Source organism: Myxine glutinosa, chromosome 7 (genome assembly GCF_964187855.1).
Source record: "Myxine glutinosa chromosome 7, kmMyxGlut1.1, whole genome shotgun sequence".
NCBI lineage: Eukaryota > Metazoa > Chordata > Myxini > Myxiniformes > Myxinidae > Myxine > Myxine glutinosa.
The window spans coordinates 118510007-118654185 of NC_136267.1; the positions used below are offsets into that span (position 1 = coordinate 118510007).

At 43.4% G+C, this 144179-nt stretch overlaps 5 protein-coding genes across 13 annotated transcripts in view; 2 read left to right on the top strand and 3 right to left on the bottom strand.

Moving 5' to 3' along the window:
* Positions 1–1376: 1376 nt before the first annotated feature.
* GPR155 (G protein-coupled receptor 155) lies at positions 1377–31950 on the top strand. The gene is made up of 16 exons (XM_068122897.2): positions 1377–1422; positions 1561–1723; positions 1848–1976; positions 2154–2838; positions 6833–6995; positions 11603–11758; positions 11969–12052; positions 12172–12292; positions 16657–16741; positions 19457–19550; positions 19641–19803; positions 22637–22785; positions 23540–23635; positions 25991–26055; positions 29987–30127; positions 30401–31950. The coding sequence occupies exons 2-16, from the start codon at positions 1564–1566 to the stop codon at positions 30570–30572; spliced, it is 2463 nt and encodes an 820-aa protein (XP_067978998.2). The 5' UTR covers positions 1377–1422; positions 1561–1563; the 3' UTR covers positions 30573–31950.
* A 5401-nt stretch (positions 31951–37351) lies between these two features.
* On the bottom strand, positions 37352–38628 carry LOC137413000 (uncharacterized). The gene is made up of 2 exons (XM_068098362.2): positions 38418–38628; positions 37352–38198 (listed from the first exon to the last, which is right to left on the bottom strand). Exons 1-2 carry the CDS (start codon positions 38606–38608, stop codon positions 37628–37630), a joined length of 762 nt encoding a protein of 253 aa, XP_067954463.1. The 5' UTR covers positions 38609–38628; the 3' UTR covers positions 37352–37627.
* Positions 38629–42533: 3905 nt separating this feature from the next.
* Positions 42534–61210, bottom strand: LOC137431512 (mitochondrial protein C2orf69 homolog). The gene is made up of 2 exons (XM_068122890.2): positions 61010–61210; positions 42534–46972 (listed from the first exon to the last, which is right to left on the bottom strand). Exons 1-2 carry the CDS (start codon positions 61163–61165, stop codon positions 46118–46120), a joined length of 1011 nt encoding a protein of 336 aa, XP_067978991.2. The 5' UTR covers positions 61166–61210; the 3' UTR covers positions 42534–46117.
* Positions 61211–89607: 28397 nt separating this feature from the next.
* Positions 89608–122889, bottom strand: GTF3C3 (general transcription factor IIIC subunit 3). 4 transcript variants are annotated; one of them, XR_013624165.1, is made up of 18 exons: positions 122637–122883; positions 121511–121640; positions 121123–121292; positions 115615–115738; positions 109561–109752; positions 107198–107363; positions 106764–106911; positions 106036–106096; positions 99478–99578; positions 98714–98885; positions 96697–96896; positions 94894–94995; positions 94656–94779; positions 94223–94448; positions 93906–94023; positions 93103–93227; positions 91389–91541; positions 89608–89945 (listed from the first exon to the last, which is right to left on the bottom strand). XR_013624165.1 is itself a non-coding variant. In XM_068122882.2 (18 exons), exons 1-18 carry the CDS (start codon positions 122736–122738, stop codon positions 89823–89825), a joined length of 2607 nt encoding a protein of 868 aa, XP_067978983.1. In that variant the 5' UTR covers positions 122739–122889; the 3' UTR covers positions 89608–89822. The 4 variants fall into 4 exon arrangements, 2 of the variants coding, with proteins under 2 accessions (XP_067978983.1, XP_067978982.1); XM_068122882.2 differs by having other exon boundaries at positions 93906–94096; positions 121123–121289; positions 122637–122889; XM_068122881.2 differs by having other exon boundaries at positions 93906–94096.
* A 116-nt stretch (positions 122890–123005) lies between these two features.
* Positions 123006–144179, top strand: part of COASY (Coenzyme A synthase) — a 43848-nt gene continuing 22674 nt past the window's right edge. Inside the window, exons 1-4 of one of the 6 annotated variants that reach the window (XM_068122885.2) lie at positions 123006–123110; positions 136993–137677; positions 140471–140685; positions 142570–142701. In XM_068122885.2, coding sequence (XP_067978986.2) covers positions 137002–137677; positions 140471–140685; positions 142570–142701 — 1023 coding nt within the window. In that variant the 5' untranslated portion in view covers positions 123006–123110; positions 136993–137001. Of the gene's footprint in view, positions 123111–123381; positions 123623–136992; positions 137678–140470; positions 140686–142569; positions 142702–144179 lie in introns of those variants that run through there. The other 5 variants (XM_068122884.2, XM_078782187.1, XM_068122888.2 and 2 more) reach the window with 5 other exon arrangements.

Below are 144179 nucleotides of genomic sequence, written 5' to 3' on the forward strand. Positions count from 1 at the left end.
CCAGAGTGTCCAAAATACCCTGAAGATCCAAATGGCCCTGAAGACCCAAAACACCATGAAGACCCAAAAGACACCAAAATGGTCAAAGATGTCTATCCTTCTGAAATGACGTGTGGTGAGGTGTGCGGAGCACGCTGGGTCACGCTAGTTACAGTAATACAACAATTACAATACCTCCTTAGACATCAAGTACGTAGATATGAACTCCGCTGTTTCTCCACGTGCGGTGTGAAAACCGACACAAAATACCACGTGTTATGGTGTCAAATGCTTCCTGAATACGTTGTTTCAGTTCATCAACAGGTGCCATGCGATGTTCTGCAACATTAGCTTTGTCGTACCCCCACAAAGCGTTGTCATAAGTAGTCAGGTCAGGACTGCGCGGTGACCACAGTAGTGTTGGCGAAGACCTGCCAATCCAACGGTTGGGAAAAAGTTGATTGAGATAACTTTGTACCACACATGCATGCGGCGCAGGTGCCCATCCTGCTGGAAATAAATGTCATGGGTTAGTCCACGTCGTTCAAGTTCAGATGTGAGGTAATACTTCATATGCCGATATGACTGTTTGACCGACGCATCCAAAAAGTAAGGACCAATGAGGTGGTGGGCAGATAACGCCACCCAAACCATAACATGTGGTGGATGGTCTTGCACTTCAACATAATGTGGATCAGCATCACTCCAAAAGTAAATATTGTGTGGTGATTAACTGAGCTAAACAGCACACTCATCACAAAACATAACCTTTCATATTTATGAATTGTATCGAAGTTCTGCAGCTGTTTCTCACAAGCCGCCAACCTGTTTTCATGATCTGCATCTGACTTCACAAATGACAGTTGGTTTATATGGTTTCATGTGAAGGTCTTCTTTCAACCTTGGGACGTAACGATGAAAATGAAACGCCCAACTCTGCAGAACGTTTCCATGATTTTTTTCGGAGATCTGAGAACATGTTTTAATGTTTTGAATTCCCAAATCAGGAATCTTTGGTCTTCCGCTGCGCTTGCTGTCGAGTACTCTTCCTTCAAATTTTCCATTCAAATTTAACTTTCATTAATGATTTTGAATGGTTTTCTGAAAAAAATTATGTGTTTAGCTTCCCCTTTAATTAAACTGTAATTATGTGCATTAGTGTTCCTAAACTTTTACAAATTTTCCCACGTGAATCACGAACCTATCCCCCTTTCCCATTGAAACAATGCCCCGACATTCGCGAATTAGCGATTCGCCGCAGTTTTCAAGAACATATACCCCACGAATAGCGGTGCCTTACAGTATAATAAGCGTGAAATAATTTAATTGTGGTATAGGATATATGTGCAGTTTTATGTATAGAAAGCCGTTTTCAACCTTCCCAATGTGTGTGTGTGTGTCCTACTCTTCGCGAAGGACACTGGGATCTTGAACGTCCACCAGGTAATGCTGACAGAAACCAAATTGGTGATATACAAATGATTTACGTGTTGTTTTTAATTTTTAATGTTCCCTCACCCTTTCATTAAGAATGTCTTTTTTGTGTTTATTATTATTATTATTATTTTATTTTTTTTGCAGGTAATGACAATTCAATGGAGTGACCATGGAAAATCAGTGGCAACCAAGAATAGCAGGAAGCAGTACGGCACTGGTCCATCTACTTCCAGCCCTTTTGCAGTGTTTCCTTACAGTAGCTTGTGGTTATGCAGCAGGCCGCGTGGGACTTCTGGGGCCACAACAGGTCCGAGGCCTGGGCAATTTTATCTCTACTTTTGCTCTCCCTGCCCTCCTTTTCAAGAACATGGTTGAATTAGATATACGCAGTTTGAATTGGGACTTTCTTCTTGCCATTGCCGCATCTAAAGGATTCCTCTTCCTGATCGGTTGTTGTGGTACACTGCTGGGTACCTGGGGCCCTCGGAGACTTGCCAAGGCTGGACTTTATGCCATCTTCATCACGCAGAGCAATGATTTTGCCCTTGGCCTGCCTATCGGTATTGACCTATGTTTGGGTATCTCAAAGGGAAGGATGTACAGTGTTAAAGTACTGATGTGAAATGAAACATTCAATATGTATCAGATCTTGTAATTCCTTTAAAAACAATTATTTGCTTGGTTTTGCTTTTACTCATTTCGTTCTTTTTTTTGTCTTTCTTTCTTTTTCCTCATAGTACATGCACTGTACAAAGACTCAAATCCTGAGTTTCTTCAGTTCTTGTACATGGTTGCTCCTATTTCTCTACTCATCTTGAATCCTATTGGATTTCTACTCTGCGAGTTTCAGAAACTTCGTTGTCGGGAAGGTTGTGGGGCTGGCTGTCGACCAGGAGCATGCAGGTTACGGAAACGTGAACTAACAAAACGAGCTGAAAGGCATCAAAACACCATGGGTTGTGCTTTACCTGGTGGAACTTGTTGTCAGTCAGGTTGTGAGGTCGTTCAGAATAAAACATTGGATATTGAGGATCTTGGATTTCTGAGTGATCAACTGAGGAATGGATGTGATCAGACAAGGCCAATAAGACGTGATGTCACGGGCAGTGCAACAACTGAGAGTAGGCTGGATGAATATGCTGAACACAATGTTCAATCAAAATGGAAGATGATGCAGAGTATATGCAAAGCTTTGTGGGGTGTATTGATTAACCCCATAGTCTTATTTTCACTTCTGGGATTACTGGGATCTCTGGTGTTTCACCGAAAAGTGCCAGCTCCCATTGCATCTTTCATTGATGACATGGGCATGGCATTCAGTGCTTCTGCACAGTTCTACTTGGGCCTCAACATGGTGGGTCGAATACAAGGAAATGGACAGTCCTCTTACCTAACTCTTCTTCTCCTCATTACTGCCAAAGTGTAAGTGCCACTCTGATATCCCTTGATAACAGTGCACTTGTATTATCATGATGCGTTAATACTGAACTGTTTACTCCTTCCCTCAAAATCCCACAATTTTGCATACATTTCGGAACTGATTTGGCTGATTCAATATATCAACATGACGCTATTGTATATTAAATAGCATATTTTCAAAGTTGTGTAGAAACTGGCATATTTGTGAGCAAGCTAACTTCATAAATTAGATGTCGACTTTATTTCACCTTCTGTGGTTACCCATCTGATTCATTCTTTTTCTTTAAAAAAACTTAATAAAGAAACAAACGAAAGCCTTTGAGCCAAAGTTACTTTAGAACTAGCACTCGGTAGAGCGCATACCTCTGCCAGGCTGAGCAGTTTACGTTTTGTAACCCACTGATATTCAGCTGATCTGATCAGCCCCCACCCAACCACGACAATGGTACCCTGTGATAGTTTGAAGACTGATTAGCTCATACAAAAAATGCAATACAATTTTGCTTGGCTTGTTGACAGAAAAGCACGACTATTGGCGCAGCATGCCGCTCGGCCTCTGAAATAGGGACTATTATGTCCCACCAGTCTCGTGCAACTTTCGGACCTGAACCAACATCTAACCCGCATGTTCTTCTCACATACCCAATTCATCCAGCAAGTTTTGTCATAACTCGTCCACAACGTTTTGAAATATGCTATATTTAGTTTTTTGGCCACATCTCTCAATGGTGAAGAACCGCTGAAAATATCTCGGATCCAGATCTTCATCAAAATTGAATCCATTCGTCCTTGTCACACACCCAACCTGTCAACCCAAGTTTTGTCTGAGATATCCTACTCAAGTCGACCCAAGTTTGAGTTGTGAAAACGTAACTTTTTGAGATGAAAACGTAACCAGAGAGAAAACATAACTTTTTGAGATATCCTGCTCACAGACAGACAAATGGGGGTGAAAATATAACCTTTATCCACCTTTGGTGACGGAGGTAATTATTCCTGCCTCTTCTAACAAGATGTTCGAGTAGAATATGATGTTATGCTAATTCACTGGTGCTCTGGAGCTTCTTGCTTCTTGCAATGCCTTAGTTCGACATAGTTCTAAGAAGTACTTGTGGAGCCAAGACTTTTGCTCAGCCCCCACCCAACCACGACAATGGTACCCTGTGATAGTTTGAAGACTGATTAGCTCATACAAAAAATGCAATACAATTTTGCTTGGCTTGTTGACAGAAAAGCACGACTATTGGCGCAGCATGCCGCTCGGCCTCTGAAATAGGGACTATTATGTCCCACCAGTCTCGTGCAACTTTCCTCAGAGGAAATACTTTAAATCTTGTTTTTGCTTTTTAGAAATGAAATGAAGGTATCGGTGATCTTCTCAGGATACTCAAAGGAACATTGTTTCATCGTGATTATTGACCCCTCTCTTATGAAATGTCTTGTTTTCCCCAACTTTTTTTTTCAATGTCAGCACTTCTGTGCTCATTTTCTTTGGTGTATGCCGAACTTTGTGTGCTTTTTATTGCATACAAAGTCGAGGCTCGTGGAAGAGTAATAACAGAACTGAAGAAGAACGTAGTGGAAAGGTGGGAGACACACCAACAGCAGGGTAGAGGAACACAATGGAGTGACACATGGAGGAAGAATGTGATCAAAGGGAGGAAGACGCAGGGGTGAACAAGTTGGATACAAATTCAAACACAGTGAGAAGAGGGAGGAACAAATAAACTGTGGATGAAACAGAAATGGGGAAACAAAGAGGAGGTTGAGGGAGAATGGAGAAAACAATAACTTGGAAAGGAAGGGGGTGGGCCAATGAGGGTAGAAAAGATCAAGATTATTGATGGGGGAATGACCTGAGTTGGTAGCGAGCAAAAATATTGAAGCCTTGGAGGGTAGAATGGGATTGAACAGACTGAAGAAGATGAATGGAGCGTTTCTTTTATTGTCCAGTTTTGTATGATGTTTGAGCTATGAATTACTCCTTGTGAGCTGCCTCCCTGCAATGCACCTGTCATTTGCTGTGGATTGCCAATCACTGAACATCATTCTCAACTTGACCTACTAAGACCGAAGCACAAACCTTGTAATCCCTTGTTTGCAGACAATTTGGTTATATTCAGTATTCAACTGTATAGTTTGTGCCCGTGCTTGCCCTACTGTATCAACCCCACAAGGATACCATTGTTCTTCCATTTACCCCCATCGATTTTTCCAAATTTCAGGCTGACTGCTTCCTTTCATTTTTTTCCCTCTTCTCCCATCTGTGTGTTTTTCCATGTCATTCCAATTCCAATCTTCACTTCCACCTCATAAGGTGGGTGGAGATTATGTTTTCACCCCTGTCTGTCATTGTCCAATATGATATCAGGATATGATATCTCAAAAAATTGTGGACGGATTCAGATGGAACTTGGTGGACAGGTTGGGTATGTGACAAGGAATAATTGATTGGACTTTGGTGAAGACCTGGATCCGAGAAGTTTATTATTATTATTATTAGTTTTTAAAGTGATTCTTCACCATTGAGTGATGGGGCTAAAGACAATATATTTAACACGATGTCCCAAAAAGTAATCTACGGATGCGGCCGAAAATTGGTGGGCAGGTTGGGTGTGTGACGAGGACTAATTGCTTCGATTTTGGTGAAGATCCGTCCTATCAGTGGGATACAGAACGGAAAGTGTTCAACCTGGCGGAGGTATGCACTCTACCGATTGCCATCCTTGTTGGTTTATTGTTTCATGTTTGCGGTCTACTACCATATTTTATTTCCATTCCATGTCCTAACCTCATTGACCCTCAGATCTCTTTTTGCATCAGATTGTGTTTGTTACCTCCACCACTGATGTTGGATGGAAGTTGTTTTCACCCCTGTCTGGCTGTCTGTTTGTTTGTAGGTCAACAGCCTGCAGGTCACATTTTTACTGCGATCTTCACGAAACTTCACCACCTGGTGGAGATAGTCATATGCAAGAAGCCTATTCTTTTTGAGATCAAAAGGTCAACATAGGCCAAAGGTCATCAACTTTTCAATTCAACATCAACATAGGCCAAATTTCTAAAATCCTCAATTTTCATACGGTTGACTTGAAATTTGAAGAGGATTTTCATATCAGGTCACTGAATTCAACCACCATTTTTTTGAGGTCAAAAGGTAAACAGGCTGAATTTCTAAAATCATCGATTTTCATCCGATTGCCTTGAAATTTGAACAGGATTTGGATATTTGGTCTTTGAATTCAACCGCAAATTATTTTTAAGGTCAAATTTGTTTTAGGGATTTCACACGTATCATGTTCTGCACATCTTTATTTGTTTGTTTATCTGTGAGCAGGATATCTCAAAAAGTTATGGACGGATTTGGACAACTTTGTGGACAGATTGGGAATGACAGGGATGTATTGATAAATTTTTTGTGAATATCCAGATCAGGATATGAGAATTTTTGAATTCTTCATGTAATTTTTCATAATTTAGATATAGGACCAAAAACGACATTTAGCACATCTCAAAACATTGTTGATGGGTTATGACAAAACTTGGTGGATGAGTTGGTTAGGTGACAAGAACAAGCAGATTAGATTTTGGTTGAGGTCTGGATTGAGATACAATTGGTTGGTTGACATCCAGATCCGGCCTATTGGTGGGTTACGAAACATAAACTGTTCAGCCTGGCAGAGGTATGCGCTCTACCAAGTGCTGTGTGGTTTGTGTTGGATCCACTTGTTCCCCTCCACCTCTCTGTCACTATGATACTCCTCTATCCTCCTGCCTTACTCTACCATTAACTTTCAATCTCAAAATATATTGATAGTCACCCTGTTTATTTGTTATGATGGATAAATACTTAAGCTTTACAAAGCTAACTTTTGATGTTACAACCCAATTACTTACATTTGATTTTGTCACTTATTATATGCATTGACTGTTGTCTTGGCACTACATCTCATTAGAGCAATGACCCATTGTGTATATATGTGGGTGTTCCTGGTAGGTTTGTTTTTCCTGCAGTCTCATGTGGGTTTGCTGGCTTAACCAATTACAGCACTGGGCAGAACCATAGCAGTGTGCAGGATTTTGCATTTCTCTATGGCCTACTACCAACAGCTCCCAGCGTGGTTGTTTATGCAAGCCACTATGACATGGAGGTGGATACGGTGAGCTTATTCAGCTATTTGATCACGTTTATGCAAGAAAAGGCTTTTGTATTCTAACCTGCACGCTCTACCTGAACCAACACTAGAATGCAGTGCCCACATTTTTCTTTAACTAGCTTAATGCCATTTTATTTATGACACAGCCAATAAAATTGCACTTCATTCAATGGAATCTCTTTTGTCAGCGACAATGGATGTTTGTAGATTGCAAAATATATTTGGTGGAGGGCCATATACTTATTACATATGCATGGGGAGGGGTGGAGGAGGGGGCGGAATTAGCAATTTATTGCATTTTAAAGAGGAACTCTTGTCACTTTGTAAACCATTTGTGAAGCATCATGGAAGTAGGTCTCATCAACAAATTTGTCTGAATAATTTATTTCATGTGCATTCTTTTACGCCTCAACCATTTGGCACAACCGAATGGATTGTATGTCCTTGTTAAGGCATTTATACATCAGCTATTGCAACATTTCTGGGCACATTCAACACAGATCTTAAATGTGGCCAACAGCCATGAAATTTGCTAAATTCCATTCCCGTAGATTTGGGACTAGTATAAATTGATGCTGGACAGCTATCAAAGATGTCTTTGTTTTGATGTCACACCTAGAAGAAGAGCCTAATGATACTAGTTTTGTTGCATATAATTGTTTTGGTAACCAAAATCTCACTTTGAAAGGATCCCATCAGCAAATTCGGCGAAAATGTACCGACTTGTTTCGTTGATTTGGATAAAATCCCTGGCAAGGCAGGTAAATTGTGGATATTTTAATAAATGTTCAATGTCAACATACTTTTTAATGGTAGAGGTATTGATTGAGAGGGGGTCGCCAGGTAGGTGGGATCGAGGAGGAGGAGGACGAGGGGGGAGAGGGGCGGGGAAATAAATTCAATATTTATTTATTTATTTTTTAAATTTTTTTTTTGTTGCTATCTTGTAGCAATTGATATGCTGTATTTATAAAGACTGAAATTGGCCCATTAATAGATGAATAATGTGGTGTTGACGATAAAACAAATATGGTGTCCCTGTAGTTAGAGCACCGATTTTGAGAGACTGCTTTGGGCTTGGCACTCTGGGTGGTCTCAAGACAGAATCTACCTGTATTGGAAGACATTAAAATGCATGTTAAAAACTTTATATGTTCTTTATTACAGTCATGGCCAAAAATATTGGCACCCTTGCACTTTTTTCAAATAACTCACAATTTTCTCTAAAAATAAGTTGAAATTGACAAAAGTATTTGGTCTCCACAATTCTTTATTTCACTGTTAATATTACAGAACCTTTGTTTTTGACTCAGAACTTAATATATCCTTTTAAATCAGAAAATAAAAATGAATGGCATTAACAAAATTATTGACACCCTCGACTTAATATTGTTGTGGATATGAGAATGTTGTTTTTTTATTATTGTTGTGGAATGAATTGTTGTAAAATGTCACCCTCCCTGCATTTGTTGTTGTATAGAGGTCAAAGGGCGTTCCCGTAGTTAATTCCATAAAACATACACGAAGGACACCATATATCCCTGTTCAGTAGTTATATCCTTATTATGTGTATTAGTGTAAGGCTGTGTCTTCCATTAATTTAAATACTCCATTGCACCAAGTGAAATAAGAGTAGATCCCCTTTCATTCACATTCCCCTTCCAACAATTGCCAACTGTTCCCTCCGCGACTCCATTCGCCACGAGGTCGGCTCGGAGAAGAAGGGGGAGGAGCTGCCGAATCCTGGGCGTGCCTGCCCCTCGTCATCAAGGGTGGAGCCAGAGGGCCGTGCCGACCAATCAGGGCCGAGGCGAGCTCACCTATGGGCGTGTCCTGGACACCAGCGGCTTGATCGCCTGAGGCGCTATAAAGAGCGCGCGCGAAAGCCTTGAAGTAGTTGGACTAAGAGAGAGGAGTTCTGAGTTCTGCAAAGGGACAAGCTTCAGAAAGAAGTGCGCACGAGGGAGAAGCAAGAGAGGAACGTCCTGAGAGAGATACGTCCTAAGATATACGTCCAAAGAGATACATGCAGAGATACGTGCGACGATCAAGTGCAAGCGAGTCAGAGCGGCGAAGTGCCAAGTAGGGCAAGTGCCGAGTGCGCAGTGCCAAGCGCAAGAGAGTTCTAAGGAGGAGCTTTGGAGAGCGCACCGTGCACCGGAGGGGCTTCGCCGTGCAGTTTGGAACCGCGGCTGTTTGGCGATCCCAGCTCGGGTATTGGCGGCGGCTATCCGCTCCCGGCCCGACCGATCCCCGCTGAACCTTCCTCCCCCGCCAAGCCATTCCTCCTTCCGATCCTTCCTGCCTGCAAATTCCCAATTTGTGTGAGTCCGTCTTTCGTTTGTTCTGTCCAGGGTTCTAAGTAAGACTGCCATAGATAAGCTAAGTTTCACTGTGTCCGCTTCTTCTTCTTCTGTTTTTATTTTATTATCCTTCCTTCTCCTTGGTTTCTTTGATTGTGTAAATAGTAGGAATAAATTTAGTAGGATTTCCAACCTTTTTGCTTTGGTGTTCTTCTTCTTCACATCCTTCGCTTTAGTCTTTTCCCCATTGAATATCTGTGGCGCGATTCGGCCAACATTCAGGAATCGGGTTAGTCGGGGTAACTGTTCGGGCGCGGCGGCCATCCGCTCGGCAAACAACATCCTCGCCGCGGTCCCGTAACAATATATTTGGTAGCACAGCCTTTGGACAAAATAACTGCAGTCAAGTGCTTCCTATAGCCATGAGTGAGCTTCCTACACCTCTCCACTGGCAGTTTGTCCCACTCTTCTTGTGAAAACTGCTCCAGTCCTCCCAGGTTTGAAGGGTGCCTTCTCCCAACTGCTGTTTTCAGATCTCCCCACAGGTGTTCAATGGGATTTAGATCTGGACTCATTGCTGGCCACTTCAGAACAGTCCAGCGTTTTGTCTTGAACCATTCCTGGGTAATTTTTGAAGTGTGTGTTGGGGTCATTGTCCTGCTGCAAGACCCATGACCTTTGACAGAGACCCAGCTTTCTGACACTGGGTTGAACATTGCGTTCCAAAATGCCTTGGTAATCTCCTGGTTTCATGATGCTATGCACACATTCAAGGCACCCAGTGCCAGAGGCAGCACAGCAACCCCAAAACATCACTGAACCTCCTCCATGTTTGACTGGAGGGAAGGTGTTCTTTTCTTTGAAGGCTTCATTTTGTTTTCTGTAAACTTAGAGATGATGTGCTTTACCAAAAAGCTCTAACTTGGTTTCATCTGTCCACAGAACATTCTCCCAGAAGGATTTTGGCGTGTTCAGGTGTGTTTTGGAAAACTCCAGTCGTGCTTTCTTTTGTCTCTCTCTCAGCAGTGGGATCCTCCTGGGTCTCCTACCACAGAACCCCCTTTCATTGAGTTGGTGACGGATGGTGCGAGTTGAAACTGTCATACCATGTGTTCTGAAGGTTAGCTTGAATCTTTTTAGCAGTTGATTGAGGTGCTTTCTCCATCATTCGACCAATCCTTTGCTGCAATCTCTGATAACATTTTCTCTTGCAGCCACATCCAGGGAGGTTGGCTACAGTGCCATGGGCCTTAAACTTCCTGATAACATTGCGTACGGTGGATACAGGAACATCAAAGTCTCTGGAGATGGACCTGAAGCCTTGAGATTGTCCATGCTTGGCTACAATCTTGTGTCTGACCTCCGCAGACAATTCTCTGGTTTTCTTTCTTTTCTCTATACTCATTGCGGTACACACAGTGACACAGAACAGCAGAATGACTCCTTTTCTCCATTCAAACTGGTTGAATGAGTGATTTCTATATTGCAGGCACCTGCAACTCACCATAGGTGAGTTCAATTCCAAAGTAAAGGAGAATGACCTCCTTGAAATCTAATTATTTCTAACAACTTCTAAAAGGTGCCAATAATATTGTCCACACCATTTTACGATTTATGTGTGGAATAAGCTAAGATTTAGTTATTTTTTCAGTTTTTTTGTTTTGTTCCACTGCAAAACAAAGAAACACATAATATGTGGATCCCAAATGATTTTTTTTATTTCAACAATTTTCTGGAAGAAATGGTGCACTATTTGAAAAAAGTGCAAGGGTGCCAATATTTTGGGCCACGACTGTATGTAGCGATTTTCGGCTGCTTTTAATGTTTCAAAATGGCAAATGCCACTGTGCAGTTTATTAATATACCTTGGAGACAAAGTTAGAATATATAACCACATGTGGGTGGTTGGTGGGAAAGGATGAGAGAGGGGTAGGTTTTGACAATTGCTTCCAAGGGAGTTTGAATGTTGGGTGAGGGGACGTAGGGAGGCTGTCATAAATTCCACCATAATTGCATACAAATTTAATAGATGGCTCCTGTAGTTTTGATTTCATTCTTCCCAATTAAAGCTTTGATAATTAAATTAGTGGCACCTGCACCCTTTTAAAAACATGCACTCCAACTTAGAAATCAGGGTGTTTACTGCAAACTTGTATATCTCGAACGTGCACTTTTCTTTCTCCGTCCCGTCTCCTGTCTCTCTCTCTCTCTCTCTCTCTCTCTCTCTCTCTCTCTCTCTCTCTCTCTCTCTCTCTCTCTCTCAATCTCTCAATCTCTCAAATCTCTCAATCTCTCTCTACACCATAGCTTGCAAGAGGAATGGTGCTATGCACACTCGCCTCTGCACCTTTGCTGTCACTGACAGCATGGAAGCTTGAGAGTCCACCTTCAGCCTTACCCGTAGAGATTTCCCTTCTCAGTTCTGTCACCTTTTCAGCCAGTATTGCCTCAATCGTGACTTTGGTGAGTTTCCTCGTGTGGTACACCATTCCCAGCTCCCATGTGCATCCCATATCAAGCCACCATTCCATCTTCTTGAGACCAACCTATTGTTTCAGACCCATAAAACCCAATCACATTTTTGTGCTGATGTGAACATTTTAGGATTCACACATGTGGTCATGTGTGTCCAAGAAATGAGGAATGCTTTTTTTCTTCTTCTTGATTTTACAGATCTGGGTGCTGGCAGTGGTATTCAAAGCCCATCGATTTGGGTTGTTGCCCCATTTTGCCTCCACAAACCTCTTCTTTGCTCAGGTTAGACAATGCTATTGAATGTTGGCATTACATCCCATAAGGTTGTATTTTGAGGGCCAATTGGCATGATATTTTGATGTTTGAGGATCGAGGCAATTGTTATTGTTTCTATGTTGCAGCTGTTTCTTGCTATAAGCAGTATTGTGTGGAACCAGGTGCTTCTTGGTGTGGGAACACTGCCCCAAGTGTTGGTTTTTTTGCTCTATTATACATGCAGCTGCTCCAGCTACCTGTGGACAGGTGAGTACTGACAGGACATGTCGCATCATGCAAAAAGTTTCCATTATTGTGTGTGTCTGTGTCTGTCACACGAACATCCATGCTGAGTTCTCCGACCTCTAATTGAACAACGAATAACTAAATGTTTCAGTCAGCAACGCGAAACAAAAAGGGGCCTCCAATGACCTTTGTCAAGAGTGAAGAAAATATTGCTAAACTCCCCCTATCAACCCAAAAGAGTGGGTTGGCCAAGCCGGACATACCTCGGTCTTGTAATACATCAAAGCCATCTCGTGACTTTCAACCATTAGCATGTATGACAAAGAAAGAAAAAAAACACAAAATCTGACAATAGGGTTAGCTTAGGAAGGATTAAGGGGAGAGGGGAGTGGAAAAGATCCTGAGTAGGGATGGGAATTGCACGAGATGGTGTTGTAACTCCAATTTGAAGCTCTCAATTTTAATGTGTTTGGAAGACAGATCCACAAACGAGAGAAAAAGGGGAAAGAAGACAGGAGTGGAGTTTGGCAATAAGTCTGGATTTTTGGAGTTTATTGGAAAACTGTGTCTGGCCTGGAGAAGCTGCACTGCGTGAGTATGCCGAGAGGGTGCAGGGAAAGCAAGACCACAGAAGAAAGAGTAAACAAAAAACACCAGATAGGCCAGCAACATTGTTAGCCATGGATAAAGAAACACTAGATAGGCCAGCAACATTGTTAGCCGTGGATTTTAAAAAAACAATAGATATGCCAGCAATCTTGTTAGCCGTGGATTTAAAAAACAATAGATAGGCCAGCAACCTTGTTAGCCGTGGATTTAAAAACAATAGATAGGCCAGCAACCTTGTTAGCCGTAGATTTCAAAAAAATAAACAACAGATAGGCTAGCAACATTGTTAGCCATGGATAAACAAACACAAGATAGGCCAGCCACATTGTTAGCCATGGATAAATAATAAAAAACAATAGATAGGCCAGCAACCTTGTTAGCCGTGGATTAAAAAACAATAGGCCAGCAACATTGTTCGCCGCGGATTAAAAAACAATAGGCCAGCAATCTTGTTAGCCGTGGATTTAAAAAAAAAACAATAGATAGGCCAGCAACCTTGTTAGCCGTGGATTTTAAAAAAAACAATAGATAGGCCAGCAATCTTGTTAGTCATGGATTTAAAAAAAACACTACATAGGCCAGCAACCTTGTTAGCCATGGATTTAAAAAAAACACTACATAAACACTACATAGGTCAGCAACTTTGTTAGCCGTGGATATGCGTTGAAGAGAAAATCAGCCTATGTGGTCTCATGAGGCACATTTCATTGGCTTTTTATGCCGATACGTTTTCCCTATTATCATAATGACATAGTGGAAAACGACCTTGTATCGGCAAAATCATATTTTTCCATACCTTGGCTTAAAAAGATTATAGATTGTGCACGGTGTTTTTTTCATGCACGTTTTCCTTTCACTTGCAATGTCAATTCATGATTACGACCCGCAGCCATGTCCCAATGAGTCACTAAATATCAAACTGAGAAATCACAGTCATTTCAGGACTTTCTTTCATTCATCTTCTTAACCTGAACCCCACTTATGTCTAAATCTAAATTTTTACAAATAGAGATTGGAATTTTTACATTAGTATTACCGATGAAAAGTCCCTACCATGTTAAAAATAATGTCACCAGGATTACAGTGCAGCATATATTCCAAGTGGTATCCCAGTGGAGTAATGGGCAGTATCCTTCAAGACATGCAGATAGATTCAAATTGAATGAACCCTTTCACTTTAGTTTGTTTCAAACATTGTCTACGAGTAACAACTAAATAAAATGGTAAAACTAAGAGGGAGCCAGCAGGAATATGCAACTGCAATGCCAGTTGGTAACCATAATTAAGGCGTTGGGGGAGTTGCTTGAGAATCGGATGAAACATTTTTATCCATTTGGGAGTCGAACTGATAGCTACATCCTTGCAAGAATGTCTATCAAGTGCACAGATGCATTCCTCTTTTTTTCCACCTCTGGAGCAAACTCCCACACTCTCTTAAATCCCACTTCTCCCTCCAGGTCTTCAAAACAGCTGTTCACCACCATCTCTTATCTCCCCCCCCCCCCCGCCCCCATTAAAAACCTTGATCTTTTCAACACCCGTTAATCCACCCTAAACCCACTTCCTTCAAATTCCGTTTTCTTTCCTGAAAGTCCTTGTAGTGTCCCTCCTGTTTATCCCATGTACCCCGCTCCAACTCTCTCCCTTGCACAGATCTCCCGATGTTCCTGTTCTCTACTGTTGTTATACTTCCCTCTCTCTCCCCTCTTGTCTCCCGCTCCCTTTATTATATTGTTACAGACGCGGTTGTGGATGTTGGTTTACCGAGCGGTTTGGTATGACCACGTCTGCACAGTTTACCCGATTCCACTCGAACGTTGCCGAGTCGCGCTACGCTGAATCAATGAAGGAAAAGGACACAACGGCTGGGATTAAAATGACACGACACCAAGGGTTCAGTTCTCAAGACCTCCGGAGGAGGTTATATTAGGGCGGAAGTTCAGATTACAACTACAAGAGGGACAGCATAGAAAGACAGGCACTTAGACACACTTATCTTATTCCCTGACAGACGACAGATAAACAGGACAAAAACTGACTCACACGGGGATTGATGGCAAGGAAAGCGGGCAGTCGATGGCTCAAGGTGCACCGTTCTCAGAGGGGGTGCACCGTTCTCGGAGGTATTGCAATACCGGGTCGATGCGTGGAGCTCGCTCAGCGCTTGGAGGTGGTGACTGGCTCTTCTTCAAGCTGGGGGCGCATCTCTCGTCACGTCCGGTAAGTGGCCGCGTATATCCGGCGGGGAGTGACACGCCCTCGGCTCGTTAGCTCCGCCCCAGATGGAATCGGCCCGTTGCTTCTCATTGGGTGCGTGCGGGGGGGGGGTTACCTGCTCCGCCCTTGACGAGGGGCTGACAGGGAGCCCCTTCGTGGTAACCCCGTCGGAGCGCATGGTCAATGGCGGCTAACCGAGCCGGTGTGAGGACGCACACTCCCCCGCGCCGCGCCGTTGTTGTAGTTGTTGTAGTTGTTGTTGTTGTAGTTGTTGTTGTAGTTGTTGTTTGGGGAAGAAGATGGGAGGAGGTATGGGAAGGTCCTAAACTCACTACTGGTGCCATATAATCACATTCTGGTGCAACGAAGAGTCAGAATTAATGGAAACGAGTCCTTAACTGACATAGACTAAGAATAACTAGCAAGATGTCCGAAAGTTGTCTACGTGAGATGCGGTGGACCTGGGCACGACATTTAATGGGGGAAAAAGGGGAAGGTCGGTTCTACAGAGTGTTATTTACAGGCAATGGGACTAGGGAATGGGGGATTGGGGATAGTTGGGGAGTATTGGGGAAATTGGGGAGTATTTACAAGCGGATATTGAGGCCAAGTCCCATATCCGCAACAATATGTTCTATGTGTTCGTTCTTACACGAGCCTCAAACTTAGTATACAAAAATAAATAAATAAATAAACCAGAGGATTTAGAATAATCCAAGTTGTCGTACGTGTTTATTGAGGACACAGCAATTGTGATTCACTGCAGGATATGTAGCATTTTGCCAGGATAATTGGTGCAATTTAATGGTGCAGTGAAATCTGGCGAAGGGTTACTGCTTCTGATGGAGGACGACATATTGAAACTTGAATATTGTAGAAATTCCAACTGGGGTGCAGTGAATGAAAAGTATACTTTTATTTTAAGTTGGTGTGGAAGTGATAAAGCACCACACAAGTGGCTCGAGCATCCTGATTTCCTTCACTCCCTCCCTCTAATCCACCATGCCATTTCTAAAATGATAAACTGCAGTTATAAATTAAATCATTTAAAACTTTTTTTTCTTCAAAAAAGTGTGATATCAGAATTTAAAAAAACAATTATGTAAATACACTGCACTATCTTTTTTTTCTTTCTTTCACAAAAATACTTCACCTCTTTGACCTTCACTGAATCTGAAATATATTTATAAAAAAGACCGACTTTGGTATCCATACTGACAGGATATCATCAGAACTTGGAACAACCCATTAGGTTCATCACTTCCAGCGTGACCGTGAAGGTGCTCTTATAGAGCCTGAAAAAATAAATCAAACACCTTCATTGCCTGCAAAGGTAGTTAAATGTAGCTTTAGCATTGTGTGAATAAATTTAGATATGATTAGGAACTGGAAACACCTGGCTTTTTTTCTTCTTCTTTTTTCTGGCTGATGCAAATTTAGTTATTCCACAGAAATGAAAGGCCTTATTTAGTAACACTTCCTAAATTTGCCCACATATGGACAAGGTTGAAAAACTGTCATAGAGGATGTTTGATTCTCAATGTATTTATTGTTTTCAGGGCTACTGGCATTATCTTTGCTTCTGCATAGCAAAGAGAGAACATGGACTGGCAGTCGGGGCCTGTTCATCTTTATAGGCTGGGGGTAAGTCGGTTGCATAGCCACATTAGATATTCACATGATGTACAAGGACCTTGGACATTGGAGACCATTTACACCCCCCACCCCCACCCCCCAACCCTCCCCCAATCAATACCACGACTAATTATGAGTTTATCTACTCTATAGCACTAGAATGGGCGATGGGGTGGGAAAGGGAACAACAGAGAGGTGCAGATTTTCTTCTTGATTTTATTTTTGTGGGTGCAGGGGGATAGAAGTTGCAGGTGAAGAATGAACAAACACTGACTGCATATCAACATTTTTTGAGACATTCTCTCAGAAATTGCAATCAGTACACATATATGGTTTCAGGACACAACCAGTACACATAGTGGTCTTGTCATTGTCAGCAAAATGTATAAAACTTGAACGACACTCGGTAGAGCGCATGCTTCCACCAGGCTGTTACATTTTGTATCCGATTGATAGGCTGGATCTGGATCCGGACCTGAACCAAAATTGATGTGTGTGTGTGTATTTATATATATATATATATATATATATATATATATATATATATATATATATATATATATATATATATATATATATATATATATATGTATATATAAAATATGCAGTGCATTCAGAAAGTATTCAGACCCCTTCACTTTTTTCACATTTTGTAATGTTGAAGCCTTCTGCTAAAATCGTTTAAATTCATTTTTTCCCTCATCAATCTACACTCCATAATAAACCATAACTCCAATAATAACCCCATAATGACAGAGAAAACAGGATTTTAGAAAGTTTTGCAAATTTATGAAAAAGAAAAAACTGAAATATCACATTGACATAATTATTCAGAAGAAGAAGAAACAAAAACACCTTTAATCTTATCATTATCGGATTCCTTGACAATGAAAACATAGAAGTAGACACCAAAATTGTGTTTATAAGTGCATTAGAAGTGAAGATATTGGCAAAAACAGAATTTATCGGAAAGTCGTGCCGGCCATTTTGTTTTTCGCCTCTAAAAAAAATTCCTCAAGGGTGCCAATGTGGCACCCGGCCGATTATGCTTCAGGATAGGTCAGAGATGATGAATCAACCAAAAAACTTCATAATGACGCTCAAGCACGCTTTGCCTTGAAATGCCTGTTTGGCATCTGGACTATACCCAATCTCTGGCATCTCCACTATTTGTTTTCAGTCAAGTCAGTCTCTTTCTTGACAGCCACTGGTAACATGTAACCCAGTGCTACCTGCTGCATGGTCGGGTCATCGGGACTAAACTGACTACCCTCACTGGCTTGCCAGTGGGGAGGGTGACTGTAAGACCTAGCTGTACTAAAAGCCATATTTATTAAAGGGTGGATGAGCTCCCTTGGGGAGTCAACGGCCATCCAGTACGGAGATGGTGTCTCCTAAAAAACACCCATCCAGTTGGACAGGTTTTTAAGGTTGTAGGTTGTAGACAGCAACCGCCCAGGGTAGTACTACCATTCGGACTTGGGAGCGTTAAAGTGGTGCCCGGAACCATCTTACACTCTCCGTGTCAGGATTGCTGGTCTTACTTTCTGTCTCCCTCAAACTATAGCTACTGGGCCTAGCTTCAATCTCTCTTTCTTTATCCCTCTATCCTCTTATAATAAACTCCATTTTAATTATAAGGAGTATCTTTTCACCTTTTTGCCTTTCGTGAGCATTTCACTGCCAGGTTCAGCTTCATTTGGGTGAATCTTGAGGAAATATTACAATTAAGTGAATGCAGTATCTCAATCAACGTTTAGGGATCTGTGGATGGTCTTGCACCATCCGGCTCAGTCGGTCCATATTAACGGACTCCTCTGACATGACTATATTGATTTTGCCTGTATCCAAAGTCTTGATGCAAACCACTGATCGGTATTGAGTTTTCTGTTGTATTGCCTGTCGTTTGTGGTACCCAGTGAGTGATTCTATATATTTGAATGCAGTGAAGATCATTTTATGATCCGTTACATCTCTTGGTGTGCCTTTTCCAGTAAAGGTATTCATCACAATTGGGGCATCTAACTCTTCCACGACCCTTGGCTTTGTATACTAAAAAGCACTCAGTTCTTCAAACAAGACTCAAAATCGTTTCTTCAGACAAGACTCAAAATCGTTTCTTCAGACAAGACTCAAAATCGTTTTACGAAACTTTTTTGACAAATGTCGTGTATGTTTTTAAACATGTATACTTGTCTGCTATTTTGAATGAATACATCTTGCATCACGATGGTGGTGGGTGATTCGAGTGCAACTACCCGGCTGCTGGTTGCATCATTTCTGTGGGCACGCCTGCCACTGATGCAATGCCTCTCTCTAACCAGTTATCTGGTACTCATTTTGTCAACCTCGGAAGGGTGACAGGCTGAGTCAACCCCACCTGCCGTTAATTCAACGGGATTCAAACTCAGGACCTTAGGATCCCAAGCCCGCAACCCTAACCATTAAGCCAACACCAGGTTTATCATGATGGTAACACATTGAGTTATCTGACTTTAATCGAGTCTATCACAGATGCGAAAACTTATGCAGTGTGATTTTTAAAACACACACTCAACACACTTCTCTAACTTGCTGAAGAAAAATAGAAGTATGTGTTTCTTGTGCAATAAGAAATGTTTGCAATTGGCTGATTCTGTACATTTTGAAGATATTAATCTGTTGAGCAACCTGCCTCTGCATCGGATGGTGATTGTGTTAACCCAGAGCCTCTGCATCACACAGTATTCCATTACTTGTGGGAAGTTTCCTCGTGATTTTTGGGGGCAGGCCAGCTGAACAACAATGTATGCCGATGTTTGTCTGGAGCAACAGCCAGGTAAGATTGTATAGCAGTGTTGTATTATATTGAATTTATAGCTTGCAAAAACCCTTTGGCGAATAATGATAATCTTTGTCCTACTTCCAGGTGGCACTGACGTTGTTATTTTTGTGCTTGAGTGTCATTTCAAGTGTGACGTGCCTCACTTGGTTCACACAATCCAGTGGCAGGAGCCTCCAGTGCAGGCTACAGCAACAACCATTTGAGGAAGAGCCGAGGCTGGAAAACGAGTGTTATGAGATACAATCTGGTGAGTTATCATAAAAAAAACTCTTCCATGCTACAGAGTTGTGTCCTTTTTATTTGTATTCTTTTATTCAAATTAATACGAGAATATTTTTTATACTCATGGAGGAGCAACGTTAAATTGATATGTGTGGGGTTATCGTCAATAATCGAGTACATCCGTCAAGGGAATAAACAAACAGGAAGGGGGAGAGGGTTGAAAGAGGAGGAGAGAAAGGGTTGTGTGGGGGGAGGGGGTGGAGAGGGGTGGAGAGGAGAACAGTGAAACCAGGAAGTAAGATGATTGGCTTAGGAAGGTTTAATGGGGGTGGAAAAGATCAATGGTTGGGAAGGAGAATGACAGTTAGGGGTGCCTTGCTTGCTTGAAGCATTTGAAGGAAGATTAGGAAATTACAGCCTCTTTCCTGTTCTATCGAAGGTAGAAGCAAGGAACAAAGGAGTTGAGGTGTGCGGCCAGCCTGGATTTTAGACGTTTGATCAGGAGGGGGTTACTGGAAGAACGTATCGATCCTCAAATTGCTGGGGAGGATCGGAGGAGTCTCCCTCCCTGTATGTATTTGTCGTTGTTGCCCTATTTTTCCCTTGTAAACTAACAGGAGTAGTTTCGTATGCAGCCTTTGGCTGCTGGTTGCATCATTGCAGAGAGCAAGGCTGTGCCACCGATGCATTGCCTCCTGTTTCTAGTAAGCTCGTACTCCTTTTGCCAATCTCGGAAGGTTGACAAGCTGAGTTAACCAACCTAGTGTTATTTAATGGCATGACAGGGACTCAAACTCAAGACCCTAAGATCTTAAGCCAGCCACTTTAACTGTGAAGCCAACACCAGGCTAATAGGAACTGTAAAATAATAGGAACTAAATGAGTGAGTGTACTTGTTTCTGTTAAAGTGTCCTCCGAGTCAAGGATAGCTCTAATTTCACCAGCACATGCCAACCGTTACACAAGAAAGTCACGTGCAGACAGACTGGATTTTGCAACTGCTTCCTTTAATACAACGGTATTGCCGAAATACCGTTGGACGGTATTTTGAACGGCAACTGACTGGCAAAAAAAACAACACTCGATGTTTGTCCAAGCCGCAATCACAATGAACCAGAATATGATCAGAGACAATAATGTGTTATCACTCTGGATTGGACCTGAATGAAAATGGAATCGGCTTGTTGTCACCTAACCAACTCATCCACCTTGTTTCGTCCGAATCCATCCACATCTTTTTGAGATATTGTGTTCAACTGTGTATATTTGTACTTCACTCCTCCCTTCCACTGCGCTTTCCACCAAAGAATGACATTAGTTCATGCCCATGACATTAGTACAGGATGTTGATTCATGTCCACTAGAATGCAGGTTTTATTTTAAAATCTTAAACCAAATTCCTGATTATCACATTAATTGGGCTTTCATTATCCTGGAAATATACTATTCTTCTTGCTTAGCCCTTGGAAGTTGCAGCATGCAGACATGCATTTGATGTGGTAACAGATTATTGTGATATTACGTGATAAATAAGCTTCTCATTATTGGCATTGCCTATTCATTACCTGTGCCCTGTTATCCGCTCTTTCTGTGCTCAACAAACACATGCTCACTCCATGATGCGGAAAGTTTGCACGAGAGGGTTCCAAAGAAAAACGTCATGGACTGAACAGGAACGCTTAAAAGTTATTTCTTCTCAGATGGAACCAATTTTTATTAAAACCTTGCTTCTTTATTTTTGGACAAACTTGATTATTTTCCTTGTGTTTTAAAATATTATTTGTGACAATGGCAGGTCAGGGTTGATGTGGAGGTTTTTTATTGTAGAACATGTAAAAATAATAGTTCAATGTTGAAATACTTTTTAATGCCTCCGCCGATGAAGTCACTGGAGGCATTATGTTTTCAGGTTGTCCGTCCGTCCGTCCGTGATAGGTTTTCGTTACTGCGCTAACTTGAGAACGGCTGGAGGAATGTTAGTCAAACCTGGTGTGGGTATGTATAATGAGGTAAAGATGAACTGATTAGATTTTGGGGTCAAGACGTTAAAGGTCAAAGTCTGTAATAGGTCTATAACTTGAGAACTGCTGAAGTGATCTAATTCAAACTTGGTACAGATATGTATAATGATATAAAGATTAACTCATTAGATTTTGGGGTCCCGAGGTCGAAGGTCAGAGGTCATGTCAGCCGTCGTCAGGTAAAAATGTGATAACTTGAGAGCAGCTGAATGGATTTATATCAAACTTGGTGCAAGTATTATCATGATGTAATGATGTGGACGGAGGCGTATCGGTCGATGTCGTGACATCGAAGAGTGGTGTTCTAGTTCTTCCGACAAGTACATTTAACCAACCTCAGAGGCATAATAGTTAGAGGGTCTTCTCTCAGTCTGGGAGGTCGATGGTTTAAATCCTGGCTGAGTCATAGCAGAGACTATAAAAATGGTACATGCTGCTTTCTTGCTTGATGCTCAGCATTTACAAAGGGTAGAGCATGGACAAACGACCATAAGTAGATAATAATAGAGTAGGCGTTGAGGGGCCTAATGTCTTCCTCCTGCGTCAATGTTCCTTGCAAGAGAACTCATATTATTACACGTGTGTGTGTGCATCTGCATGTCTTTGTGTATATGTAGAAAAAAAAAAACTTTGTCTTTGTCTCACTTGAAAGTATAAAATTTTGAGAGGAACGTCTCAATCAGAAAGCTGTATAAGAATTCATTAGAAAGCAGAAAAGCTAAGAACATGGAGGATTATACATGTTCAGCATAGAATTTTAATACTGACAGCGTCAATGATGATATGGCCATGCACTTCCACTATCTAATGTTGTGTTGTCTGTTGTGCTTTATTCAGAATTATGTCTACCTGAGGATGGTCAACCTTTAACACATGATCATGATGAGTCATCACCTCAGAGCGTTGCGTGCTGCCGGTGGGCTCGAGATCAATCTTACAATGGACATTTCCTGTTCACCTGCGTCCTTACAATCTCCATGACTTTGGTATTGAGCTACATGGGGGGAAACATGCCATTGTTTATTCTTACCGAGTCTCCAGGGTTAACATTTGTACATTTTCGTTTTTACTAGCCTCTGTGGCTTAATGGCTATAGAGCGTTCTCTCGGAGTCTGAGAGGGGTCGTTGGTTCTAACCCAGGCTGAATCCTACCAAAGACTTTAAAATAGTACATGCTGCTTCCTTGCTTGACACTCGGCATTAAAAAGGATATTCCTTGTAAGGGATAGATACATTTCCTTGTAAGGGAATCCAAGAGTTAGTAGTACATTACTTACTTGAATACCTTGAGAGAAGAGTGCAATCAAACGGTTTCAGTGTAAGGCAAGTTCCACAAAGGGGAGAAAAGAGGAACAGACGAGCAGAAAGCCTATATTGTGAGAGTTTAACCAGGAAGGGGTTACTGGAAGAACAGGTGCATCCTGGAGTTGCTGGGGATGGTCAGAGGACTGAGAGAGCTTGGGGAACTCAGAGGTGTTGGTAATGAAGTCAGACAAACTGCCGACCTGTCTGTTGTATCACAGTAGCAGAGCTTGTGCTTCAGCCTCATCGTGAGAGATGCAAATAATGTTGAGAGCTTTTATTATTAATTAGACCATCATATAAATAATTTCATAGCAGAGAGTGATGACACCTCCAACAGAGTCTTGAGGTGTCTGATAAAATGGAAGGGGGGTGGAGGAGCATACACCCTAGATGAAGTTGACAAAGTTTGATAAACTCATGCTTTGTTCCCTGTAGAATGCCACTTTGGCAGTTTGGTGGCTGCTGAGGATGAAGCCAAGCACTCCTTTCATCATTTTGAAGCTCACTTGTGTTGCGCTCACTTTTGGACAGGTATTTGAATTATAGGGGGGCTAGATAGCTTTTCGGACGCTGATTCTAAATATGCTTTTGGTTTTCCTTTAGCATGTCAAGGTTTTCGTGATATTTGAAAGGTTATTGCCTTATCTACCATATAAAACACATTGTCGGTTTGTGTGTTTGTACAGATGTCTGTCCCCCTTTCATAAGGGTAGGTTTTAAAGGCCAATCTTTTAACAGGAATGTGCTTTCACTACGGTCTATTTTTTGAGGATAAAACAAACTCGAGAAACATTTTCCATTAATAAAGTAATTATGTCTCTTCTATTGGAATTTTAGACGGTGGCTTGCAAACCGAGCCTCAAGGGCGGTGTACAGAAGCGTTTTTAAAAAATTTTTATATCAATAAATACGCAGGTAGGTGAAATAAAAGCGCAGGTAGGTGAAATAAAGGCGCAGGTAGGTGAAATTCGCCGCACGTGATGTGCAATGCTCGCAGAGTAAAACGAGTGTTCATTTACATCCGTATGATGTCTTGTAAATAAAGATAAAAGCACACCTGACACTAGACTAAGGCTTCAGACTTTGTCATGCTCACAAGGCTGCTCCATCAAATAAACGGTTCCAACTGTGTCATATCTGATGGGTTTTTGAGTTGTAAGGCAATAACCTTTCAAATTTGATCAGTTTCAACACTAAAACTACACATGCTCGAGGAAAACGAAAAACGGATTTGGAATCTGCATGCAATACTGCTCCAGAAAAGTGTGTTTAAATCTTTCATGAGATAAAAAGGTTCGATTTTGTCGACCAGTGTTATCGATACCTTCAACGGAAGCAATCAAATGGCATGATGTGCAGCCCGAGCAATCTTTAAGTGATGATGCTGGGAACGGCAACTTAAGTTTCTGTACCACCAACTCTCTGCCTGTGATCACTTGTTTTCTTACAAGCACATCCTCTGGTTAACTTGGTACTTATCAAGTGGTACAATAGCCTCCTTGGGCAACTCATTTTTAATGCGAGACGTAGCCGCTTTATACTTGACCGTTATCATCCTTTGCTCAATTTCATAGTAATGCAAAAAATGGTGCAACAGGTATATTTATGAAGTGGGTAATGTACTCGTGAACATGATGCTGATTTTGAAGTTTATATATTGTTGTGTGTATGGCTCACTTTTTAGGGTTGGCCACCAATTGGTAGGTCAATCTGATAGCGAGTGATTCTATTGCACCGCCTTCGGCAACCACTGAAGGCGCAAGTAATTATCAGATTATGATAATCCCCCTTGATGAACTTAACTCAACAAAATCCTCCCAACCAGGGAAAGTCCAATGGACCAAGATGTTTTGTGAGTAAAGCAGATCCGAGGCGAGGCAGACTTGTCTTTTATAAAATATAAATAGTTTATTCGACGAGACAGAACACAAACGTACTGTAAAAAAAATCTTGGGAGAACAGACAAAAGGGCAGGTATTTACAATAAATAACTTGGACATATAGAGATTGATCCAAATGTCCAGGCATCACATACTAAATGTCTAAATGTCTCGGTTGAGTTTTAAGGTTATTGCATCCTGGGCAGGGAACAGGTGCTGTTGGCATGCAGTTCTGAGTCCTCCTTCTCCCTGAGGGATTCGATGGCATGTGCATGTGCATGGGGTGGGGAAGGTGGGGAAGGCATCCAATGAGACGTGGGTGAGTAAAGCGGGTGCAGCAGCAGTGCAGCTAGGAAGAGGGCAGCAAGTGAGAGAGGACTAGCCGTTTTCTGCCTCGGCTTTTATTAGTTCTCCACACCCCGCCCAGCTTCCACGACTCTCGGACGGGGTAGTCTAGCGCTGCCCGTAGTGGCGAGCCAACGGCCAGAAGCCATTGCCACAGTCTTTCCCACTCACCAAGCCGCTGAGGCCCTGATACCCAATGCCCTGATACCCAATAAGGATGCAGCCAATCACTAGTACCATCCCTCAGCCTGGTTGTTGAGGCTTCGTGACACCGCCATGACACCATTACCTTACCTGGACCCCAACTGGTTTCGAGCTATGGAGATCATGCGGCGAGATGTTGTTCTTCTATCCAACTACTGAATTGGACAGCACCCTCCTCTCAGCGGTAGTACGAAGGGCAACTTTGCACTCAACACTGACCTTGATACAGGGAAAGTTTACTAAATTCTTACCATCATTGTAAAATGTACTAAGGTCTTATTGTAAATCTACCCCTTCTCCTGCCCCCCCCTTGAATGTAACAATGTTTGTTGTTGCATCATGTATACAAAAAAATAAATAAATACCAGAAGCTCTAAGATAATTATTTGTTCCTGGTTAAGTTTAATATCCATGCCTCCTTCCCCATTTTGGTCCTATCCTTTTTTCTTATCCACAGGGAGTTATCTCCTTCTGCTTCTTTGGTCTGGACAACCAGGTTATCATTGACCCACTCTATACCAAGTAAGGCACCACATTAGTAATCTGCATGCATTTCATTTTCTTAAATATATATATGAAGTTGTAGTGCAACTTTTGTCTTTATTGCAATCTGAGAGATTCACAGAACGACACACAGCTTAATGGCAATGTCGATTGCTACACTGCTCACCACAGCCTGCATTTAATTTTTAAAAGGTTTTTTGGCATTTCCCACTCCCCCATGAATGGAATCGATCCATACATGTATTTCTGGCTCGCTGGCCATAATCAGCATATCATTGAAATGGTGCCTGGTACTGGAGAGGTGAGGATAGTGGGCATCAGGAAAAAATCGTTTCTGGGCTTATTGGGACTGGGTCCTTAGCTGGGTTGAGGTTGGCGGTATCTTTGGCTCTGTGTCGTGTGCTCTCTTGAATGTTGGCCTCATAACAGACCTTTAACTATTTAGGGAATGCATTGACATTAAAACAGTGCAAAAAAAAAAACATACCATGTTCCAATTTTATTGGCAAGAATTTTCATTTCAATTTCCCATCACGTCGTCGCAATTTCCAAAAATATGTTCAGACCGATCTTGGATGTATACAACAACAGGCATTTTAAGGCCATTTTCCCTGCAAGAGCGGGGGTTAGTCTCACGCCCCCCATGACAATCTTCTCCATTTTGCCCTATTTTCTGCATCTCCCCTGGTTAACCCCCTTGCCCACATTTCTTCTTCCACCACCTTTAGCCAAGTCTTTCTCGGTCTTCCCCGTCCTCTACTTCCTTCTACATTCATTTCCATCACTCTTCTCAACCAGTCACTTTCATCCTTCCTCAACACATGACCAAACCATCTCAACCTGTTTCTCTTCACAGCATCAATCACAGGCTCTATTCCCATCATCTTTCGCAATTCATCATTTGTCTTCCTCTCTCTCAACGATACTCCACACATCCACCAAACCATTCGCATTTCCACCCTTTACAGCCTTAGTTGCTGCTCTACGTTCATTACCCATGTCTCGCTCCCATAAATCATAACACTTCTCACACATGCAGCATGCACCTTTCCCTTCAGCTTCAACGACACTCCCCTCCTCGTCAGCACGCCACTCAGTTCCCGAAACGTCTTCCATGCACATCTCACTCGAGCAACCGTTGCCGAGTCTGATCCACCTTCTCCATTCAGCATGTCTCCTAGGTAACAAAATGTTTTCACACCATCCAGCTTCACGTCGTCTCCAAGATGGGGAAGCTTAATGGCACTCCCCTCCTCTTCTCCGTCTCCAAACCCTCTTATGGTTAAACTGCCAAAATCAAGACTCTCTGCTCACCTTCACTCCTTAATTTCCTCTTTTCTCCCGCCTCTGGAACAAACTCCCTCACTCTCTTCAATCCCACTCCACCCTCCAGGTCTTTAAAACAGCTGTTCACCACCATCTCTTATCTTGCCCCATCCAAAACCTTGATCTTTTCTACCCCCGCTAATTTCACCCCAAATCCACTTTTTTGAAATACCAACTCCTGTCCGGGAAATCCTTGGTGGCCTTATGTTTTATACTTCTCCCACCCCCCCCCCCCCCCCTTCCCACGCCTCCTCCCCCAAAGCCCTCTCCCTCCCACACATCTCCCAGCTGTCAAATGTTATGTTTGTGTGCTTCCCCTTCTCTCCCCATCTTGTCTTCCGCTCCCTCTTTTTGTATATTTTGTTTATCTGGTTGATTTGTTTGTGAAATAAATGTTAGCCTTTTCACGAGCCTCGATTCAGTATTTTAAAAAAATAAAATAAAAATAAAGATCCAACTCAACATTCCCTCCATCTGCAGCTCCCTCTGTGCACACCTTACACTTGAATGTAGCTGCCACACTGGTTAATGACCCTCTCAAACCACTACATTTTTGATGAATCCAATCAGCGCACATTGTCCATTGAATGGAGTTCACTCCGACACCCTTCCTGCACACAGCACGCGGCCACTTCCACACGTTCCTTTTCCTGGCATAAATCCAAACTGCATTTCGTCGATCTTCACTTTCTTCCTTATCCTCCTCTCCAACACCCTTTCCAATACCTTCATTATATGCTCCAATAACTTTATCGCTCGATACGAGCCACAGTCCAGAGGGTCACCTTTCCCCTTTATAGAGGGACGACGGTACTCAGTTCCCAATCCACTGGAATACGGCCTTCTTTCACCACCAGATTACAGATCTCTGTCATTCTCTTCACACCCCAACTTCCTGCTGCCTTCAACATATCTCCCACAACTCCCGTCGGCCCTCCCGCTTTTCTCCTCTTCATTGCTTTTATCGCTTTCTCAACTTCCTTCTCGGTTATCTTCTCTGCCGGTCCGAAAACTGGGTTACTCTCTATGTTGCGATCCCATTCATTCTCTGCATTCAACAGTATTTCCATATATATCTTCCATCATCCTTTAATTCCATCTGGGTCCACAACGATTTGTCTCACTTCATCCTTCAAGCAACTCACCCCCATCACATCACACATCTTTCACTATCTGCTTTGCAATCCTGAATACCGCTCTCTGACCCTCTTCCAAATCCAAGCGTTCTCCGGACATTTTCCTACATGCCTCCTGTGCCTTTGCTACCTCTTTCTTTGCAGCCTTATAACTTTCATGCTCTGCCTTTTCTGCCCCCATGTCCTTCCCCTTCTGCCACTCCTTGAACTTCATCCTCTTCACGTCAATCTTCTTTCCAACTTCATCATCCCACCACCATGTTTCTGAGTGCCTCGGTGGTCCTTTTGTCCATCCACATACCTCACCAACGGCTCCCAACAGACTATCTTTCATCGACATCCAACCACTTTCAAGCTCAACCACATCATCCTCTACCATACTTGGCCTCTCTTTTAATGCCTCCCTTACTGTCACCTCTTTCAACCTCCACACCTTCATTCTCGGTTGGTACTTCACCCGCCGAGCTCTCCTTGCACCTTTCACCCTTATGTCGCAGACAACCAAGTGGTGCTGTGAAACAGCCTCCTCCCCCGGGATCACGTTTGTGTCCCGTAGGTGCCCCCTATCTTGCCTACGCACCAGCAGGTAGTCAACGGTTGTCGTCGACCCACCTGACGTGTATGTAACAAGCTTATTATCCTCTTTCTGGAACTGAGTATTACAAATCAACAAATCAGCTCCATCAGCAAACTCCAAAATCCTTTCACCTTCTCCATTTCTCACACCATATCCATAACCCCCATGAATTCCCTCAAAACCGTCCATACTCCTTCCCACATGTCCATTTAGGTCTCCTCCTACCACAACAACTTCCTCATCTTTCACGTTTTCCATCAGCTTCTCTATCGCACACCAGAATTTGCCCTTCTCTTCATCGCTCAGACCAACCTGCGGAGCATATCCCGAGATGACGTTCACCAAGAGCTTTCCAATCATCATTTTCACCATCATCAACCTTTCACTCACTCTAGTCACACTCACCACACTGTCTACAAACTCCTCAGAAAACAGGACACCAACACCATTCACGCCCTCTGGGCACCCTTGCCACACAAACTTGTATTTCTGTCCCTGCCTGCCCTTCACCATTCTCACACCACTTCCCTTTCATCTCGTCTCCTGCACACAACATATGTCCACTCTTCTTCTGACCAATACTTCCACCACTTCTCCTGATCTCCCTGTCATTGTCCCTACATTCCATGTCCCAAACCTCAGAAACCGATCTCCACATCGGGATTTATTACCTTGTAAATTGGTAATATATGCTGTAATTGTGGTGTGCTGTTCTTTGAGTTGATTCCAGAGGACCACGTCTTCTTCTTTTCTTTCCTTCTTTCTTTTTTTTCCATTAAATCAAATTTTTAATCTGTTGAACGATTAGTTGAATAAATCCGTTTCCTTAACATTTCTGCTGTTGGAATAAAGTCATTTTGGTCTGAGTTTACATCGATAACAGGGCAGTGGTGCCTTTTTTATCGTGTAGTGTGTGCAGATTTTTGGGTCGATGTGGTATCTTATGGGACAGTCATGGAGGAAACCCTGATCGAGCAACGTTGTCAACACGTATTCAGTTTGAGAAGTATCACTTATCACACTGTCGGCAAGACTTAGCTCCACACAACAGGTTTGGACTGTTCTGAGGAACTGGTGAATTTAACCGTGTGTGTGTGTGTGTGTGTGTGTGTGTGTGTGTGTGTGTGTGTGTGTGTGTGTGTGTGTGTGTGTGTGTGTGTGTGTGTGCGTGCGCGTGTGCGTGTGTGTGTGTTTGTGGTTGGTTGTGTGTTTTTTTTTTTTTTTTTCTCACAATTTCGTTGGCTACCTTTTTTTTCCAGATTTAACTGTGCATATGAATGTATGTGCATTTTGCATTCATCTTACTTTCTGTATGTTCCCTCAGGCCAGGTCAATTTCGGGGACAAGAACTGGTGGACTGGCTTGTAGCATCTGGTCTCTCGTCCGACAGAACTAGTGCCACAAGCTATGCAGAGCGGCTACAGAGAAGCAACCTACTGGCGGGTCACAGCTCAAATTTTCGAGATGGGTTACACATTTATTGGTGGACACTGTAGGTGTCTACATTTACTGGTGGACACTATAGGTGCCTACATTTACTGGTGGACACTATAGGTGTCTCCATTTACTGGTGGACACTATAGGTGCCTACATTTACTGGTGGACACTGTAGGTGTCTACATTTACTGGTGGACACTATAGGTGTCTCCATTTACTGGTGGACACTATAGGTGTCTACATTTACTGGTGGACACTATAGGTGCCTACATTTACTGGTGGACACTATAGGTGTCTCCATTTACTGGTGGACACTGTAGGTGTCTACATTTACTGGTGGACACTGTAGGTGTCTACATTTACTGGTGGACACTATAGGTGTCTACATTTACTGGTGGACACTGTAGGTGTCTATATTTACTGGTGGACCGTCCATCAAGCCTAGATTGTACTGTTGGGACACGTCCTTCTCTCATTGCTCTAATGGTGAAAATGCGATTGTGGGTTTAACCCAGGACTTGATCCAGTTTATTTTGTAAGAACACAGGGTCTGGAATCCTTGTGACTGCCTTTTCATGGTTGCTAAAATCCTCGATGAGGGTTTCAAAGGTCAGCCCTTTGATGAAAATGTTTGGGCATTGATGCCCAAACTGTCACAGAAGCATATATGTCTTCCACGTGTTACTGGAGTTGGTTTATAAAAATCCATTGTGAATATTTACGTTTCAATCAGTATTGTGATAATTCACTTCGTCCATGGACTATTCATAGAGACATTTGACGAATGATAAGAGTTCAATTGCATTGTCAAGGCCAGAATCAAAATATATTTATGCTTTTTAATCCTTCTTTTTTTTTCTTGGGTAAATATATTTCTCAGAAATATTTTTTGTGTTCCATCAGCATTTGCATTGGATCTGTGTGTTATTCGTGACATCACTGCAATGTCTTCGTTTGAAGAAAGGGTTGCCAAATGGATCTACACTACCAGCAAAAGGTCTTGTGGAAGTGTTTGCAGGGATTTTGTTATTCTTGATTTTAAAACGGGATTAACAAGTGTTCTTTCTCGAGTAGGTAAATGCAATACAAACATTTTCTGATTTTTCATTTTTCCAACTTGAAATATTCTCAGGGACTTGCAAAGTTTTTTTGGTATGGATGCCCCTTATGGAATGTGTGCTCAAAGCTTTTCCCAAGGTTGTGGTATATCTCGTAAAAGGATTTCCGCTTTAACATCACTAGGAGAGACTGCCTGTTTTTGTCGCGTCAAAAGCAGTGCATCTCCTCTCGATGTGCTGAATTTTACCATCTTAATGGGTGTTGAATATTTGCTGAAGGCAAAAGAAAATGGTCATTAATATTTGGATCATTTTCCTGGCTTTCCTTTTTTTGATGTTGTTTATCTTAACCTCAAAATAAACTGTTCCACTACCATAACTGTTCTTTCATCTAAATTTATTGTTTACTGTTACATTGCGTTGTAGGCCTGGTGTTGGCTTTAGGGTGCTGACTTGATTCTATGATTGGGGGGGGGGGGGGGGGGGAGGGATGAGTTTAATCTCTGTTCAGGAATGTTCAGATGACGTTGTTCCCTTGTCGATCGGCAAATGCTGTTTCTATCAGACCTGGTGGTGTGGTGAGCTAGTGAACCCATTACATCGCTGTTGTGGTTTTACTCAGCCCTCGATTTCCTGGCTGGCCGCATGTAATAAAACCGAAGGGAAGACCACAGGAGGCAAATTACACACTGGAATTAATCTTTAAGCCCGAGAATTAATTTACTTGTCAAACAAGTGGAACATATCTTTAAATCCTGACAAATCTCACCTCTTACTATGTCTCTCAGAAAAGACCGACTGGACAACCTTACCATCTACTTTCTCAACAATCCTCTCCAAGAAGTTCTGTCACTCAAACTTTTGGGTCTCACTATCTGCCATGATCTTTCTTGGGAAAACCACATTTCCAACCTGGACTCCAAAGCCAGTCGCCGACTGGGCATCCTCCGTCGTGCGAAGTCCTTCCTTGGCACACCTGAGCTCCTCACCACATTCAAGGCTTTCATCCGCAGCTCAATGGAATACTGTTCCCCCCTCTGGGCTGGTGCTCATGTCTCACACCCAGCTCGGCTTCACACTGTTGAAACCAAAGCTTTCAGAATCATTGGAATCTCCCGCGATGAAGGTAACTCCGAGGGCCTTTCACTCACTCACCGCAGGCAGGTTGGTGGTCTTTCTGTCTTCTACCGACTCCTCTCCGGCCTTGCTCCCCCAGCTCTCTCTGTGCTCTGTCCCCCAAATATTCCGACAGGTCCCACAATATCTGCCAGCAACCCTCTTATGGTTAAACTGCCAAAATCAAAACTCTCTGCTCAGCTTTACTCTTTAATTCCTCTTTTTTTTTTTCTTTTTTTTTTTTGTATACAAAGTCGAGGCTCGTGTAAGAGTTCACTCATATTACGACACTGAACACATCAGGACAAAAAGAACAGTTGAGAGAGGAGGGAAACAACAACAAAGTTGAAAGCCAAGATAGAGGGAGTTTTCGACAAACAGTCAGTGGGTGTGGGACGAATTGGGTGGTAGGACAGGAAGCAAAGGGCGGAATGGGGGGCAGTAGAGGAGGAATGGGGGCAGGAGAGGAGGAATGGGGGGTAGGAGAGGAGGAATGGGGGGCAGGAGAGGAGGAATGGGAGGCAGGAGAGGGCGCATGGGGTGGAATGGGGGACAGGAGAGGAAGCATTTACTCCTGCCTCTGGAACAAACTCCCTCACTCTCTTCAATCCCACTCCTCCCTCCACGTCTTTAAAACAGCTGTTCACCACCATCTCTTATTTGCCCTCATCCAAAACCTTGATCTCTTCTACCCCCATTAATTCACCCCAGATCCACTTTTTTTGAAATACCGACTTCTTTCCTGGAAGTTCTAGCAGAGTCCATGTGTTTTATACCTCTCCCACCCCCCCCCCCCCACCTTCCTAAGCCTCCTCCCCCCAAACCCTCTCCCTCTCACAGATCTTCCGTTGTCCCTGTTCTCTGCTGTTATACTTGTGTGCTTCCCTCTCTCTTCCCATCTTGTCTCCCGCTCCCTTTATTGTATGTTTTGTGTGTCCGTTTGTTTTTTTTGCAATTGATGTTAGCTCTTACACGAGCCTCGATCTTGTATACCAAAAAAAAATTTTTTTTTTTAACACAAAGCCACGTCCCTAATGGCAACATGCAAACACTCTTACCTGGACAGACGGCCTATGTACATTGAGATGGCTCCTTCGTGGCATATGGAGCATTCTAATCTACACATTCTGAACTTTCATAAGGTATTTCATGCCTACCCCCCACAAACGTAACGATATTGAGGAGTAATATTGCAAGCCAGCTGCATCTTCCTTTATTTTATTTTTTTAAAGATTTGTCGCTCAACTGTGGTTCTATGAAACCTCTTAATAGTCAGGTTCACTATGTTTTTTCGTTCAAAATCATGGTAGATGAGCAAACCTATACATTTTTGGAAACGTTATTACATGGAAAATCTGAAAATCAATGTTTACATTTGCCAATTCCGACCAATTCGACCAATCGACCAATTCCATTCGACCCATTCGACCAATCGTTTCGTTCGACCAATTCGATCGATTCGATTCGATTCATCGAATTCGATTCGATCGACCATTCGACTTGCCAATCAATTTGACCGACCTTTGCTTGTGTGGAACGGACTGTGAAAACGATGCGGACTATATTGTCGGATACGACACACAGGACAGTGATGACGAACTCTAAATGGCATATTCTGTAATCGTGTATGTTTGATGCCATTGACTGCCTGTGTAAATTTTGTCATTGACTGCCTGTGTCGATGTGAAGTTATACTGACTGCATTTGTATATATGATTTTGCTGACTGCTTGTGTTTGTTTGGTGATATGAATTATTGTGACACATTTTGATGTTATTAACTGCCTGTACAAAATGATAACATGTATTTGATTATGCAACTTATCGCGAATATAAAGACAGTATTTTGCAATTCAAAACCTTTGATTCGTGTCTTACCATTCCCCATAGCACTAATTTGATATTTTCATTGGATTCCTTGTCCCTGAAAATATAGGTTTAGTATATTTTAAAAAGTTTTTAGGGTAATTAGAGGCAGAAATAGAACAAAATATGTATTTTACAGTGGCCATTTTGAAAATCCAAAATGGCCGCCATACAGGTATCTCTCCAAATGTAAACATTGATTTTTAGTTTCCTTATGCTATAACCTTTCCAAAAATGTATAGGTTTGCTAATCTACCATGATTTTGAACGAAATATAATTTATTGACATAGTGAACCTGACTATAAGTGGTTGCTTCTTGGAAATCTTGGCTGACTAGGTTAAAAACAAGTACAGATACATTCAAAGTTCCCCGTCCCCATGCCGGGGCACCTTCGGCAATACCGCCATGCAGTGCATCGAGACTGTATCGGGAGGGAGAGGTGTCCAATAATTGATTGATTAATTTAAATTAAAGTCAATAACCAATAATCATAAAATATTTTATTAATCAATTGGCTAATAGTATACCTAAACCACCAGGGCTTCATCCGAAGCTGTAACCTTTTGAAAATTAAATGTCATTAATCGAAAAAGTTAAATAATTAATTGATTTAATCAATAAATAAATAATTGATGAATCAATAAATCAAAAATATCCTATGTAGCCACATCACTTGGTCACTGTCATGTCCAAATAATATTAGCCTCCTAGTGAGGTGTCTGAGATATTGCTCAGATGAGAAAGAAAATAAATAAATGAGAATCATAAAATAATTAAATAATTAATCAATTGGCAAATAGAATACCTGAACCACCACCATTTCATCCGTATCTGTAACTTTAAAGAACATTAAGCGTCATTAATCGAATAATTAATCGATTAATTGATTAATCAATAAATTTAAAAAAAAGAAGCCTTTACAGCCAAATCAGTTGGTCATTGTTGTGTCCAAATATCAGCTTCCCAGCTAAAAAGGTGCCTGTGGTAATGCCCAAAAGAGAAAGGAAATAAATAAGTACTTAATTAATCGATAATAATTAAGTAACTTATGTTACGGGGTCCTCTACAATCTCCTGGTCTCGGTAACCTCCGAACCCGAGAGGAACCCCGGCAGAAAAATATGTTACCCTGTGGTGAAAATCAATCATGAAACCACACCAATGATTATAAATGAACAACTTGTATTATAAATCACACACAGGTATAACGGTACAACAATTGGCCATTAAGAGTACACTCTATATATCTCTTATATAAAGTCAAATAACTCACTGCTCCCAACGAGTGAAAAGGACACTCCTCAATGTCTCTATGACTTTTCCCAAGGCGAATGGGATTCGCTCCAGCGGTCGATGGAACGAAATCCGGTCGAAGCCCGAATCTCGCTCTCCAGTCGATATCCGAAGCGGGTACAGTGGGCAAGGGTGCTCTTCCCGCCAAACTGTACAACGGTGCCCTCCAGAGGCGCACCTTCACCACTCCCTCAACAAACCGCAACGTAATTGGAGACGAAGCAGTCGCACACACCCATCCCCAACAGGCGGTAGGATGTTGGGGGTGAAGATGACACGAAGCAAACCTTCACAGGTGTCCGAAGCATGGGGTTCAAGATGGCCGACGGCTCTGGCTTGAGCCGATGCGACAAGACGAGGATTCATCGGAATCTCAGCGCCCCAAATCTGTTTACACAGATTTCTCCGCTCCAGCGAATATTCTTATCGCCGGATGTCCCTTCCAGGAACTCAAAATCCCCTCGCGGCTGTCGGTAAACCTTGCTCGTTACGGAGCGCTGACATCATGTGTCCTCTCCGACTTTGCTCACGCTGCTTCTTCCTCTTCACCTCAGTCTTCTCCTTCGGTTTCCTGTATCATTTTAAGTTAACCTTTTTAACTTTTAATAACTGTTCATAAACAATAAACCTTGGGAAGACAATAATAGTACATAGAATCTGAAATCTTTCAAGTGGAGGAAAACCACAATAACAGAAGTTACGAATCCGTAACACTTATCAATTAATTGATTAATCAAAAAACAAAAATTTTGTTTTTGCCAAAGCACTTACTCACTATTGCGCCAAAATTTCAGCTTCCTAGTTCAAAGAATGGCTGAGATATCGCCTGGACAAACAAAAAATATGTTGTGCATAGCACGATACTTGTGAAATCCATAAAATAATTTGTTGGCTTATGGTGACCTCAAAAATAATTGGTAGTTGAATTCAGTGACCTGGTATGGAAAGCCTCTTAAAATTTCAACTCAACCAGATTAAATTTGAAGATTTTAGAAATTTGGCCTATATGTTGTTTACCTATTGGCCTATGTTGACGTTTTGGCCTATGTTGACCTCAAAAATACCTGGTGGTTGAATTCAGTGACCAGATATGCAAATCCTCCTCAAATTTCAAGTTAAATAGATGAAAATTGAGGATTTTAGATACTTGGCCGATGTTGACTTTTGGTCTATGTTGACCTCAAAAATACTTGGTGGTTGAATTTAGTGACCGGATCTGCAAATGTTCTTCAAATTTCAAGTTAAATGGATGAAAATTGAGGATTAGAAATTTGACAAAGTTGGTGACCTTTGGCCCATGTTGACCTATTGACCATTTGATAAAGGTGGGCGCGATTCGGAAAATTTTAAGTCCGCTTACCGCTTATCCGCTCCGCCAGCCCGTGTAGTCCGATTCGCTTATCCGCTTCAGCGGCCGAAAATCTTAGTCCGCTTACCGGTTATCCGCTTATCCGCTTCGATTCGATTTTTTAAAAGCGCTTCGACGTTTTTAAAGCGATTTTTGACGTTTCTAAAGGGAATTTAATGCTTTTTAAGCCTAAATAGCCATTTCTAACTACTACAAAGACAAACAAAGCTTTTAAGATAAAAAATATACATTTTTATTTAAATAAAATTTATTCAAAATTTATTGAAATAAAGTTTTCCACTCGACTCTACTCTACTCTACAGTTAATTTAAATATAATTTTAATATATGCAAGTTACATTAAAGAAAAATCAATTTGCCCGTCCTTTCTTTGACAAGAGAGTCTACTAGTCAACAGACTAGCAGTCTGTTGACTAGTCCTCGTCTTCCTCCTCCACCTCGTGGGCCTTCTTGAGGATTTGGAGGTTGCCCTTCATGAAGACGAGGGCCTCGAAGTTCGGTGCAGCCAGGGCCGACCTCTTAGGCCTGAGGATGTCCGACCCGTAGCTGAACACGCGCTCGACCGAGGCAGAGCTCGGGAGCGGCGTGTTATGCCTGAGAAATAGAGTTACCCAAGCATCACGGAACTCGAGCGGGAAGAGATTGGGCGAGAGCCCCGGGTTCCCCCTCAGCGGCTTCCTCGACCAGTTGTTGACCTCTTCCCTGATCTTCTCCTCGAGGTTCTCCTCCTGCTGCCCCTCCTCCATGGCGAACAGGTAGTCCGTACTGCTCGAGCCGGGCTGGGGTCCCTGCTGGGGGGCAGGGTCCAGGTGCTCGTCAGGCAGGACGAGGGCGAGCAGGTCCCTGATGAGCTTGTCCCTCACCAGGTCGCAGATGGCGTCGTTGTTCTGCCTCCTGCAGATGGCCCTGACCGTGGCGAGCTTGTGCTGGGGGTGCAGCGCCGTGGCCATCAAAAGGTCCATGTCCACGAAGAGGTGGCTGAACCTGAAGTAAAAGAAAAGTTATAAAACAAATGTCAAATAATTTCAGATTTGTAAATTGAAAAATTAAATGTCATTTAACTGATTTTAATTCATTTCAAATGAATCATTAGACCGGCAAGGATTTTTTAATCATTTAATAATAATATAATATAAGAAGAAAGAAGCACTTATTAATTTTCAACTCGTTGCGATAAAATATAATAATAATATAAGAACTAACCTGCCGTCAAAGCCCTTTGTTCCCTTCCTGGCGCAGGACGGCTGACGCCAGCCGCCAGCCTTGGTGCACGTGGCCTTGCTGTCCACGACCTTGAAGAAGGGGGCGATGTGCCTCCACTTCTGGCTGAGGCTGGAATTGTCTGTGTCCATTGTCACGTTGATCTCAGCCGACTCGATTGAGTCCAGCGACATCCTGCTCTCGCTGCGCGCGAGCTGAGGGGTCAAGGCGCAGGTCTCCTGACTGTCCTCCACGTCCCCCATCATGTTGACAGCCGGGTTGTGGATGTCGCTGTGCTGGGACTGCTGGTTTGCGTCGCTCGTGTGCCTGTCCCTGGCACTGCCGCTGGGCTGGAGAGTCAGAAATCTCTCCATCTTGACGTTATTGCCGCTCTAGCGTCCAATAAAATATTCAGTTTTCACTTATTATTCACTTAAATAAATGTTCACAATTCTAGAGTAACGGCTCAGGCTAACAGCTGATTTGGCGAATCGCGATGCGCTTTAATTTTTCGGTAGTCCGCTTACGCTTATCCGTTTCGGTTTCCGGGGGTTGTTCCGATTCGCTTATCCGCTTCGAAAACGTTAGTCCGCTGCAGCGGATAAGCAGATAAGCGGACTTTCGAAGCGGACCGCCCACCTTTGCCATTTGACCCCAAAAACAATAGGCTTCTTACTTATGAACAACTAGTATTTGGTGAAGTTTCGTGAAGATCGATTGAAAATTGTGACATGTAGGTGAATGACATACAGACAAACAGACAGAATAACGCACAAGACCAAACAATATACTTGAAAAATCTTCGATTTTCGCAAGTAACAAACAAGAAAGAAAGCGCAGTGAAAACTGAGTACTCCCTTTCAGCGTGCGTCATTTCCGGGACCCCTTCGTTGCCCTGCAATGACGTCATGCAGCACCTCGAGATGGCAAAGGAAAGGAGAGGTGTACACAGGATTTAATACAGAGTTCGAATAGCCAGCGCGATGGGCACAGCCATGTTGTTTACTTGGTTGTCATTGTAAACACTGCACATGCGCAAACGCATTATTTTTTTTATTTATGTTCGCACAACATTGGAATCTGCGACACTTCCGAGTTCCTTCTTATTAGTCCCCTACCGGTGGACACCGGAGGGGACTATAGGTTTGCACTCCGTCCCTCCGTCCGTCTGTCAGTCAGTCCGTCACGCAAAGAACAGTTTTCTGGACTTTTTTTTCTAAACTCTTAATGCTAATGATTTCAATCTTGGTACATGGTTTCCTCATGATAAGTTACAGATCAAGTTCGAACTTCACGACGTTTCGATCATTTTTGACAAAGTTATGGCACTTTGAACTTTGGTAATTTCCCCAACAGTTTTCCCGACTATAATTTGGAGTGCAGTAAGTCAAAGCTGTTCATATTCTTTGTTTTAACTCCAATTTACATTCTGTTTCCACTTTTAGTGAGAAGTAGGGGTCTGTGCAACCATTCATAAACTTTATTTGGTGCAAATTGGATAATTTTTAGCTGAGTTACCTCAGACCGTGAGTTGGTAATTATATAATTCACACAGTGCAATACGTGCAGGCTGCTCCATGGAGCGACCTTGCGGGCTTATTAGACCCCTACCAGTGTACACCGGAGGGGACTATAGGTTTGCACTCCATCCCTCCGTCTGTCAGTTTGTCCGTCCGTCCGTCACGCAAAGAACAGTTTTCCGGAATTTTTTTTTTCTAAACTCTGAATGCTAATGATTTCAAACTTGGTACATGGTTTCCTCATGATAAGTTGCAGATCAAGTCGAACTTCACGACGTTTCGATCATTTTTGACAAAGTTATGGCACTTTGAACTTTGGTAATTTCCCCAACAGTTTTCCGGACGACAGACTGCCGGTAGGGGACATGTATTGCAGCGCAATACTCTGAATGCTTGTTTAATCAGCCCTCTTAGAACCTCCCCTAGCGGTTGTTGTTGTTGTTTCCCCTGCAATGTGACAGTACAGTATAGTAAAAAACCACCGTTTAGAGGCCATTTTTCCCCGCAAAGCGGGGGTTGGCCTTTTTCGGGGACCGTGGTTGTTGTTTTTTGTTTTTTTTGGTCCCCTTTTTGAAGCAATGTTTTATGGCCGGATGCCCTTCCTGCCGCCAACCCTGTTTGTCGCCTTTTTACGACACACAGGGAATTACCAGTGAACTGGTACTCAATTAGCCGACCTCGGAAGGATGACAGGCTGAGTCAACCCCCCTGGCGTTAATTCAGCGATCGACCGGGATTCGAACCCAGGATCCTTGGATCCTAAGCTGGCACCCTAGCCGCTAGCCCGACACCAGGCTTGTAACATGTATAGTAACATGTACTCAAAAAGTATCCAAACTCCATACAATTCATTATGACAGGGGGCATGAGTTAGAATTTAAGGCCTTTAATACCTTTTATGTTTCATGTAGTTTTCGTGAACCTGTATTAAGGACAAGTGTTAGGATAAGTGTCTGGTGTATTTAATCGCCGTTTTGAGTTCAATTGTATTGCGATATAACCCGTAAACCGGGGAAGTGGCGGTCGACTTCATGGGGCGACGTCACGGCTAATCGTGAACAAGTAGAAGATTTCCACCTTCAACTGCAAAATTACTGACTTTATAAATTGCAAATCAGAAAAAGACATCTATTTTGTAGGGCATCAAGGGAAAGATTTTTGTCAAGCTGGTCTGAGCGTTTGGGTTCCCCTTTAAGGCTGCATGTGTATATAGAGTTCCCGCCATTTTTGCCATGCCAATGTTTGGGTTTATTTGAGAACCCCTGGAGGATTAAATCAGACTAATTCTAACATTGATCTTACATTGGCTTAAATCACGGTTGGAATAAGGGGACACACTAAACCCCTCTTGGGCACGTGTTACGGATTCGTCACTTCCGTTGTTGTGGTTTTGCATCCACTGTAAATATTTCTGATTCCATGTACTATTATTGTGTTCAAAACGTTTATTGTTCATGAACTGTTGTCAAAAGGAATAAAAGTTAATGTTAAAAGGGAACAGGAAACCGGATCGGGAACCAGACGACGAAGATAGATAGAAGATAGAAGATAGGAAGAGGAAAAAAAGAGGGCGGAGCAAGGTAGAGTCGGACAAGAAAACCGAGTTGCTCCGAGTTCTGAGGCGAACGTTGGCGAGCAAGAGTCACTAGCGAACTTTCGGGTTTCCGGGAGAGGAAATTCCTGTGACAGAGTTGTCATCGCTGTGATCAATCAACCTGCGTGTCAGGTTTTTGGGCATTGGATTCCGAGGAGAATTATCGCCGGGCCGTTACGTCAAGAGCGGGTCGTCGGCCATTTTGACTCGCGCAGGACTTGTGCTTCGCTCGCGGTTTCGTCTCTTTTCGACCGTTTTCACCATTCCGACGTCTATCTGGGATGGGTGTGTGCACCGAGGCTTTTGAAGATTGCTTTGCGGTTCGCCGACTGATCCGTGAGAGTTCATACCCGAGGGTGTGACTTCCCAGTCGCCTGGAGAGGGGGCCTGTGGATTTCCCAATCGCCTTGAGTGCGCTTTGACGCAGCTTTTGGCCGGGTGATCCTTTTGCGCTTTGGCCGCGTGCGCCTTTGTGCCGTTTTGGGCGGCGTGACTGTGCCTGTCATCTGAACGAGATTCTGGTTTCGATTCGACATCGTTCCGTTGATCACTGGAGGGGATCAACTCTGAGCTCGAAGTCGGGAATATAGAGACATTGGGGAATGTTCTTTTCCACTCACTTGGAGCACAGTGAGTTACCTTATGCATGCTAGCTGATGGTACCATCATAGGAGATATATTGATTGTACTCTTGATTCCTCTTATTGTTGTACTGTTATTCTTGTGTGATTTTTAATACAATATTTGTGTGTATTATTGGTGTTTGTATTATTTGCAATTGGTGTGGTTTCACCATTGATTTTTGACACAGGATAACATATTTTTCTGCCGTGACTCCTTTCGGGGCTCGGAGGTACACCGTGACCAGGGGGTCGGGGAGGAGCACGTAACACATGATCCCAGTTTACTTTGGTTATCCACAGAGGGATCTACGCTGTTTAGATTCTGCAAATGGGCTGGTTGGCATGGAGACCACACACATGACAGTATTGCACAGTATATCTGTATATTTATACTATCTTTAATTTCAGTTTATCAAAGTATCCTCTGCAATGCAATACATTTTACATTTCCTTTACATCGATACAATATTCTCCATTTTTTCAAAACCTGCTTTCTACAGACTTGGCATTTAACATGGAATATTTTTTTTTTCCTTGACTTGGGTTTACTTTCTTAACTCAGTATATCAATCTGGTGAGTTTCTTTTACACTTTGGTGATTTATTTGTTAAAAGAACCATGTCACTGATTGTCTGTCGCAGCAAGAAGTCAACAACAGGATTATATCACAGGTGGCGTGGCAAAATGTATGGACAGGTGCATTTGATGATAGGCTTCACATTCGGGTATACACGGGTTGTTGCGTTCTGTATTAGTGGAAAACAACTGCTGCACGTCTCCAAAAGTTATTGCCGCTTCCTCTGGAGATGGTCCGTCAACTCGACAATGCTGTTTGTCATGGAGTGGTGGCTTTACGAAATTACGGCATGAAACAGCGTGCTATTGCTCGGCAGTATGGCATCACTCAAGGTCAGGTGTCAAAGATCCTGAAACGAAATGCTCAGAGGGGTGGTCCTCCTCCAATACCGAGGCCAGGACGTCCCCGCAGAACCACAAGGAGGGATGATCGCCAGCTGCACCGGTTAGTCCGCAATGGCCGTACCAAGTCAGCTAATCGGCTTAGGGCTGAGTGGCAGCAACTGACAAATGTGCCTGTATCCAGAAGGCTAGTCAACCAACGACTGGTTCAAGCAGGCTATCGTGCCAGGCGTCCCCTGAGAAAGCCACGCCTGACCAGACAACACCGCCAGCACCGATTGCAGTGGGCCAGTGAGCACCGTCAATGGCAGCCAGGACACTGGAATCACGTGATCTTCAGTGACGAGTCTAGATTTCTGGTCTATCGTCAAGATGGCTGCGTCCGAGTGCGCAGACAAGTGCATGAAGCCTACAACAAAGATTGTATAGTGCCAAGAGTCCAAGCTGGAGGTGGTGGGGTGACCGTTTGGGCTGCTTTTCATGCAGGGGGCAAAACTGAACTGGTTGTTCTGAATGGAAACCTGAACCAGTTCAAGTACAGGGCCATTCTGGAAGAAACATTGCTTCCATTTGCTCGTGCAGCCTTTCGAGGAAACTTTGTCTTCCAAGATGACAATGCACGGCCTCATCGTGCTTGCATGATCCAACACTTTCTTGCTGACCATGGTGTACAGCATATGGAGTGGCCTGCCATGTCCCCGGATATGAATCCGATAGAGAACTTGTGGGCAGAATTAATGCGTCAAATCGACCACTTGGACCAGCAGCCGACCTCTGTGCGTGAATTGCAGCAGGCTATTGTCACTGCATGGCAAGCGATTCCTGTCCAAACCTTGGCAAATCTCGTGAACAGCATGCCTCAACGTGTACGTGCTCTCCTGAATGCTCGTGGGGGTTACAGGAAGTACTGAACTGTAATTTTACTGTCCGTAATCCCAGTCGTAATTTAACTTTTGTTTTTGTTAAAAAAAAATTTGGCTAATGTGCAAAATAGAGATACTTCTCGAAAACGTACAGAAGTTTAACACAGTACTGTCCATGAATTGAGTTCGATATCAGTTTACATCACTTTCAAGGATCAATTTATTTGTTTCGAAATGTCAAATGTGGTTTTTGTTTCTTTTAAAGGTCACATTAACAAAATCTAGAATAATTTCAACATAATTCCAATGAACTTTAGGTTCTAAGACATCTTGAAAAGTAAGTTCACCCCCACAAAAAAAATATTCCATATTAAATGCCAAGTCTGTATAAATCATGACAGTTAAACAAAATCTCCAAGTACAATGCAGTCATCATTTTCACTTAGCAACCGCTGCTTATGACATATCCATACTTTTACCATTTAGCATGGTTGGTTGAAATATTCAGCCTACAGTGTGTGAACCAGAAGTATGGACATACCCCAAATTCTTAAAATTAATTCGACCAGCCTTCATTTAAATATCACACACCTAAGGGGGCTACTAGCGACCAGCTTTGATGCAATACTTACTGCAGTGAGTTCTTCCACCCAACTTCCACAAAAAATTGGTACAAAGTGAGTGTCACAGATTGGCTCATGTCTATTACCAAAAGGCAGACCAACACCACATAGGATTATTACAACATTTCTTCAAGATACCAATATTTTTGGGAACAATGAATTATTCAATGTCAACATTCAGGAAAAATAAATTGTGCACACTTTCCATGAATTGGTCATTGGAAGGTTAATGTCGAAAGGGGAGGTCCAAATGTAAGTGTAATGAACATTGTGACCATCAAAACACTTGGTAACTTGAATAATTATGTAATTATACTCATAAGTACATTCGGCTAAGGCCGAGCGAGGCGAAGTCATGGATGTTTATTCCTGATAAATGAAACACCCTGCAACCCATGCCTGCAGAAAACAGACTTTTTGGAAATGCCAGCCACATTTTCCATCCAATCATCATGTAACTGTTTAAAAAATATCCATGGGAAGGCGCTCCTATGTTGAAAGTTTTGTATCAATCGCTCATGCGGCTAAACATTTTTAATGCGAACAAGTGAATCCTCTTGGATTGCGCTGAGGTTCGGGCATGGAATTTTCGGGCAAATTTTCGGGTTCGGGCATGTGCAGAAGCACATGTTGACCAACTTCATGGCGAGCAGGAACAGAACCTTGGGCCGAATCTCGCGCTTCACCAGTGCGCGTGCGCGAATTTACGTCACGTCGGCAGCGAGAAGGGGTTCCCCAACACGAACCAATCAGGAACTGCCACGTCACACTTATATGATCTCAGAATTCCTGTGACAGGAATTCGCGTTACACTGGCTGGAAGTCATTCGCTAGAGGCGCTTCCTCAGCGCTAATAAAGGTGAAAAAGTGAGGGCCTCGGCTGATGTTCCACAAAATGGTCAAGGATGATTGTGGACGCCCATTAATATCTTCATTTTTGTTGACGGTCGTGGGGGGAATGTTTAGGGTTGCTACAGTCCGGCCGTGAAAGAATAACCAACATACACTTGAAATTATTTACAAGATTTATCATATAATCATGTAACGGTTGCCATGGTTGGTTGAATGGTTGTAGGATCTTTAATGTTAAAAAAAGCATAAATAGGCATTCATTCACAATATTTGCATCTGATAACTAGGTACAGATTTATGTGAATAACTGGTCCTCCATTGAATGAACACAATGCACTTTGGATTGTAGTACATAGACTATTGTAAGGCAGCAAGGCTACTGGCTAATGACAAACAAAACAAATTTAAATGTGCGATGTCAACAAATAACAATAGAGATAAACTTGAGCAATAAGACTGGTTTCAATTTTTTTCAACATCGTCCAAGTGGAAACCCTTGCAACTTGCTCATGAAATGTGTGGGTCATGCATGGCCCATTGCTTGTATGTTAAAGTAGGTCTTGCCAATTGTAGCGTATGCTGCAATTATGATGCATCTTTCAAGATCCTATGTACGGCCTCTTTCACTGCCACGACTATGTCAGCAGATGACCATATCTTGGAAGAAAAAGAAATACTACTCAAAAGTCCAATGTGTGTTCCTCAACACGTCAGAATTCCTCCAGTATGCGAAAGTGTTTTTCCAACGAAGGCTCCTCATCCTCAAAATGCACTTTCTCCTGCACCAAGCCACCAACCAAATGTAAGGTTCGAACAAACCGCCGTTGCTCTCGTCCAATCCAAGCTCGATGAGGGTCCTGGACCTGGTAGGGTGAGACATGCACGTGGACGGTTGCACCGCAAGCCCCCAATTCTCTTAAGGGCTCCTCTGCTGTCACCCAAGTGTCCGAGCCACCAGGATGTCCCCCATCGAGCCAAAAGAAATCTGTAATGCAGTGCATGAGAGCTGCTAATTCCGGTTGTTGCTGTGCAGTGCTGAGCTCATAAACTAGCTGGTTGAGGACAACACACCCTTTGCTGAAACCTACTAGTGTGAGCTGTGTGGGAAGCTGGAACAAGCAGTCTTGAATCCTGCATGAACCTTTAGCACCATCGGTTTGTAGCTTTTCTGGACTGGCACTTTCACGGAGATTATCATTTGCTTTAGTGGCCGCTGCGTCACATGCACTTTTACCAGTAGAGAAACCTCCATTGTGTTCTTGTACAAAATCTGAAAATTCTGCACTTCCTTTGATGATTCGTGAGGCTTGCCGTCCACCATGCAACAACAGAGCAAGCAAGTGTTCAAAGGCGTGACCGTTGGAGCTATGCTTGGGTGCACCGAACAGGTTGCTCGTCACAAAGTTGTCGTAGCAGCTGAACTTTTGCAAGTGCATTCGTGAAGCCGGTATAAGCCACACAAAGCTGTCAGGAAAACGGCGAGAGAGCAGCTCGGTCGTGTCCTCAAGGCTCCAACGTTGCCAGTGAAAATTATCACGATGGGCAGCCATCTTTGCCCGATAGTTCTGCATGCCAGGGAACAGACAGCTATGTGTAAGGGGACTTGTAAACAACAGAACATTATTCAAAATTTAGAAGATAGCTGTAGTCTCTTACTATAATTCACCAAATGTCTGTCTGTCCATCCATTCCCAGGTACCGCAAAACGGCTGAACCGATCGCAACGAAATTTTGGGTGGGTAATCCTGGGACCCCCTGGAGTCAAATGGGCCATATTGTTATTCCAATTTCCAATTTTTCCAATTTTCCTGTTTTTCCAAACACGATGGAATAATATTTACCGATATGAACAGTGATGTGGCTTTTATTGAAATTCTACAAATACTGTTTAGATTTTCATGATTTGCATGTGATATGATTTAACGGATGTTTATATAAATCGTTTATAATAAAAAAAGCCTTCAATTTCTGATATTTTGCCTTTTCATTTGGGCCTCCCAATTGAAGCCCCACCCGCAGAGCGGGTACCGTTGCTAGTCATTACAATTTACAAATTCTGTATTTTTTCTATGAAGATGAGAGACAAAAGGAACATCCAAATTATTTAAATCTAAAGAGAAAATACAGACTTGGCATTTAATATGGAATATTTTTTTTGTGGGGGTGAACTTACTTTTCAAGATGACTTGGAAGCAAAAGTTCATTGGAATTATGTTGAAATTATTCTAGATTTTGTTAATGTGACCTTTAAAAGAAACAAAAACCACATTTGACATTTCGAAACAAATAAATTGTTCCTTGAAAGTGATGTAAACTGATATCGAACTCAATTCACGGACAGTACTGTGTTAAACTTCTGACCGTTTTCCAGAAGTATCTCTTTATTTTGCACATTAGCCAAATATTTTTTTAACAAAAACAAAAGTTAAATTACGACTGGGATTACGGACAGTAAAATTACAGTTCAGTACTTCGTGTAACCCCCACGAGCATTCAGGAGAGCATGTAGACGTTGAGGCATGCTGTTCACGAGATTTGCCAAGGTTTGGACAGGAATCGCTTGCCATGCAGTGACAATAGCCTGCTACAATTCACGCACAGAGGTCGGCTGCTGGTCCAAGTGGTCGATTTGACACGTTAATTCTGCCCACAAGTTCTCTATCGGATTCATATCCGGGGACATGGCAGGCCACTCCATATGCTCTACACCACGGTCAGCAAGAAAGTGTTGGCTCATCCGAGCACGATGAGGCCGTGCATTAACATCTTGGAAGACAAAGTTTCCTCGAAAGGCTGCACGAGCAATGTTTCTTCCAGAATGGCCCTGTACTTGAACTGGTTCAGGTTTCCATTCAGAACAACCAGGTCAGTTTTGCCCCCTGCATGAAAAGCAGCCCAAACAGCCACCCCACCACCTCCAGCTTGGACTCTTGGCACTATACAATCTTTGTTGTAGGCTTCATGCACTTGTCTGCGCACTCAGACGCGGCCATCTTGATGATAGACCAGAAATCTAGACTCGTCACTGAAGATCACGTGATTCCAGTGTCCTGGCTGCCATTGACGGTGCTCTCTGGCCCACTGCAATCGGCGCTGGCGGTGTTGTCTGGTCAGGCGTGGCTTTCTCAGGGGATGCCTGGCACGATAGCCTGCTTGAACCAGTCGTTGGTTGACTAGCCTTCTGGATACGGGCACATTTGTCAGTTGCTGCCACTCAGCCCTAAGCCGATTAGCTGACTTGGTACGGCCATTGCGGACTAACCGGTGCATCTGGCGATCATCCCTCCTTGTGGCTCTGCGGGGACGTCCTGGCCTCGGTATTGGAGTAGGGACACCCCTCTGAGCATTTCGTTTCAGGATCTTTGACACCTGACCTTGAGTGATGCCATACTGCCGAGCAATAGCACGCTATTTCATGCCGTAATTTCGTAAAGCCACCACTCCATGACAAACAGCATTGTCGAGTTGACGGACCATCTCCAGAGGAAGCGGCAATAACTTTTGTAGATGTGCAGCAGTTGTTTTCCACTAATACAGAACGCAACAACCCTTGTATACCCGACTGTGAAGCCAATCATCAAATGCACCTGTCCGTACATTTTGCCACGCCACCTGTGATATAATCCTGTTGTTGACTTCTTGCTGCAACAGACAATCAGTGACATTGTTCTTTTAACAAATAAATCACCAAAGTGTAAAAGAAACTCACTAGATTGATATACTGAGTTAAGAAAGTAAACCTAAGTCAAGAAAAAAAAATATTCCATATTAAATGCCAAGTCTGTAGTTCAGTCGTACAAAGACATCTAAAACTAAAACAACACTCGTTGGAGAGCATACCTGTGCCGGGCTGAACAGTACATTTTGTATCTCACTGATAGGCCAGATCTGGATCCAAACTTGAACCAAAATTGAATCAATTTGTTATTCTCACTTACTCAATTCATCCAAGTTTTGTAATAACTCATCCATAACTTTTTGAAATATAACGCTTCACATCCTGGTGTTGGCTTAGCGGTTAGGGTGCTGGCTTGGGAACGTAGGATCCTTAGTTCGAATCCTGGTCGACCGCTGCATTAACGCCAGGGGGGTTGACTCAGCCTGTCACCCTTCTGAGGTCGGCAAATTGAATACCAGCTTGCTGGGATGAATGATCCCGGTGTGTACCCCGATTTAGAATAGGTACACCGTATCCCTGCACATCATAAGAGGCGACTAAGGGTTGGCATCAGGAAGGGCATCCGGCCATAAAAACATTGCCTCAAACAGGGAACCATGATTGTCATGGGGCCCGCAAAGCTAACCCCTGCTCTAACGGGGGAAAATGGCCTTAAAACGATCATTCATTCATTCATTCACATCGTTTTTGGCCCCATCTCTCAATAGTGAAGAATCACTTAAGAAACTAAAAAAACAAACAAACTCGTATCCGGATTGGAGCTTCACCAAAATCGAATCAATTCGTCCTTATCACACACCCAACTTGTCCACCAAATTTCGTCCAAATCTGTCCACAACTTTTTGAAATATCCTGTTCACAAACAAACAAGAAGACGTCATGCAGAGCACGATACTTGCAAAATCCACCGTCCCTCCCCCCCACCCCCCCCAAAAAAGGTTGCCATTGATCCATCAAATTGTCTATTTCATCAAGATTAAAATTGACGATTTTGATCAAAGCTCAGGTCAATAGGATCTTCAACGTCAACAGGAAGTGATAATTTTTCATATCAAAATTGATGATTTTAGAAGTTTGACCAAGAGTTGACCTTTGACATTTTGACCTCCAAAATAGTTGCTTTCCCAATTCAGTGATGCGCTATGCAATTGTCGTGCAATTCTCAAGTCAATCAGATAAAAAATGGCGATTTTAGAAATTTGACCTCCAGATTACTTTTGACCTCAAAATCAATAGGCTTCTCAATTGTGACGACCTCTACGACTTGGTGAAGTTTCATGACGATCCGTTTAGAGTTGTGTGACCTGTAGGCGAGTGACATACAGACAAACAGACAGAATAACACAACCGACCAATATACTTGAAAAATCTTCGATTTTGCATGGAACAAACAGACAGGGGTGAAACGGTAGCGGTGGGAATACAATGGTCAACTTTCTTACTGGAATTAATCTCATTTATTTCCCCGTCCTTACAATCATTAGTACTGCAACCATCGTACTTGCAGGTTTCTGTGTTTGTTTCCTCCCTCCTATCTCTCTATTTATATTCCTATTCGTTCATTCCCTTATTATTGTATCCAACCGTTTCCCCACTGACCTACTCTCGGTTCATACCATGAAACACCATGCTCTTCCATGAGCCTAGCTTTTGTGGAGAAAACAAGACTGATAGTCTACCAACGGCATAGCCAGGCTTGGATCTTCTGAGTGGAGGGTCTTCTGTCCCCTTGTCACGTGACCAGATCATCAACTGATTGGTGGGCGTATGTGAGGGATATACAGTTGTGGCCAAAAATATTGGCACCCTTGCACTGTTTTCAAATAACTCACTATTTTCTCTAAAAAAATAAGTTCAAATTGACAAAGGTATTTGGTCTGCACAATTCTTTATTTCACTGTTAATATTACAGAACCTTTGTTTTTGATTCAGAACGTAATAAATCCTTTTAAACATAAAAAGAAATGGCATTGACAAAATTATTGACACTGGATTTAATATTTGGTAGCACAGACTTTGGACAAAATAACTGCAGTCAAGCGCTTCCGATAGCCATGAATGAGCTTCCTACACCTCTCTTCTGGCAGTTTGTCCCACTCTTCTTGTGTAAACTGTTCCAGTTCTCCCAGATTTGAAGGGTGCCTTCTCCCATCTGCTGTTTTCAGATCTCCTCACAGGTGTTCAATGGGATTTAGATCTGGACTCATTGCTGGCCACTTCAGAACAGTCCAGCGTTTTGTCTTGAACCATTCCTGGGTGCTTTTTGAAGTGTATGTGGGGTCATTGCCCTGCTGTAAGACCCATGACCTTCGACGGAGACCCAACTTTCTGACACTGGGTTGAACATTGCGCTCCAAAATTCCATGGTAGTCTCCTGGTTTCATGATGCCATGCACACATTCAAGGTACCCAGTGCCAGAGGCAGCACAGCAACCGCAAAACATCACTGACCCTCCTCCATGTTTAACTGTAGGGAAGGTGTTCTTTTCTTTGAAGGCTTCATTTTGTTTTCTGTAAACATAGAGATGATGTGCTTTACCAAAAAGTTATAATTTGGTATCATCTGTCCACAGGATATTCTCTCAGAAGGATTTTGACATGTTCAGGTGTGTTTTGGAAAATACCATGTCAGGCTTTCTCAGCAGTGGGGTCCTTCTGGGTCTCCTACCATAGAACCCTCTTTCATTGAGTTGGTGACGGATGGTGTGAGTTGAAACAGTCGTACTTTGTGTCTGAAGGTCAGCTTGAATCTGTTTGGCAGTTGATCGAGGTGCTTTCTCCACCATTCAAAGAATCCTTCACTGGAATCTTCGATCAAGTTTTCTCTTGCGGCTCCATCCAGGGGGGTTGGCTACAGTGCCATGGGCCTTAAACTTCCTGATAGCATTGCGTACGGTGGACACAGGAACATCAAGGTCTCTGGAGATGGACTTGAAGCCTTGAGATTGTCCATGCTTGGCTACAATCTTGTGTCTGACCTCCTCAGACAATTCTCTGGTTTTCTTTTCTCCATGCTCATTGCGATACACACAGTGACACTAAACAGCAGAATGACTCCTTTTCTTTATTCAAACTGGTTGAATGAGTGATTTTTATATTGCAGGCACCTGCAACTCACCATTGGTGAGATCAATTCCAAAGTAAAGGAGAATCACCTGCTTGAAATCTAATTATTTCTACCAACTTCTAAAAGGTGCCAATAATATTGTCCGGGCCATTTTAGGATTTGTGTGTGAAGATTTAGTAATATTTTAAAGCTTTTTTTGTTTTGTTCCACTGCAAACCAAAGAAATACATATGTGGATACCAAAAGATTTTTAATTTCAACAATTTTCTGGAAGAAATGGTGCATTATTTGAAAAAATGCAAGGGTGCCAATATTTTTGGCCACGACTCTTCAAACATACACCAGATGGACAGACAAAGGCTATTCCAGACGGCATTGCCCTACGGGCTATGCCATAAAAATATGGCTGTTGAACCACGTGACCAATGACATCATCAATTATTTTTCTCATTCTCATTTTTTTTCTTCTCATGACATCATTTTATCCCTAGATCACGCTCAAGAAATTTCATACTGATCGGATCTAGCGTTCTACTTATCGATGCTACTTATCGATTTATGTCATATTAAGGCACCTATGACATCATCATTAATATATATTATTCCCCATGGGGCGTACTTTACAATGAGTGACGTTTCAATACTTTTCGATGGAGCGGTTTTGGAGATATATAGGTGCGAAGTTTTTCGGGTTTTCCAAGGTGGCGCCCATACCACGTGACCGATGACATCATAATTATTTTTAAATTATACAGGAAGAGGCGCTTCTATGGTGAAAATGGTGTCAATCGGACCAACGATTGTGGAGAAAATAAAATATAAATGGAATAAACCCGCAAAATGCCAGTGGAAGGGACTAATACATACATACATACATACATATATACATACATACATGACGGACAGACAGACAGACACGCAAATGCTGTTCCAGTATGGCATTGGCCTACGTGATACACTAATAATTTGGATCGCGCTTAGATGTTCATATTAATTAAGTACCACTTCTGAATAACCTAGTACCCTGTTTAAAATATTCACAGAAGACTCCCTGACCTCCTCCACTCACACAGTCAATGCATGCCTATCAATGGGAACCCTCTCCTCTTTTTTCCCCCCAGTGGAGGCTGGAGTACCTTAACGTAATGTCTTGGGCCAATCCTGTTCTTCATGTCCACGACCTATCCAGTAATCTAGAAAACCCTCTGCTTCCTTTTTGCAGATGGCTCCACATTGTGTCATATATGACATATGACGTATATCGCCCTCATTTGATTGACTTGCAGACATCAGGTGTCTCACTTACCGCTGATCTCGAATTATATAGATGCTGGTGTGATTAATAGAACATGTATTTCAATCTTTCCTTTCACCTCATTCCCCATTCTAACCAACACAACAATCAGTTTGCAGGCTCAAATAAATCAGTTTGCAACAGCTATTGCGCACTTCATGCAGAATCACGTTCAAATGTTCAGGCCACCTCCAAACCAAGTCTTGAATAAGTCAATAATGATCCACAAAATGGAATATCACCTGACTGCCTGGCCATACATAACTTACTCTGTCTGGATGCCCGAATAATGTAAATTTAAAGTTTTAATTCAATTATCACAACAGAAATAATACATCATCACTTTTAACGATGCACATTGGAGAAAGTCACGTCTGAGTGTTGGAGGGGCTTGGATGTTGAAGCACCCCCAGAGCACAGAGACTATTGGAGTTGGGGGTAGCTTGAATTATAAGCAAGCGCTACTTGGAGGCAAACAAGTTCATGGAGAACAGACCACACAAAATGTTTGGGTACAAAAATGTCTTTTACAAACATAGCAATACAGTACATAGGTACACCGTATCCCTGCGCATCGTAAGAGGCGATCAAGGGTTGGCGTCAGGAAGGGCATCCGGCCATAAAAACATTGCCTCAAACAGGGAACCATGATTAGGCCAGTAATAATGTGACTTTATCTCACACTAATTGCAACATAAGCAAACTCAGCTGATTTGTGTATCCTCAATATGTCCTGAATGAGGAAAAAAAAGTGTTAAGGAATTGCATGGGTGGAAAGTTTTGAAAAATGCATAAATATGATCCTACCAAAAACCGATTTTTAGCCCTTTCTGCTAGATTTGAATATGCTGTATTTTTTTTCCTTGAAGCAAAAACACATACAGAATATCAGTGATGAGAATTTATTATGATCACATCATCACACTGATCAACTGCTGTATCCTGAAATTCAAAATGACTGCCATCCGCCCTATAGTGACGATACAATACAATCTAAAAAACTGAGCACTCTAAGTTGACATTCGGCAGGTGTATTGCTCAGGACCGATGGAAGTGGAGTGTCAAGATTGAAGTTGTTTGGGCGAGTGGTTCTCGAGAAAGTTACAAATAGTTAGCTAGCTATTTATTACATTATGTTACATTGTACATATTCTGCTAACTAGTTTAAACACGCCGCGCACGCCACAACTACAGTGCTCTTTTCTGAGTTATGAACCCTCTAACATCCTCTGCACATCCCTGACTAGGATCCAGTTCCAAACATGCACGGTTTCAACCGTGCGTGCATATTTTTCAACGTGCATATTTTTTTTCCATTTTCAGGAAATGGAGGCATATGAACAGTGTGTCATTTGCAAGCAGTCTGTGGACTGAGGAGGGTCGTCAGTATCAACACTTGGAGAGAAGGGAAGTTCATCTATCAACCAGGCCAGTAAAAAACGGGGAGACAATATTCATGCTGTACCTGGTGATAAGATACACAAAGGCTGTCACTGGACATACATTAATCCACAACAGATAGCCAAGGACACCAGGCAACAAGAGTCAGAAACAAGTACAAGCAGTGAGAGTCCTACACTAAGATCGACTACAGGGAGGTTCTCTTACAGTACTGATTGCCTGTTTTGTGGCACACCAGCTCAGTTTGGAAAAAAGAGAAAGAAGCCAAGTGAAGTCAGTGTTTTCCAAGTCAGGACAATTGAATTCAAGGACACGCTTTTGGCAACATGTCGTGCACGAGGTGATGACTGGTCAGAGACTGTGAAGGCACGGATTCTGCATGTGCATGACCTACATGCAGCAGATGCAGTCTACCACCAGACTTGCAGTGTGAATTTTCGCACATACAAGCAGATACCAGTAGCGTATCAGACAAACACAGAAGACTCCAAGAGGAGGAAGGCTGGTCGGCCTGTCGTTGATGAGAGGACAGCAGCATTCTTGGAGGTTGTGAAGTATATAGAAGAAAATGATGATGAGCAGATCACCATAAATGATCTAATTGACCTCATGCAGCAGAAGCTTGCACACAGTGAACATGAACCATACGGTTACACCCATATGAAGAGGAGTCTGCAAAAACACTTCGGTGAGAAGATAATATACACCGAGATCAATGGGAAACCAAACGTGGTTACCATCAGGACAACAGCCAGGGTGGTGCTGCAAGACTACTATGAGACACAGCAGAAACAAACAAACACAGAAGATCAAGCTTGTGCAGGCAGCTGCAAAGCTCATCAAACAAGATATCAAAGACATCGGGTTATCCTATGAGTCTTACCCAGCTCTTGATGACATAGAATCGCAAGAGGCTGGCGTCAGATTTCTTCCAGATACTCTTCGCGTGCTCCTGGAAGAACTATTTGCCGGGACCAAAACTCAAGCCAAAGTGGCGGCAATTGGACAAGCAATGATGCAGGCAACTAGACCAAGAGTCATGTTAGCACCACTTCAGTTTGGGGTGGGCGTGCAACTATATCACCACTTTCCATCGCGGTTCCTCATTGATACTCTTCATCACCTTGGGTTTTGTTGCGCATACCAGGAGGTGCACCAGTTTGAACGAAATGCAGCCAAATTCCATGGAACAAACATTCATGACCTATCGACAGAGTTTGTCCAATATGTAGCTGACAATGTCGACCATAACATCCGCACGCTTGATGGGCTTGGTACATTCCATGGTATAGGAATGATTGCAGCCATAACCCCTGGAATTAGATCAAGGCAGCCAATCCCCAGGATCAAGGCTACTTCCTTGGATGTGGCAATGGTTGGAAGGGTACAAGTACGGTACCACAAAGACGAAAGGCACAATTTGACGGCACTGACCGACCAGAAGCTTGTCAACCTTCAGGTCCAGAACAGCTGTGAAAATCTTGATGTCCTGTGGAAAGCATCCGTCCTCTTTGGGTCTCCCAGACCTGCATGGTCAGGAATGATGCAGTTCGTGCATTATGGTGACCACCCTGGCAAAGCAACTGTTATGCTTCTGCCGATGATCGATCTGAATCCCAGTGATAGCACATGCATATTCTCGACCCTGACATTTGTTAGTGAGCATGCACGATGCCACAATGTCACCCCAATAATCACGTTTGATCAGCTACTCTGGTGGAAGGCTCTCATGATTATCAACTCTGAGCCAATGGAAAGTGATCTGAGACGAATAGTCTTGCGTTTGGGTGGCTTCCATGCAGAAATGAGCTTCCTCGGTTGCATCGGACACTTGATGGCCTCATCTGGGCTACAAGAACTGCTTGAGTTGATCTATGCCCCAAACGCAGTAATCCACATGATGTGTGGCAAAGCTGTTGCGCGAGCAGTTCGTGCACACTCAATTGTTGATGCAGCCCTCAATGCACTGATGCTATCAAACGTGTTCGATTTCCATCTACCACATCAATCTGGAACTCCAGACAACAGTAAGGATGGAGACTCAGAGTCAGCCGAAGCAGCTGCAGCTGCAAGGCCACCGGATCATCAGATAACAGATGGAAGCAGAGATGCGGACCTGGAGGGAGCTTATAAGATCTATGAGAAACTGATAAATGGGGCTATATCTGCTGAAGAAGTTTGTCAGTCTGAAGTTCTAGTGAGAATCAAAGACTGCCGTCAAAAGCACATCGAGTCCACCAAGAAGTCCTTTAGAACTTCAGCTCTCTGGGTTCAGTACATGGACATGCTGGACATCCTACGAAAATACATCAGTGCAGAACGCACTGGAAACTGGGCCTTACATCTGCAGGCTATCCAGGACATGCTACCCTATCTGGCAGCATCAGGACACAATCTTTACACCAAATCTGCCAGGGTGTACCTTCAGCAGATGCACAACCTCAAGACTGAACACCCAGAAGTCCAACAACGTTTCGAGGAAGGGTTCCACGTGATTCGGCGAAGCGATCGCCTATGGGCAGGTCTCTCACCTGACCTGGTCATTGAGCAGGTTCTGATGAGAAGTTTAAAAACCAGGGGTGGGCTCACACGAGGGCGAGGGATGACGGAGCAACAGCGTCTGTTGTGGCTGCTATCGATGCCCGCCTGTGCAGAAGTAAACCAGGCAATGGAGGGACTCACGGGGGTCAACTACAACACTGGAGAGCAGAACAAAGACATGACCAAAGCAAGGCAATCCCGTGACTGGAAGGACACACTGACAGTTCTCAGTTATCTACAGTGGAGTTATCTACAGTGGCATGTGGAAACTGCAGGGGATCCAGCTGCACTAACTCAATACAGATGCCCTGTGACGACGATGATGACATTGTGTAGTGTTATATGTATTCTGTACACATATTTAATTGGTTCAATCGTTTGATCAACAGTTGATCAGTTATGTGATGATGTGATCACAATAAATTCTCATCACTGATACTCTGTATGTGTTTTTTTTGCTTCGAGGAAAAAAATACAGCATAGTCAAATCTAGCAGAAAGGGCCAAAAATCGTTTTTTTGGTAGGATCATATTTATGCATTTTTCAAAACTTTCCACCCATGCAATTCCTTAACACTTTTTTTTCCTCATTCAGGACATATTGAGGATACACAAATCAGTTGAGTTTGCTTCTGTTGCAATTAGTGTGAGGTTGACCCTTTTTTTTGCGTAAAATGCCTGCATTAGATTGTCATGGGGCCCGCAAGGCTAACCCCCGCTCTAGCGGGGAAAAATGGCCTTTTAACGTTCATTCATTCATTCATTCATTCATATACAAACAGCAACCACTCCAAGGGTCATTTCAAAAGTTTGGCGTAGGACTTCATTGAACATAAATAAATACAGTAAGTTCTCTTACAGACATTTTTGTCGCTTCCCTACAATGTCGCCAACCAATAGGGGAACACTTTTCTAACAACGTCGCGACGTTCCATACAATGTCATAAGTTCCCATCAGCACCCCACATTTTACGACTTTCCTCCCTCCGGTGCAGAATTAGGAACTACTTGTGTTGGCGGAACAGCAACGAAGACAGTTGAAACAGTATGGAGTATCTACAGTACATGTAAGTGCAGCGAGGAGAACGGGGAGTGGGGAGTGCAGCGAGGAGAACGGGGAGTGGAAAGTGCAGCAATGACAACGAAGAGCGGGACACGCGAGGAGCGGGACGGCGGGCGAGGAGCGGGACACGCGGCGAGGAGCGGGACACGCGGCGAGGAGAACGAGGAGCGGGACACGCGGCGAGGAGAACGGGGAGCGGGACACGCGGCGAGGAGAACGGGGAGCGGGACACGCGGCGAGGAGAACGGGGAGCGGGACACACGGCGAGGAGAACGGGTAAAGGGACATTGTGTAGTGTCCTGGTGGAAAGCAAGGAGAACCGGGAGCGGGGCACGCGGCGAGGAGACCAAGGAGCAGGACACACGGCGAGGAGAACGGGGAGCGGGACACGCGGCGAGGAGATCGGGGAGCGGGACACGTGGCGAGGAGACCGAGGAGCGGGACACACGGCGAGGAGAACGGGTAAAGGGACACGGAGCAAGGAGAACCGGGAGCGGGGCACGTGGCGAGGAGACCAAGGAGCGGGACACACGGCGAGGAGAACGGGGAGCGGGACACACGGCGAGGAGAACGGGGAGCGGGACACACGGCGAGGAGAACGGGGAGCGGGACACGCGGCAAGGAGATCGGGGAGTGGGACACGCGGCGAGAAGAATGGGAAGCAGGACGTGCGGTGGGGAGGAGGTGGAGTAGTATGTGTGGCGGGGAGGGGGGGGGGAGAGGTATGTGCGGCAGGGAGGAGGGGGACAGGTACATGCGGCAGGGAGGAGGAGGAGAGGTACGTGCGGCAGGGAGGAGGGGGGGAGGTACGTGCGACAGGGAGGAGGGGGGGAGGTACGTGCGGCGGGGAGGATGAGGAGCGGCATGCACGGCAGGGAGTAGGGTAGGGCCGAGGGGCGGGGAGGAAGGGGAGAGGTATGTGCGGCGGGGAGGAAGGGCAGAGGTACGTGCGGTGGGGAGGAGGGGGAGAGGTACGTGCGGCGGGGAGGATGAGGAGCGGGATGCATGGCAGGGAGTCGGGTCGGGCCGAGGGGCGGGGAGGAAGGGGAGAGGTACGTGCGGCGGGGAGGAAGGGCAGAGGTACGTGCGGTGGGGAGGAGGGGGAGAGGTACATGCGGTGGGGAGGAGGGGGAGAGGTACGTGCGGCGGGGAGGATGAGGAGCGGGATGCACGGCAGGGATTAGGGTAGGGCCGAGGGGCAGGACAAGCAGTGGGGAGAAGGTGGAGGGGTGGGATGAGAATCGGGCGCAAGACGAGAGGTGGAAGGAGGTAGTTGAATGAGGGTCAGGGAAAAAGGGGGAAATTATAGCGCAGGATGTGGGACGGTGAAGACAGCAAGCCTGATGACATCTGAACAATCGTTCAATACAATAAAACTTGCCCACTCATGTACCCAAATATCACTGATATCCTAAAGTTGCTGCTCCTAACATCAAGAGAGCCAGTGGTGTTGAAAGAGCAAACTCATCACTGAAATTCACAAGAAATGAATCCAAGCAGGACCATGGGGGAGGATGGTTTCAATCAATCCCTTGGTGATGTTAGATGCACATGGAGATAGTGAGATGATATTAACACGTTCGTGGATTCATTGTCCGAAACCTTCAACCGCAAGGATGAGGATACAAGTCCCAGGTTGTGACCACTGTGAGGTTATTGTTGTTACCACGAGACAACAATCAAAATAAATGTTGAGTTTTGAACAAATACATTTTCATAAGAGTGAATTCGAGTGTTCTTTGTCTCCATTTTGCATAATTTTTATTTAATAAATCAACTTATTTTCTATTTATTACAAGAAACATCTCAAAATCCCAAAGGATGTTTGTTCCCTTTGCTCCGCTCAGCAAAACGATATTTCATAATGACACAAATGTATGCACCACCAGGTAACCTTAAATCCTGCATTCACACCTGCTTGGAAAGTGTTACGATGGGTGGTTTGCCATTGCCTTTTGAGCAATCATTCAGGGAAGGAGTTTGTTCATGATGCCGGCGATAGCTCGCCTACTCTTCTCGAAGGACAACGTGGGATCTTTATAACTTCCACCAACCGGTGCCGGCAGACGAGACAGCCAGCTTAACGTCTATCCGAGGGACGGCACACACATCGATGAATCACCCTACCTGTGAAACACCAGGATGACAGTTTATAGCTGTGTCGGGATTCGAACCTAGGCCAGACAGCTTCGAGGGGAACAGTGTGTACCTGTAGGCCTCTTGTCAGCCCAAATGAAAGGTAAATGGAAAACGCGCCAAAACTCCATGTGTACTTGGTATGAGTAATGAGTATCATAATGAATTCCCTTCACAACTATCGGACGCATAGGTAGCGATGATCGACTACATACCACTACCAGTTTGCATATTCATCGGTTGTCAGTACAGTACTACATACATCACAGGTGCAAACCCGCCTTACACCTTGCCAGGTACAGACTGCACACCATGACCAGGAACGATCTTACCGGTGCAGGTGAGGATCTAAATCCCAACCCCCGCCATCCGTTAAGCGCCACGCACATCGATCGACCCCGTGTCCCCAAACCCTCGCCTACCTGCACGTCCCCCGGGAAGAAGAGCACGTGCGACGTGGGCACGGCTGAGCACGAGACCAACAGCAGGTCGTTGGCGGGCACGGACTGGCATCCGGACCGGGCATGACCCGGGACCGCAGGCATCAGCAGACTCAGCGGGCGTCGAGCCGCGTTCATGGCCCCGATCTCGGTACCCAACCTTCCGCTGTACAACGCTCTCGATGATGTCACATTTCCCATGATGCTCACTTCCGGGAAGCCATTACAGAGGGTGAGCGAGTAAACGCATGGAGACACTGTAAATACCATTGCGAGGGACGAGTATGTTTTGGACAAAATTGGTTTGGTTTGGCGATATTGACCCGTATGAAGTAACGGAGAGTGAGTTGTCCTCGAATGTGAGCACATGGACAGAAGTTACCGAGGACAAACACAACATTGTTAACGACAACAGGACTCGGCAGAGAGTGCACCTCCACCGGGCTGAGCGGTTTATGTTTTCTATCCCAATGATAGTCCGCATCTGGATCCACACCTGAACCTAAATCGAATAGATTCGTCCTTGTCACACACCCAACCTGTCCACCATGTTTAGTCCGAATCCATCTTTAACTTTTTGAGATATCGTACACGACTCCTTTCCTATTCCATCCCCAGGTGCCGCATGACGTCATCGCCAGGCACCCAAGGGGACCCTTCACTCACTTTTCAATCCGGTTTCTTTCTTGTTTCTTGGCAAAAACAAACAAACCATTTTTGACATGTTGATCACGTGTGTGTGTGTGTGTGTGTGTGTGTGTGTGTGTGTGTGTGTGTGTGTGTGTGTGTGTGTGTGTGTGTGTGTGTGTGTGTGTGTGTGTAGAAGTGTACATACATGTACAATAATATTGTAATAATAATGTGGTCGAAGTGTACAATATAATATTATTATATTACAGTACAACATAATACAAGTACAGTACAATATAATAATTAAATATACTACAAATCAATGTTGCTAGGAATCAGTGGTTGCTAGGATACGGCAGCATGCAAGGGGCCGTTATATATGACAGTTTGAACATTCGAAGTGCAGTTTGATCCAGAGGTAGGTTGTGTGGTCATGCTGGTTGGTAAATTGATGTATTTAAGGGTAAGATGTGAATGATTTAATGATATTATGGATTATTATCATATTATCAAGTGTGTAAGGGAAGTTATAAATATATGATAATGAAGGAACTGCGCTCCAACGCGAGTCGAAAGAAGTGACGCGACCAAAGACGGAATTCGTCCGAGTTGCTTTATGAAAACAAAACAGCTCAGGTATTCTGACAAGCCCGTTTATCGGGCAGCAATATATATACACATTTATGCCCGGGCGTTTGCCCGGGAAAACCGAGACCGGGCATGCCCGGGTGTCAAGGGCGAGTCATGGAAAGGCGAGTCTGGACCTGCCCGGGCATCCTGGACGCGGCCTGGCAAGTCGAGGCTGGGCGTGCCCGAGCGCTCTGGGCGAGCCCTGGAAAGGCGAGTCTGGACATGCCCGGGCGTCCTGGACGCGGCCTGGCAAGTCGAGGCTGGGCGTGCCCGAGCGCTCTGGGCGAGCCCTGGAAAGGCGAGTCTGGACATGCCCGGGCGTCCTGGACGCGGCCTGGCAAGTCGAGGCTGGGCGTGCCCGGGCGCTCTGGGCGAGCCCTGGAAAGGCGAGAGTGGGCATGCCCGGGAAAGACGAGACCGGGCGTGCCCGGGAGGTTCGGGCGTGCCCGGGAACAGCGAGTCCGGGCATGCCCAGGAGAGGCGCGTCTGGGCCTGTCCGGACGAGCCCGGCATGGCGATCGCGCCCTGGCCGCGTCCTGGCAGGTGCAAGGCGATTGTGTACATTCAGCGGGAACCGCTACAATAACACATTAAATCCTATTGCAAGTAAAGCTGGAATAAGTGATGTTGCATTGATGGGTTGACTGACTGCCTGGACGCAACTGAGGTTGTGGATCTACAGATGTACCATCTACTGATGTGGATCCATGATCGAGGTTGTGGATCCGCCGTTTGGAGAGGTCCTGGGCTGAAAGGATCGAAACCTCGAGGAAGAACGGTGCCCAGCTGATGATCCATGCAGTCGGGAAACTAGTCAGTTGCTTACGGGTTAAGGTTCTTGCTTTAGGTGGAGGAACTATGTTTGAGGTTTAAAATTTAAATAAAGTTGAATATGGAATGTTGTGAAATTAACATCATTTACAACAATCCTTTAAATTATTTATATTTAAGTTTAGGAACAACCGATACTGTAAAATTAATTAAGTGTGTGTGTGTGTGTGTGTGTGTGTGTGTGTGTGTGTGTGTGTGTGTGTGTGTGTGTGTGTGTGTGTGTGTGTGTGTGTGTGTGTCCGCTCACTTATACTTGCCCACAGGTCGCAATTTTAAACTTATCTTCACGAAACTTCACCAAATGGTGGAATTCATAGTCCGACAAAATCCTATTTATTTTTGAAGTCAAAAGGTCAACAGAGGCCAAAAGGTCAACAACCATTTGAAGTTTCTAAAATCCTCAATATTCATCCAATTGACTTGAAATTTGAAGACGATTTTCACATCAGGTCACTGAATTCAACCACTAATTATTTTTGAGGTCAAAAGGATGCTCCACTGAGTGACATTCTACTTTGTTCTCTTTTGCCAAGTGTCGCTCTATGAGTGATTATTGTACACAGCACCTTTCCTATGCCATCTCCAGGAGCTGCATAACGTCAATGCCGGACACCGAATGGGGCTCGGCAGTGACGCACGCTGAAAGGGAGTACTCAGTTTTCACTCTGGTGGTTTGTTTTCTTGCTTTCTTGTTGTACACCGCTCCTTTCCTATGCCATCTCCAGGAGCTGCATAACGTCAATGCCGGACACCGAATGGGGCTCGGCAGTGACGCACGCTGAAAGGGAGTACTCAGTTTTCACTCTGGTGGTTTGTTTTCTTGCTTTCTTGTTGTACACCGCTCCTTTCCTATGCCATCTCCAGGAGCTGCATAACGTCAATGCCGGACACCGAATGGGGCTCGGCAGTGACGCACGCTGAAAGGGAGTACTCAGTTTACACTCTGGTGGTTTGTTTTCTTGCTTTCTTGTTGTACACCGCTCCTTTCCTATGCCATCCCCAGGTGCTGCATAACGTCAATGCCGGACACCGAATGGGGCTTGGCAGTGACGCACGCTGAAAGGGAGTACTCAGTTTTCACTCTGGTTGTTTTCTTTCTTTCTTGTTGCACACCGCTCCTTTCCTATGCCATCTCCAGGCATTGCAAATCGTCATTGCTGGGCACCGAAGGGGGCTCGGCAGTGACGCACGCAGAAAAGGAGTACTCAGTTTTCACTCTGGTTGTTTGTTTTCCTGCTTTCTTGTTTTCTTGTTTTCTTGGTTGTTTGTTTGAATGGGCGATATCTCAGCCATCCTTTGAGCTCGGAAGCTGAAATTTTGGCACAATAGTGAGCAAGTCCTTTGTCAAAAACGGTATGTTTTGTTTTTTGATGAATCAATTAATTGACGAGTAATTTAATTATTAGCGATTAATGAGGTACTTATTTAATTAATCAAATTTCCTTTCTCTTCTGACCATTAACTCAGGCACCTTTTGAGTTAGGAAGCTGATATTTGGACATGCCAATGACCAGGTGATTTGGCTGCAAAGGCTATTTTTGATTTATTAATTAATCAATTAATCAATTAATCGATTAATTATTTAATTATTCGATTAATGACCTTTTTTTATTGAAAGTTACAGATTCTGATGAAATGGTGGTGGTTTATGTGTTCTATTACCGAATTGATTAATAATTTAATTTTTTAATGATTATTATTTATTTATTTTCATTATTAATCATTTATTTATTTTCTTTCTCATTTGGCCAATATCTCAGGCACCTTTTGAGCTCGGAAGCTAATATTTGGACATGAGTGACCAAGTGATGTGGCTATCAAGGATATTTTTCATGAATTAATTAGTCAATTAATCGATTAATTATTTAATTATTCGATTAATTACTAAAAAAAAATAAAAAAAATTCAGTCACAGATTCTGATGAAATGGTGGTGGTTTACGTGTTCTGTGACTGAATTGATTAATAATTTAATTTTTTAATGATGATTATTATTATTTTTTCATTATTAATCATTTATTTATTTTCTTCCTCATTTGGCCAATATCTCAGGCACCTTTTGAGCTGGGAAGCTAATATTTGGACATAACAGTGACCAAGTGATGTGGCCATCAAGGATATTTTTTATTTATTGATTAATCATTTAATCGATTAATTATTTATTGATTAATCGATTAATTATTTATTGAGGAATCAATTAATTATTTAATTTTTTATTGATGACTTATTTAATTACATTTCTAAAAGACACATCTTCGGATGAAGCACTAGTGGTTTAGTTATGCTATTAGCCAATTGATTAAGAAAATATTTTGTGATAATCTTTTATTGATTTTAATTATACAATTAATCAATCAATTAGCGTACACCTCTCCCTCACAATGCAGCCTCTATGAGCTGCACTGCGGTATTGCCGGGCGCCCAAGGCGCCCCAGTAATGCCGCGCTGCAGGATATTTAATTATTTGGCATGGGGGCGGTGTACTTTGAATGTATCTGTACTTGTTTGCTTCTTTTCTTGGTTGTTTGTCCGGGCGATATCTCAGCCATCCTTTGAGCTAAGAAGCTGAAATTTCGGCACAATAGTGAGCAAGTACTTTGTCGAAAACTTTATTTTTTTTTGGATTAATCAGTTAATCGACGAGTTATTTAATTATTAGCGATTAATTAAGTACTTATACATTTCCTTTCTCTTCTGCCCATGATCTCGGGCACCTTTTTTTTTCTTTTTCTTTTTTGTATACTGAATCGAGGCTCGTGAAAGAGCTAACATTTATTTCACAAACAAATCAACCAGACAAACAAAATATACAAAAAGAGGGAGCGGAAGACAAGATGGGGAGAGAAGGGGAAGCACACAACCACAACATTTGAGAGCAGGGAGAAGTGTGGGAGGGAGAGGGCTTGGGGGCAGGAGGCGTGGGAAGGGGGGGGGGGGGGTGGGAAAAGTATAAAACACAAGGGGACCGAAATTAGCGGGGGTAGAAAAGATCAAGGTTTTGGATGGGGGAGGATAAGAGATGGTGGTGAACAGCTGTTTTAAAGACCTGGAGGGTGGAGTGGGATTGAAGAGACTGAGGGAGTTTGTTCCAGAGGCGGGAGAAAAGAGGAATGAAGGAGTCTTGATTTCGGTCCCCTGTGAGCAGAAAGTCTTGATTTTGGCAGTTTAACCATAAGAGGGTTGCAGGCAGATCTTGTGCGACCTGTAGGAATATTTGGGGGACAGAGCCCAGAGAGGGCTGGGGGGGCAAGGCCAGAGAGGAGTCGGTAGAAGACGGAAAGACCACCAACCTGCCTGCGGTGAGTGAGTGAAAGGCCCTTGGAGTTAGCTTCATCGCCGGAGATTCCAATGATTCTGAACGCTTTGGTTTCAACAGCGTGAAGACGGGCTAGGTGTGAGGCAGGAGCACCAGACCAGAGGGGAGAGCAGTATTCCATAGAGCTGCGGATGAAAGCCTTGTATGTGGTGAGGAGCTCAGGTGTGCCAAGGAAGGACTTCGCACGACGGAGGATGCCCAGTCGGCGACTGGCTTTGGAGGCCAGATTTGAAATGTGGTTTTCCCAGGAAAGATCATGGCAAATAGTGAGACCCAAAAGCTTGAGTGACAGAACTTCTTGGAGAGGATTATTCAGAAAGTGTATGGGAGGGTTTTCCAGTCGGTCTTTTCGGAGAGACATCGTAAGAGTGTGAGATTTATCAGGATTGAAAGACATGTTCCATTTGTTTGCCCAGTCTGTGATTTTGTCCAGGTCTGCAGAGAGTGAGGAAGCTGCAGACTGCCGATCTGAGGGATGAGGAATGGAGCGACAGAGAGTAGAGTCGTCAGCAAAGAGATAGAGAGGATTTTCAAGAGAGTCAGAGAGATCATTGACGAAGACCAGAAAAAGCACAGGGCCCAGAACACTACCTTGGGGAACTCCAGCCTGAACAGGAAGAGGAGATGAGAGAAACCCATTCAGGGCCACACGTTGACTACGACCAGAGAGGAAGTCCGCCAGCCATGCGTGGAGATTTCCATGGATACCAATGGAGGAGAGTTTGGTGAGCAGGGCAGGGTGCCAGACCGTATCGAAGGCACGTGAAATGTCAAGGGAGACGGCTCTAATTTCCTGTTTGGCGTTGAGGACCTCCATCCATTGTTGAGAAAGTAGAAGCAGCATGTCCAGAGTGGAGTGACCAGGTCTGAAACCAAATTGATGATCAGAGATAAAGCCATTGGAGAAGAGGAAAGATTTCATATCTGAAGCAATGATGGATTCCATGACTTTGCTGATAATTGGGAGAAGGCTGATTGGTCTGTAGTTGCTGGGATTTGTTTTTGCACCTTTTTTGTGCAAAGCGGTGATGTTGGCTGATTTCCAAGCAGATGGCAGATGACCTTGAGCAAAAGAGAGGGTGAAGAGATCAGAAAGCGGGAGTGAAAGAGCGGAAGCACATGATTTTAGGACCCGTGGGCTGATGCCGTCAGGACCAGTTGCAGAATCAGAGTCGAGGGTTGACAGAAACTTTTCCACCTTGTCAGGAGGAAAGGACACAGAGTCCAGGAGCAGCTGGGTACGGCTGGGTACGGTGGGTACAGAGAGGGATGGGTTTGGGACACAAGATTTAGAGGCAAACACAGAGTTGAGGCATTCAGCTTTTTCACGTGCGGAGTCAGCCGTTAAGCCGTTTGAGGTGAGGGAGGGGATGGAGGGGGAACAAACACCAGAAACAGATTTGACCAGACGCCACCAGGATTTGGAAGAGGGAGACAGATAAGAGAGTTCGGTCTTGAGAACGGTGAGATATTGTTTCCTGGCTCTCCTGAGGGTGGACACACACTTGTTTCGGGCTTTGTGAAAGGAAATGAGATTTCCTTCCGTTGGATTTGCTTTCCAGGAGATGAAAGCAAGTTGTTTCAGGGCAACAGCCTCACCACAAGATTCCGTGTACCATGGATGGGAGGAAGGGTATGACAACTGAAGACGAGATGGGATAAATCTGTGCATGAGAGAGAGCAATTTACTTTGAAAGAATTCCCAGGATGAGTTGATGTCAGAGGCGGTAGAGATGGGAGACTAGTCCAGATGATTGATGGCTGCTTGAAGACCGTGCCAGTTGGCCTGAGTGAAATGCCAGACTCGTCGACGCTGAGGAGGCTCTCTGAGAATGGTCAGAGAGATGTCCACTTTGACAAGCACATGATCAGATGAGCCGATTGGAGCAGAAGAAGAGCAGCAGACATTTTCAGGGAAGTTTGTCATAACCAAATCCAGAAGAGAAGATGCTCCGTTGACTGAGATCCGGGTCGGGAAATTGACAGATTGTGTCAGTTCCAGTGAGTCGCAGAAGTCCTTTGGTGAAGAGCCATGGCTGGTGAGAGAGGTACCCACACCCAGCCAACTGGCATGGTGACAATTGAAATCACCACATATGAGGAAGAGAGAGTTGGGATGGGTAGATAGAAGTTGGTCCATATTATCAGACAGCGAGATGTAGATGGAGTCATCGCTGTTTGGTGGACGGTACAACACACATATGAACAAAAGGTGGGAGCGAAGGGGAAGCCGTAGCCAAAGGTATTCCTGGGGGTGAGGTGGAGAGAGGGCAGTGGAGGGCGAGTGAGGAAGAGAGTTTTTTATAAAGATAGCAACCCCACCTCCAGGACGAGGCTCAGGTCTATCATACCGGAAGAGGGAGTAACCTGGGAGAGATACCAAGGCATCAGAGACATCATGAAGGAGGAAAGTTTCTGTTAAGCAGATCACATCTGGTTTGTCAGAAGCAACCTGTATGGAGAGATCAGTCAAGTTTGAGCGAAGGCCCCGGATGTTTGAGGTCCATACCGTTAATGAAGAGGAAGGGGGAGCATCGGGTCCAGAACAGGGGGGGGAGGGGTAGGGTAAGATGTGGAAGAGGAGGAAGAGGTAGGGAGAGCTGTTGAAGGTGTGTCAGAGATTTCAGAATAGCTTGGAGAAAGGGAAGAATGGGGCGGACAAAAGGTTTGATGGAGATTGGGTGAGGCACAGTGAGGTGTTATTTGAGGAGGAGGAAGAGCGAGGCAGAAGGTTGGGGGAGATGAAGGTGAAAGTTGGAAGGGGGAAGAAGCAGGGAGGATGCTTTGAGGAGGAGGGGTGAGAGGGGAGTCTAGGAGGGGAGGAGCGAGGGAGAGGCTCGGAGGGGAGGGGTGTGGGGGGAGTTTAGGAGGGAGAGGAGGGAAGGGGCAAGGGGGGAGATTTGAAAGGGATGGGTGATGGGGAGGATTTGGAGGGGAGGGGTGAGATTGGATTTTGAAAAGTGTACGATTCATGGGAAACGAACATTTTTTGCAAAATGAGTTTGAGACCTTCGAGTCAAAAATATGTTTGAGGACACTGAAGGAGGGGTGGAGTTCTGGATAGTTTAGGGAATGTAGAAAGGAGGAACTGTAAGAGATGGTATTATATATATTTTTTGGAATGAATAGATTTGGTGAGCAAGACGAAAGCATCCTTTTGTAAGAAAAGAAGAAAAGGGTGTTATAATATATGAGAGAAAATAGTTGTTCAGGGGAGAGATTATACATTTCTAATCACGTGATCGCGTGATCGCGAACGAAGAACAAACGAACAAAAAAGAACAACAAATAAACGAATAACACCTGGGAAGGAATTTTTTTTTTTTTTTTTTTTTTTTTTTTGAGTAGAGATATTAAACAAGGAGGTATGGGGTGAACGACTGGGACGAACCAGAGAACGAAAATAAATGCAGCGCATTCGACGAATCGCTGAGAGAAAAACAAAACCACAAGGTCGGAGACGGTACGGTAGCCAAGCCTACGAGTACTACTACTAGGCCGCAGAATACTCGATACGCATTAACTGATGATTGTGTATACATGTACGAAAAATTAGCACCGAAAATTTTCCAAAAGATACGCTATAGGTACATACACCGAAAGATAGATACAGTCTCGACAAAAACTCAATTGAGAAGGATCACTTAGCTTCGAAAGCATGAGCGCATGGAACAGCTTCGAAAAGACGTGACCTCGCCGTGATCTCGCGAGATCGTCCGTTTTGAGCTATGAAGCTGATATTTGGATACACCAATGACCACGTGATTTCGCTGCAAAGGCTATTTTTGATTTATTGATTAATCAATGAATCAATTAATCGATTAATTATTTGATGAATGACAAAAAAAATTTTTTTTTAAAGTTACAGATTCTGATGAAATGGTGGTCATTTATGTGTTATATTAGCGAATTGATTAATTATTTCATTTTTTATGATTATTATTTATTTATTTTCAATATTAATTATTTATTTATTTTCTTTCTCATCTGGGCAATATCACAGGCACCTTTTGAGCTAGGAAGCTAATATTTGGACAAGACAGCGACCAAATGATGTGGCTGCATAGGATATTTTTGATTTATTGATTCATCACTTAATCTATTCATTATTTATTGATTAATCAATTAATTGTTTAATTTTTTTAATTAATGCCTTATTTAAATAAATTTCTGAAAGATACATCTTTGGATGAAGCACAAGTGGTTTAGTTATGCTCTTAGCCAATTGATTCAGAAAATATTTTATGATAATCTTTTGTTGATTTTAATTATGCAATTAATCAATCAATTATTGCGCACCTCTCCCTCCAAATACAGTCTCTATGAGCTGCACTGCGGTATTGCCGGGCACCGGAGGCACCCTAGAAACTAGAAATGCCCTGCTGGAGGATATTTTTTTATTTGGCCTGGGGGCGGTGTACTTTGAATGTATCTGCACTTGTTTTCTTTCTTGTTTGTCTGGGCGATATCTCAGTCATCCTTTGAGCTCGGAAGCTGAAATTTCGGCACAATAGTGAGCAGGTGCTTTGGCAAAAACAATATTTTTGGATTTATCATTTGATTGATTATTATAATCAAACGTGTGTGGTTTATAATATTTTTACTGCTGGTAAGGGGTGCTCCCTGTTGGTCAAACGATAAATTGTTTATACACGTTAACACCGGCGTTTGTTCAAGGAGGAAACACCAACCCCTTGGGAGACGGGGTATTATTAGTATTAATCGTGTTACGTAATAACATTATTATTATGCTTTTGTTATTAGAAGCGTCCTTGGAAAAACGCCACGATAAAGCTAACTTTACATGGATATACATCTCAACACGCAACCCCATTGGTGGGGGAAACCCCCTTGGCGGAGAAAACCCCCTTAGGGAGGAGGCAAATTAATTTGCTACAACCTTTTGTGACCCTTCGTCCTCCTGTCAAGTTTGGTTAAGATTGGATAAGTAACGACCGAATGTATCGTGGTAAAAAATAGTCAGAGAGACAGACACCAAATTGTATATTTTAGAATGATAAAGCGTTTGCATGATCAATACTTCTGATTTGTGAGTTATGTTACTGTATCTGATGGCTCCTGGAGAGTTTAAGCTTGGAGGTGCATATTCGATGAGTTATCGGGGCATTAAAATGGCGAAAAGCCAAAAGCTAAAGTGTTTGCAATGCTGGCTAAAGTGTTTGCAATGCTGGCTAAAGTGTTTGCAATGCTGGCGAAGGTGTTTGCAATGCTGGCCAAAGTGTTTGCAATGCTGGCGAAAGTGTTTGCAAGACTGGCTAAAGTGTTTGCAATGCTGGCTAAAGCGTTTGCGATGCTGGCCAAAGTGTTTGCAATGCTAGCTAAAGTGTTTGCAATGCTAGCTAATGTGTTTGCAATAATAGCTAAAGTGTTTGCAATGCTGGCTAAAGTGTTTGCAATGCTGGCGAAGGTGTTTGCAATGCTCACCAAAGCGTTTGCAATGCTGGCCAAAGTGTTTGCAATGCTGGCTAAAGTGTTTGCAATGCTGGCTAAAGTGTTTGTAAAGCTGGCTAAAGTGTTTGCAATGCTGGCTAAAGTGTTTGCAATGCTGGCTAAAGTGTTTGCAATGCTCACCAAAGTGTTTGCAATGCTGGCCAAAGTGTTTGCAATGCTGGCTAAAGTGTTTGCAATGCTGGCTAAAGTGTTTGCAATGCTGGCCAAAGTGTTTGTAATGCTGGCTAAAGTGTTTGCAATGCTGGCCAAAGTGTTTGCAATGCTGTCGAAAGTGTTTGCAATGCTGGCTGAAGTGTTTGCAATGCTCGCCAAAGTGTTTGCAATGCTGGCCCAAGTGTTTGCAATGCTGGCTAAAGTGTTTGCAATGCTGGCTAAAGTGTTTGCAATGCTGGCCAAAGTGTTTGCAATGCTCACCAAAGTGTTTGCAATGCTGGCTAAAGTGTTTGCAATGCTGGCTAAAGTGTTTGCAATGCTGGCCAAAGTGTTTGCAATGCTGGCTAAAGTGTTTGCAATACTGGCTAAAGTGTTTGCAATGCTCACCAAAGTGTTTGCAATGCTGGCTAAAGTGTTTGCAATGCTGGCCAAAGTGTTTGCAATGCTGGCTAAAGTGTTTGCAATGCTGGCCAAAGTGTTTGCAATGCTGGCTAATGTGTTTGCAATGCTGGCTAAAGTGTTTGCAATGCTGGCTAAAGTTTTTGCAATGCTGGCTAAAGTGTTTGCAATGGTCGCCAAAGTGTTTGCAATGCTTGCCAAAGTGTTTGCAATGCTGGCCAAAGTGTTTGCAATGCTGGCTAATGTGTTTCCAATGCTGGCTAAAGTGTTTGCAATGCTGGCTAAAGTGTTTGCAATGCTGGCTAAAGTGTTTGCAATGCTGGCTAAAGTTTTTGCAATGCTGGCTAAAGTGTTTGCAATGCTCGCCAAAGTGTTTGCAATGCTGGCCAAAGTGTTTGCAATGCTGGCTAAAGTGTTTGCAATGCTGGCCAAAGTGTTTGCAATGCTGGCCAAAGTGTTTGCAATGCTGGCTAAAGTGTTTGCAATGCTGGCCAAAGTGTTTGCAATGCTGGCTAAAGTGTTTACAATGCTGGCTGAAGTGTTTTCCATGCTCGCCAAAGTGTTTGCAATGCTGGCCCAAGTGTTTGCAATGCTGGCCAAAGTGTTTGCAATGCTGGCCAAAGTGTTTGCAATGCTCGCCAAATTGTTTGCAATGCTGGCTAATGTGTTTGCAATGCTGGCTAACGTGTTTGAAATGCTGTCCAAAGTGGTTGCAATGCTGGCCAAAGTGCTTTCAATGCTGGCCAAAGTATTTGCAATGCTGGCTAAAGTGTTTGCAATGCTGGCTAAAGTGTATGCAATGCTGGCGAAGGTGTTTGCAATGCTGGCTAAAGTGTTTGCTATGCTGGCCGAAGTGTTTGCAATGCTGGCTAAAGTGTTTGCAATGCTGGCTAAAGTGTTTGCAATGCTGGCTAAAGTGTTTGCAATGCTAGCCAAAGTGTTTGCAATGCTGGCTAAAGTGTTTGCAATACTGGCCAAAGTGTTTGCAATGCTCGCCAAAGTGTTTGCAATGCTGGCTAAAGTGTTTGCAATGCTGGCCAAAGTGTTTGCAATGCTGGCTAAAGTATTTGCAATGCTGGCCAAAATGTTTGCAATGCTGGCTAAAGTGTTTGCAATGCTGGCCAAAGTGTTTGCAATGCTGGCCAAAGTGTTTGCAATGCTGGCTAAAGTGTTTGCAATGGTGGCCAATGTGTTTGCAAAGCTGGCCAAAGTGTTTGCAATGCTGGCTAAAGTGTTTGCAATGCTCACCAAAGTGTTTGCAATGCTGGCTAAAGTGTTTGCAATGCTGGCCAAAGTGTTTGCAATGCTGGCGAAGGTGTGACATGACACACATGGTCACATGACAGTGACCAAGTGATGTGGCTATCAAGGATATTTTTGATTTAATGATTAATCATTTAATCGATTAATTATTTATTGATTAATCGATTAATTATTTATTGATTAATCAATTATATTATTTAATTTTTTATTAATGACTTATTTGATTAAATTTATAAAAGATACATCTTCGGATGAAGCACCAGTGGTTTAGTTATGCTATTAGCCAATTGATTATGAAAATATTTTGTGATAATCTTTTATTGATTTTAATTATACAATTAATCAATCAATTAGTGTACACCTCTCCCTCCCAATGCAGCCTCAATGAGCTGCACTGCGGTATTGCCGGGCACCGGAGGGGCCCCGGCAATGCCGCGCTGTCGGATATTTAATTATTTGGCATGGGGGCGGTGTACTTTGAATGTATGTGTACTTGTTATATATTTTGTTTGTCTGTTTGTTTTGTTTGTGAAATAAATGTTAGCTCTTTCACGAGCCCCGATTCTGCATTAAAAATATATATATAATAATAATAATAATAATAATTAATTGATTAATCAATAAATAATTAATCGATTAATCAATAAATGATTAATCGATGAAATGATTAATCAATAAATCAAAAATATCCTTGATAGCCACATCACTTGGTCACTGTCATGTCCAAATATTAGCTTCCGAGCTCAAAAGGTGCCTGAGATATTGCCCAGATGAGAAAGAAAATAAATAAATGATTAATAATGAAAATAAATAAATAATCATCATTAAAAAATTAAATTATTAATCAATTCGGTCATAGAACACATAAACCACCACCATTTCATCAGAATCTGTAACTGGGGAAAAAAAATCTTTTTTAGTAATTAATCGAATAATTAAATAATTAATCGATTAATTGATTAATTAATAAATCAAAAATAGCCTTTGCAGCCAAATCACCTGGTCATTGGCATGTCCAAATATCAGCTTTCTAACTCAAAAGGTGCCTGAGTTAATGGTCAGAAGAGAAAGGAAATTTGATTAATTAAATAAGTACTTAATTAATCGCTAATAATTAAATAACTCCTCAATTAATTGATTGATCAAAAAACAAAACATACCGTTTCTGACAAAGGACTTGCTCACTATTGTGCCGAAATTTCAGCTTCCTAGCTCAAAGTATGGCTGAGATATCGCCCGGACAAACAAACAAGAAAACGAGTACACATACATTCAAAGTACACCGCCCCCATGCCAAATAATTAAATATCCTACAGCGCGGCATTGCCGGGGCACCACCGGCGCCCGGCAATACTGCAGTGCAGCTCATTGAGGCTGCATTGGGAGGGAGAGGTGTACACTAATTGATTGATTAATCACATAATTAAAATCAATAAAAGATTATCACAAAATATTTTCTTCATCAATTGGCTAATAGCATAACTAAACCACTAGTGCTTCATCCGAAGATGTATCTTTTAGAAATCCAATTAAATAACTCATTAATAAATAAATAAATAATTAATTGATTAATCAATAAATAATTAATTGATTAAATGATTAATCAATAAATCAAAAATATCCTTGATAGCCACATCACTTGGTCACTGTCATGTCCAAATATTAGCTTCCCAGCTCAAAAGGTGCCTGAGATATTGGCCAAATGAGAAAGAAAATAAATAAATGATTAATAATGAAAATAAATAAATAATAATCATGAAAAAATTAAATTATTAATCAATTCGGTCACAGAACACATAAACCACCACCATTTCATCAGAATCTGTAACTGATTTTTATTTATTTATAGTAATTAATCGAATAATTAAATAATTCATCGATTAATTGATTAATTGATTAATCAATAAATCAAAAATGTCCTTGATAGCCACATCACTTGGTCACTCATGTCCAAATATTAGCTTCCGAGCTCAAAAGGTGCCTGAGATATTGGCCAAATGAGAAATAAAATAAATAAATGATTAATAATGAAAATAAATAAATAATAATCATAAAAAAATTAAATTATTAATCAATTTGGTCAGAGAACACATAAACTACCACTATTTCATCAGAATCTGTAACTTTAAAAAAAAAAATTTTTTAGTCATTAATCGAATAATTAAATAATTAATCGATTAATTAATAAAACAAAAATAGCCTTTCCAGCCAAATCACCTGGTCATTGGCATGTCCAAATATCAGCTTCCTAACAAAAGGTGCCTGAGTTAATGGTCAGAAGAGAAAGGACATTTGATTAATTAAATAAGTACTTAATAAAAAAAATAAAAATAACCACCTTTAGAGGCCATTTTTCCCCGCAAGCGGGGGTTGGCCTTTTTCGGGAACCGTGGTTGTTGTTGTTTTTTGGTCCCCTTTTTGAAGCAATGTTTTACGGCCGGATGCCCTTCCTGACGCCAACCCTTTTTGCCGCCTTTAGCGACAAACAGGGAATTACCAGTGAACTGGTACTCAATTAGCCGACCTCGGAAGGATGACAGGCTGAGTCAACCCCCCTGGCGTTAATTCAACGATCGACCAGGATTCGAACCCAGGATCCTGGGATCCTAAGCCGGCACCCTAGCCGCTAGCCCAACACCAGGGTTCAAAACTTAATTAATTAATTAACAAAACAAAACAAAACAAAACTTAATTAATCGCTAATAATTAAATAACTCCTCAATTAATTGATTATTCAAAAAACAAAAAATACCGTTTTTGACAAAGGACTTGCTCACTATTGTGCCAAAATTTCAGCTTCCTAGCTCAAAGGATGGCTGAGATATCGCCCGGACAAACAAACAAACAAGAAAACAAGAAAGCAAGAAAACAACCAGAGTGAAAACTGAGTACTCTCTTTCAGCGTGCGTCACTGCCGAGCCCCCTTCGGTGCCCGGCAATGACGATTTGCAATTCCTGGAGATGGCATAGGAAAGGTGCGGTGTACAATAGGCTGTGCGCAGTCTGCCGCAATCGTTTCATTTCATTCCGTGAAAGAGGTGCGACTTGTCGAACTGAGAATATGGATAAAATGGTATTTCCTGCGGTGTATGTAAAGTTATCCGTGTAAACAAAGCCCAAGGATTAGCATTAGGTATACGAGGTACAAGCACTCATTTCTCTAGGTGGAAGAGTGGAGTGAGCAGCAGAGTAATTAGGCCAGTCGGCGCAGTAATACCATTCCAAGCCAATTCGGAGCTGCATTTTTGTAAACACGTGCACTACTTGCACTGCAATGGCGGCCCGATGTCTGCGTGGGGCGAGTCATGTCCGAAGCATAATCCACAGGGAAGTCGCTCTTATTCTGTGTTTTGCATCTCGCTTCGGTAAAAGCAGAGAATGTGTATCCGTTCTCTGAGGTAAGAATAAATAAGTATCGTGACTGCTTCGGGAAATGGCTGGATTTAGACGGGGAAAGTGGTGACATCGTCTGATCACAGTATCGCAATCATCGGCACTCTGCACACCACACTCCATATGCTGCACACCACACTCCATATGCTGCACACCACACTCCATATGCTGCACACCACACCATATGTTGATGTGGAAAATGAAGCCTCGTCAATGTCGAAGTAATTAGTACTGATACAAACAATTTGAACACTCACACTGTTGAAGTACCCAAATGCATCCTTTGTAACATCCACACTGGTCAGTGCAGGACCATCATATTTCCTTCAGTGTAAGATAGCACGATGCCCTGTTGTCATGACTCATTTCGTACACCTGTATTGATATTTGAGTTTTGTGTTAAACAACAGGAGCGACTGTAAGGGTAACACTGGTCAACAGCCAAATTGGTTCTGACTTATTTTCAACTGTTTCTAACTAATTTGGTGCCCACGAATCCGAATCTGACTTTAAAATTTTGCTATCATGTAACCTTGACGTAGTACATCATAAGTGTGGAAAAAATCTTTAAAGCATGCAAATTTCTTCATTAAGTCTCAATAAGTCTATTTATTGTCACAAAAAATAATATGAACTTAAAGTTTTTATTTACATCACATAAAAAAATGTAAATCTCCAAAAATAATATGAGCTTTAAGTTTTTATTTACATCACATTGAAAGTGCTTCTGAACTTTACTTTTGCGTTTGTAGGAGCAATCACTTTCAAGCTGTAAAGTCCAACAGTAGTCGCCCATCATGTTTGGATTGAATCGGCCTTGATATCGAGTCTCCATGATGGCAATATCCTGGTGAAACCTTTCTCCGTGTTCATCACTGACATCGCCAAGATTTTGTGGAAAGAAGTCCAGATGAGAATGGAAGAAATGTATCTTGAGTGACATTTGAGCACCAAGCGCCTGGTAACTCTTCAACATCTTGTCCACAAGCTCTTCATAATTTGGTGCTCGAAAATTTCCACGGTAATTGTTAGCAAGAGCCACAAAGCTATCCCAAGCAACGCTTTCCAGCTCAGATAGTCTCGTTACAAAGTCCTGATTAGTGAGTACAAGACGAATTTCGGCTGTGGCTGATATTCCTATGGTATACTGGTTCTCAAAAACTGGATGTGCTGGTGAAAATTGGATATCATAATCGAAATCTACAGGTTCATGTTGGTTAGAATCACCTCAAAATATACTAGAACCATAAAACCTTTAAAATTTTGTTGACCAGTGTTATCGATGATTAATTAAGTACTTATTTATTTCCTTTCTCATCTGGGCAATATCTCAGGCACCTTTTGAGCTCGGAAGCTAACATTTGGACATGACAATGACCAAGTGATGTGGCTATAAAGGATATTGTTGCCGAAATGAGGATTGTGTTTTTTTTATTGTGTGTATTATTATTATTGCTTTATTCTGAGCCCTCCTTGCTCCAGTGTATATAAAGGTCAAAAGGGCGTCCCGGTAGTTAATTCCATAAAACATACATTGAAGGACACTATAATATCCCTGTTCAGTAGTTTATATCCTTATTATGTGTTTTAGGGTAAGGCCTTGTCTTCCATTAAAATGACACTCCATTGCACCAAGAGAAAATAGATAGATTCCCTTCATTCCCATTCCCAAAAACCTCAATTTCCCCTTTCGTCATGGCCAAGCCTCAATCTGCCAATTACATCCCCTCCAAGTCTCCATTGCCAACTGCACTGGGCAGTTGGCCAGTTTGTTACAGCTGTGGGTTGTTTTCGCCCCAAAGCCGCCATTGAACATGTGCTCGGGTTGGGGAAGAAAGGCGTGCCCGCCCGTCGTCATCAAGGGCGGAGCCAGAGGGTCGCGCGACCAACCAGGGCCGAGGTGAGCACACCGATGGGCGTGTCCTAAAAGCCGGCGGCTTAATCGCCGGAGGCGCTATAAAGGCGCGCGCGCAAGAAGTTGCGAAGAGCTCCATGACAAAAGCAGAGCTGAGTGTGTGGTTTTGGGAAAGAGCTGGGTTGGTCGTCAGTGGTGGTCAGTGGTTGTGTTGCGTGGTGGTGGTCAGTGGTTGCGTTGAGTTGTCGGTGGTGAGGAGTGATTGAACCAAGAGGAAGAGTTGGACCAAGAGAGAGAGAAAGAGTGGTTGGACCAAGAAAGAGAGAGGAGAGAACCCGTCACGCTAGACCCCCCACCAGCGCGTCGGCTCCACCAAGCAGCTCCGACCCGTGATCCCGCGCACACGACAGGATCGGTGGCATCAGTGGCCGTCAAGGTCCAGCCCGACGTCCCATGCGGGATCAAGCTCCAGCCACACACCTCCTTCCAGCCAATCCTGCCTGCAATTTCCCCATTCGTGTACGTGAGTTTGTTCTGTTTGTTTTGTCCCTGGGAATAAATTAAGACTGCATAGGATAAGCTAGTAATTTTCACTGTGTCACCTGCTTTTTCAATGTTCCCTGTACATAACCGTGACTGCTCCTTTTGCTTGTGTGTGTAAATAATAAATCCCGTTACTCTTCTGTACGTCTTCTTCTTCCTCTTTACATTCGGTCGCTTTAGAGTTTTCCATATTGAATATCTGTGGTGCGATACGGCCAACGTTCGGGTGAATCGGGGAAACTGTTAGGTCGCGGTGCCATCCGCTCGGCAAACATAACATCCTCAACCGCGGACCGTAACAATATTTTTGATTTATTGATTAATCAATGAATCGATTAATTATTTAATTACTGTATTCGATTAATGACTTCTTTTTTTTTTTTAGTTACAGATTCGGATAAAATGTTGGTGGTTAAAGCCCCAGTCATACCGGCCATTTTCAGGCCACGAATCGCCATGACCTAAGATCGGGGCGACATTCTTGGCCAGATCGTATTGGGGTCCTGGCGATTCCTGGATGATCGGGGGTGTACTTGGCAGTTCGGGTCGAGACGGGAAGCCGCCCCGACAATTTTGAACTGTTCAAAATTATCGTGGCGATTCGTGGCGTTTTTCAAACTCTTGCTGCTGTCTGGAGGGTGTCGTACGGGCGCGTGTGGGCATCGGGAAAATGGTCGTGGAGTGTCTTGCGGCGGTCGGGAAACTTGGCTGCCACGATTCGCTCCGCATCCAGCAAGCACTGATACGACCGCCGTACGTCCTCACATGGACGCCGTACGATTGCCATTACGATCTTCCAAGAATTGCCCCGATCCGTCCCGACCACGTTCGCGCAGCAGTACGACGACTCACGATCATTGCCGATCTCTCACGAATTAACAAGACTCCGCCAAGACTGCCGTAAGCATGCAGTAAGCACCAGTACGACCTGTCACAAGACCGGGTATATATAGGCGATCCCCGGTGGCGAAATCATTTCATCTCCTGATTCCAAGCTGGTCACATCGATCACATCCAAGCTGGTCACGGCGGCCGCGTGATTGTGCACGTCTTCCTGGATCCCCTCCCCCTCTTCCTGGCTGGCGGCATCATTGGAAGGCTTGGAGTTGATGATTTATATAAACGACATACAAAAATAACGTGAATTAGCGTCGTCTGAATTTTAAGATCGTAGTTAGGTCGGCGCGATTCTTGGCCGTTCTTATATAGGGCAAGGACGGCCGCCGCGGTCGGGCTCGGACGGGTGGGCACGTACGCGTGCGTACTGCGGTCATAGTGAGGTCGTAGTGCCGTCGTAGTGTGGTCGTAGTGGGATCGGGGTGGATCGGGGCGGATCGGGGCGAAGACGTGTGGGCACGGGCTAGGACTTGTGGCGATCTTGCCGCGCACTTGGCGGATCGGGCTTTGTCGGCGCGGCGGTCACGGCGCGATCGTACAGGAGTCGTGGCAGGGGTGTTTTGGTATGACTGTGGGAAAATGTACAGACGATCCTGCCGAAAAGTCGTGTTGGTGCGGGGAATCGCCAGATCGGGGTGATCGGGGGGATTCGTGGCCACTCAAATCCGGTATGACTGGCGCTTAAGGTATTCCATTAGCCGATTGATTAATAATTTAATTATTATTTATTTTCATTATTAATCATTTATTTATTTTCTTTCTCATCTGGGCAATATCTCAGGCACCTCGCTAGGAAGCTAATATTTGGACATGACAGTGACCAAGTGATGTGGCTATAAAGGATATTTTTGATTTATTGATTGATAAATTAATCATTTTTTGATTAATGGCTTGATTAATTTTCAAAACGTTACAGCTTTGGATGAAGCGCTGGTGGTTTAGTTATGCTACTAGCTAATTGATTAAGAAATTATTTTACGATTATCATTTATTGATTTTAATTACGCAATTAATCAATCAATTATTGTACACCTCTCCCTCCCAATACCGTCTCTATGTGCTGCACAGTGGTATCACTGGGCGCCCTGGCAATGCCGTTCTGAAGGATGTTATTTATTTATTTGGCATGGGGGTGGTGTACTTTGAATGTATCTGTATTTGTTCATATATTCGTTATTGTGGTCCACCTAAAAACTTTAGGTCCTAAAAACCTAAAAACCTAAAAACTTTTGGAAATCAGCAAACATTACCGCTTTACACAAAAAATGTGCAAAAACAGATCCTTGCAACTACAGACCAATCAGCCTGCTCCCAATTATCAGCAAAGTCATGGAATCCATCATTGCTTTGGATATCAAATCCTTCCTCTTCTCCAATGGCTTGATCTCTGATCATCAATTTGGATTCAGACCTGGTCACTCTACTCTGGACATGTTGCTTCTGCTATCTCAACAATGGATGGAGGTCCTCAATGCCAAACAGGAAATCAGAGCTGTCTCCCTCGACATATCACGTGCCTTCGATACGGCCTGGCACCCAGCTCTGCTCACCAAATTCTCCTCTTATGGTATCCATGGAAATCTCCACTCATGGCTTGCGGACTTCCTCTCTGGTCGTAGGCAACGTGTGGCCCTGAATGGATTTCTCTCATCTCCCCTTCCTGTTCTGGCTGGAGTTCCCCAAGGTAGTGTTCTGGGCCCTGTGCTATTTCTGGTCTTCATCAATGATCTCTCCGACTCTCTGGAAAATCCTCTCTATCTCTTTGCTGATGACTCCACTATCTGCCGCTCCATTCCTCATCCCTCAGATCGGCAGTCTGCAGCCTCCTCACTCTCTGCAGACCTGGACAAAATCACAGACTGGTCAAACAAGTGGAACATGTCTTTCAATCCTGACAAATCTCACACTCTTACTATGTCTCTCCGAAAAGACCGACTGGAAAACCCTCCCATCTACTTTCTCAACAATCCTCTCCAAGAAGTTCTGTCGCTCAAGCTTTTGGGTCTCACTATCTGCCATGATCTTTCTTGGGAAAACCGCATTTGCAAGCTGGCCTCCAAAGCCAGTCGCCGACTGGGCATCCTCCATCGTGCGAAGTCCTTCCTTGGCACACCTGAGCTCCTCACCACATACAAGGCTTTCATCCGCAGCTCAATGGAATACTGTTCCCCCCTCTGGGCCGGTGCTCCTGTTTCACACCTAGCTCGGCTTCACGCTGTTGAAACCAAAGCTTTCAGAATCATTGGAATCTCCTGTGATGAAGCCAACTCCGAGGGCCTTTCACTCACTCACCGCAGGCAGGTTGGTGGTCTTTCTGTCTTCTACCGACTCCTCTCCGGCCTTGCTCCCCCAGCTCTCTCTGTGCTCTGTCCCCCTAATATTCCTACAGGTCGCACAAGATCTGCCAGCAACCCTCTTATGGTTAAACTGCCAAAATCTAGGCTCTCGGCTCACCTTCACTCTTTCATTCCTCTTTTCTCCCACCTCTGGAACAAACTTTCCCACTCCTCCCTCCAGGTCTTTGAAACAGCTGTTCACCACCATCTCTTATCTTCCCCCATCCAAAACCATGATCTTTTCTACCCCCGCTAATTCACCCTAGATCCACTTTTTTTGAAATTCCAACTTCTTTCCTGGAAGTCCCTGCTCTCAAATGTTGTGTTTGTGTCCTTCCCCCTCTCTCCCCATATTGTCTACCACTTCCCTTATTATATGTTTTATGTGTCGGTTTGACTTTTTGTGTGATTAATGTTAGCTCTTTCACGAGCCTCGATCTTGTATACAAAAAAATAAAATAATAATACTTGAAAATTTTCCTTCCACTGGCAATTCAAAAACAAAGAAAGATCAATTCAATTCAATTTAAAGAAAAGAGTGCGGGGAGTGCATCCCAACCTTTGCACACTCACATTAAATATGTGAATTAAATTTGGTGCAAAAGATAGTCTACAGCGAGAAGACGCAAATGTATATGGTTATGTATGTGTATATTTGTGACCAAAACGTCTTCTTCTTCAAATATATATAAAACCGAAAAACACAATCTGTGAAACCGTGGGTCCGTGTGACTATATATTTCTATTAATTACATACTGTTCGAATGTCGGTTGCATCCCATCTATTAATTATGTACGTCCATTAAGTACATACAGTTGGAATATACCTTTCCACCCTTTAGACTGCTGAGACCTTTTAGACCTTTGAAGACCCTTTAAGTCCCATAAGACCCTTATGACAACCAAGGCCCCTAAAGACCAAAAAGACACAGAGGATCCAAAATAACCCGAAGACCCAAAAGACCCCAAAAACCCCAAAGACCCAAAATACCCCAAATATCCAAAAGACCTTCAGGACCCCAAATGCCCCAAAGACATTTAAAGATGCAGATGACCCAAAATACCCCAAAGACCCTTTGGGGTCAAAGAGTTAGGAATGACGGGGTGGTGGTGGAGAACTGAGCAACTCCCTCATCCATAAAAATATCCCATATGGTCTGGCCTCAGATAGCCTCTCCTAATCAAACTCCTACCGCATGGCTTCTCGTGCCGATCCCCGTTTTAAACTAAATGCGGAGGTGTGAAATGCGGGTGTCTGGCACCTTAAAACCAGGCTTGCTCTGGGTAGGTGGAACTCGTTAGCCTTGGCCAGCAGTCTACCAAAAATGGGGGTAGAGACACTGTTGTTTCGAAGTAGACTAGTTAATCCCTCCCAGCCCTTTTTGTTCTGTGAAGACAACTTTTTACATTTGTCTTGTTTCAATCCAAGAGGCTGGTTGTTCTGCTTTTGTTTTCTTTGTGTAGCCCCCACCTCGAGTGGCCTTCTGGCTTTGTGGCGGGCAGTATCGCATGAAAAAAAAAAAAAATGTACCCAAAAGACAAAAACATCCAAAAGACCTCGAGGACCCAAAAGACCCAGAGGACCCAAAATACCCTAAAATACGATGAAGACCCTTAACCGTAAGATGCTTTAGACATATTAGACCAGCTTGGACCTTTGACCATTTAGACTTAGAGCTTTAGACCTTTTTAGATTAAAAATAAATTTGTACAATATAAATGTTTGTATTATGATTGGTATAAAGCATGACAACACAGCAACTCAAGTTCAGTCAGGTCATTATCCTCAGTTAAAACAAGCCCGTGCCTCTTTGGCGACATGTGGTGAGGAGAGCGTGGCGAGCCGATCCGCGCTAGTACATTCAACCGCCTCTTCATCAACTGACTCTGACTTCTCCAGTTGCAATTATCATCTCTGTACACACCTCATCAATACCTGGAGCCCTTCTTTATCATCCCCAATACCGTCCGCACTTCCTCTTACATGACCACCAGCTCCACTTTCCCCTCCACATAACTTGGTAACTCCAAGTCGCTGTTGCTTCTTTCCCGGTTCAACAGCTCTTTGAACTATCCTTCCCACACCTTCAATACTGTGCCCCTCTCTGTCACTGGCCTCCCGCCACCATCCTTAATCACCCCCACCTTGATGTCCTTATTATCTTCATCCCTGTCACGAGCCAATTTATGGATCATGCTTTTCCAACTTGTTGTACACCTCCTCGCCCATATCATTCCTCACCTTATCCACAGCTCTCCTTGCCGCTTTCTTCTTCTGCCCCTACAGGTGTAGCAACTCTGCATCCGGCTACATCCCTCTATCATTGATCTTCTCTTTCCTATTCTCAACCTCCTTTTTACCAACTGCCTTGGCTACTTCCTTCGTCCATCAAACCTTGTTTCTATCCCTCGCTGATGCACCATTTCCTGATATCCTTTCACACAACACTTCTGAAATTCACCAAAACGCCTCTCCGTACTTCTTCCACTCCTCTTCCAAACTTTTCGCTTATTTGCGAAGTTTCTCATACATTTCGCCATACACTTCCCGTACCTAATAATCTTCCGACCCCTGCTCTTAACCTCCCTCCTTTTCTTCATCCGTACCATAAACACCATAGGCATGTGCTGGGTGGTAACATGCTCTCCCACCACCTCCTCGCAATACTTAACCTTCCACAACTGTTTCCTTACCACCACCAAATATAGTTATATTCTCTGCTATCCCCCCCTATAGGTAATATTGTGGCTTTCCTGCTTTTGAAAGAATGAACCAGCTATGGCCATCCCATTCCTTGCCAGCAGATCTCGACCCTCTCTTTTCCTCATTCCCCAACACATTCCTCTTTACCCAGCTCCGCTACTCCCACATGAGCAATAAAGTCCCACACAATGTACAGCATCACCTTCAGAGCAACAATTCCCATCATCCTCTTCAGTTGTTCATGAATTCCTGGTTCACCACCACAGTCCTTCCCGGTTTTGTTTTTGGTTTTTTTTGTATACAGGTTTGAGGCTCGTGAAAGAGCTAACATTTATCACACAAAAAAAAAAATCAAACAGACACATAAAACATATAATAAGGGGAGCGGTAGAGAAGATGGGGAGAGAAGGGGGAAGCACACAAACACAACATTTGGGAGCAGGGACATCGGGAGATCTGTGGGAGGGAGAGGGCTTGGGGGGAGGAGGCGTGGAAAGGGAGAAGTGGGGGGGAGAAGTATAAAACAAGGACACTGCAAGGACTTCCAGGAAAGAAGTTGGTATTTCAAAAAAGTAGATCTGGGGTGAATTAGCAGGGCTAGAAAAGATCAAGGTTTTGGATGGGGGAAGATAAGAGATGGTGGTGAACAGCTGTTTTACAGACCTGGAGGGAGGAGTGGGATGGAAGAGGGAGTGAGGGAGTTTGTTCCAGAGGCGGGAGAAAAGAGGAATAAAGGAGTGAAGGTGAGCAGAGAGTCTTGATTTTGGCAGTTTAACCATAAGAGGGTTGCTGGCAGATCTTGTGCGACCTGTAGGAATATTTTGTGGACAGAGCCCAGAGAGAGATGGGGGAGCAAGGCCGGAGAGGAGTCGATAGAAGACAGAAATACCACCAATCTGCCTGCGGTGAGCAAGTGAAAGGCCCTCGGAGTTAGCTTCATCACGGGAGATTCCAATGATTCTGAAAGCTTTGGTTTCAAGTGTGAAGCAGGAGCGAGGTGTGAGACATGAGCACCAGCCCAGAGGGAGGAACAGTATTTCATTGAGCTGCGGATGAAAGCCTTGTATGTGGTGAGGAGCTCAGGCGTGCCAAGGAAGGACTTCGCACGACGGAGGATGCCCTGTCGGCGACTGGCTTTGGAGGCCAGATTGGAAATGTGGTTTTCCCAGGAAAGATCATGGCAGATGGTGAGACCCAAAAGCTTGAGCGACAGAACTTCTTGGAGAGGATTCTTCAGAAAGTAGATGGGAGGGTTGTCCAGACGGTCTTTTCGGAGAGACATAGTAAGAGTGTGAGATTTGTCTGGATTGAAAGACATGTTCCACTTGTTTGACCAGTTTGTGATTTTGTCCAGGTCTGCAGAGAGTGAGGAGGCTGCAGACTGCCGATCTGAGGGATGAGGAATGGAGCGGCAGAGAGTAGAGTCATCAGCAAAGACATAGAGAGGATTTTCAAGAGAGTCAGAGAGATCATTGATGAAGACCAGAAAAAGCACAGGGCCTAGAACACTGCCTTGGGGAACTCCAGCCTGAACAGGAAGGGGGAGATGAGAGAAACCCATTCAGGGCCACACGTTGACTACGACTAGAGAGGAAGTCCGCAAGTCAAGCGTGGAGATTTCCATGGATACCATAGGAGGAGAGTTTGGTGAGCAGAGCGGGATGCCAGACCATATCGGAGGCATGTGATATGTCAAGGGAGACAGCTCTAATTTCCTGTTTGGCATTGAGGACCTCCATCCAATGTTGAGACAGCAGAAGCAGCATGTCCAGAGTAGAGTGACCTGGTCTGAAACCAAATTGATGATCAGAGATCAAGCGATTGGAGAAGAGGAAAGATTTGATGTCCGAAGCAATGATGGATTCTCAACAACGAAGCAATCAATGATGGATGGTTTGTGGCCCATATACCGATATAAAACACACCATTTTGCTTTATCACCACCCATGCCATTACGATCCATCCCTCCCATCTTTCCACACTTACCACCTGCTTGCTGATCTCTTCCGATACTATTATTCCCACGCTATTTCTCCTTCCATCCCCACCCACGTGCAACAGCTTATAACCACCTAACAACCTCCTCGCCCTGTCCCCTTTTCATCTAGTGTCTCCTGCACACACAACACTTCCAACCTCCTCTGCATCATCTCCACCATCTCGACTCCTCTCCCCTCCATTGATCCCACATTCAAACTACCGAGCCGGACCTCACTTCTAAACTGTGCCCGCCTGGCAGAGCAGGTACCATTTTGACACGATTGAGCTGCTCTGGTCATCAATCAGCTGCACTTGCTGGGCTGACTACTGGACCTACTATCCTAGCCTGTTATCACAAACACTGCTCTTTCTCCAATTTCTCCACACACACCACTGATGGGAGTAATAATGAATAGTCCCAAGTGAGACAGACACTCATCTCCCAATGGCAGGCAGTCATAGTTAGGGTGCATTAGATGATAAAGTTTATTTTTAGTCTGATTTTATGGAAATTTAGGGGTCTGTTGGGACTGAAAGGCCTGATAACAAGACTGTATTCATGCAGTGAAAAGTATGTCGGATGAGCAGGTACTGAATTGATGAAAAATGTTCCATAGTTTTTTGTCCAGTGAAAAGACCCTTAAACCCTTAAAGACCGTAAAGGGTCAAACGATCTTAAAAGGACCAAAAAGGTCTTGAGGGGTCTAAAGGGGGTATATTCCAATAATAGTGAGGGTCAAAGTGTTGAAAGGGCCTTAAAAGGTCTAAAGAGTCAAAGTGTCAAAAGGGTCGATAGGTCTAAGGTGGTTAAAGGGTCATAAGGGGTTTAAAAAGGGTCACAAGGGGTTTAAACGCTCATAAGGGGTCTAAAGGGTACTTTCCAAAAGTAGTTAGGGTCCAATGGGTTGCTGTGGTGTCTAAAGGGACCTAAAGGGTCTTAAAAGGTCTAAAGGGCTTTAAAACAGCTGTTCACCACCATCTCATATCTTCCTTCTTCCAAAACCTTGATCTTTTCTACCCCCGTTAATTCTCCACAAACCCTCCTCCTTCAAATTTCGTTTTTTTTTCCTGAAAATCCTTGTGGTGTCCATCTTGTTTATCCCATGTACCCTGCCCCAGCCCTCTCTCTTCCACAGATCTCCTGATGTCTATGTTCCCTCCTGTTGGTGTGCTTCCCTCTCTCTCCCTCACTTGTCTCCGACTCCCTTTATTATATGTTCTATGTGCTAGCTTTTATAAGAGCCTCGGTTTAGTATACAAAACATAGGGGCAATACCCCTGGCGCTCACCTGGTAGAATAAACAGTATACTACACTGACTAAAGGTATTTTAATCCAATTTGAATGGGTTCTAGAAGACAGGGCAGCATGTAGAATCATACTAACATAATCATAAGACTTTAAACAAACAAACAAACAAAATACCTGTTTTGGGGGGCAACCCCTACTCCCCTCCCCCACCCCCCCCCCCCCCCACTCCCATCCTGTATACCTCCTCAGACCCTAATTTTTCTAATGGCCTGAACAAACATTGGCACATCACAGGAGATGAAAGTTGTGGTGAAGTTTCATTGAAATTGTGCATGTAGTTTCAGAGAAAAGAGCAAATACCTATTTTGGGGGGCAACCCCCCAGTGGACTCCTCACAGCCTGATTTTTTTTAATGCTGTGAACAAACTTTGGTTCAACACGGGTGATTAAGGTTGTAGTCAAGTTTCATCAGAAATGCATGTTTATATTCTGAGAAAAAAAAGCAAATACCAATTTTTGGGGACAACACCCCTCATACACCCCATCAAGGCCCGATTTTTAAAATGCCGTGAACAAACATCAGTCACAACACAACAAATATCATTTGTGCCAAATTTTGTTGCAATCCCATCAGCGGTTTCGGAGAAGAAGTTTCAAGTGATTACAGACGGACGGACGGACGAACTGCCTGACGGACGACGTGCCATTGCATCAGCTGCCCTGAATTTCGTTCTAGGTGAGCTAAAAACCTGCTCTGTTGCTCTTGCACTTCCTCTCTTCCTTTTCACCCTGCCATTTACCATAGGTCCCTATATACCAGGAGTAGTGACAGGTTGTGTCTCAGAAATTTATAGTCACGTGGGCGCCATGGCATTCTTCTTTGATGACTAGATTCTAGAGAACGATGAAAAGCCAATGAAGACAAGTAATTTTGAAAAGACATTTTAAAAGTTTATGTACAATGCAACATTCTTATTTTATTTTATTTTTTACACAATAGTAAAACAGTTTATGAAATATAAACCATACAGCACTCTTTATGATAAGTACAAACCACATAGTTATGTATTTGAGTAAAAAGCGAAGTTTACCTGAAACGGCAAACTTTGACAAAATAATGGACTAATATCCCCTATTTACAGCCTTAAATGGTGCAATGCGTGATGATGAGCAGACGTGCCATCTCGTGGTTTCCGCTGCTCTGGTAAATCAGCGCAAGGTTGTAAGCGATCTCTCTGCGCAGGTCCAATTGATCAGTGTCCACACCCTAAAACAAATAATTTACAGTTAATAAACAGTAATATTAAACGTTTATGATGGTGATACAGTAACAACAGCTTTTGATGAAAACAAAGGATGGCCATCAATAAATCACTCATCTTTCCACTCATCTACATTAATTTGTTTCTCTTTTCACTGTTTGTAGTACTGCCTTTGGGAGCTGTTCTCACTCTTCCTTTTTTTCTTCAAGAAGGTGGTGCACCAGCACCACTAAACGTTCTTTTCTAACCCCATTAATCCTCCATAACTTAACCCTCTTTCTTGCAGTCGTTCCACTGTCAGGATGTTGTCAAGTTTACCTCCGCTACTGAAGGTAGATGGAGGTTATGGTTTTACCCCTGTTTGGCTGTTTGTGCGCAGGATATCTCAAAGAGTTATGGACGGATTCAGACAAAACTTGGTGGACAGGTTGGGCAGGTGACAACGACGAAATTATTAGATTTTGGTGAACATCTGGATGCAGATCCGACCTATCATTGGTGTACAAAATGTAAACTGTTCAGCCTGGCTGAGGTATGCGTATTATCGAGTGCCATTCTAGTACCCCGCATCTTTTCATTGATCCAGAAGCGTAGATTTTGGAGACCCAAATATATATATTTAAATCTGCTTCATTTAGATTTTGCTATTTCATAAATAAGTGAGTGTAATAAACATAAATGAGGATAGCAGAATGGAGAGACAATAGAAAGGAAGTTGTGATAATATAGGACATAAGTGAAGAAAGCAAAGGGACATCTAGATCATGTGGGACATCTAGAGGAAGTGGGTGGAGGTTCAATTTTTGGCCATTTTGCTAATAAAGATAGAGATAACCTGAAAATCTTTCTACCCCTATTAAGAGATGCCCTGAAAATCATTGGTGTGTTTGACGTCCATCTGCATGGATGCTCCAAAGGAGACAAGGCCTTACCAGTTTTTCATTCCCTTTTCCATCTGTGCTCGATTCTGGTGTGTGTGAAACCTTTAGAGTTCTTTATTTCTCTTGTAAATAATTATTTATTGTGAATTACGTGTTTTCCCTTTTCTCCCCCCGTCAACCTGCAGTCGTGATCATTCTTCCCGTTATTGTGGTGGGGAATAAACACTGTTAAATCAGAGTTAAGGTTCTCGTGTGCTTCTTGCAATTCCCGCATGCAAATCCACCATTAATTGATGCAATTCATGGGAGTAACAGCCAGTTTGGTCTATCCGTCCAGTGGTCAGTGTTAACAGACTGCTGGATAGTTTCTTATGGTGTCAAATGTGCATTTGATGTGCAACCTGGCAACCCGCTTTAACCAACCCGCTTTAAAGATGGGCAACCCGCTTTAACCCAATGAGGCTTTGGTCTAAAAGGACATTCTTTCATGCAAAACAAGTATAAGGTCCATGACTGGGATATGGCATGGTAGGACTAGGTATTATGGAGTACTGTTGGGTTACTTACAGGCAACTTCAGTGGTGGGCAGGACAGTGCCTTCTGGTAGTAGTGTATGGCCAAGTGGGCCAAACCCATCTGGTGAAGCGCTCTCCCGACGTTGTAATAGGTTTCTTGTCCAGATCCTCTGATTTCAAGGTACCGGATGAGAAATGAAAAGCCCTGCACAATGTGCAAAGCAACGGATTAAAATGAAAAACAATGGGAAATTCTACAATATCTAGTAATACAAAGCAAAAGAGTGTATTGGGACCAATATTTGTATTGATAAAACTATTTTAACCTGTCTTAGCAACTTGAAATGCTGATATAATACAAGTACAAAAATAAACATAGAATCAATACCCCCGGCGCTCACCTGGAAGAATAAACAGTATACTACACTGACTGAAGGTATTTTAAACCAATTTCAATGGTTGCTAGAAGACAGGGCAGCATGTAGAATAATACTAACATAATCATAAGACTTTAAACAAACAAACAAAAAATACCTATTTTGGGGGCAACCACCTCTCCCACCTCCCACTCAGACCACAAAGTGTACCTCATCAGACCACAAATTTTTTAATGCCTTGAACAAACTTTGGTACATCATGGGTGATGAAGGTTGTGGTAAAGTTTCATCAAAATAGTGTGTGCCGTTTCAGAGGAAAAAGCAAATTCCTATTTTTGGAGGAGGGGTGGTCAAACCTGGATCCACTTTGATCCCCAATTGGCCCCCCTAGACCCCAAATCTTTAAATGCCGTGAACAAACTTTAGTCACAACATAACAAATATCATTTGTGCCAAATTTTGTTGCAATCCCATCAGCTGTTGCAATTGTTGCAATGTTGCAATTTCGGAGAAGAAGTTTCAAGTGTTTACGGACTGACGAACGGACGGATGACGTGCCATCGCATAAGCTTCCCTGAACTTCGTTCCAGATGAGCTAACAATTTGTCATGTGATAAACATGTAGAAGCACCTGTGGTCATAATGGGATTGGTTATTGATAAGAGGTAGGAGAGAGATGAAAGCATTGAATGAAATATTGGAATGAAGCAAAGCACAGTCTGCACATTACTTCTTCCCACCACGATGTACAAAGTTTCGTGATTCTGACCCTAGATATCTGTGTTAGCCAAGATGGCAGAGTGCAGTACGACGATGTCAATACTGTGAAGCATGAAGCACTGGAGATGAGAGTTGGGATGACTGACTGGAGATGAGATGACTCGAGATGATTGGAGATGAGCTGGGTGCACCATTATGGTCCTGAGACTTAGACGGTCAATGGAGTACCACCACAAAAGATCACCAGCCCTGACGTGGCTCCGTCAGATTTTCATCTCTTTTTTCTTAATTTAACCTCTATCCCTAAATGTAGAAGGTCAATGTCATATGGTGGTCCAATCAAAATATACCATCGTTGGATCATGGGCCTGGGGTAGTGGGGTAGGTTGTGGGCAATCACAAAGGGTAAGCAGCCAGAGGCCTACCCTTGGTGATCACAGATATCTAGTTTAAATTCTCATTTCATGCAATACTTAAAGAATAAGTGAATTGAACAAAAAACAGGAAATCACCATTATTTCTTATCCACCCATTTTAAAGTTATTCTTAAGATTTTCCTTCAGCTCACTCGCAACCAGCTGTAGGAAAACGAATGCGAAATGCGTCAATTATCAGAAATCCACCACATATGCAAAATCCCAAAGCATCTCGAGGAAACGGCAAGCCAACCTGCACGAGCAGCGAGTGCCGTTTGTCAGCAAACTTCTGTGAGGCCATGTGGACGAAGGTGATGCCAATACTTAGGCAGAAAAGAGGGTCTTCGGGCCGCATTCTGAGAGCTTGCATATACTGAGCTGCAAGAACATTCAATCCATGAGACAGTCATATCACGTGGTGGAAACACGTGGGACAAATTATGCTGTCTTTTTGGGATGCCTCGCAGGTTAGTCCACTTTATACAATATCATAAATGGGTAATTGTCTGACATAATGAAAACAATATCTATTTTAAGATTATCATTTGTTATTAAAATAGTTAATTGAGCCTGGTGTTGGCTTAGCGGTTAGGGTGCCGGCTTTGGATCCTAGGATCCTGGGTTCGAATCCCGGCGATCGCTGAATTAACGCCAGGGGGGTTGACTCAGCCCGTCATCCTTCCGAGGTCGGCAAATTGAGTACCAGCTTGCTGGGATGAATGATCACGGTGTGTACCCCGGTTTAGAATAGGTACACCGTATCCCTGCGCATCGTAAGAGGCGACTAAGGGTTGGCATCAGGAAGGGCATCCGGTCATAAAAACATTGCCTCAAACAGGGAACCATGATTGTCATGGGGCCTGCAAGGCTAACCCCCGCTCTAGCAGGGAAAATGGCCTTAAAACGATCATTCATTCATTCATTCATTAAAATAGTTAATTGAACGGTTCAACCAAACCAGGAAACCGATTACTGGAGAAAAACATCGTCATAACTACTGAGCTATTCCAAGTGTTTCAATTAGCTCTGCAATATGTCTGGATACTGTGCACCCACCCAGCGCATGTTTGAAACTTCCAGCCACAAAGGCGTTGTGTCCATTGAGCACAATGAGGGCCAAGTTTTCCGGGTGCTTGAGGAGCAGTCTCAAGCAAAAACGGTGATGCCGCGTGTCCTGAGAGTGCGTAATGATGTGATTAAATATATTCCATGCCTGCCAGCTTTCCAGATTGTCCAAGAGTATGAGGCTGTAGATGAGATGAAAAATACCAAACCAAACCAAACCAAAATGCACCAATGCAAACTGTCGAAGAAAACAATGTTAACATTAATTGTTAACATTGTTATTTTATTATGGCATCTGCTGCACTCACCGCATATAGTTGTACGCCCTGCGGAAGTCCTGCCCAAGTAATGAGGCTGACAGACCCAAGCACTCCAGCTCCTTCCGTTTGGGTCGATCGTCATAGAAAAGGTAAAACTCGAGAGCAGTGTCTATTAAAATTTCTCCCTCAGCATGGCGTCCAAATGTGGACAGGACACCAATGGTCTTCAGTAAAAGATTCCACCACTCTTCCTTGCCCAGAAGGCTGGTCTTACCTTGTCATATTCAAACAAACTATACTGTCAACTCATCATAGAAAACCATGTCACAATATGAAAACTTTCTTAAGGAATCAAGTTGCCATGAATGATCCTTACCATGAATGATCAGCATATTAACCATGCTTCAAGTATGTTGCAACAAAAATACCTGTTAAATCGGTAGAGCAATTAAGAAATCAAAACAAGAAGCCTTAATTTTACCTTGTACAGGCTCTGCCTCTGGTCGTATCTGAGTCGTTTCTTCAGTTTCTTTCACCAGGAAAAGGTGCTGGCCATCGTCTTGCATTTGGGAAACAACAGAAACCTGAATGCGTACCATCACACCCTGTGGCCAAGAGCAGAGAAAGAAAGGCAACTTCAAAACGTAGGCGATATCAACAGGTTAAAACTAGGAATACAATGCATTTTATCAGTAAGTCGACGAGAGTACTGAACATACCTTCAAAAGAATATTCAGCATGGTAAGCAAGCTGTCCAGATACTCCAACTGTTTGCCTTGAGAATGTAGAAGAGTGGAACGGTGAAGCAGCAATTGAATATCCTGAGAGTACATTAAAAATATATTCAGGTACTATGTACATTTGTGTACACACACACACACACACACACACACACACACATACACACACACACACACACGGAAGATCTCGGTTCCATCTCATGAGGCCCACCCACGTGTGGGGCTCGCAGGCCAAAACAACTTACATGCGCACACACACACACACACACACACACACACACACACACACACACACACACACACACACACACACACACACACACACACACACACACACACACACACACATTTTGGGTATAAGATATGATTATGGATGGGGTCGTGTCCAGCAGCTGTCTTGAAGCCCTGAAGATGAAGTTGTTTCCACAGGCGAGAGAAAAAAAAATGGAACAAATGAGTGGACATGAGTAGTGAACCTAAATGTTGGGAGTTTATCAAGAGTAGGATTACTGGCAAACCGTGACCGCCCCGTAGACACCTGGGAGGGACAGAGCCAAGAGAGAAGAGAGGGTGCAAGACCAAAAAGGAGGCAATATAAAACAGAGAGGCCATCAATCTTTCTGTGATGTGGAAGTATTAGGCCTAGACACTCAGCTCTGCTACAGGAGATCCCAATGATTTTAAGGGCCTTGCTTTCCATGGCATCAAGAAGAGTAATAGGCAGTAGCAGCAGGTCAGAGGGGAGAGCAGTACTCCATCAAGCTGCGAATTAAGGCCTTGTAGATTGTCATAAGTTCAGACTAGCCAAGGAAAGATCTTGCACAACAAAGACTGGTTGAAGAGGTACCAACACCTAACCAATTGGCATGGTGATAGTTGAAAACACCGCATAGGAGGAAGAGAGAATGGGATGGTGTTTATAAGATGGTGCATGTTGGCAGAGAGGGAGAAGTAAATAGAGTCATCCCTGTTAGGAAGATGGTACAGAACATAAACAAACAAACAAGAGTGTAGAGGGGAAAGCACAGACAAGCGTACTCCTATGTGTTAAGAGGGGGAAGGGTAGTACAAGGACAGTGGGAAATGTAGTGCTTGACATAACATGCAACTCTGCCACTGGAACAATGTTCAGGCCTGTCAAACCAGAACAGACAATACCCAGGGAGAGGCCAACCTCAAGGAATCGGGGACATCCTGTGGGAGCAAGGATTCTTAAGCAGATAATGCCAGTTTTACTAATGGCAGCTTGGATGGAGAGATCTTTCAAATTGGAGCGAATATCTCGGATGTTGGAGGTCCATAAAGTTAGGGATGGGGAAGTACTCTTGGCAGGAAAGATGAAAGAGGGGAGGGGATGGGAGAGCATAAAGCAGGGGAGGCGGGAGGATGTGGAATGGAATTCAGAGAAGCAGAAAGGCGGCAGCGTGCTGGAAAAGATAAAGAGGGGGTGGGATGCAGGAGAAGAGGGACCGGGATGCAGGAGAAGAGGGACCGGGATGCAGGAGGGGTAAAAGAGAGGGGCTGGGATGCAGGGGGAGAAGAGAGGGTCCAGCATGCAGGGGAGAAGAGAGTGTTCAGGGCACACGGTGAGAAGAGAGGGGCTGGAACACAAGGAAAGCAAAGAGAGGCCGAAAAAGAAAAAGAAAATAAAGCCTCCGTCCACCTTCGGTGGCAGAGGTAATAACATCCTAGTTTTAAAATAGACAAATTAAGGGCAAACAAGTTCAATGGTTTCAACATCTTACTGATCAACATCTCTCCAAAGCAACAAATAAGCCACACCTCTGAGACGTTATCTTCAGTGTCCAGTACTCCCTGGCCTGAAGGAGGCTGTAGAGCTTGCAGAGCCTTGTCAGGTTGACCAAGTTGCTGCTGCAGAGCAGAAAGTGTGATTCGTGCACCCAGGTGAGAGGGTGCCATTTTTACTACCCGTGTGTAGCTTTGCGCTGCACGTTCAGTCAACCCCAAAGAATTCAGGCATTCTGCATCCACCAGAAAAAACAAGCAATTGAAACTATTCGAAGAAAGATAAAAACTGCAAAGATAGACTATATCAGGGTGCGGAGAGATTAAACGATGCACTCCATGTAGTCGGCTAGGCAATAGGCCAAAAAAGTACTTAGCATGGGATTTTTTTTTTTTTTTTTAGAAGCTGGCAACCATGCCAAATATCTTCGGAATACCATGTTCATCGACATAGGGATGGATGCCAAGCTCAACTTTGCATATATTCAGACTTGGTGGTCAGGTTTGACCATATATACTCAAAAATGACAATTTTTCACTTTTAATCACCATTTAATCTACAATTCACAGGTTTTCAGAAACAAAAAGTATCTGTGTGAATAAGTATGAAATACGCTATAATCACACTAGATTGAGCACATCTCTTATTTCTAAGTTTGAAATTTCATTATTTCTTGATTTCACTTTTTAAAGCTGAATGTGTTAATTTCAGGAAAGGAATGAAGTGTCCACAACATAACAAATAGGCAAATCTGAATACAATAATACTCTATTCCAGAAATTTTATATTCGATTTAACTTTTTAAGAATAACTTTTCATCTTCACAATTTCACATTGGGTAGAAAACAGCCCGCCATGGAGTGAAGCCAGTAAATGTGTTGCAGCGGAAGCAGAATACAGATTTGTTAGATCTCACCGATGGACAGATGAATTCAACCTCAAAGTCGGATTTGCTTGAATTTTATCAATGGCAATAGGCATTGAAACGCCAGTGACCTTGCGCACATTCAGCAGACATTCCTGTGTGATAATTATTGATGGGCATCCAATGATCCAATCACTCGGGAAAACAAAAGACTGTCAAATATATTTGGAGATTACAGGAATGTGTACTACTGTTCAGTTGTAAACTCCTTCAATTGTAAACTACGCACATCTGAATTACATATAGCACGTAATGTATATTTTCCTATTAAATAATAAATAAAATAAAGAAGCAAATACACAAAGAAATTGATCACCTAAATTGTCATTATGTGACCTCAGAATATTGACTACCATGTGCTTTGTGATCAGCTAAATTAAATTTTACTGGCTGGACTGGGTTATGCGATTGGACTTTTTTTTTTCTTCCTCTTTTCACGGCCACAATAATTTCCGCCTTCTCGTGTGGTTGGCTGGATAAAGTTTAGAACAGGTCTTTCACAAACTGGCTGGCCCAACCAGCCTGATGTTCAATTTCTATGATGTATATGATGATTTCTATGATGTAACCTGATGTAGGTTCGAGCTGGAATTTATAATTTCTTCAAGATGCCGGCAATAACTCACCTACCCTTCGTGAAGGACACCGTGGGAAATCTTACGTCCACCTACAAATTCTGGCAAGTGGAACACCCAGTTTAACGTCTATCCAAGGCACACATATTATTACTTAATACGACATATGGGAAATTGTATACTTTCGGACCAAAAAAAAGAAGAAAGTATTTGAAGCAATGTGCTCACAATCCCATCCTTTGTTGTTCCTAAAATGGTCTACCCACCTCCTCAAAGAATGAATAAACCCTCATGACAACATATGCAAGCATCTAAACTAAACCTTCCATGTGCTTTCTGAAAGCTGTGAAAGACAAAGACTATGAATTGCAGGAAGTAGAGTGAAAGGAGATGAGGAGGAAGCTAATGACGTCTTGGTTGGTATTGAACCACTGGGTTTCTTTTGAAAGCAAGTCCAGAAACACAAGCAGAGATTGGAATGTGGAAACAAGTGCAAGTCATAAAAAGGCAAGCAAAACAAACAGACCCTCTTTAATAAAGTAAAAGATTTACCTGCATGGCGCAGCCACACGGCAGCCAGGTTGTACTGCTCTGAGCATACAAGGCAACTCAGCAGAGGGAGGGCTGCTTCATACTCGCCGGTCTCCATGAAACTCTCAGCCACATCGAGGTACAGGTCTCCCACCTCCTCCACACTCTGTTCCATGAGCCAAGCTACCAGTTGCTGTCACCAGAGGCAAATCCAACAAAGATGAGCAGAGCATGCAGTTCACAAAGGAAGGAGTGAGCGGAGTAGGACTGATAGGTACAACAATTATGTGAATGTCACAAATTCTGGACAACTACCTCCTGAAAATAGTTATCTGTAGTAACTATGACACTGGCTAACAATTGCCGATACTGCATGCATTTACATTGGCTCTTAAACTGAAAATAATTTCGTTAATGTGCTTTATGCCCAATGTACATGGCAGCTCAAACATAGCTATATGTCCAAAATTCAAAACTGAAGGCAATAATTAGTGAGACTTAACGTTATTTAGCAAGGAAAACGTCATTTATCTAGGAAAAACTATGTTCGGCCTCATCTGCAAATTGCAGTTAGATGATGGCCCCTTCCTCCTGTGATGAAATTTAACACTGCACACATGATAACTATACAGTCCCGGATGGAGACCACTCGGTGGTAGAAAAGTCGGACATGGGATTTGCCAAGTGGGCAGCTTTACTATTTAGTGGTCCATTCAGTTTAGAGTATGGATCTTCCCCCACAACTATTTTTGTCAATAAATATACATGTAAGCAATAACTTTTACCTTAACTGGTTGAAGCATCTTCTTGTGGATCAGGCAGACGATTAGTTTTGCTTTCACATCAATGGGAGTGTCAACGGATGGTTCACACACCGTAATTGTTCCTAAAATCACAAAATAATGTATTTACAGAGACAATGCTTTTCTTCACTCAAGATCTTTTATCATAAAAAGTTATGTTAACACATATAATGAAAATGCATTATTTTTGCAATATGTTGCACCAGGTTGCTCGGCACATCATTTCTGGATGTGCTGCTGATACAGTTTAGATTAAGACTCCCTTTAGATTAAGGCAGAAATGTGGAATTTATTGGCACACAATGGCCTACTCTTTACAAAATATACTGAGGTATCTTTAATATGCACAAGAGAATGTGGTTAGATAAGACACCTGAAGGACTACGCTTTGATGTAACAATCTGCAAGAAAAGCTGTTTTTGACAAACAATTGAAAGAATGAACAAAATTACACAAACACAAGATTTTGGATGAAGCATCAATTGATCACATATCTACTGACAATAACAGCCATTTTAAAAGTTCAAATGACCTTTATTTCCAAAATCAACGGTAAAATTTGCATTGTTTTAATCTCCATTTCACCATAAATCTTCAGATTTATTATAATCCTGATAATTCTGGTTGGGCGATCTGCAGTTCCAGTGTCTATTTCCATCAACTTTTCCAAGCACAATGGGTTACCCTGATGGGCAGATTTGGAAAAATAATTAAACTGATATCACTTCAAAATGAATGGTTCCTACTTTTAATATGTCTTCAATTTTTCATGCACAAATCAATGCAAACATTTATGAAGATGTTCCTGAAATAGAGAGAGCCATAGAACATACATATAAAACATAGAATGGCACTCGTTGAGCACATAACCTCGCCTGGCACATTCATGCTGATGAAAAATACCATCGTTAACTGAACACGCTACTATTATGGCCCATATACCCATATCAGCCATACACTCTATCATGTCACATAGTTTCTTGGCATGGGTTATGACATCATAAATCGAATTCTTAACTCACATCGCGTCATAGATCAGATATATGAAGTTTCAGATTTTTCGGATGAAGATTTAAATTCAACAAACTAGTGAGGTACCCGTGCTACGCACGGGTGGGAGGCCAGAAGCAAGCAGACAATGCACAAACAGCAAATGCTAAAGCATGAAACCAATAAATTCCACATTCCTGTAGCACCTTCAGTCGCACGTCAGACATGGACAGCAAGTTCATGAAGGACTTCCATGAAAAACGTACCCATTCCAAACAAACAGGCACGTTTGTTCCATACCCAGTCAGTGGCGAATCTGCATATGGCGATCCGCGAATTAATGTTAAGAAAGTAGAAACCGTCACGGAATTTCGTCATTCACTTGAACTCGATATCTATTTTTTCATTCCAAACAGCATAACTCCAATCACAAATAAAATAGCATTAATATAAAAAATAAACTTTTCACAACATTCGTGACATAAACAAATATTTAAATCCTGATGTGAAGTTCCGTACGGTTGGGTGAATAAAATTACGAATTCAAAATCGTAATTGTATTCACTCAATTCCAATCATCAATTGATACTTTAACAAAACAATTAACACGATTAACATTTAACGATTTAACATTATGATTAAATGACCGTTGTATTTGGACATTATCAAACCTGCGCATTGCCATAATCTGTCCACTTCCGCATTCACGGCAGGTTTATAATTGTCATCAAAATCTAAACAGCATTTGTAGAATTTCAATAAAAGCCACATCACTGTTCATATCGGTAAATATTATTCCATCGTGTTTGGAAAAACTGGAAAATTGGAAAACTTGGAAAAACAATATAGCCTATTTTACTCCCAGGGGTCCCAGGAATACCCACCCAAAATATCGTTGCGATCGGTTGAGCCGTTTTTGCGGTACCTTCGAACGGACAGACAGACATTTGGTGAATTATAGGAAGATTATGGTCTTGGCATTGAATACCACTTCACCAATGACGTCATCGTCATCACCTTATATATCCCATTGGGAGTTGATGACATATGCCAAATTTCAATTTTTTTCATTGGCCAATTTCAGAGAAGATGATGTCCAATTTAATTTCCTTTAATCCACACAGCTGCCATACCATGTGACCTATGATGTCAGAGTTATCAACAAAATATTATCCATGGGGATTTCCTCCTATGTTTAAAGTTTCACATCAATCGGACAAGTAGTTGCACAGAAAACCATTTTTAAAGTGAAAATATATAGACATGGACACATAGAGAGACAAAAAGATGAGGCACTACACTAATCTCACAACCCCTTTGTGGCAAGACTAAAAAAAAAGAAAGAGAAAATAATGGAATCCAAGAAATATAAATGGTTCAGTACAAACTTAAAAAAAAGCCGTGAGTGGGGTGACGGTCATCTCTTGAGGTTGCAGTTCAGACCAACCTGTGAACTCCTACCCCCTCTCTCCCACACCCTGATACGAAATCAAAAAAAACATCGAAGACCGAGTGATCCTGCAGACCATCAAGTAGAAGTGCCGTACCAGGTTTCAGAGCAATCGGTTGGTAAATAACGGACGAGTAGGGATGCAAAGTTTCAGGGGGTAACCCCCCATGGGAGTCCACAAGACCCAAAATCGAAAAATCGAAGCCAGGGCGATTGTGCAGGCCATTGTATCGGGTGTATCGGGTTTCAGAGCAAATCGGTTGAGTGATAAGAAAGGAGTAGCAAAAACAGCAAAAAGTTAATGGATGGACAGATGACCGGATGGACAGACATTAGGACATCACAACCTATTTTAAAATGTCATCTCCCCATTTCCCGGTGTGTACCCTGGATAAGAATAGGTACACCGTATCCCTGCGTGTCGTAAAAGACGACTAAGAGGGTTGGCGTCAGGAAGGGCATCCGGCCATAAAAACATTGCCTCAAAAAGGGAACCATGACAATTACAAGTACATATGGGCAGGGTACAGCCCGAAGTGGAGATCGGTTTCTGAGGTTTGGGACATGGAATATAGGGACAATGACAGGGAGATCAGGAGAAGTGGTGGAAGTATTGGTCAGAAGAAGAGTGGACATATGTTGTGTGCAAGAGACGAGATGGAAGGGAAGTGGTGTGAGAAGAATGGTGAAGGGTAGGCAGGGACGAAATACAAGTTTGTGTGGCAAGGGTGCCTGGAGGGCGTGAATGGTGTTGGTGTCCTGTTTTCTGAGGAGTTTGTAGACAGTGGGGTGAGTGTGACGAGAGTGAGTGATAGGTTGATGATGGTGAAAATGATGATTGGAAAGCTCTTGGTGAACGTCATCTCGGGATATGCTCCGCAGGTTGGTCGAAGCGATGAAGAAAAGGACAAGTTCTGGTGTGCGATAGAGAAGCTGATGGAAAACGTGAAAGATGAGGAAGTTGTTGTGGTAGGAGGAGACCTAAATGGACATGTGGGAAGGAGTATGGATGGTTTTGACGGAGTTCATGGGGGTTACAGATATGGTGTGAGAAATTGAGAAGGTGAAAGGATTTTGGAGTTTGCTGATGGAGCTGATTTGTTGATTTGTAATACTCAGTTCCAGAAAGAGGATAATAAGCTTGTTACATACACGTCAGGTGGGTCGACGACAACCGTTGACTACCTGATGGTGCGTAGGCGAGATAGGGGGCACCTCCGGGACACAAAGGTGATCCCGGGGGAGGAGGCTGTTTCACAGCACCACTTGGTTGTCTGCGACGTAAGGGTGAAAGGTGCGAGGAGAGCTCGGCGGGTGAAGTACCAACCGAGAATGAAGGTGTGGAGGTTGAAAGAGGTGACAGTAAGGGAGGCATTAAAAGAGAGGCTGAGTAAGGTCGAGGATGATGTGGTTGAGCTTGAAAGTGGTTGGATGTCGATGAAAGCTAGTCTGTTGGGAGCCGTTGGTGAGGTATGTGGATGGACAAAAGGACCACCGAGGCACTCGGAAACATGGTGGTGGGATGATGAAGTTGGAAAGAGGATTGACGAGAAGAGGAAGAAGTTCAAGGAGTGGCAGAAGGCGAAGGGTACGGGAGCAGAAACAGCAGAGCATGGAAGTTATAAGGCAGCCAGGAAGGCTGCAAAGAAAGAGGTAGCAAAGGCGCAGGAGGCATGTAGGAAAATGTTCGGAGAACGCTTGGATTCGGAAGAGGGTCAGAAAGCAGTATTCAGGATTGCAAAGCAGATAGCGAAAGAGAGGTGTGATGTGATGGGGGTGAGTTGCTTGAAGGATGAAGTGGGACAAATCATTGTCGACCCAGATGGAATTAAAGGAAGATGGAAAAGATATATGGAAATGCTGTTGAATACAGAGAATGAATGGGATGGCAACATAGAGAGTAACCCAGTTTTAGGACCGGCAGAGAAGATAACTGAGAAGGAAGTTGAGGAAGCAATAAAAGCAATGAAGGGTAGAAAAGCGGGAGGGCCGACGGGAGTTGTGGGAGATATGTTGAAGGCAGCAGGAAGTTGGGGTGTGAAGAGAATGACAGATCTGTAATCTGGTGGTGAAAGAAGGCCGCATTCCAGTGGATTGGGAACTGAGTACCCTCGTCCCTCGATACAAGGGGAAAGGTGACCCTCTGGAGTGTGGCTCGTACCGAGCGATAAAGTTATTGGTGCATGGAATGAAGGTATTGGAAAGGGTGTTGGAGAGGAGGATAAGGAAGAAAGTGAAGATCGAGGAAATGCAGTTTGGATTCATGCCAGGAAGAGGAACGACAGACGTGCTTTTCATTGTGAGGCAGTTGCAGGAGAAGTACATGGAGAAGAGGAAGAAGTTGTTTCTTGGGTTTGTTGATCTGGAGAAAGCATTCGATAGGGTACCACGCAAAGTATTGACATGGGCATTGAGGAAGTTAGGAGTGGAGGAATGGTTGATCAGAGTAGTGATGGCAATGTACAAAAGAGCGTGCACAGCTGTAAGGACGAAGGACGGAAACAGTGGTGAGTTTGAGGTGAAGGTGGGAGTGCATCAGGGGTCGGTACTAAGTCCACTACTATTTGTAGCTGTGATGGAGGTGCTGGCTCAGAACGTAAAGGAGGGTTTACAGTGGGAGTTGTTGTATGCAGATGATCTGGTGTTGATTGCGGAAAGTATGGATGGACTGAAGGAAAAGATGAACACGTGGAAGGAATGTATGGATACAAAAGGTCTGAAGGTGAATATTGGAAAGACGAAGGTGATGGCAAGTGGTAAAGCATGTGGTGAGGTAGAAAGAACTGGGAAGTGGCCCTGTGCTGTGTGTAGGAAGGGTGTCGGAGTGAACTCCATTCAATGTACAATGTGCGCTGAGTGGGTTCATCAAAAATGTAGTGGTCTGAGAGGGTCATTACCAGTGTGGCAGCTACATTCAAATGTAAGGTGTGCACAGAGGGAGCTGCAGATGGAGGAAATGTTGAGTTGGATCTTGGAGACGGCGTGAAGCTGGAAGGTGTGAAAACATTTTGCTACCTCGGAGACATGCTGAATGGAGAAGGTGGATCAGACTCGGCAACGGTTGCTCGAGTGAGATGTGCCTGGAAGAAGTTTCGGGAACTGAGTGGCGTGCTGATGATGAGGGGAGTGTCGTTGAAGCTGAAGGGAAAGGTGTATGCTGCATGTGTGAGAAGTGTTATGATTTATGGGAGCGAGACATGGGTAATGAACGTAGAGCAGCAACGAAGGTTGGAAAGGGTGGAAATGCGAATGGTTTGACGGATGTGCGGAGTATCGTTGAGAGAGATGAAGACAAATGATGAATTGCGAAAGATGATGGGAATAGAGCCTGTGATTGATGCTGTGAAGAGGAACAGGTTGAGATGGTTTGGTCATGTGTTGAGGAAGATGAAAGTGACTGGTTGAGAAGAGTGGTGGAAATGAATGTAGAAGGAAGCAGAGGACAGGGAAGACCGAGAAAGACTTGGCTAAAGATGGTGGAAGAAGAAATGCGGACAAGGGGGTTAACAAGGAGAGATGCAGAAAATAGGGCAAAATGGAGAAGATTGTCATGGGGACCGCAAGGCTAACCCCCGCTCTAGCAGGGAAAATGGCCTTTAAAATGCATGTTGTTGTTGTTGTTGTATCTCCCCATGAGTTGAGATGAGATGACCTCAACACGACTTTATTATACGGGGATCAAGACTCGTGTAATAGATGTACGACAGAGTATAAAGTAAAAAGAAACTGAAGGCTAGGTGTAGGAGAAACACAGACATGAGACAAACAAGTTTAGGAAGAACAAGAGGGTGTAGGGAAATTTAATTTTGCTGTCAAGCCTGGTGTTGGCTTAACAGTTAAGGTGGCTGGCTTATGAGGTGGCTGGTGGATGGCTTATCTCTTGAGTTGGAGCCCCTGTCGTGCTGCTAAATAACACTAGGTGGGTTGACTCAGCCTGTCATCCTTTTGAAGTCAGCAAAATGAGTAACAGCTTACTCAAAATGGGGAGGGGGGAAGTGGAAGGGTGATGCAACCAACAGCTATAGGCTGCACATGAAATAACACTTTTCTTGTCAAAACAAAAATGTGCTAAAACAGGTAAGAAAACATTCAAACCCTACCCTCTGCATTGTCCTCACCAGCCTCCTCATTCAACTTCACTCCTGCAAACTGTACAATGACCTGCACAAGGGACACCCACAGTTATAGGGGACCATCACACAGTCAGTGGGCTGCTGCAGCGCTAAAAAAAAAGAAAGACAGAACTCAAGGACGAATGGTGCTTATGAGAAGTAGCAACAGAGAGCAATTTACTTACAAATTAACAGTTTACATTCCTCAAAATGAACCAACACCAGTTAAGCTCCCTGGATTTTTCCCAGAAAAAAAATCCAAGCCTTAAAATATATTGCACCCTTACACCAAAAAGGAGTAAATCACTGAAAGTTGAATCGTGCCTATTAGCAAAATGCAGCAAACATCACGCCGACAGTCTAATTGTTTTCCAAACGTTCACTGGAGGTCATTTTCCCATTCCTTTTATTTATTTATTTTTGTTTTGTTTTGCTTTATCCTCATATTTTTTTAACTTTCTCTTAGCAACTTACCTAGAGTGGCTGTATGCCTTGTTTGGGGCGATATGCATTAAAAAAAATCCTTTTAGTTCATGAAAAGAGCACAACCTCTGTCGAGTCACAGCTCATTGTTGTTACACGGATATTTTGATCAGATCAAAGACGCCCAAGCGCATCTCTTCCTGATGTTTAGATTCAATGGGCTTTATCTGATATAAAACTGTAGAGATAAAACATATATTCCTCTGTTGAGATCAATAATGCCTGGTTCGTACATCAAAGCACTTGTTGTGGTTCTTGCTGGCGATGTACAGCTCAGCAGCCATGTGCACATCCTCCATGGTCACCAAGTTCTGGTGCTTCCCAAGAGCCTCCTCCATCAGGCCAACAGCAGACATCAAGTCTTTGCTTTCATAGAAGGTTCTATACAAGGCAACACAAGTGTGCATCTTGAACCGATCAAAGCTTTCCTTACATGGAAATTTAAAACTCTTTAGCATTGTCAATTCTATTTTTCCAAATCTACAAAGGTTCAGAACAGTGGGCCAAGCTTGGAGCAATTTCTTATCGAAACACTCTTTAGACAGTCGTGTGTGAATATTCGGTGCCGACCTTTGAAATAAAAGCATTATTTAGCAAGAAGATTTATTCTATGGGTCATCCAAAAGAAATAGTCATCATTGCTTTTCAAAGGAACAATGCCCCTCACCTTGCCATATCACGGGTAAGCTTCATGTATTCCTCGCCTTTTGAGGGAGGTAGCAGCTGGAGTATACGCTTATACCCCTCCATGGCCTGCTTGTGATCACCAAGCTGCCCATAGAGACCCGAGCGCACCCATAAGTACTCCGTTTTACTGGGTGCATACTTGATGGCTGTAGAAAAAAAAATGTAGTCGTATAACAGCAATTAAGAAAGCACGTCATAAAATGCAGTGTTCTTGAATTGGGGGAAAATAGGTTCTTGATGAAGACTGCTCAGTGGGGCAAACTCCAAGCTCAACATTAGTCCTCAATGTTATTGTGTTTGAAAGAATACATTTACAAGTTGTTTGTTTTGTACATACTAGTTTGTTCGTATGCAGCACGTGGCTTCAGATTTGCATCTAACAGGGGTGTAGCAATACCACGAATGCAGTTCCCCCTGTAGGTGAGAGTAGGAATTTGTAATTTGATCAGGGCACCGGCGATAGCTCACCTACTCTTCGCAAAGGACAACGTTCTATCTTTAACATCCATCAACTAATGCTGGTAAACGGGACGCCCGGTTTAACGTCCATCCGAGGGACAGCACTAAACAAATTAGACATTGATGCCTTGCCCTGCCTACAGAACTCCAGGATGACAGTTTACAGGTGGGCTGAGGTTCAAACTCAGATTGGACAGCTCAGAGGAGAGTGTGCATACCTCTATGCCATCCTGCCAAGCATGACATATAAATTATTTTAGTGAAGTGCTTTTTTGTACACCGCTCCTTTCCTATGCCGCTGAGAAGGGGGTACTCAGTTTTCACTCTGGTTTCTTTCTTGTTTGTTTGTTGTCTTGTTTTCTTGTTTGTCCAGACGATATCTCAACCATCCTTTGAGCTAGGAAGCTGAAATTTCGGCACAATAGTGAGCAAGTGCTTTGGCAAAAACAGTATTTTTTGTTTTTTGATCAATTAATTAATTGATTAGTTACTTAATTATTATCGATTTATTACTCACTTATTTATTTATTTGCTCATCTGAGCATTATCTCAGGCACCTTTTGAGCTCAGAAGCTGATATTTGGACACGACAATGACCAAGTGATTTGGCTGTAAAGACTATTTTTGATTTATTGATTAATCAATTAATCGATTTATTTATTTATCAATTAATTATTGTATTTTTTCAATTAATGACTTATTTAATTAATTTTCAAGAAGATGCAGCTTCAGATGAAGCACTGGTGGTTTAGGTATGCTATTAGCCAATTGATTAAGAATATATTTCATGATCATTATTTATCGATTTTAATTATGCAATTAATCAATCAATTATTGTACACCTCTCCCTTCCAATAAATACAGTCTCTATGTGCTGAATGGCGGTATTGCCGGGTGCCAAAGGCGCCTCGGCAATGCCGTGCTAGAGGATGTTATTTTTTTTATTTGGCATGGGGGCGGTGTACTTTGAATGTACCTGCACTTGTGCATTTTAAATTTTTTTTGCAGGTAATTCAGTGTGTAAATTAATTTATGGAATTTATTCTATTAACGATTATTATTATTTCCTGGTGTTGGGCTAGCGGCTAGGGTGCCGGCTTAGGATCCTAGGATCCTGGGTTCGAATCCCGGTCGATCGCTGATTTAACGCCAGGGGGTTGACTCAGCCTGTCATCCTTCCGAGGTCGGCTAATTGAGTACCAGTTCACTGGTAATTCCCTGTTTGTCGTTAAAGGCGGCATAAAGGGTTGGCGTCAGGAAGGGCATCCGGCCATAAAACATTGCTTCAAAAAGGGGACCAAAAAACAACAACAACCACGGTTCCCGAAAAAGGCCAACCCCCGCTTTGCGGGGAAAAATGGCCTCTAAAGGTGGTTTTAACGATTATTATTATTCATTATTCCATTATTTATTCCATAATTAACGATTAATTCCATTAATTTATTCCATTATTTCCCGGTGTGTACCCCGGTTTAGAATAGGTACACCGTATCCTTGCGCATCATAAGAGGCGACTAAGGGTTGGCACCAGGAAGGGCATCCGGCCATAAAAACATTGCCTCAAACAGGGAACCATGATTGTCATGGGGCCCGCAAGGCTAACCCCCGCTCCAGTGGAGAGAAATGGCCTTAAAAAAAAAAAACATCATATTCCATTAACGAAAGATGGCATGTGCTCTTGAAATTTATTCATCAACTAATTTCAATACCAACTCATTTTAAAGTAGCTAAACACATTGTGGTTGAAAAGTGCCAAAAGGCAAATAAATACAAAAGCAACAAAACCAACAACCACAACAAAACAACAATAGCAATTGACCAAAGATTCCTCATCTAAACGAGTAAGAAAAAGCTAAGCATCATGTTAACCAACACCAAGGATACCTTTAGAGTAACACAAAACAGCTTGCTTGATGTTGTCCAGTTCCAGAGACATTTCAGCAAGTTTCACCCACTCATCTGGGTCACTGGGATTTAAGTATGCAGCAATGAGGCCAAACTGCAGAGACTTATCCATGTCTCCACATTCCTCATACAGCATGGCCAGTGTGGAGAATGGCTCGTGGGCATGTGGAGCTGAAGAAAAGACAAATACACATCTACAACCAGCAGTTACTTTGCATGGTGATTAATCACAGACCAAGTGTAAGTAGTTGAATTAAGCCATACAAAGTACAAAAAAGGAAATTCAGAGTGGACATTCACAAACAGCCCAGGTAACAACAGTCAATGGGTTAATGACAGTACCCCCCGTAATTTTGTCCATTGGCCGAAAGTCAGCCATTGTCTCAACATGTCTGTGACATATGGCTGCTTTTTGACCAACAAAGGAAACTCTCTTATAACCAGGACTGGTGCAACCACGAAGCAAACTGGGCGATTACCGAGAGCAGCAGCATTTGTGGGTGGCAAAAAAAAAAATCATCAGATTGCACATTGCACAAGCAGAGACTAAGTGTTTTTCCTTAAGTACTGTCAATGGCCAGCTAACCTTAACCCCTTTCTTTGTGTTGCACAACATATGTATGTATGCATGCATGCATGTATGTATGTATGTATGTATGTATATGTATATATATATATATATTGTTACATATTTATGTGAATGTATGTGAATTACTATTCAGGTCTTTGCTTATCAATGTGTAGTCGATTAAAGGTTGTTGTGATTAAAGGGTCAGGAACCCTTCTGGGAAAAAGGAGACCGGAAACGGAAGAAGAAAAGACACGAGGTCCGGGAGAAGCGACGATTCTTCTTCTTCCTCGCCGAGCTCGGACGCGAGCGGGATCGCGATTGAGCAACGTAAGAGAATGGGCGTTTAAAAGCCCGTCTGGCGAGAGGAGTTACCGGGACGTGTAACTACCCTTTGACACGTCAAGTCACTGTGGGTTCGTGCACGGAACCAAGCGTCCGGCACAGTTCGCCTCACCGTCTACAAGGCCGCGTACGGGTCGCACCTTGGGGCCTCGCGCGCTGGGCAAGCCGCGTGTTGCTTTGCCCGCATTGCTTTACCCGCTTTGCTTGGCCAGGAGGTGTGCGCTGCAGCCGTCGGTACGGGACGTGCCCGGTGGAAGCACGTCAGGAAGGGTCCGTTCAACCGCCCACGTGCGGAGATCGAACTACAGGAGTACGGAGACATTGAGAGAGACATTGACCATGGAGGGAGTCGGGAGTGGGGCTCACGTGAGGAATGTATAAGATGGCCATCTTAGAGTTATTATAGATGAGTTAACATCTTTGTACTATTGATTGCTGATTGTGGATGGTTGTTGATTGCTCGGGGAATATATCATTGATTATTCCGGATCCTTGATGTGGGGTTTCTTATTGATTGGAATTCATATTGATTGCGTTACGAAAGCGCATAAATAATAGATCTTTCTGGCGGAGTTCCTCTCACGGTCCGGGGGTCACCGAGACCAGGTAGTCACCGGGAGGACCACGTAACAATATATATATACAGTGGAACCTTGACTTACGAGTGCCCCAACTTACGAGTTTTTCGAGATACGAGCCGTCGCTCCGGCGGTTTATTGCTTTGAGATGCGAGCCGAGATCCGAGTTACGAGCTTTCGCCACCCGGTCACGTGGTTATCTTGCCGTTCAAGTACAGTATCTTTGTCGTATAGCGCTGCATTTTAGTTTTCGCATTTCGGTTATTTTGAGTTTTGCCGCCAGGTGGGTTCTGGTCACGTGGTTATCTGGCCGTGCACGTACAGTATCTCTATCGTATAGCGCTGCATTTTAGTTTTCGCATTTCGGTTATTTTGGAAAATTTCTTAGTTTTAACCATGGGGCCTAAGAAAGTGAGTGGCAAGTGCAGTGCTGAGAAGAAGAAGAGGATGATGAGCTTGGCTATGAAACACGCAATCGTCGAAAAACATGAGCGAGGTGTCGAGGAGGACGTATATAACGGCAGAGGAGAAGTGCATGCCAGGCCACAACTTGTGGATATAAAACACGCAATCGTCGTGTTTTATATAAAACTTGTGCTTGGATATAAAACACGCAATCGTCGAAAAACATGAGCGAGGTGTCGAGGAGGACGTATATAACGGCAGAGGAGAAGTGCATGCCAGGCCACAACTTGTTCAGAGTGCCGGCGATAGCTCGCCTTCTCTTTGTGGAAAACACGGTGAGATCCTTAACATCCAACAACTAATGGGACGCAAACGGGGCGCCCAGTTTAGCGGTACACACATTGATGAATCACCCTGCCTGTGATTCACCCATGACAGGTTATAGCTGGGTCGGGATTCAAACCCAGGCTGGACAGTTTAGACTTTAGAGTCAAGTGTGCGTACCTCCAGTCCAGGCCATCCTGCCAACTTGTATGCTGCATACAGGTGAAATATAAAGCGCGAGATATTTTTATATATACTGTATATTTAAAAAAAAATTGGTGTGGTTTTTGGCGGGCTGGAACGGATTAATAGCATTTCAATGCATTTCAATGGGGAAATTTGATTTGAGATACGAGCAATTTGAGTTACGAGCTCGGTCACGGAACGAATTAAACTCGTAAGTCAAGGTTCCACTGTATGTATATATATATATATATATATATATATATATATATATATATATATATATATATATATATATATATATATATATATATATATATATATAATATATATATGTATCATGTATATATATATATATATATATAATATATATATGTATCATGTATATACGTATATATATAATATATATATGTATCATGTATATATATATATATATATATATATATATATATATATATATATCTATATATATATCTATATATGTATATATATATATATATATATACATTATACACACACACACTACCAGTCAAAAGTTTTAGAACACCTCAATTTTCCCAGTTTTTATTGAAATTTACGCAGTTTAATGTCTCAATGTACTCTGTAATTAAGCATAGAACAAATAAACAATTGGAGATAAAAAAGAAATCATAGAATCATTTTGTTTAACAAAATTTTATTTAATTTTTTGACTCGGCAAAGTAGCTACCTTTTGCCGATATAACCGCCGAACACACTCGTGGCATTCTTTCTTCAATGGAAATCAAATATTGTTCGGGAAGTTCTTCCCAACACTGTTGCAGAAGTTCCCACAAATGTGTTGCACTTGTAGGTTGCTTTGCTTTCACCCTTCTGTCCAGTTCATCCCAAACCAGCTCAATGGGGTTTAAGTCTGGAGACTGTGCTGGCCATTCCATGATTTGAAGCCTACCGTCTTGTTCTTTTCCTCGAAAGTAGTTTTGACATAGCCTGGAGGTGTGTTTAGGGTCATTATCTTGCTGGAGGATGAACCCCTGACCAACTAGGCGTATACCAGAGGGTATTGCATGGCGCTGCAAAATGCCGTGGTAGCCCTTTTGATTCAGGGTGACAGTCACTCTGTGCAAGTAGCCGACTCTGGATCCAGCAAAAGAGCCCCAGACCATCACGCTTCCTCCTCCATGTTTGACAGTTGGTGTCATACACTGAGGAACCATCCTTTCGCCTACTCGATGGCATACAAAAACCCTGCGTGATGAACCAAAGATTTCAAATTTTGATTCATCGGTCCATAAGACCTGCTTCCAGTCTTCAGTAGTCCACTGGCGGTGCTTCATGGCCCAGGCAAGCCTCTTTTTCTTATTTTGCCCTCTTAGCAATGGCTTTCTTACTGCCACTCGACCTGTCAAACCTGCAGCTCAAAGTCTTCTCTTCACAGTTGAAACTGAGACTTGCTTACTTCCACCAGTGTTAAGCTGTGCTTGAAGCTGTTGTCCTGTGAGCCACCTATCATGCAAGCTGTTGACTTTCAGAAATTGTCTTCTGATTCTGTTGTGGATTTGGGTCTGCCAGACCTCTTCCTGTCAGAGTTTCCTCCAGTTTCCAAGTGCCTTTTGATGGTGTAGGAAACTGTACTCACTGACACCTTGGCTTTCTTTGCAATTTCTCTAAAGGAAAGACCTACACTTTTAAGGGTTATAATGGTATGTCTGTCTTCCTTTGTTGCCTTTTTTGCCTTTTTCCCCCATTATGATAACAATATACTACTTCCTGCAGTGCAATATTGTCCAAATAATGCTTCAGAGGGTGTAATAACAGTCTGTTCCAATACTGCTTTTATACAGACAGGGGGTTTGTAATCAGGTAAACAGCAGAGGTTGGGACACCTGTAGGAATTGTTTGCATCAACTTTCAAGGCTTAATTTACTTACATTGCTGCAGAACAGCTGTTGTTAACCCATTACTTGTTCCCTGAAGAAGGCCTTTTTTTAGAATACAACTGTGCAATTTACATTATTTTCCCGTTTTTGCTAACCTAAACTTTTTTTTTTAACCTCAAGCAGTTTACTGCTTACCTTTGTACCATTTCAGGTTATTCACTGGACTTGAGTTGCTTAAATTTCACTAAAAACTGGAAAAATTGAGGTGTTCTAAAACTTTTGACCGGTAGTGTATATGTATTGTTACAGACGCGGTTGTGGATGTTGGTTTACCGAGCGGTTTGGTATGACCGCGTCTGCACAGTTTACCCGATTATACTCGAACGTTGGCCGAGTCGCGCTACGCTAAATCAATTGAGGAAAGGACACAACGGCTGGGTTAAAATGACACGACACCAGGGGTACAGTTCTCAAGACCTCCGGAGGAGGTTATAATATTTCGGAACGTTAGATTACAAGGACGAGAGAGACAGCATAGGAAGGTAGGCACTTAATTACGGTCTTATAGTAGCCCCGACAGACCACAGATAAACAGGACAAAACTGACTCACACAGGGGTTGATGGCAAGGAGGGGCAGGTAGTCGGTGGACAGCACAAGGTGCACTCTTGGCTCAGGGGCAGAATCGACCCGGTCCGGTCCAGAGATGCGGGAGGTCTCTCAGCGCTCGGAGGTGGCGACTTCTCTTTTCAAGCTCGGGCGCATCTTGACATCACCTCCGGTAAGTGGCTGCGTATATCCGGCGGGGAGTGACACGCCCTCGGCTCGTTAGCTCCGCCCCAGATGGAATCGGCCCGTTGCTTCTTATTGGGTGCGGGGGGTTACCGGGCTCCGCCCTTGACGAGGGGCCGACAGGCAGCCCCTTCGTGGTAACCCCGTCGGCGCACATGGGTAATGGCGGCTAACCGAGCCGGAGTGAGGACGCACACTCCCCGCGCGCTGTTGTGGTAGTTGTTGTTGTTGTTGTTTCATGGGGAAGATGGGAGGAGGTATGGGGAGGTCCTAAACTCACTACTGGTGCCATACAATCACATTCTGGTGCAACGAAGAGTCAGAATTAATGGAAACGAGTCCTTAACTGACATAGACTAAGAATAACTAGCAAGATGTCCGAAAGTTGTCTACGTGAGATGCGGTGGACCTGGGCACGACATTTAATGGGGGAAAAAGGGGAAGGTCGGTTCTACAGAGTGTTATTTACAGGCAATGGGACTAGGGAATGGGGGATTGGGGATAGTTGGGGAGTATTGGGGAAATAGGGGAATATTTACAAGCGGATATGGAGGCCAAATCCCATATCCGCAACAGTATATATATATATATGTGTGTGTGTGTGTGTGTGTGTGTGTGTGTGTGTGTGTGTGTGTGTGTGTGTGTGTGTGTGTGTGTGTTGGATTTTGATGTAAAGTGTTTTATTGTTGGCAAGGCCTCGGGCATTCAATCAATTATTATCCAACATGTACATCATTGCGAGTTATACATTTGTATAAAATACACAACTAATTTATTAGAAGAAAGTTGAACATCGGAAAAGCTCATAAGAATTAGGAAGTTTAAATATTTTCAGGTTTTAGTCAAATTATTATGCTGGAACAAACTCTTCTTGTTGGATGCATTATCTAGGCAGTGGTACACGTCCCCAGCCTCTAATGAACACTCCTTGCTTGCCCTTTGGCCGAGCAACGGCTGTCCATATACCAATTTAAGCTTACCTTGCCGAATTATTTCCATGCACATTTTCACAGCTTCCTCATGATCTCCTCTGGCAAAACGGATATTGGCTTCACCCATGAGGCCACGAAGGGCTTTGGGTAACTTGCTGCGAGGGACTCGTTCCTGCATAGTACACCATAAGGCGGTATTCGTTAATCATAATCATCATCATCATAATCATGTACCATACCCTATGCCCTATGCAGAGTGTTTGTACTGCTGAAGCAGTCACTAGGCTATAATCCTGGTCGGGTCGCCACTCCAACTCAGTCAGGGCAGTAATTTGTAATTTCTTCATGGTACTGGCGAAAGCTCGCCTACTCTTCGCGAAAGGCAACGTGGGATATAAAATGTCCACCAACTAAGGCCGGAAGACAGAATGCCAGGTAACGTCGATCCAGAGGATGGCACACAGATTGATGAATCACCCTGCCTGTGAAAGAAGATGTGAAAAAATGGTGAAACAAGTACAGATACATTCAAAGTACACCGCCCCCATGCCAAATAAATAAATATCCTCTAGCGTGGCATTGCCGGGGCGCCTTCGGCACCTGGCAATACCGCCGTGCAGCTCATAGAAACTGTATTGGGAGGGAGAGGTGTACAATAATTGATTAATTGCATGATTAAAATCAACAAATAATGATCATACAATATTTTTTAAATCAACTAGCTAATAGCATACCTAAACCACGAGTGCTTCATCCGAAGCTGTAACTTTTTGAAAATTAATTTTAAGTCATTAATCAAAATAATTAAATAATTAATTGATTAAACAATTAATAATTAATCGATTGATTGATTAATCAATGAATCAAAATTATCCTTTCTGGCCACATCACTTGGTCACTGCCATGTCCAAATATCAGCTTCCTCACTCAAAAGGTGCCTGAGATATTGCCCAGATGAGAAAGAAAAGAAATAAGTGATTAATGATGAAAATAAGTAAATAATAATGATTAAATAATTAATCAGTTGGCCAATAGAATACCTAAGCCACCATTGTTTCATCCGAATCTGTAACTTTAAAAAAACGAATTAATTAAGTCATTAATCAAATAATTAAATAATTAATCGATTAATTGATTAATCCATAAATCAAAAATAGCCTTTACAGCCACATCACTTGGTCATTGTCATGTCCAAATATAAGCTTCCTAGCTCAAAAGATGCCCGAGATATTGCCCAGATGAAAAAGGAAATAAATAAGTACTTACTTAATCGATAATAATTAAGTAACTAATCAATTAATTAATTAATCATAAAACAAAAAATACCGTTTTCCCCAAAGCACGTGCTCACTATTGTGCCGAAATTTCAGCTTCCTAGCTCAAAGGATGGCTGAGATATCGCCCGGACAAACAAGAAAACAAACAAGTACAGATACATTCAAAGTACACCGCCCCCATGCCAAATAATTAAATATCCTTCAGCGCAGCCTTGCCGGGGCGGCCCTGGTGCCCGGCAATACTGCCGTGCAGCTCATGGAGACTGTATTGGGAGGTGCACAATAATTGATTAATTAATTGCATAATTGAAATCAATAAATAATGATCATAAAATATTTTCTTAATCAATAGGCTAATAGCATACCTAAACTACCAGTGCTTCATTCGAAGGTACAACTTTTCGAAAATTAATTAAATAAGTCATTAATCGAAAAAACTAAATAATTAATTTATTAATCAATAAATAATTAATCAAATAATTTATTAATCAATAAATCAAATATATCCTATATAGCCACATCACTTGGTCACTTTCGTGTCCAAATATTAGCTTCCTCGCTCAAAAGGTGCCTGAGATATTGCCCAGATGAGAAGGAAAATAAATAAATGATTAATAATGAAAATAAATAAATAATAATCATAAAATAATTAAATAATTTATCAATTGGCTAATATAATACATAAACCACCACCATTTCATCCGAATCAGTAACTTAAAAATATATATAATTAATGAAGTCATTAATCGAATAATTAAATAATTAATCGATTTATTGATTAATCGATAAAACAAAATTAGCCTTTACAGCCAAATCACTTGGTCATTGTCATGTCCAAATATCAGCTTCCTAACTCAAAAGGTGCCTGAGATATTGCCCAGAACAGAAAGGAAATAAATAAGTTCTTAATTAATCGCTAATAATCAAGTAATTGATCAATTAATTAATTAATCAAAAAACAAAAAAAGTACTGTTTTTGCCAAAGCACCTGCTCACTATTGTGCTGAAACTTCGGCTTCCTAGCTCAAAGGTATGGCTGAGATATCGCTCGGACAAACAAGAAAACAACCGGAGTAAAAACTGAGTACTCCCTTTCAGTGTGCGTCATTGCCGGCCGGGCCCCGTTCAGTGCCCGGCAATGACGTCATGCAGCACCTGAAGATGGCATAGGAAAGGAGCAGTGTACAACAAACAAGAAACCGGAGTGAAAACCGAGTACTCCCTTTCAGCACGCGTCATTTCTGGGCTCCCTTCGGTGTCCAGCAATGACGTCATGCATCATCTGGAGATGGCATAGGAAAGGAGCGGTGTACAACAGGAAAACAGTTTACAGCTGGCTCAGGATTCAAACTCAGGCAAGACAGCTTAGAGGTGAATGTGCGTACCTCTAAGTCTAAGCCATCCTGCCAGCCTTAGACAGTAATGCTTTGAACAAACAACAATTTCCACACAAGGATCATGCAGCCAACTCGCACCAATAAGCAGATTTCAAATCCAATCGGAGACTCATGGAGACAAGATATACACTACATAGCCAAAAGTATGTGGACACCCGAACATCACACCCACATGTGCTCGTCGAACATCTCATTCCAAAATCATGGGCATTAATATAGAGTTGGTCCCCCCCTTCTCCCCCTTTGCTGCGACAACAGCCTCCACTCTTCTGGGAAGGCTTTCCACTAGATGTTGGAACATTACTGCGGGGATTTGCTTCCATTCAGCCACAAGTGCATTAGTGAGGTCGCAATGATGTTGGGCGATTAGGCCTGGCTTGCATTCGGCATTCCAATTCATCCCCAAGGTGTTCGATGGGGTCGAGGTCAGGGCTCTGTGCAGGCCAGTCAAGTTCTGCCACACCGATCTCGACAAACCATTTCTGTATGAACTTCGCTTTGTGCACAGGTGCATTGTCATGCTGAAACAGGAAAGGGCCTTCTCCAAACTGTTGCCACAAAGTTGGAAGCACACAATCGTCTAGAATGTCATTGTATGCTGTAGAATTAAGATTTCCCTTCACTTGAACTAAGGGGCCTAACCTGAACCATGAAAAACAGCCCCAGACCATTATTCCTCCTTCACCAAACGTTACAGTTGGAACTATGCATTCGGGCAGGTAGCGTTCTCCTGGCATCCGCAAAACCCAGATTCGTCCGTCAGACTGCCAGATGGTGAAGTGTGATTCATCACTCCAGAGAACGCGTTTCCACTGCTCCAGAGTCCAATGGCGGTGAGCTTTCCACCACTCCAGCCGACGCTTGGCGTTGCGCATGGTGATATTAGGCTTGCGTGCGGCTGCTCGGCCATGGAAACCCATTTCATGAAGCTCCTGACGAACAGTTGTTGTGCTGATGTTGCTTCCAGAGGCAGTTTGGAACTCGGTAGTGAGTGCTGCAACTGAGGACAGACGATTTTTACGCTTCAGCACTCGGCTGTCCCGTTCTGTGAGCTTGTGTTGCCTACCACTTCGCGGCTGAGCTGTTGTTGCTCCGAGATGTTTCCACTTCACAATAACAGCACTTACAGTTGACCGGGGCAGCTCTAGCAGGGCAGAAATTTGATGAACTGACTTGTTGGAAAGGTGGCATCCTATGACGGTGCCACGTTGAAAGTCACCTAGCTCTTCAGTACGGCCCCTTCTACTGCCAATGTTTGTCTATGTAGATTGCATGGCTGTGTGCTTGATTATATATATAACTGTCAGCAATGGTGTGGCTGAAACAGCCGAATCCACTAATTAGAAGAGGTGTCCGCATACTTTTGGCCATGTAGTGTAGCTCCCTCCACAGATATTAAAGTTTTGAACGAGAATCTACTCACTACGTCCAACCAATAAATATCATAAATATGACAGAAAATTCCGCATCAGACATAGCAGCATATATAAAAATCTGGAAAATTAATTGAAGTTGAATTAGTTGCATAATAGTTGCATAAATCGATTGGATTTACTCCATAATTTGTTAAATGGATGTTTAACAAAAAACAAGCATTCTGAGTATTGCGCTGCAATACATGTCCCCTACCAAAGTTCAAAGTGCCATAACTTTGTCAAAAATGCTCAAATATGCAAATTTATGCACGGTTGATGCTGGTTTTCAAACTTGATCTGAGGTATGCTGAGACACATATGTGTCACGCCTCGCCTCGTTGATAAGCCCGCAAGGTCGCTCCATGGAGCAGCCTGCACGTATTGCACTGTGAATTATATAATTACCAACTCACGGTCTGAGGTACTAGCGATTCAAGAGATATCCATTTTAAAAATATTTTCGTTTAATTAACGATTTCTGCCAAATTCTGCCGATTTCTGCCAAATTCCAAAATGACATTTTAGTAGACCGACATGCTGAACAGATCTGTGAAGTTTCCCCTCGATTGGATCAAAAATGAGGGAGGAGCTCGGTTTTAAAGGTTCATGCTTAAAAACGTCATAACTCTGAAACCATGTGACGCATGACGTCATGCTCGCTCACTTTTTTGTTCGTCATGGGTATGCGATTCTGCCTGCAAAGTTTGGCCTCGATCTGTTCAGCTGTTGCAGAGAAAAAGGGGTTTTCGTGTTTTCATGAAAAACAATATGGCGGCCGAACCACATGACGTCATAATTACCATTAAAATATTCTACAGACCGAGTCCCTGCTATGGTGAAAATTTGATCTCAATCGGTCCTATTATTGCAGAGAAAATGGTTTTTAAAGGAAATTAAAACTTAAAATGGCACTGAGTTAAGGATCATCAGAATTATCAGAATTCCCAAAGTTCAAAGTGCCATAACTTTGTCAAAAATGATCGAGACGTCGTGAAGTTCGAACTCGATCTGTAACTTATCATGAGGAAGCCATGTGTCCAGTTTGAAATCATTAGCATTAAGTGTTCAGAAAAAAAGTCCGGAAAACTGTTCTTTGCGTGACGGACTGACAGACTGACAGAGGGACGGCGTGCAAACCTATAGTCCCCTCCGGTTTACACCAGTAGGGGACGAATAAAAAACGCCTAATAATCATCAGATATATTGATTCTAATTTTGTTTTTAATTTCAGCGTTTCACTTTAAGCACAAACATCTGTGAAAGGAAATAGACAGCTGTTATTGTCAAATTTGTTTTCTTCAATAAGCAAATATGATGACAGCTACAAATTTGACAGTTCGACACAAAGTTTTAAAGCATTCAATCTAGTATGGATACATTCAATAGAAATGTGTGTTTTCTTGGTGGCTCATTAACTTTTGACCATCCCACATCCATCCACGTTCAACCTAACAAAGGGTAACATGCCTTCATCTGACGTCTGTTCTCTCTGTGCAAGCCAATTTCAAAGGCAAACACATCTTGCATATCAACCTCTGCCAGTGGCTCCACATTCTTCTCTTTTTCTTCCTCACTGATACTGTCCTTCAAAATCGAGTTGAAAGCTTTCTGTACCTCCCAGCTCACACCACTCTCTGCTACAAGGAAAGAAAAGCTGATCAAACTCAGTAGTCTGTCCCAATCATATGTTGTGCAAAGCCCACTGAAACTGTAGCATACAAAATCATTTGGAATCCAAAAAGCATCGTGACAAATGCAAACATTCAGGCAAAAACACAAAAAAAGAAACTAAATAGTCAGACAAATCAACCATCCGGACAAACAAATGCTCCACGTTGTCCTGGCAGGTACTCACCTACAACTTCTGTTTTGTTTCTTTGAGTTGCTGATGTGGATGGAGTTGCTGTATCCTTAACTGCCTGCTCTTTCTTCTCTTCTCCGCTCTCTTCTCCATCCTCGGCTTTCACTTCAAATTCTCCCGTCACCTGAATTACCAGGAAACCAAAACAATGTATAATGGCAATCGGTAGAGCACATACCTCCACCAAGCTGAACGGTTTACGTTTTGGATCCCACCGATAGGCTGGATCTGAATCCAGACCCGAACGAAAACCTAATCTGCTTGTTCTCGTCACATAACCATCCTATTCACCAAGTTTTGTCAGAATCTGTCCACAACCCTTTGAAAAATCATGCTATGTATCGTTTTTGACCCTATCTCTCAATGGTGAAGAATCACTTAAATAACTCTAGGATCTGGATCTTTACTAAAATTTAATCAATTTGTCCTTGGCACACTCCCCAACCTATCCACCAAATTTTGTCTGAATCCGCAACCTTTGGAGATAACCTGTTCATTGACAGATAAGCAAACACAAATAGACAGGGGTGGAAAACATAACCTCCGTTCACCTTTAGTGGCAGAGGTAACAGAAAAGAACTGCCATCACTGCCTTTAAGAGGTTAGTAATTTAAGAGTAGACATTTGATAAAGTTTACCATCAGAAAATAATGGAATGCTTAGACAAACTGCAGTAAATTGACAGAAATTACAAAAGGATCATTCAGAACCTATACTGGAATCAATCAGCACTGGTGAGATATGATAATGGTTTATCAGACAACTTTACAAACAAAAGAGGAGTATGCCAGGGACACGTTGTGTCCCCAAAACTGTTCAACCTGTACACACAGCACAACACTGCACACCCCATTCACTACACTGTACAGCCCTGCACAACACTGTACAGCCCTGCACAACACTGTACAGCCCTGCACAACACTGCACAAAACAACACAACAATTATATTTCCTCACAATTCAATTGATTAATTTACAGTTGGCTATATCTAAAATATTACACATGTGTGCGCCTGTACCGAAACACACACACTGTGAGCGACACACACACACACACACACACACACACACACACACACACACACACACACACACACACACACACACACACACACACACACCTTGTCCACGTCGTGTCTTCTCTCGAACTCCTCGAAAGACAACTGTCCTTTGAGATATCTCAAAAGATCTGCATCCATGGACGCCATCCCGCTTTCACACATCAAGACCACATTCAGGTCTGAGCGGCTGAAATAAAATCCCCTCCGAGTTCACTCAGAACGGGTCAAATATTCAAATAACCCATACATTGAAAATGTTCGACCTGAACAAATATTCGGCTGAATTTTTTCCCCATTTCCTGTTGTTGTTATTATTGTTGTTTGGTTTTTTCAGTCACCAAGGATTCAACAGGTGAAAGACTAAAGACTAAAGACTTGTTCGAAATATCCAGGCATTTAAACCCATTGAGAAAAAAAAAATTTAAGAAGAAAAGTTCATGCGAGGATCGGCTCTTGTTAGTTGTTCCACACAGCTGGAGACCGTTGACTTTTAAACCATCGGTGGTTCGCTTTGAGAAGATCCACCAGTCGAGAGTAAGTCTTTTAACTTTAACCTTGCTTCACTTTCTGGAACTTATATGAGGGAAGATAGGGCGTTGCGACATTCTAGAACCTCCTTGTTTTTAGTCACTCCTTTACGTTTTTAACCAATCTTCCATTCGGTAGTGAAGTGGCGGTGTAGCAGGCGGTGTAATATGCGATATTGCATATTGCATGAAATTATATTTTAAGCTGGGTTCTCATTCTTTCGAAGGCTTAATATCACAATTTTTTATATTTTAATTTTTTTTTACATATTAGAGTTATTCCAAATCATCGCGATATTAATTTTTGTAAATCAAGACAGCTGCTGGGCCCATGATGAAAGGAAGATTAATTATTGAGCTCAGGGTGGGGATGTAACCTTCCAGTTCCAGACTCCAGTACTGAGTACAGCCCTCGGCTCGGCTGCATTCGTTGGGAAGAGGATGCTTCATGCGCACGGTGTTCTGGGTTGACAACTACCTGGTTACTTCACGTTTACACTTACAACCTGCACGTGTATGGTCAGCATCTATAACTATAAAAAAAATGCGTGTGTCGTTGTTTATTACCTACCAATGTGGGGTGGCGGTGGGGTGGCGGTGGGGTGGCGGTGGGGTGGCGGTGGTGGTGGCGGTGGCGGTTTGGCATTTCGGGTTTTTTTAAATGGCTTTTGGTTTTTCCCCCACTTCATTACCTCCGCCACTGAAGGTGGATGAAATGAAGGTTGTTTTCACCCCTGTCTGTCTGTTTGTGAACAAAATATCTCAAGAAGTTGTGACGGATTCGGACGACATTTGGCAGAGATGTAACGTATGTGACAAGGACGAAATGTTTAGAATTTGGTGAAGATCCGGATTCGGATCCGGCTACTAGAATTTTTAAAAAGTGATTCTTCACCATTGGGAGATAGGGCCAAAAACGATACATAGCACGATATCTCAAAATGTTATGGATGGATTTGGACTAAACTAGTTGGACCGGTGGGGTGTCTGACAAGGAAGATTCGATTCAATTTTGGCGAAGATCCAGATCCAGCTAGTATAACTTTTTAAGTGATTCTTCACCATTGAGTGATGTGGCCAACCAGGTGGAGGTATGCTCTCAACTGAGTGTCATAGTTTACTCATGGCGCTTTTCCACTGTACAGTTCGGTTCGATACGGCACGGTACTGTACGGCACTCCACAGTACGGCTCTGTACAGTTCCGCACTGTACAGTACGGTTCGGCACTGCAGTACGGTTTGGTACTGTACAGTACGGTAATCCCTGTGTCGTTTTTTCATCGCACAACGTCAACAGAACCGTTAAAATAGGCTGAGTTATCTGAAGTGAAGAAAAAAAAAACACGACCACTGGTGACGTCATTTCTCATGCGACAGTAAACTGTAAACAGCTCCGCAATTATGGAGGAACTTGAACCTGTGTTTTACTACTTCGTCGGGTTTTGGTTTTATCTGAACATGAGTTTTTTTAGCGAAATGCAAAAAGAGAGAGGAAGTGTTTGAGAAGAAGTTGAAAGACGCCAGAAAGAGGACAGCTCGAAAGAGAAAGAAACTTTTGCAGACAATTATGAATTAAAATTAATTTTTTTTAATTATTATTTGAATTAAAAATTTGCAGACAATTAAAATCGCAGTTGAGTCTGAACATAGCGTGACGGTTCTGTGACGATTGCGATTGACCAACCAACGGTCTGCAGTATTGCTGGCTCCACCCATAAGTCTGGGTTCGGCTCGCTTGGTATCTATCCGTAGCAGGAACCAAATTTAGCACGAGTATTTGGGTACGGTTCGCTTGGCAATGGAAAAACGAAAAAACATTTTGGTTACGGTACGGTAACCGGGGCGGAAAAGCGCCATAATACAACCGTTCCCTACGGGAGTGGCCAGACAGAAGCCTCTCCTCAGTGAAAGACACATGAAAGCCCGCTTGGAGTTTGCAAAAAAGCACCGAAAGGACTCTCACACTGTGAGAAACAAGATTCTGTGGTCTGATGAAACCAAAATTGAACTGTTTGGCTTCCGTCTGGCCACTCTGCCATAAAACCCAGATCGGTGGAGTGTTGCAGTGATGGTTGTTCTTCTGGAAGTTTCTCCCATCTCCACACAGGATCTCTGGAGCTCAGCCAGATTGACCATCGGGTTCTTGGTCACCTCTATTACCAAGGCCCTTCTCCCCCAATTGCTCAGTTTGGCCGGGTGGCCAGCTCTAGGAAGAGTCCTGGTTGTTCCAAACTTCTTCCATTTAAGAATTATGGAGGCCACTGTGCTCTTGGGAACCTTCAATGCAGCAGAAATTTTTTTTGTAGGCTTCTCCAGATCTGTGCCTTGACACAATCCTGTCTCTGAGCTCTGCAGGCAGTTCCTTCGACCTCATGGCTTGGTTTTTGCTCTGATATGCATTGTCAGTTGTGAGACCTTATATAGACAGGTGTGTGCCTTTCCAAATCATGTTCAATCAATTGAGTTTACCACAGGTGGACTCCAATCAAGGTGTCGAAACATCTTAAAGATGATCAAGAGAAATGGGAGGCACCTGAGCTAAATTTCAAGTGTCATTGCAAAGGGTCTGAATACTTATGTCAATGTGATATTTCAGTTTTTTCTTTTTAATAAATTTACAAAACTTCCTAAAATCCTGTTTTCTCTTTGTCATTATGGGGTATTGAGTGTAGATTGATGAGGGAAAAAAATGAATTTAAACGATTTCAGCATAAGGCTGCAACATAACAAAATGTGAAAAAAGTGAAGGGGTCTGAATACTTTCTGAATGCACTGTGTTTATATATAGTGTTGCGGTTTTGAGTTTTGGTAACAGTTTGTATAATAAAGGTTAAATTTCCCCCTCATAGTTAGTCACACAAACAACATGTAGCCTCGCGATAGTGTAGTTATCTCTTCGTATTTGTGAGCATAGTCCTTTTCCTATGTTAGTTCTGCGTTGAGTAGAGTAAGGAGAATAGGTCCTTTCATCGCTTCCATTGTCCTATGCCGCCTCCATCGCCTTACGTCTCTTTGTGCTGCCTTTGGCTTTTTGGCGCGAATTAACACGAGGCCGGCTAGGAGGGTGAAGGGGTCAGAGAAGCAGACGGGACCGAATGAGGGCGGCAGAGAAGCTGACGGTAAGCACGAGCTGCCAAACAGGGCTCACAGGGTGTGTCGGCAGCACTGCGTCACAGGGCGTGGTTGGAAGGTTCGAGAAGGTTCGGGGCGTATCGATATAAGCAGTTGCGCAAAGCCCCCAGTTGGCGAGCAGAGGAGTTCGAGAGCAATTGAGCAGTTCGAGGAGCAATTGAGGTACGAGGACTGAGTTGGCATTGAGTGGAGAAAGACGCGCATGAACCAGGATACGCGCTCGTATGAAAGTGACGCTCGGTTGAGCTTGAAGCCAAGCCGCATATAGTGCATTGAGTTACGCGAGTGATAACGCGCTGTGTAACCGCCAGCCGCGCTGAGAGACGCGTACTTTTCCTTCCTACCTCATCGGCTGCCTTTTGTTCGGGAGACGCGCTACGAGGATCCTTCCACCGCCTGCTTGCCTTCTTCGTGGGACGTGCTGGGACCGTGGAGGGCCGGACGGGGCCGTTCCTGGATGACCAAGTCGGCGCGTTTGGCCTGAACATCAACCTGCCTGCAATTCCCTGTATGAATGTGACGGGCCAGAGTCTGGGGGTTAAGAATAAGACTGTTTAAGTTCTGCTCTGTGTCTCTGCTTCTACCGATCCTTGTACATACGTGGGAATAATAATAAAACATGTGTTCTTCCTTCCATTCGATCGTTCTCGTGTTTTCCTCATTGACTAAGCATGTTACGAATAGAACCGCTCTAATCGGGGTCCAATATTTAACGGTGACTGCACGGACCACTTGGTACGCAATCCGCTCGGTGTACTCCAATTACACGTGGCTCGTGCGAGGCTTGGTTCCCCGCTTCCGTGGCGGCGCGGGTATTTAGGTACGAGCGAGACTTGGTCCCGAAACCCTACCTTGCGTTTGCCCGGAAGAGGCGTTTCAAGTCTCTCGGTTCCGCCAAGCCCAGAAAGAACAAGGGGCTTAATCCCCCCTTGGTAAGGGTAAGAAGGACAGCGGAGAACCGTAACAATTGGTGTCAGGAGTGGGATTTGGAACCCTAACAAAAATATTTTGGACGAATTGGCCCCAAATTGCGAGCGGACCGAAATTTAGTTATTTAGATCAAATTTATATTCGTGCCATGGCTAGCCAAGACGGTCGAATGCCGGTGGGGGTAGATGATGAGGAATTGATGACCCAGGACCCATGGGAAGGGTTGGTAGAAGAGGAGGAAATTGATGAGGGGGCGGTAGCTGGCGAGGAAAATGGTGGCGCCTCGCACGTGGCGGCGGAAGCCGAGCCCTCGGTGCCAAGGTGCATGCAATTATTTATGGCGCAAATACAGGCATCCATAAAAATGGATGGGGACAGAGCCACCTGGGAATTGAAAGAGGTGAAAAATGGGTTGGAAAACAAAATGTTTTGTTTTTGTCACCCAAGGTGACAAATCCACCAAAGAAATGAAGGAAATGGGGGACAAATCTACCCGGGAATTGGAAAAATTTATGGCAGCGTCAAAGAAGGACACGAAAAAAGCGGAGAGGGACATAAGGCGCAGGTTGAGCGAGGAGGTCGCAATGGGACACGACGAGGTGACGCGGTGTGAGGAGCGCGTAGGGAGTGAGCTAGAGCAGAGCACAGCTAAGTTGACCGGGAGTATAGAAATCGCGACGCGGGGTGTAGAAGAACCGACGATCGGCGAATTGGAAAAATAAATTTTATGGGCGCCGACGGTCGAGGTAGAAAAAGAAATAATTTGAGTCGAAGTAATGGAAATTGAAGGAGCAATTGGGACCGAAGAGACGGGAGAGAAAGTAAATATAGCACAGAGGGAAGAAATGGAATGCACACAAAGTTCGTGCTCACATCGTGATGTCGTGCTTGCTAATCAAATGAAAAGTTTGCAGGTGCTGCCGGAGAAGAAGGTCCCCAAGGTGAGTGGAATTTATGGCGTGAATGGTTTTTGCACGCTTGGGGCAGAGACGAAACCCGGGCGGTCTTGGAAGGTCCATTGTGCGGTGTACGAGGGCGACTGGTGCGCGTGTGCGAGAAAAGTGTGCGGTGACGGAGAGTGTAACGGGAGAGTGTGTTACAGAGAGTGTGCAGGAGTGCACACCAGAGCGTGTTGTAGAGTGTGTGCAGGAGTGCACACCCGGGGGTGTTACAGAGTGTGCGGTAGAAGAGTGCGTACTGAAATGTGTGAGGGGTGTGAGTGCGCCTAGGTGTGCAGGTGTGAGTGCGGTGTGCGAGGGAGAATGCACACCAGAGGACGTGGAAGGAGAGTGTGCGGTAACAGAGTGTATGGGAGGCGCAGGGGCGCCTCGGTGTGCGAGTGCGGAGTGGGTCGCGAGTGGTGAGAACGTGGCTCAAGCATCGACACAGACCGGGTAGCGTTTAGCGCGACGGATAGCCGACGTGAGCCCTCGGTGAGTTGTGTGCGGCAGGGACCGGCGGGGATCGATGCCACGGCCGTGTCACAAGGACCGACGTGCACGATTCGTGCCGGCCCCCGCTCTGTATGGTTGGTGCCGCGCCGTGGCGGTAAAGGCGATCGGCAAGGTTCAAGGTGAGGTAGGAGATTTCGGAGCCGCGCACCTTTGCGGGTGCGATGCTCCGACCGTGGGCGGTTGGGCCATCGTGCGTGGGACCGCGAGGCCCCGCACAGGGATGGGGCCCTGAACTTCGGTCCATCCATGCCTCCTCCCCTGTATCGAAAATGCCGGACGGACCCAACCGACAGTAGACTAACCACCCGCATGGATCGCTCGGCCTTTCGAAGCCGAGCAGTGACAATGTATTTCCACACGGAGAGGCTCAATCATAGCGGACTGATGAAAGGAGTGTACCCTGCGTGGAGTAATGGCAGTTTAACCATTCCTCACACGGACCGGGCCCATGAGCATTAGATTAGGGGGATGGCAGTGTTAGGCACATTGGGGGCCAACAATGGTTACCTCCATGGGGCACCGAAGCTCGCCGAGGGAGGGCTAGGATAATTGTTATGGAATTAGAAGACTGTAGAGACATGAGAGTTAAGTAGTGACATTTGTACTGTAGAGGGTGTCGTGGAAATCAATCAGGTCCACAACTTTGTCCCACAGGTTGGTTTAATCACAATTAGATCTCTGACATCATCCTGTATAAAATACAATCATGCAATAGATATCAGGATCTTGGCATCATATAGAAAGGACCGATAATAATAGTCAAAGCAAGCGAGTCTAGCATATAGGTGCGGGTACGTACCATTCAAGACTACGGACTACATGTCATAGTAAATGTCACAGGAGTGGCCCCGCGTCGCGGATGTCCCGGGTCTTATAAACGCCCCTCAGTGGCTTAAGCGAGTATCACTCCTGGGTTCAACTTTGGTATAATTTCACTACATTCTCCCCACCTTTAGAACTATACTGCCGCTAGGCAGAATCCAAGCGCGCGTCAGCATTAATTGATTGGGGACGTCATTCCATGTCAGTCGGTCCACCCGTAACGGTCGGGGTGGCGAACTACCCTGCCAGCTCGTGTCCGGAAACTACCGGGTACGGCGTCCCCAAGCCCGGAGTCCCCTGTGTCGGAGTAGCCGCTGGAGGCAGGTGTCGGAGGGGGCACCTCAGAGCCTTCAGGCAGGGGTGTAGGTGACGACAGAAGTGTCGGCATAAGTTCCATAGATGAAGCTTCGGTAGAGTCCATAGACACGTAGATCGGTTCGTCGATATCTCTCTAAGGGTCGATGACCCCACAAGGGGCGAGATGGCGTACGGAGACCGTGGACTCGCGTCCATCTGCCGTCATCACACGAGCATGCTCGGGATTAGCCTGGAGTACCTGCACCTTATCTACTAAGGGGTCGTACTTGCTTGTGCGCACCGCTCGTTTGAGATAGGCCGGCCCCGGCTCAGCGAGCCAGCTGGGTAAAGATCGGATACTACCCAAGCTTCTAGGGTGGTGGAACAGTCTTTCGTGAGGAGTCTGGTTGGTGGCCGTACATAGGAGAGCCCTGATCGAGTTCAGAGCCGCAGGTAGCGACCAAGCCCATTTATCGAGACCCCGGCCGAGGGTCAGGAGGCTTAGCATGACGGCCCTCCATATAATCCCATTGAAGCGTTCGATCTGCCCATTCGCCTGGGGTCTGTACGGTGTGGTGTAACTCGAAGCAACATTATTTTGGAGCAAATAACCTCTCACCTCCTGAGACAGGAACACCGCACCCCGATCGGTATGCACGTAGGCCGGATACCCAAACATAGAAAACAAATTCTGCAGGCACCGTATGACCGTGGCAGCCGTCATATCCCCGCACATGTAAGCAAAAGGGAATCGCGAGTACTCATCAACGATAGTGAGCAGATAACGAGAGTTGCTCGACTCCGGCAGCGGTCCTTTGAAATCCATTGCCAATCTCTCCCACTGTCTAGTAGCCCTAACCAGCGTCCCCATGGGAGGGTTGTAAAAACGCGGTTTGAGTTCCGCACATATAGCGCAGTCACGGCAGATCCGGTGGATGTCCTCAATCGAGTATGGCAGATTACCCCGACGCACAAAATGAGCGAAACGCGCCACCCCTGGATGACACATAGTGTCGTGCAAAGCGCGCCGTCCCTCCAAAGTTACGATCTCCGCGCATGTAGCCGGCCTCGATAAGGCGTCGGCGACCAGGTTATCCTTCCCCGGGCGGTATTTGATGGTGTAGCAGAAGTCGGCGAGTTCGATAAGCCAGCGGGTGATTTTCTCATTCTTAATACGTTGAGCATGTAAGGTGTCGTACATGAACGCAACGCTTTGTTGGTCCGTGATGATTTGGAAGCATCGCCCGAGTAAGTACGGTCGCCATCGCCGGATCGACTCGACGATCGCGTACGCTTCCTTTTCGACAGACGAATGCCTCCGCTCAGGGGAGGTGAGAGGCCGCGAAAAGAAAGCCACAGGGCGCCCCCCTTGGGAGAGAGTCGCCGCTATCGCATGATCCGAGGCATCACTTTCTAAGACGAAAGATTCGCTCTCGTTGATCGTCGCCACAGCGGCGCCAGCGATGTCGGCCTTAAGGCCCCCGAAGGCCACCAAGGCGGCCGGGTTCATGGGGAACATGTCGTACGCCACGAGGGGGCGGAGCTTCGTGGAGAAATTTTGCACCCACTTCGAATAGTGGGCGAACAGCCCGAGAGCGCACTTCAGCGAAGCCCGATCACTAGGCGGAGCCATATCGAGCAAAGGTCGCAGACGCTCCTTATCCAGAGAGACTGAGCCATGGGTCACGGTGTACCCCAGAAGATCTATCGTGCGTAGAGAGTAACGACACTTAGCCTCATTCATGGTTAGGCGATACCTCTGCGCGACCTCGAGGAAGCGCTTCAGATTAGCATCGTGATGCCCCTGGTCATACCCACAAACCGTAAGATTGTCCAGATATACAAAGACATCGGTCAAGTTCTCCTTAGTAACGAGGTTGTCCATAGCCCTCTGAAAACAGGAGACCCCGTTCGTTACCCCAAAAGGTAGTCGGGTGAACTGGTATAACCTTTGACCCGATTCAAAGGCAGTACAGATGCGATCAGCCCGAGAGATGGGGATCTGATGATACGCACTACGCAGATCGAGAGTGCTGTAGACGGAGTACTGGGCAACCTGTCGTACTAGCGCGTCCATCCCCGGTAAGGGGTAGGCGTCCAGCTGTGTAAAGCGATTAACCGTCTGTGAGTAGTCGATTACCATGCGCCGGCGATGGGCCTCACTTCGCACCACTAAGACCTGGGCCCGCCACGGCGACCGGCTAGGTTCGATAACACCGTCCTTTAAGAGCTGGGCCGTTTCTTCCGCAATGAATTGCGCGTCTGCCCGGGAGTAGCGCCGCGATTTTACCGCTGCAGGAGTGCAGTCAGTGGTCAGGTTGGGGAATAGCGAAAGAGGCTCAATTTCCATAGATCTTAATTGTGATTAAATGTCGTGGAAATCAATCAGGTCCACAACTTTGTCCCACAGGTTGGTTTAATCACAATTAGATCTCTGACATCATCCTGTATAAAATACAATCATGCAATAGATATCAGGATCTTGGCATCATATAGAAAGGACCGATAATAATAGTCAAAGCAAGCGAGTCTAGCATATAGGTGCGGGTACGTACCATTCAAGACTACGGACTACATGTCATAGTAAATGTCACAGGAGTGGCCCCGTGTCGCGGATGTCCCGGGTCTTATAAACGCCCCTCAGTGGCTTAAGCGAGTATCACTCCTGGGTTCAACTTTGGTATAATTTCACTACAGAGGGGACGTAGAGAGATTAGATGGTTGTTAATGATGAAGGGAGTGCTTAGTTTAATGGGATGATGGGGAAGCACGAGTTTTAGGGGGAAATCAGTTAGATAGATAGATGCTGTGTGTGTGAGAAATTGTGTTGAGACAAAGGGAGTTGTGTTAAAGTGTATGGAAAATGGTGTGTGAGGAAAGAGGTGTGCGAGAAAAGAGGTGTGTGAAATAAATGGTGTGCGAAATTTGGTGTCTGGAATAAATGGTGTGGAATAAAAGGTGTGGAATGCATGGTGCGAAGGATTGAATGGGGGAAGAGTGGAACCCATTCGCGAAAGCCCGAGGGGGTAGTGTAAAACCCAGATAGAGGGCATAGGCAAAATTTGTATGGATATTGACACCTGTGGTGTCTACTTACACATACTACGACATAACTAATACTACAGGTGGCCTACGTGTTGCTCGTGGACTAACTATGGGGGGCAACCCTTTAACCTTTAATGATCAATATGTGCCAATCTCAAAACCGTAGCAATATCATTCTTTTGGGCGTTTACCGTCTCCTTCATTTCCCTCATGTCCCTCATAATTTGGGCCAGGTACGATCCAATGTCGAGCCTGGTCTGCACCGCGGGCCCGGCCGCCACCGCCACGTGCGAGGCGCCGCCATTTCTACCCCTGCTGCCGGCCCCTCATCAATGTCCACCTCTTCTCCCAATTCTTTCCGTGGGTCCTGGGTTATCGATTCTACCTCCTCTACCTCATCTTCTACCCCCACTGGCATTCGACCACTTTGGCTAGCCATGGCACAAATTTAAATTTGGTTCTTAAAAACTAAATTTCGGTCGCTCGTAATTTTGGAGTGCGTTAAGCGCACTTCGGGTCCTATCCCAAACTCCTGACACCAATTGTTACGCCCAATATGTACAATTGGTGTCCAAAATTTTGTCTAAAAAATTTCGTCCCAGGTTCCAAATCCCACTCCTGACACCAATTGTTACGGTTCTCTCGTCGGCCTTTTCCCCTTATCAAGGAGGAATTAATCCCCTTGTCTTTACTGGCCTGGCCGAACCGAGACTTATTACGTCCTTTCCGGGTGAGCGCAAAATAGGGTTTCGGGACCAAATTCTCGCTCGTACATAAGTACTCGCGCCACCACGGAAACGAGGTAGCAAGCCTCGCACGAACCACGTGAGGTTGGAGTACGCCGAGCGGTTTGCGTACACATGAACCGCGCAGTCTTAACTAGTGGAACCCGATTGGCGCGATCTTATTCGTGCCATGCTTCGTCAAATGGAGAAATCACGGGAACGATCGAATCAAGAAGAAAGGAAGAACAGATGGGTTTAATGATTCCCACACGTATTTACAGTTCAGGCCGAAGAGACACAGAGCAAGCTTAGACAGTCTTACTTATCCCTGGACAACGGACCCGTCTCACTCACACTCGCACAGGGGATTGCAGATGCCGATGTTCACCAACGCGCAGATGTGGTCGTCCAGGCTCGGCCCCATCCGGCTCTCCGTGGTCCACGTGCGTCCCACGAAGATGGTGATCGGCAAAGACGGGGACTCGTAGCGCGTCTCTCGAACAAAGGCGATATATCGGGCGGAACGGCAAGGGGGGGCTTTTACGGCAAAGGGCGGACTTTTACGGCAAAGGGCGGTTACTCAGCCGTTCTCATGCAAGTGCGGCAAGGCGCATCAAGCTCATGAAGCACCGCGCGTTCTGGCTGTAAGTTCACGAGTCCTTATTGTTATCTCTCCCTCTCCTCTGCGAGTGCTTTGGGTTCTCCAGCGCTAGTCCTCCGCTTCAGTCCTTTATCTCTCTGCTGCAGTCCTGTTTAATCTCTTTCTCTCCCCCAGCAAGTCCTTTGGGTTCTCCAGCGCTAGTCTTTTTTATCGCAAGCTCCCCGATGCAAGTCCTCCTCTGCAAGTCCTCCTGAGGGCTTTGTGCATCGGGTTATATAGGTACGCCCCGCGAACCTTCCGGAACTCACCAGACTCTTCTCACCCCGCCCTCTGACGCCACCACCTCTGAGCTCTGATTGGCGGCTCATGCTTACCGTCATCGCTCCTGCCGCTCCGCCTCGACTCCGCCCCGATCCTCTTCTGCCTCCTTCGTGTTAACTCACCCAAAATGAACCAACGTTAACAAACTGTATTGAGGTTACGGACATAGGATGATCGGTGGCAGTAGGGCCTATTTTCCTGGCTTTACACAACGCAGAATTAACACTGGAAAGGGCCTATTCTTACACATACTAAGAAATAACTATACTACAAATGAGGCTACATGTTGCTTGTGTGACTATCTATGGGGGGTAAACCTTTAACCTTTATTCGGCTCACTTTACAAACCTCAAAACCATAGCACTATATATATATATATATATATATATATATATATATATATATATATATATATATATATATATATATATAGAGTGTATTGAAAACTTTACCTACTAATACTGCACTTTATGATATTATCGGTCTCCATGTACCCCCCAAGGCTATTTCGTACTGATGCAAATACAAAGCAAAATAAAATAGCTTAAGGTTTAAAAACACAATCTTTTTTTTGTTTCATCGTTTTTTAAAAACTTCACTCATCTTTGTTGACCTTTTATAAGTCCTTGTATTTCTCATTTTTCTGCAGACGATGCTGGCTAACAAAGTTCCTGATAGTAATTGGAGCCAACTAACATTTTTATTCAAATGTTTTAGCAATCAAACAAAGCGCACACCACGATATAAATACCTCACTTGACCTCATCATCAAGGTCACGTGCTTTGTTTGCACGACCTTAGCGAGTCTAACAGGCTCTTACTGTTCACTTCGGTGAGGAGGGCTCGCTGCTTTTAATCTTCTTTTTCATCTCGTAATGTCGAGAGAAAACAATACCAGTTGACTCTGGAAGATGACTTTTTCATTGCACAGGTTATTTGTGCTTGTGTGAGCAACCTGGCATGAACCTGGGGTGGATCAAAAGACAAGTGTATTTATATGATCAGCTGACATTTTGTTTTGTTTCACTGCTTGTTAGAATGCATTCATAAAATGTACCTTAGGGCCTGATTGACCTCATTGATTCACTTTGTTTGCGAAGGTAAATCGTGAAAATTTGCCGTTGCTGGTTAAATCGTGAAAATCATGAAAACAAGCTGCTGTTATGCCTTGAAAGTCCTTTTGTCTGATTTATCTAGACACGGGTCCTTCAAGGCAGATTACATGGTATGGTGAACCTGTAATATATTCTGGAGAATCCCAAGTCCGTTATATATAATTTGAAAAGTGTGTGTTTGTGGGATTGTTGTTTGTTTTTTTGACTTCTATACATTCCTAAACAGTTGGACAGAATGTGTCCTACCCAGGGGTACAGGTGTTGGAGTGGGGAGGGGCACAGTGGTGGTGGTGTGGGTGAAAATTCTCCAATAGTTTATTGTACAGCACCGCTTCTTGTGTAAGGGGTATTGCAAGTCATATGTGTCAATTCTCTGCATGAAAACTATACACGATTATGGAAGTGGAGGGATTATCATACCAAATATTGGCATACTGTGTGTATGTTTGTTTGACTTTTATGCACTCTAGAACCACTGGATAAAATGAGTTGAAAACTGGTAGTTGCACACTGGGTATGCATAGGGCAATTTTATGGAGTAAAGAACAAAATCATCATTTTGTGGTTTCAGGGAGGGAACCCCAATTATCTGTGTAAATGTGTATCGTATAGCGCCATCTGGTGGAAGTCGGTATTAGACGTCCTAATATAACAGTTGATATGAAGGTGGGGGAATTAACACATACACAAGGATGGGTTCTTTGCTTAATGGTAATTAAAATGGAAACAAACAGATAATTGAATTGTGGTTGGCAGCCAAAACGGTGTAATCGGTGACAGTGACATTGGTTTCACCGATGGGAAGACCAAAGACATGATCGATTAAGATCTCAAGCAGCAGCTGCTGTTCCCCAGACTACTGTTGCATGTCAGAAAGTCCAGGTGGCAGTTGGGCTCCAGTGTGGCTGAGTGTACATTAATTACATGAGACCCTTTAGAACCTTAAGACCCTGAGATCAATAAATACCCTAAGGACCACAAATATCCATTAAGACCATTAAAACTCTTAGGACCCCTAAAATACCAAAATCTCTTTGGAGCCTTTAGAACCCCAAGACCATTTCAGACCCCTAAGACTCCTTTGAACTCTAAGACTCTTTAGAACTAACACCCTTTATAACCCTGACACCCTAGAAGACCTTTAAAACCCCTTATACCCTTTTGACCCCTAACAACATTTAAGACCTAGAGGACCCAAAAGACCCATAAGACCCCAAGGAACACAAATACTCTGAGGACCCGAAAGATCCAAAGGACCTAAAATACACAAGATACCCCGAAGACTAACGGACCTAAAGGTCAAAACCACAGACCCCTTGGCGAGGGTCTGCAATCTCTGATTGCTATTTTTTGTTCATTATATTGCATTTGGTAACATCAATGTGTGATTATTTTGCTGAGCAAGCTATTACGTTATTGCATACAGTAATTATTTGTTTTTGTGCAGGTGTCTGCCATGTCTCAAGAGCTGTTTCGCACTGGGATTTTGGTGCTGACATCACCTCTGAGTGTCTTATCTATCCGTACCTCCGCTCTTCTAGCATCAATCACAAAACAAATCAGTGGAACACTGTATGTACACCTTCACCCTGGCCTCGATCTCGCAGATCCAAATGGTGCTCCTAGGCCCATGGATGCTGTTTTACCAACTTGGGAGATGTCACAACTCATCATCAAGTTGTATGAAAAAGCTTCGGACATTTGTAACCACATTGACATAAGAGTGCTTCTTTCTCACATCTGTAGCCCTCAAATAAAGACGAAAGCATGCAACCAGACCCGCAGTCTGTCTTTCACCCCAGATGTGATTCTCACTGACCATGAGTTGCAGGACCAACAGGAACTTTCTATTGTAGAAAAGTCTCTTCGGTATTATATTACAAAATACTATTCTTGCCCAAGTGGACATCCCTCATATGTGCCACTCACTCTAGACGCTGGTGCAAGTCCCCCTTCTCGAGTGGAAGCTAATGTAACCAACACGGAACAGACTTTAGCAGCATACAATGATGTCGTGTTGGGGGGGACGTTTGACCGTTTGCACAATGGCCACAAGAGTCTCCTCGCAACAGCTTGCTTGCTTGCTCGAAAGCGGTTGCTAATAGGAATCGCAGACAAGGATCTTCTAAAAGGTATTGTTCCAAAGTCTCACATATGTTTTGTTTTTAAAAGTGATGTTAGAACATTTAATCACTTTTCAGCATCTAATGCATAAGACAAAAAAAAAATTAATTTCTGCACATTACTAGTTTGGTGCCATTTTCAGCTTTCCTTTAGAGTTTTCTTGCTATTAACCCATGGGCAATGTTGAAGGAATGACATATCATGGTGCACAAAACCATGGTACATCCTTTGAATAAAGTTGCCAAGCATCCAATTGTTGTTGCAAGACAGAAGTGCACTTGATAACATCACATTGCAAACGTATTTGGATCATTTTGAAAGAGTAGCAACAGTAAAATTAACTTTAATATATAGTGTCCTTACAAACTAAACATATTTGCTCTACCTCAGTGAGAAAGCTAAAAATGCAGATAAAATGTGAATAAGTTAGATAAACAGAGAAAATCAGATGATTCTCAGGTGCGTATGTATTCAAACCCTTTGCCTAATTAACTCCAAGTCACTTCAGCAGCAAATTATTTGTTTGAAAGGTTACAGAATAAGTGTAATAGGTTTCATTTGTATGTAATCAGTGGTCGAACATATAAATTAAGCTTCCCCACTTATTAAAGGAGTTTCAATGCATAACTCACTTGGTCAACCAACAACGCAAACATGAAGACCAAGGAGCTTTCCAAAGAAGTTAGACATAAAGTGGTGGAGAAGCAACATTTAGGAGAGAGTTACAAGAATATTTCACAAAGTCACTCATTATCCCTTTTAGTATGGTTAAATCCATCATTAAGAAGTGAAAGACGTATTATACCACCCAGACTCTACCCAGGTCAGGTCGCCCATCCAAACTCAGCAGTCAGGCAAGCAGGAAACTGGTTTGGGATGTCTGTAAATACACAAATAACTGAAAGATCTGCAAGGCTCTATGTCTGAGATGAGGGTCATTGTTCATCAATCGACAATGTGCCGTTCCCTTCACACAGCTGGCCTCTTTGGACAGGTGGCAAGAAGCAATTACTGAAAAAGACATCTAAAAGCCTGTATGGAGTTTGCAAAAAAGTTTATTGATGATACTGCAGGCATGTGGAGAAATGTTTTGTGGTCAGCCAAGACAAAAATTGAACTTTTTTGTCTAAGTGCAAAGCGTCATGTCTGGCGCAAGCCGAACACTGCACATCATAAGTTAACACCATCCCTGCTGTAAAACATGGTAGTGACAGCATAATGTTATGGGGCTGCTTTTCATCAGCATGGACTGGCAAGCTTGTCAGGATAGAAGGGACAATGGACTGTGCAAAGTACAGGAGATTCCTTGATGAAAATCTCCATGAGTCAGCCATGAATCTGAAACTGGGTAGGAAATTCACATTTCAGCAGGACAATAATCCAAAGCACAAAGCTTAAGCCACACTGGAGTGGCTGAATAATAAGAAAATTAATGTTCTTGAGTGGCCCAGTCAAAGTTTTGACTTGAAGCAAATTGAACATTTATGGTGAGACTTGAAGAGTGCAGTCCATCTATGATCCCCATCAAACTTGGCAGAAGTAGAGCAATTTTCATGTGAAAAATGGGCAAATATTTCACCATCTCACTGTGAAAAGTTTATGGAGACTGACCCAAAAAGACTCATAGCATAATTGACATGCTTCCACCATGTTCTGATATATAAAGCGGAATACTTTTGCAACAAGTGAATTTTGATTTGGACATGTTTTTTTGCCGGTATTCCTGACATATAACCTTCTTCAACTATCACAGTGTTTAATTTGACCTCTTCAGTTATGAACAAAAAAGGTAATTTGGGAAAAAAATTCTACATAATTTGTAATCTATCTATAATTCCATTAATCTCTGTGTGTATGTGTGTTTGTATGTGTGTATGTGTGTATGTGTGTATGTGTGTATGTTTGTCTGTGACCGCTGTTTCTCGACAACTACCGGTCCGATATACTTTAAACTTGCCAGGTATATTGCTGGGGACCCGAGGATGTGCCTTTTCAAGGTTTGAAATTAATCGGACAAGTAGTTACCGAGCTATGGCGATTTCTTTACCAAACACTGCAAGCCGTTCGCTTTGGACCAAACCATTGCATGTAAATAGAGGGGGGGGGGGGGTTCTGTGGTCGTTGCGAATGGACCAAACCATTCATGTAAATAGAGGGGGGGGGGGGGGGGTTCTGTGGTCGTTACTGCCACGTGGTTTCAAAGTTTTTTTTTGTTGTTGTTGTTTGCACGCATGTTTTTTTGCACCCACGTACGGGCACGCCCTAGGATGTTTACACACACACACACCCCTACACAAATTTTTTTTTTTTTTTTTTTTGGCAAGGAACGGGCACCCACGTACGGGCACGTCCTAGCTTATATATAGTACGGGCATGCCCTAGTTCATCTAAATGTGGCATTATTGGTAGGGGACTAGGAGGTGAATACATTTTGCAGGCCACTGTATGTGGTGTATAATATATCTCAACCAAATATGCCGGAGTACCAAAGAAGAATGGCGGTGTGTTGATTGACTTTTTTAATTTCCCCAAAATATCTTCCTTTTTTTTCTGCAAAATATCCTTTGTGGAAATTTGACACATTGACCCATGCGATCAACGTACAATGGTAGTGGAACATGGAAGAAGCCTGAAACGCACAGTTTCATTTATGAAATAAAAGGAAATTACAAGTTGGCAGACAAAATAACACAAGGTTTGATTTGTAGCAGACCCTCACATATCAAGTTCAAGTATTTGCTCTACCAGCTAGATGCTTAACTTGTCATGCAGCTTTACTTACTTGGATTTGTTCCTTCCAGGTAAACGACTTTTTGAACTCATTCAACCATTTGGTCAACGTTGCCTTGAACTGAAGGAGTTTTTGTGCGATGTGAACCCAAATCTACAATACGACATTGTTCCAATCACTGATGTCTGTGGTCCTTCCATTACTGATGAACACCTGAATTGCATCGTCGTTAGTGAAGAGACACGCAAAGGGGGAGAGATCATAAACGCCAAACGGAAAGAAAGGGTAACATTGGGTTTTACATTTCCTGAACTGTCTGATCGTGATTTGCATCAACTTTTCAGGTTTTGCAATAATGAAAAATATTTATAGAATCTTTGTGTTGCCATTGTTGCCAAACATGAAGCTAAATAATATGCAGGTACAAAGGTTTCAATTGCTTTTTCTTATTTTATTGTAACTAAACCATTTTTCTTTTACTTTTGTAAACCTTGATAAACATTACAAATTTGATGCTGGGTCATAAAATTACTATTGTCTGTGGATAGCATGCTAGCCACATAAGTGTGATGATTCAGGTCCAATTCCTGGGTAGGGTGAAACCTCTGGCAAGCTTCCTTGCTCAAAATGCCTCTTTACCTCATAGTAAGTGGAACCCGATTGTTAGTTCATATGGCAGATTGCTTTTGGAGATGCCACTTTTGCCAGTGAGGATGGCAAGTCATCTGGTCTTCTCAGGTGTTCATTGTTTTATTATTTTTATTATTTTGGATAATTATTTTGTAAAAAAATTCCACTTTGACATTGTGGTATTATGTGTAGATCGGTGACATTTTTTTACATTTAATCCATTTTAAATTCAGGCTGTAACACAACAAATTGTGAAAAAAGTGAAGGGGTTTGAATACTTCCTGAAGGCACTGTAAGTGTGGTTTCTGTGTGGTGAGTAACTCCTGCACTCTAAACAAATTCATACATCTAGATGTTCCTTCGTATGCCAAATGTGAAGTCATCTTTGACTTGAAGGGCAACCATTACCAGGAAAAGCTCTGCATATTCATTCCCAGATGACGCACAAAGATTATTAAAGGCAATGACGACCACAAATTATCTTGAAGGAGAGGATGTCATTGAGGAAATATATGACTTAAAAGTAGTTGAATCACATCCTAAATTATCCATCAGTAAATACTTTTAGGATATTGTTTAATGAGTGGTTAAAAGAGGTGTTGATCTCAAGTATTTTCAGCTCTGTTAAGTGATCGAGGGGCTAGCAGGAGAGCCCAAATAAAGATCTTGCGTTGTCCTTCACGTAGAGTAGGTAAGCTATCACCCGATCACAGGAAGAGGAGCTTCGTTATCAGATACCTATTGCTAAAAATATATAGCATCTGCAGGCATATACCTCGTGTTTCGCAGCTCAAATACCACGTATTTCATGAATGATTTGCTTCTTTTTTTTCCCGCACACTTCACACATGACGACATTTGACTTTTGAAAAACATTTCATATAATTATAGCTAATCATGTCAAATCCATTGAGGGCAATGAGTATATAATCGATGCCTAGCAAGTTCCTTTGGCAGTCTCTGTCTCCTTGGAAACGGTATTGGATTTATCAATTGTATCGATCTTTGTCAGTCTTGGAAATAAATGTTTTGTTAATACAATAGTTTAAAATAAATAAATAAAAAGATTTGGCATGCATGCTCCTCTTGCAAATATAGCAACTGTCATGTGTGTTTCTCCTCATTCCCCCACCCTTACCCCAAACATCCTCTCTATTGTCCCAATATGGTTGTGCATGGGAATTTTATCTCGAGAAAGCAAAATTCATTTCGGTGAAACATTGCCCCGTTTCAGAAAGCATTTTGCTCCTGAAGGGTCTCATTTTTTTTGGAATATCAACACGACTTTCAGGGCCAAGCAGTTTTTCATTCAAGGAAAGAGATGCCTGTCCCTTTTCATGTCCTAATTTTGAGGACGTATAATGGGTATAAGCATCTGCTACGAGGCTTCAACTGAGAAAAACAAATTAAGGTTTTCCTGCAATTATTTGTTTGTGCAGAGGAAGAAGGAATCAAAACCTTTGCATTTCACAGTAACTGATGTGTGCATTTGTGAGTATTTTAAAGTGAGTGTAATTGAACTTTGGCTATTCCTCCAAGGGATTGTCAGAGCTTGCTGTGCATACAATCAGCCTGATGGCTGATCACCGCCATGCCTTGCATGAGGAGGCCAAGGTCAGCTCATCCAGCCTGAGAGCACGCCTCCTTGGAACATTAATGAAAACCCCTTCTGTAAGTACCGTATGTTTGCTTTGAATAGTCTGACATGGATTGTTAGCCTTTATTGCTTTCCCAAGACCAAGTGGATCACAAGCTCATAGGTGTATATTGTCGAAATTCACATTTTCATGAAAATTGGACCATAAAGCTTTGATTGTCGAGGTGGTTGAAAAAGATGCATGCTAAATTCCTATTTTTATCTTTGATTTATTGCAAGTCTTTGACAAGTAAACTGCAAATAATAGGGGGATAAAATCATCACGATTGGCACCAGGGTCATATGATGTCAGGGTTATTAATTCAGTTTATCATTAAATTGCTCAAGTTGTCATCATGGTGCTGAAAGTGTGCTGCTAATGCTATTAAGTCTTGGCCCATTTTGGATTTTACTTAGACCATGCATGTAGTCATTTTAAAAAGAAGGGGTTATATGTTGTGCGAGTGATTTGACTTTTGATTTTGTACTTGGTATGAAAATGTATAGATCATTTTTCCAGAATTTGCTTCATGTGTTTGTTGCATGAGATTATAACCCACTTTTGCCTTGACTGTATTGGTTTTTTTTGGATAATACCATGCAGAAGCAAAAAGATAAGTTAATGTAAAATGCAGGGAATTACAGTTGTTAATGCCAGTGCCCTGTGAGGTTCTCAATCATGGGTTCAATCCGAGCACTGGTCCTCTGATACAAGATCAGTAATAACGCCCATGGACCAGTAAAGTTTCCAAGTCACTCGAACAGTTGGTCAGTCAAAAATATTGGCTGGGTAGGCAAGGGAAGCACTGCTATCTCAGGAATATAACCAAATTCATACAAACCCCAGCAACAATGTGTTTACTTTTATTTGCATTAAAATTCTTACTTATTTTGCATGTAAGGTACTCTGCGGCTGAGAGGAATATTAACGAACAGAAATATCTTGTTTCCATGTTAGTCGCTGGAGAAGAGCGAGATCTTGCCGCCTCCAACACGGTGATTTAGCCAATCACATTTCTGCATACTCACGTTTCGCGTGTTTAAATAAAATAAAAAACTAGGGAGTTAATGGAACACCTAACCCTGCGAAGTCTTAAGAAAAACAACATGGAAAGGGTCTTCTCAACTGTTACTTTGCGTTTTGCACTGAACAAACAGCACTACTAGGCACCACCATATTATTTTGAATGCTGAATCACACAGTTTCTCTGCCCTTGAGGAATGAGACAGCATAAATATTTTTCCAATTACTGCTAAATGGAAGGTTTATGAAAGTGCAAAGAAGGCGATTTGTGTTCTACTTGTTCAAGTATGCAATTTAATGGAAATAAAATAAAGGTTTTAAAGGCTGTATTAAAAAATATATATTCGGAAGTTTACCGCAGTTGATGCACCGTCTTTTACACCAACTTATTTAAAACGTTAAATGAGTTATTTGTGCATGTTGTTTGTGTCCTTTGTTGCTCAGTCCCACCATCTTTTTAAATCCATTGGTGTAGTGTCCTAGATCTTG

Coding starts and splice junctions, on each gene's coding strand:
- GTF3C3 (XM_068122881.2), bottom strand. CDS start 122,738: ATGTGTGAAAGCGGGATGGCGTCCATGGATGCAGATCTTTTGAGATAT. Junction 121,641..122,636: donor GAAGACACGACGTGGACAAG/GTGTGTGTGTGT, acceptor CTGGTAATTCAG/GTGACGGGAGAATTTGAAGT. Junction 98,886..99,477: donor AGATGCTTCAACCAGTTAAG/GTAAAAGTTATT, acceptor CTCTGGTGACAG/CAACTGGTAGCTTGGCTCAT.
- LOC137431512 (XM_068122890.2), bottom strand. CDS start 61,165: ATGAACGCGGCTCGACGCCCGCTGAGTCTGCTGATGCCTGCGGTCCCG. Junction 46,973..61,009: donor TCTTCCCGGGGGACGTGCAG/GTAGGCGAGGGT, acceptor CCTGGCATGCAG/AACTATCGGGCAAAGATGGC.
- GPR155 (XM_068122897.2), top strand. CDS start 1,564: ATGACAATTCAATGGAGTGACCATGGAAAATCAGTGGCAACCAAGAAT. Junction 1,977..2,153: donor TGCCCTTGGCCTGCCTATCG/GTATTGACCTAT, acceptor TTTTCCTCATAG/TACATGCACTGTACAAAGAC. Junction 16,742..19,456: donor TTCATCTTTATAGGCTGGGG/GTAAGTCGGTTG, acceptor TGCATCACACAG/TATTCCATTACTTGTGGGAA.
- LOC137413000 (XM_068098362.2), bottom strand. CDS start 38,608: ATGTCGCTGGACTCAATCGAGTCGGCTGAGATCAACGTGACAATGGAC. Junction 38,199..38,417: donor ACAAAGGGCTTTGACGGCAG/GTTAGTTCTTAT, acceptor CTTTTACTTCAG/GTTCAGCCACCTCTTCGTGG.